Source organism: Macaca mulatta, chromosome 1 (genome assembly GCF_049350105.2).
Source record: "Macaca mulatta isolate MMU2019108-1 chromosome 1, T2T-MMU8v2.0, whole genome shotgun sequence".
Lineage (NCBI taxonomy): Eukaryota > Metazoa > Chordata > Mammalia > Primates > Cercopithecidae > Macaca > Macaca mulatta.
This window is the reverse complement of record NC_133406.1, coordinates 215,963,914-216,105,253: the sequence shown is the minus strand read 5'-3', so window position 1 is coordinate 216,105,253 and position 141,340 is coordinate 215,963,914. Positions and strand designations below refer to the sequence as shown.

General features: G+C 52.1%; 1 protein-coding gene and 3 long non-coding RNA genes across 12 annotated transcripts in view; 3 read left to right on the top strand and 1 right to left on the bottom strand.

Annotated features, from left to right (window-relative positions):
* Positions 1-7,600, top strand: part of LOC144335194 (uncharacterized) — a 9,688-nt gene extending 2,088 nt beyond the window's left edge. Inside the window, exon 2 of the long non-coding RNA XR_013405785.1 lies at positions 6,609-7,600. This is a non-coding gene — a long non-coding RNA (uncharacterized LOC144335194). The remainder of the gene's footprint in view (positions 1-6,608) is intronic.
* Positions 7,601-8,799: 1,199 nt separating this feature from the next.
* On the top strand, positions 8,800-10,559 carry LOC144335195 (uncharacterized). Its single transcript, XR_013405786.1, has 2 exons — positions 8,800-8,955; positions 9,590-10,559. It is a non-coding gene; the product is annotated as an uncharacterized LOC144335195 (long non-coding RNA).
* A 27,584-nt stretch (positions 10,560-38,143) lies between these two features.
* Positions 38,144-105,069, bottom strand: RUNX3 (RUNX family transcription factor 3). Of its 8 annotated transcripts, none has more exons than XM_077968806.1 (7): positions 104,893-105,069; positions 104,391-104,540; positions 69,405-69,667; positions 67,367-67,523; positions 58,977-59,081; positions 45,783-45,941; positions 38,144-41,196 (listed from the first exon to the last, which is right to left on the bottom strand). In XM_077968806.1, the coding sequence occupies exons 2-7, from the start codon at positions 104,446-104,448 to the stop codon at positions 40,652-40,654; spliced, it is 1,287 nt and encodes a 428-aa protein (XP_077824932.1). In that variant the 5' UTR covers positions 104,449-104,540; positions 104,893-105,069; the 3' UTR covers positions 38,144-40,651. The 8 variants fall into 8 exon arrangements, with proteins under 8 accessions (XP_077824932.1, XP_077824935.1, XP_077824944.1 ...); XM_077968809.1 differs by having other exon boundaries at positions 104,391-104,617; positions 104,893-105,012; XM_077968818.1 differs by having other exon boundaries at positions 104,391-104,456; positions 104,893-105,009.
* Positions 68,788-96,261, top strand: LOC114673726 (uncharacterized). 2 transcript variants are annotated; one of them, XR_013405765.1, is made up of 13 exons: positions 68,788-69,009; positions 70,973-71,131; positions 71,419-71,848; positions 75,659-75,832; positions 76,494-77,421; positions 78,581-78,708; positions 79,400-79,460; positions 86,600-86,977; positions 87,567-87,740; positions 88,000-88,150; positions 92,339-92,393; positions 95,264-95,407; positions 95,686-96,261. It is a non-coding gene; the product is annotated as an uncharacterized LOC114673726 (long non-coding RNA). The 2 variants fall into 2 exon arrangements; XR_003724534.2 differs by lacking the exons at positions 68,788-69,009; positions 70,973-71,131 and adding an exon at positions 70,296-70,567.
* Positions 105,070-141,340: the final 36,271 nt, after the last annotated feature.

Sequence of the window (141,340 nt, the reverse complement as noted above, 5' to 3'; positions counted from 1 at the left end):
TAGCATTAGGAGCTATACCTAATGTAAATGATGAGTTAATGGGTGCAGCACACCAACATGGCACATGTATGCATATGTAACAAACCTGCACGTTGTGCACATGTACCCTAGACCTTAAAGTATAATAAAATAAAAAATAAAAAAATAAACAACTCAAGAAAAATAAATAAATAAATAAAAGAAATACACCATGATTATACATATAGTGTTTTCTCTTTTCTTCTTCTTTTTTTTTTTTTTTTTGTCAGGATCTTGCTCTGTCGCCCAGGTTGGAGCACAGTGGCGCGATCATGGCTCACTGCAACCTCCACCTCCTAGGCTCAGGCGATCCTCCCACCTTGGTCTTCCAAAGTGCTGGGATTACAAGGACAAGCCACCACACCTGGCTTATGTTTTCTTTTTAAAGCATCATATCACACACAGTGTTTGCAAGTTGCTATTTTCTTCACAGTAGTATGAACATACTTGCATGTTGGGATGTACTAAGACACAGCTGTTAAATTTTGCTGCCAATTTCCCATTGATGCACGGTTGGACTAGTCTACTTTTTCTCTCTCTTTTTTTAATTATACAAAATAAGCAAGGAACATCTTTCTATAGAGTTTCTTACTCCAAAAGTAGTATCCCCGAGGTTGAGGAGATGAGGGGGACATGAGCAGGGCATCGTCAGCTGCTCCAGGAGGCACAGTCAGAGACGGTGAATGGCCCGCCCTTCTGAGTGGCTCTAATGTGTCACCCTGCGAGGACCCCTGCCCCCATACCCAAAGGAGGCAGGGGTCTGCCCAGGGGCATTCCTCTCAGAGGTAAAGACAGAAGTGCAGGTTGGGGAGGGAACAGGAGAACTGAGGTGACCCTGGAGGCCATTTCTCATCTGAAATTATGTAGACATTTTCGTTGTGAAAATTTTCAAACATACAGAAAAGTGCAAGAGGAATCTAACAAATCTCCGTACAAATATCCACGCAGCCACCGACCAGATGTGATAGCTGCTGACACTTGCTGTATTTGCTTTACCCGTCTATTCAGAAACATTTCAAAGTAAGCTGTAAACATTATGACATTTCACTCCTAATTCAACATTTTGTCACCTAGGCTGGGGTGAAGTGGCGCAATCTTGGCTCACTGCAGCCTTGACTTCCTGGGATTAGGTGATTCTCCCACCTCAGCCTCCCAACTTGCTGGGACCTCAGGCACATGCCACAATGCCAGCTGCCCAGCTAATTTTATATATATATACACATATACACACACACACACACACACGTATACACACACACACACACGTATTTATGTATTTATTTATAGAGATGAGGTTTCACCATGTTGCCCAGGCTAGTCTTGAACTCCTGAGCTCAAGCAATCCTCCTGCCTCGGCCTCCCAAAGTGCTGAGATTACAGAGGTGAACCAATGTGCCTGGCCCATAATATTTTTTTAGTTTCACTCTGACACCCAGGCTGGAGTGCAGTGGCATGATCTAGGCTTACTGCAACCTCTGCCTTCCGGGTTCAAGTGATTTTTGAGCCTCAGCCTCCCTAGATGGGACCAAAGATGCACGCCACCACACCCGGCTAATTTTTTGTATTTTTAGTAGAGAAGGGGTTTTGTCATGTTGACCAGGCTGGTCTCAAACTCCTGGCCTCAAGCAATCCTCCTGCCTCAGCCTCCCAAAGTGCTGGGATTACAGGCATGAGCCACTGAGCCCGGCCCCATAATCTAATATCTAAAAAAAAACACCAATTATTTCCTAATGTCATATAATAATAAATAGATTTTCAAGCTTCTCAAGTTGTCCTCTTTCTCTCACACATACTCTCTCTATATATAATTATATTGTAAAAATAAAAAATATATTTATATATATGTATTTCCTTTTTTTTTAAGACAGAGATTCGTTCTTGTCACCCAGGCTGGAGTGCAGTGGCGCGATCTTGGTTTACTGCAACGTCTGCCTCCTGGGTTCAAGTGATTCTCCTGCCTCAGCCTCCCAAGTAGCTGGAATTACAGGTGCCCACCACCATGCCCAGCAAATTTTTGTATTTTTAGTAGATACAGGGTTTCGCCATGTTGGCCAGGCTGGTCATGAACTCCTGATCTCAAGTGATCCACCTGCCTCGGCCTCCCAAAGTGCTGGGATTACAGGCGTAAGAGACTGTACCTGGCCTATATATACATTTCTACATATGCAAATTGCAAACCAGCTTCTAGTAGAATGCCATTCTCTTCTCTTCCACCCATATGAAACTTCTTCCTCTCCCACCTGGGCCTGGGCCTGCAAACCCCATCAGGGACAGTGGCAACGTCGGGCAGAGACACAAAGAATCTGCAGCCTGCGCGGACCAGGTGGAGGCATGGGGCGGGGTTGGGACAGTTTCCTGTCGGGGAGGTACTGGGAGCCAGACGCTGGCCACCACCTTCTCTGGGTGACTGAGTTGGGACTGGAGACAACTTGGCAAACACTGAGCCTGGTTCTGGGACTGGCGGAGGCTGAGGCGAGCCCAGCCCGGGCTCCACAGCAGCCGTCACTGCCTGCAAGGTGCTCCTGGGCAGACGACACAACGTGCTCCTTGCTGAGCTCCTCTTATGCCAACATACGTGGCTCAGCAGTGGAGTCACGTTGGATTTTGGCCCCAATTCCGGTGCTAGCACTTTGTGCAGTGCACAAGTTATACACCCATATATGGCAACCCTGACCAGCAAGGGGTGACTTGCCCAACAAGGCGGAGCAGACAGACTCCAGCCTGAAAGCAGGCAAGGTGGTGGTTCACAGTGGACTCTCTCTGTCCACACAGCAACAGCACTATAAGAGCTGACATTTTTCAGGCATTTAGTCTGTGGGAAGCCCCGGCCTGAGTTAGCCGGTGTTTTCTTTGTGACTTTATGGAGTAGGTGCCAGTGTTATCTTTACTTTAGGGATGAGCACACAGGCTCTGAGAAGTTCAGTCATTTGCTCAAGGCTGTACACATCCTAAGGCTTCATCCTGGATCTGTTGGCTCTTGGGGCTGTGTTGGAAGAAGGGTGTCTCACATGCCTATTGTTAGGGGGGGTCCCGGAGTCCTTTTCGGGCCCAGGGCATTGAGGATTCTGTTTGTTAGGTCTGCGGTGGGATCTCAGCAGCCAGATATGCCTCATACCCTGTTCAGAACCACTGGGCGGCCAGCGCACGTGGAAATTCAGGCACATGGAAACCCAGCCCTCTCTGGGACACTGTAGGTGACATTGCTGACCTTTAGGTCCCCAAGAGCAGAAATCATGACACCTGGAAGTGCAAAAGGAGATCAGGAAGGTGCCAGAACTTCTGTAATATCACTCCCCCTCCCATACGCAGAGTATGGTCAGCAGGGAAGGAGGTGAGGTTGGCATGACCCACATGGGCACCCGGCCCTCCTGGGTACCCCGGCCAGACAAGCGACCCTGTATAGGCTAGAGAGTGCGACTTGCCCTGGACTCCCCCAGAAAATGGTGGGGGGATGCTGCTGGCTCCTCCTACCCTGGCTGCGGCCACCAGTTTAGTCCTGGGAAGGCTGGTGGCAGCTGTAAAGCTGGTGGCCAACATCTGGGGCTCTGGAAGCCTGCAGTTCACATTCCTTAAAGGAGCGGGTGGGAGTGGACCAGGGGCAGATTCTGGGGCCACTAGGCCTGTCACTATCCCCACAGGCCCCTCCTTCAGACAACAGACAGTTGTCCTAGACGGTCGCCGCAGGCTCTCAGACGAGCACTCCTTTCTGGCAGAAGCTGCTGTTAGCTTTGCCACATTCCCCACAGAGGCACCGCAGTTTGGAGAGGTGCTTAGGAGGGGCAAGGTACGGCTTTGAATCATTTCAAGGCTGCACTCGCCAGTCTTTTTCGCTGTATTATCCTCCAGAACGAGCTCCTCCCTGTGGCCTGCATGAAAACTCGATGGCTGTGTCTCCGCTGTCAGAAAAGGTGACGTTTTCGTACACCTGGACCTAGAAGAAATCAAGCTGGGCTTAAAGAAAATCAGGCGGCAGACCAAAAGACACTTAAACTGTGACTCCTTTTGGTTTGTTTGTTTTGCAGGGAGAGGCAATTAGTAGAAATTCTTGGCCACTTCTGAGTTGCTGATGGCCATGTGTTGAGGGAGAGGCGCTGGGAGGAGAGGCAGCCGCCGGGAGGAGAAGCAGCCGCCGAGAGGGGCTGTGTGGGTAGAGACAGTCGGTAGCATTCGAATGAGCCTTAAATCTATGGGAGATGGGACGCCCCCGCCCCAGTCTCTCAGAGACTACGAGAAACTGAATCCCGGAGTAGTCAGTGGTGTGCTGAGGGCTGACAGCTGGGGGCAAAGCTTCCCTGCATGACTGAGTGGACACCAGGCATCTTTCCAGGCCAACTCTGTCTCCTCCTGGCGCCCAAACCCACATTTCCCTTCCCCACGCTCAGTGGTGGGTGCGTTGACCCCATCCTCATGGGGCCCAGGGGGTCCACATCCAGTTTTCCTTCCCGACTGCCAGTCTCGGTGACCTGGAGTGACTCCAGGGGCACAGGCTGCCCACCAGCTCCTGCCTCATCCCTACGGTGGACCCACTCCCAGTCCCTCGACGTGGCCCTGATGAGCTGGCTGAGCTGGACACCGTGCCCTGGGCTCTCCCTCCCTGGCCACCCTCCTCCTGCGTCTTCTGTCCTTCTTTTCTTCTCTCCACCCTCCCCACAGGCCCTCCCAAGGTCCTTACCTACGATGAGCACAGTGATGCTGAAAAGAAAACCGTCCATTCCTGGAGGCTCTGAACCAGGCCCTGCACTAGGAGCTTGGGGGGCGGCCGGACCCAGGCGCTCAACGTCACCCCGTGTGCCAGAAACCGCCTCCTGCTGCCACCCATGGGGCAGGGGCTGGCGATTGTGGAAAACACAGGAGTCAGAGGCCACCTTTCGGAGGTTGGCCAAGATGTGCCCCCCAGAGGAAAAGACATTAAAGAGGTGTATGTGTAAATGAGTGTGTGTGCATGTGCATGTGAGCGTGTATGTGAGTGAGATCACATCTTGTACCAGGCCTAACTCCTAGGCCCCATGTGAGGGGATGGTGGGGGACAAGGCAGTGAGGTCCAGGTGCTCCCTGGGGTGACCACGACGCTGGGGCACCCGCAGGAGTGGAGCGGAGAGCCTGCCAGTGGCAGTGTCTCCCTGCTGCCCCCAGCCCCGGTTGTGAAGGTTCTGCACACAGGACTCTTATTGGGACAGCTGGGGTTGTTACTGTTGTTGTTGTTGCTATTTTTTTTTATTTTTATTTTTTTGAGGTGGAGTCCCGCTCTGTCACCCAGGCTGGTGTGCAGTGGTGCAATCTCAGCTCACTGCAACCTCTGCCTCTTCAATTCAAGCAATTCTCTTGCCTCAGCTTCCTGAGTAGCTGGGATTACCACCACGCCCAGCTAATTTTTAAATACTTTTAGTAGACACTTGTTGGTCAAGTAGGTCTCGAAATCCTGACCTCAGGTGATCCTCCCACCTCGGCCTCCCAAAGTGCTGGGATCACAGGCATGAGCCACCGCACCCGGCCCAGCTGGGGTTTTTAACCTTGTAGGTTATGTGTTCTCTTCCCCACCTCTGTTCTCATCAGAACAGCTCTGTGTGTGCATATGTGTGAGTGTGTGTGTGCATGCATGTGTGTATACGTGTGTGTATGCGTGTGTGCATGTGTGTGCGTGTGTGTATGTGTGAATAAGCACACGTGTGTTTTCATCCATGTTGATCCGATTTCCCTGTGTTTCCCCTGACTCCCACCCCTAGACTTTCCGGAGTCGTCCTCGTTAGCAGCCCTCATGATTCATTGTGGGAGGGGGATTTAAAGCTGCTCATAAAACACCACTTCATTTCTGTTTTCTTTTCTCCCCTTTCTTTCTCGGCCCCTTGGCTCCATAGCCGGGATTTTTCCCCTGTGCTTGGCCAGATATGTAAAATAAATACATCCACTGTGCAGGAGGAAATGACCTTCGGGTTTTGGGGGCCCTCTTAATGGGGACTGAGCACTGCTGACAGTTCCATGCTTCCTTTTTTTTCCCTTTCACGTTCTGAGACTGCCCAGGAGCCGGCGTCTCAGATTCCAGGTGTCCTGCGCAGCCCAGAAAAGCCGTTCAGCAAGGCCAGGGCACAGCCCACACCCAGTTTCTCACCTGGCTTTACCCTGAGTGTACCTCTCTCTAGGGATCCCACTGGTTTTGTTTTTTCTATTTCTTTTTAGTAACAAAAGAAATCATGTTTGTCTCTAAAACTATAAGCAGCATAGAAATGAAGATCCCGGCCGGGTACAGTGGCTCATGCCTGTAATCCCAGCACTTTGGGAGGCTGAGGCGGGCGGATGACCTGAGGTCAGGAGTTCGAGACTAGCCTGGCCATCATGGCGAAACCCTGTCTCTACTAAAAATACAAAAATTAGGAGGGCATAGTGGCTCGTGCCTGTAATCCCAGCTACTTGGGAGGCTGAGGCAGGAGAATCGTTGAACCTGGGAGGTGGAAGTTGCAATGAGCCGAGATCGTGCCACTGCACTCCAGCCTGGGAGACAGAGCAAGACTCCGTCTCAAAAAAAAAAAAAAGAAAAAAAGAGAGAGAGAAATGAAGATTCTTTCTCCCCTTTGGTCCCAATGCTCTCCCCACAGGAACGAGACCTGCATGATGTGGGGAGCAGCTGAAGGCCTCTCATCTGCCTCCGTGAATGCCAATTGTCCACGGCCACTACTGGAACCTTACTCATCACAGCAGGAGGCCTGGCTTCTGGCCCAGGTGGAATGAATGAAGGAAGGAAGGAACGAATGAATGAAAACAATGAAACTATGCAGAACAGTCTGTCTCTGAGTGGGCAGTGGATCCTGGAAAACGCATCTTCAGCCATCCAGCATGGGAAGATCTAGATTTGGGATGTAGCCTCTTCCTCCCTGTGTGACCTTTGGCAGATGTCATTTACTTTTTGGAACTTCAGTTTTTCCATCCGCAAAAAGGGGATACTGCCTGCCCAGTTCACGTCACAGACCTGTGAAGGTCAAAACAGAAGGCAGGAGGGAGCGTATTCCCTAAAAGATACAGCAGCTGGGCAGAGTGGCCCATGCCTGGAATCCCAGCCAAGGCAGGAGGATTGCTGGAGACCAGAAGTTTGAGACAAGTATGGGCAACATAACAATACCTCATCTCTAAAAAAGATTATTTAAAAAATCAGCTGGGGCCGGGCGCGGTGACTCACCTGTAATCCCAGTACTTTGGGAGGCTGAGGCAGGCAGATCACTTGAGGCCAGGAGTTCGAGTCCAGCCTGGCCAATATGGTGAAATCCCATCTCTAGCGAAAATAGAAAAATTAGCCAGGTGTAGTGGTGCACACCTGTAGTACCACTGCACTCCAGCCTGGTTGACAAAGCAAGACTCTGTCTCAAAAAACAAACAAACAAACAAACAAACAAACAAAACCAGCGGGGCATGGTGGCTTACGCTGTAGTCCCAGATACTTGGGAGGCTGAATGGGGAGGATGGTTTGAGCCCAGGAGGTCCAGGCTGCAGTGAGCCATGATCGCACCACTGCACTCCAGCCTGGGCCACAGAGTGAGACCCTGTCTCTACAAAAGAAAATAAGAAAGGAAGGAAGGAAAGAAAGAAAAATAAATAAGTAAAAATAAAAGATAAAGCATGGGGACATCTCTGAGACAAAGAGCTGCGTGGAAGAATGAAGTTAGGACTCAGCAACGCAGGATGGCGATGCTTACAATTTTAAGCCCCTCCTCTATCTCTTTCGATGAGACAAAAAACAGTCCTGGAAATTACTCACCAAACCAGCAGTGGGTGCCGGGAGCTCATTAGCTTTGTGTGTCATTATAATTTTTGTAATTAGAATGGATGTAGCAACTACTTTGGTAGTAAAAATATTTTAATATCCACTTATGAATAAAGTGACATGAATAACAGTCCCCGTTTACTGGGCTCTGACCCTGTAGCAGGCTGTGAGGATGGCTACTGTACTCATTTTACAGACGAGGAAACTGAAATCCAGGCAGGTGAAGTGCCTTGCCCAGGCTCACACAGCAGAACAGGGTGAAGCAGATTCTGACGCCCAGGCAAGACCGACCCCAGTGGGGAATCATGGGTCCCTAAATGACACTGATCACAGCAACAACAGGCAAGACGGGACAAGTGACTCAGAGCAGACTCCTCACACGAGGGGAGATGCTGCCCATGCCAAGGGCACCGGGGTAGGATTTATGCCTTCACCTGGGAGAGCAAGGAGTTCAGAGCCAGAAAGACTGGGGTTTGTGGTCCCAGCTCTGCCACTTTCTGGTTGTGTAACTTCTGCCAGATCCCTTCACCCCTCCGAGCCTCAATGTGCTCGTACGCAAAAGGGGCACCTCAATGTGCTCGTACGCAAAAGTAACCACCTACCGTGCAGGCTTGTGTGGACTGAGTGTGTGATGGCCATGAAAACACCATGTGTGCTGTAAGGTGTGCTTTATTCATTCCCGAAATGAGCATTTGTCACACACCCACTTTCATGCCAAGCCCTTCTCTGGGATCTGGGGAGACAGAAGCAAACACGACAGATGAGGTCCTGGTCCCTGGAGTTACTTTCAAGTGGTTGGAGTCACATAATCAACCGGTAAAGCCTGACACAGTTCACAGGGCGGTGAGTGTCGTGGAGAACCCACGCTGGACAGCGCGATGGAGCGGCCTCGGGGCTGGGCTGCTGGGCAAGGGAGGGGCGTCTCTGACTTTGTGATGTCTGCACAGAGGCTGAGCGGCGTGGTGCAGGTCAGTGATGGAAAGCTGTTTACAGGAAGTGTCAAGGGACAGCCCCAAGGAAGGGAGGAGCTAGAGCGGGTGAGGAACAGAAGGCCGGGGCAGGGAGAACGGGCAGGGGGCCACTGGGCAGTGCCTGTGCACTAGAGGTGGTCTCTAGAGGTGGGAATGTCTTCGTGGACATGTGTCCTTTGCTTGGGACAGTGGAGAGAGGCTTCCAGGTCTGGACAGGTGAGAAAGAGGGAGGAGCTGTCAGGCAGGACCATGGAGGTAGGTGGGAGGGTGAGGCACCTGCTCTGAGCCCTTTCTCCCTGGGCAGGATGGGGGGCAGGAATGGGGCATGTGGGCAGAGCAGAGGGAAGCAGCGGTGCAGGAATGGCCCTGACCTGCACAGATGTGGGAGGAGGTCCACGGGCCCAGAGAGGGGCTGAGGTCACACCACTGGAGACCTGGTGTTGGTTCCACAGGAGGCTCAGGGACACACTTTCAGAATTGTGAGAGCGCCCCTAGCAGAGGCAGGGACTTGGACTGGTTGACCTGGCTTTCCCACGCCCTCAAAACCTCAAAATGTCCAGCGTCCATCCAGTGATCGGGGCGGGTCTTTCTAGAATGTCATTTTCTCCCCAGAGCAGTTGGTGAGAGGCATTCTCACCTCCTCCCTGGAGAGCGGGGCTCCTCCTTACCATTGCCTCGTGGTTGAGCTCTAGTCCTTCTGTCTGGCTGGCCGCGTAGCCTTGGGCAAGCCGCTCCATCTCTCAGTGCCTCTGTTGCCTGGGCTGTAAACAGGAGTGAGCTAAAGGCAGGTGGACCGAGGTCTGTGAGCACGTAGTAACTCATACTCAGTTCCAGAAATATTCGCCCACAGAGGTGTCTGGGACAAGCCTGGAAAGCCGATCACAGTAACCCTCCGGGTGCTGCTCGTGGCTGAGAGAACAGAAGGGAGCCCTGTCCACCGTGGGAAGCTGCTGTTTCCATCATCAGCCTGGGCTGTGGTGCAGAAAGAAGGAAGGAGAGTCTGGGTGGGGCGAGGGAGGCAGCAAAGGGCCCGGACCTTCGTGGGAGCACGGACACACAAGGCAGCCATCGTCAAGCTTGGACTGACCCTACTTAGTGACATTAAGTTCTCAAAGCTCCGAGAAACAGCAACTGAGTTCTTGAGCTCAATCTTCCCACCAAAGAAAATCATACACAGGTCCATGCGCAGGGCTTCGCGGCTCAAAGCATGGTCTGTGTCCACATCTACTGGGATGGATCAGGCCCCACTGCAGTCCTGAGCCAGCTCTGCATTCCCGCCAGAGCGCCAGGAGATCAGATGCAGGGTGGACTCTGAGAAGCACTGCTCCAGCGCACAGGCGGGCTCACTGCAGCCTTGTCCCTGGCGGGAAAACGCGCTGGACCTGCAGCAGTGGGCACCCTGCAAGCTCCAGGAACAGGCAGGACCTGAGACATGTGGAAGCAGGAAGAAGGAGAACCCAGCACAAAACTGATGATGCATATTAAAAACATGCACATGGTGGCCGGGAGCAGTGGCTCATGCCTGTAATCGCAGGACTTTGGGAGGCTGAGGTGGGTGGATCATGAGGTCAGGATTTCGAGACCAGCCTGGCCAAGATGGTGAAACCCCATCTCTACTAAAAATACAAAAAAATTAGCTGGGCACGGTGGTGGGCACCTGCAATCCCAGCTACTCGGGAGATTGAGGCAGGAGAATCGCTTGAACCCAGGAGGCGGAGGTTGCAGTGAGCCGAGATTGCACCATTGCACTCCAGCCTGGGTGGACAGAGCAAGACTCCGTCTCAAAAAAACAAAACAAAATAAAACAAAACAAAAACACATGCACATGGTGCAATGGAAGCTGTATTGTGTCAATGTGAACTCTTCTGAACGTGATTATTGTTCCCAGTTATGTAAGAGCAGATCCTTGTTCTCAGGAGGCCCATGGGGAATGGTCCTGACATGTGTAGATACTTCTGTATGGCTCAGCAAACAAAATTTATGCAGATACTCGGAGAGAGCCTGTGGAGCAAAATGACAATCTGTGAGCCTAGGTAAAGGGGATATGGGAGGTTTTTGTTTGTTTGTTTGTTTGGTTTGTTTGTTTGTTTTGAGACGGAGTCTCGCTCTGTCACTGAGGCCGGAGTGCAGTGGTATAATCTCGGCTCGCTGCAACCTCTGCCTCTCAGGTGCAAGTGATTCTCATGCCTCAGCCTCCCGAGTAGCTGGGACTATGGGTGCACGCCACTACACCTGGCTAATTTTTGTATTTTTAATAGAGACGGGGTTTTGCCATGTTGGCCAGGTTTGTCTCAAACTCCTGACCTCAAGTGATCCTCCTGCTTTGGCCTCCCAAAGTGCTGGAATTACAGGTGTGAGCCACTGCACCTGCCACAGTGCAGCTGGGCCCAGGGTGGGACGGTGTGAAGTCCCTCACTGGGAATGTTTCCAGCTCAGCTCCTGGGGCCTCTTCCCCTGTCCTCTGTCCAAGGCCTCATGTCAGCCCCTTGAAGGCGAGGCAGCCATTCCCACAGCCACTTCTCTATTCTGAAATGACCAAGAGGCCTAGCTGGGACGGCAGGTCTGACCACAGATTGACAGATGTTTCCACATGTGGAAGTGAGGTTTGAGCGTCGATGCGCTGTTCCTGTGGTTCCCTTTTCACGCTTTCCTTGGGGGATGTGTCCAGACATGGTCTCATTGCCCTAATACGTTTCCATGTCTGTTGTGCACAGTCTTTAGATTGTTTAAGAGTCCTGTTCACGGGTAGAGCACTGCCCAGTTTGCACACAGCACTTTCTCATGCACTGGCTCAGTGGCTCTTCCCAACAAGCTGGGACTTGGGTTCATTTGCAGGATGGAGGCTCAGAGAGGCTAAGTAACAACAGTGACAACAATTAGTTGCCTTTTGCAGATCTGTCATCATGCCTTGCTCAAAGACAGACAGAAACTGCCCTGTACACAGTGTCTCACTTGGTCTTCACAAGAGCCCTGCAAGGTAGATATTATTATAATCCCTCATATTATTATAATCCCTCATTGGAAGTAGGGAAACTGAGGCTCAGAGAGAATAATTGACTTGCCCAAGGTCACACGGTGGCAAATCCAGGCCTAGAACCCATCTCTGGGTCTTGACTCCTGGTTCCGTGTTCTAACCAACTCTTGAGAACATCCATCAAACTTAAAAATATATATGACTATATTTCAACAAATCTATGACATCATTGAATATAGATACACCGCTCTTTTATGTACCCCAGGAAATAGAAATGCTGTCAGCTACAGTAAGACACTTCTCATCACTTAGAATTTTTTATTTTATTTTATTTTATTTTATTTATTTTATTTATTTATTTATTTTTTTTGAGGCGGAGTCTCGCTCTGTCACCCAGGCTGGAGTGCAGTGGCGCGATCTCGGCTCACTGCAAGCTCTGCCTCCCGGGTTCCCGCCATTCTCCTGCCTCAGCCTCCCGAGTAGCTGGGACTACAGGCGCCGCCACCACGCCCGGCTAATTTTTTTGTATTTTTAGTGGAGACGGGGTTTGATTGTGTTAGCCAGGATGGTCTCGATCTCCTGACCTCGTGATCCGCCCGTCTCGGCCTCCCAAAGTGCTGGGATTACAGGCTTGAGCCACCTCGCCCGGCCAGAATTTTTTATTTTAGACTAATTAAAAGCTCTTTCATATCCATATGCATTATATATATATATATGTATATATCACTTGTCCGTACATAAAAGGAAAATTTATCCGAAAATAAATTTATGTGACATGAGATGGATTTATATGAAAATAAACTTCTTCACGTCCAAAATCTGAGTAGCTGGGTGTGGTGGCTCATGTCTGTGTCCAGCACTTTGGGAGGCCAAGGCAGGTGGATCACTTGAGGCCAGGAGTTTGAGACCAGCTTGGGCAACATGACAAAACTCTATCTCTACAAAAAATACAAAAAATTAGCCAGGTGTGGTGGCACAGGCTGTAGCCCCAGCTACTTGGGAGGTCAGGGCAGGAGAGTTGCTTGAACCCGGGAGGCAGAGGTTGCAGTGAGCCAACATTGTGCCACTGCACTCCAGTCTGGGTGACAGAGTGAGACTCTGTCTCAAGAAAAAAAAAAAAAAAAACAAAGACAAAATCTGAGTGAGCAGTAGAAGCCCAGCTCTTTCCCACAATATTGTTCTCCACACCAGCAAATGTTGGTGATGATTTCCCCCTCTCTCTTCAAAAATATATTAGAGAGGAAAACCGTGTTTACATCTAATAAAGTACATGCATTCTAAGTACACTTGATGAATTTTTATCCGTGTTAATATTCATCTAGACTCACTGGCGGCTTGGAGCTGGCTCACATTAGGATTGTTAAACACTCAGGAATTTTGCAAACTGGTTTTTAAATTGTTGGTCACTTGAAATCAGTCGCGGTCCAGGCGCAGTGGCTCACACCTGTAATTCCAACACTTTGGGAGGCCAAGGCAGGAGGACTGCTTGAGCCCGGGAGCTTGAGACCAGCCTGGGCAACACAGGGAGACCCTGTCTCTACAAAATATTTTTTAAAAAATTAGCCAGATGTGGTGGTGTGTGCCTGTAAGTTCTGGCTACTTGGGAGGCTGACATGGGAGGATCGCTTGAGCCCAGGAGATTGAGGCTGCAGCAAGCTATGACTGAGCTGCTGCACTCCAGCCTGGGTGACAGAGCGAGACCCCGTCTCAAAAAACAAAAACAAAAAACAAACCCCAGCCGCAATGGGAGTATTTTACATCATGGAAATTGGCAAATGCTACACAATTCAGGGCTGTTTTTTTCCCTTCAGCGGTCTGGTTTACTGGCCCGCCACTGAGTGTAGCTACTACCCAGATCAGGAGAGATTCCCAGCATCCTGGAAGCCTCCTCTGTGGCTGCCCGAGCCCCTTTCCACCAAGGGAACGACTACTGGATGCATTTCCTAGAGGTGGCTGAGGGCCGCTGGCGCTGGGCTCCTGTGCCGGGTGTGCCATCGTGCGGGGCTGGCCCGCTTTCGACGCCCATGGGAGGAATGCTGCTAAACACGTCCGATTTACCACCTTCTCCACCCCGTACCCACAGCCATTTGGTTCCTAGAGGTTAAGAGAACACTCCTCTATTGTCTCCAGGATTTCCTTCCAAGCCACAGAATCCCATCATCGATGTGACGGTGTAAGCGGGCTACGACCACTCCCTGGAGAGGGCCTCCTGCCAACAATTGTTGTAAGACACACCCCGATTTCAGAGACACTAAAATGTGAAAAATCAAGCCTCTTAGAGTCACCAAAATACAGTGTATTGCCTTTTGAAGATCTTTACTGAAGCAGTTTCCTTTGAGAAGCAGTGTGTCTTCATCATTAAGCCCCGGAAAGCAGATGAGCCTGCATTTCCTCTGAGCTAGTTGTCTCAGTGGTCACTTCACCCCCAAACAGGTAGCGTCTGCCCACTTCTGTCATGGGGCAGCCAAGTGTTACTACCTCTGGCCCCAGCCTGGAATAAGCGGGCCAGCAGGCCGTGGGAAACCTCAGCTCTAATACCAGGCCGCTTCTGTACAGTCTTTTCTGGGTGTGGATAAAGACCAGGCTTGTGCTCTCTGGGGACTGTTCAAAACCATCTTCAGGGTCAGACCTCAGACACATTCCTGTGACGATTGTTTCAGGGTCCTAGTGAGTTACTTTCCCAACCTGACTGTGAGCTTCTGCAACTGTGTGTGTTTGTTTGTTGTCGTTGTTATCTTTTTTTTATTTTTTATTTTTTGAGACAGAGTCTTGCTCTGCTGCCCAGGCTGGCGTGCAGTGGTGTGATCTTGGCTCACTGCAACCTCCGCCTCCTGGGTTCAAGCAATTCTTCTGCCTCAACCTCTTGAGTAGCTGGGATTACAGGCGTGCACCACCACACTGACTAATCTTTGTATTTTTAGTAGAGACAGGGTTTCGCCATTTTGCCCAGACTGGTCTGAAACTCCTGACCTCAAGTGATCCACCCACCTTGGCCTCCCAAAGTGTTGGGACTACAGGTGTAAGCCACCGTGCCTGGCCATGCAACTGCGTTTTAATCACCTTTGTGTTCCCAAGACCCTGACATGGAACAAGCAGCCAGTAAGTATTTGAATGAAGGAGCGAATGAATGGCCAGGAAGGGAGAGCCTTTATTCTGAAGCCTGCCTGCCGGGCTGCCCTTGGGAAAGCCACCGTCTGCAAAAGTCAAGGGAGCAAATGAGACAAAGATGCAAAATGGCTTTGCATGAGCTGTGAGGGGTTAACTGTGAATGTCTTCAGGTGACCTTCTTGGAGACCTCAACACCACCCCTCTGTGACTTAGTTCAGGCTGCCTTGCCATGATGCCTGCTGGGGTCAAGGCCTGGGTCCCCGGGTGGGGTGGGGCGGGAGTGGCAGCAGGAAGGATCCGGCTGAGACTTGCCCTGGGGGGCCAGGGAAGGAGGGCGGCAGGAGGCAGACTCCACAAATGAAGTAGATCTGGAGCCAGGCAGACCAGCCCTTGGATATAATCTCAGAAGGGGCTGGGAGAATGGAAGGATTTTGCTGAGGATGGAGTGAGAGGCTTGGAGGGTTGGGTATGTTCCTGAGAGCATGTCCCCGTCTATGGGGAATTCAGAGAGACACCCACGTTCTCCAGGCCAGTGGCAGAGCCTTCAATGTGGAGCTGGAAGACCTGGGCTTAAGTCCCACCTCTGCCATGTCCTGTCCTCCCTCATGATTCCCAGTAGTTACTGCCTTCTCTGGGCCTCAGTTTCCCCAACTGGAAATTAAAGAAAATTACCCTGTTCCTGCATCAGATGGTTGGTTGTGGATATCACTGAAATCTCCTCATGTGGTATTGAGCCCTTGCTCTTGGCCAGACACATCAATTTACATGCAATGATTTTCGAAGTCTGGTCCAGGGACCAGCAGTGTCAGCATCACTTGGGAACTTGGCCAGAAATGCGAATTCTTGGATTCCACCCCAACTACTCTAAATCCAAAAACAATTTTCATTTTTATTTTTATTTACTTCTTGAGATGGAGTCTTGCTCTGTCACCCAGGCTGGACTGCAGTGGCACAATCTCAGCTCACTGCAACCTCCGCCTCCTGGGTTCAAGTGATTCTCCTGCCTCAGCCTCCCGAGTAGCTGGGATTACAGATGTGTACCATGACACCCAGGTAAGTTTTTTGTATTTTTAGAAGAGGCGGGGTTTCCACCATGTTGGCCAGGTGGTCTCGCACTCCTAACCTCAGGTGATCCACCCGTCTCGGCCTCCAAAAGTGCTGGGATTACAGGCGTGAGCCACAGTGCCCGGCCCCAAGGACAATTTTTAAATGATATAATTCATATCCCCTAAAATTAACCCTTTAAAGTGTGCAATGAGGTGACTTTTAGTATTATTCGCCGGGTAATAGAACCTATTACCACTAATTCCAGAATGTTTTCATCGCTCTCAAATGAAATCTTGTACCATTTAGCAGTGACTCCCCTGTCCCTCAGCCCTGCATTCACAAACCTACTTTTCAGCTCCGTGGATTTGCCTATTCTGGACACTTCATATCAATGGAATCATAGAGTATGTGGTCTTTTCTTTCACTTAGCATAATGTCTTCAAGGGTCATCCATATTGTAATATGCATTAGTACATGTTGTACTGATGGAACATATATGTTGTAGCATGTTTCACCCTTTTTAAAAAAATCTTTTTTTTAAATTAAAAACATTTAAAAAATACATTCAAAAATTTTCTTAGAGTAGTTTTAGTTTCACAGCAAAATTGTGAGGAAGGTATGGAGAGTTCCCTATGTTCCCTGCCCCCACAACATACGCAGCCTCCCATCATCAACAGCCCCCACCGGAATGGAAAAATTTTAACAACGGATGAACTGACGTTGACACATCATTATCACTGCAAATCCATAGTTCACTTTGGGGTTCACTCTTAATGTTGTACATTCTATGGGTTTGGACAAGTGTATAATGACATGTATCTGTCATGATGGTATCATACAAAGTATTTTCACTGCCATAAAAATCCTCTGTGTGCCACGTATTTCTTCCTCCCATTCCCCTAGCCCCTGGCAACCACTGATCTTTCTACCATCTCCACAGTTTTGCCTTTTCCAGAATGTCATTCTCTTAGTCCTTAGTCCATTTTCTGCTGCTATAACAGAATACCACAGACTGGGTAATTTATAAAGAAAAGAGACTTACTAGCCTCGTGGTTGGGGAAATCCAAGATTGAGGGGCTGCATCTGGTGAGGGCCTTCTTGCTGTGTCATAACATGGCAGAGGGCAAGCGAGCACATGGAACAGGGAGAGGAACTCAGACTGAACTCACCTGTTTATCAGGAGCCCACCCCTGCGCTAACTGACCCACTCCCCTAATGATGGTATTAATCCATTCAAGAGGGCAGAGCTCTCATGGTCTAATCACCTCTTGTTTGTTTGTTTTTGTTTTGAGACAGGGTCTCACTCTATTGCCTGGGCTGGAGTGCAGTGGCTCAACCATAGCTCATTGCAGCCTTGACCTCAAGTGATCCTCCTACCTTAGGCTTCCAAGTAGCTGAAACTATAGATATGCATCACCATGCTTGTTAAGTTTCAAACTTTTTTAGAGGCGAGGGCTTGCTATGTTTCCCAGGCTGGTCTTGAACTCCTGGACTCAAGTGATCCTTCTTCCTCAGCCTCCCAAAGTGCTGGGATTACAGGTGTGAGGCATTGCGCCTGGCCCTAATCACATCCTAAAGGTCTTGTCTCTCAACACTGTTACAATGGCAACTAAATTTCAACATAAGTTTTGGAAAAGACATTCAAGCCATAGCATTCCACCTCTGGCCCACCAAAATTCTTGTCCTCCTTGCATACAAAATAACATTCATCCCATTCCAGTAGCCCCAAAGTTTTAACTCATTCCAGCACCGACTCAAAAGACTGAAGCTCAGAGTCTCATCTAAATCAGATATGGATGAGACTCAAAGCATGACTCATGCTGTGGCAAATTCCTTCCAGTTGTGAGTCTGCAAAATCAAAACAAGTTATCTACTTCCAAAATACAATGGTGGGACAGGCATAGGATAGATGTTCCCATTCCGAAAGGGAGCAACAGGAAAGGAGAAAGGAGTAACAGGCCCCAAAGAAGTCCAAAACCCAAAGGGAAAACAAGATTAAGTCTTAAAGCTGGAGAGCAACCTCCTTTGACTCCACAACCCGCAACCTGGGCACACTGGGCAGCCCTGCCTCTATGGCTTTGCTAGGCTTAGCCCACGCAATTTTAACAGGTTGGGATCTCATGCCTGCAGCGTTCCCAGGTTGCCATCACACACTGGCAGCTCAACAGTTCTGTGGTCTGGGGAGTGGCCCCTCTTCCATGGCTGCAGTAGGCATTGCCCTAGTGAGGGCTCTGTGCAGTGCCTCTGATCCCACATTTCCACTCGGCATTTACCTAGTAGGGCTTTCTGTGGTGGCTCTGCCCCTGTGGCAGGTTTCTGCCTGCGCCCCCTTTTAAATCTAGTTGAAGGTAGCCATGCCCCCACAGCTCTTGCATTCTGTGAGCTTGCAGACTTAATGCCATGTGGATGCTGCTAAAGTTTAAAGCTTGTACCTCCTGGAGTAGCAGGTTGAGCTGCACCTGGGACCACTTAAGCCACAGCCAGGGAAGTCAAGAGGTGCTGCACTGGAATGAGGGGGGCAGAGTCCTGAGATGGCTCTGGGCAGTGAGCCTGTGTAGGATATCCCAGGCATGTCCCCTGAAACCATTCTGCTCTCCTAGAGCTCTGGGCCCGTGATAGGAGAAACAGCCTGGAAGATCTCTGAAATGTCTTTGGAGTCTTTCCTCCGTTGTCTTGATGAGTAACACCTGGCTTTCTTCTATCTAGCCTGATCTTTTAAGCAAATGGTTGCTTGGCCACACCCTTAGTATTCTCTTCCAAATGTGCTTGCTTTTCACTCTTTAGGTGGCCAGGCTGTGAGTTTTCCTTTGCTTCTCTTTTAGCTATAAATTCTGCTTTAAGTCATTCCTTTCCTTTTGCATCTCACTGTATGTGGTTAAAAGGAGCCATTCAGCAACCTGAATGCTTTGCTGCTTAGCTGTTTCTTCCATCAGATATCCCGGTTCATTGCTCTTGAGTCCTGCACTCTATAAAGAAGCCCTTGGACATAAACACAGTCCAGCCAAAGTCTTTGCTACTTTGTAACAAAGATGGCCTCTCCCCTTAGTTTCCAATACCTTGTTCCTCATTTCTGTCTGAGACCTCATTAGAATGGCCTTTACTGTTCATATTTCTACCGACATTCTGGTCATGACCACTTAAATAATCTCTAAGAAGATTTAGGCTGTCCTTAGTTCTGGGGCCTTCTTTTGAGCCCTCAGCAAAATTGCCCTTAATGCTCCATTCACAGAAATCTAGGCTTTTTCTAGCCTGCGCCTACAAAGTCTGCCAGCTTCTATCCATTACCCAGTTCCAAAGCAGCTTCTACATGTTCAAGTATTTGTCATGGCAACAGCCCCTTTTCTCTGCACCAATTTTCTGTCTTAGCCTATTTTCTGTTGCTATAACACAATACCACAAGCTGGGTAATTTTACATATGTATAGAATATATATATATAATATATAGAAAAAATATATATATGTATTTTATATAATAATACACGAGTGTTGACTCATGGTTCTACAGGCTGGGAAGTCCAAGGCTGAGGCACTGCATCTGGTGAGGGCCTTCTTGCTGTGTTATAACATGGCAGAAGGGCCAAGAGAAAGAGAACAGAAATCAGGCTGAACTCATTCTTTTTATCAGGAGCCCACTTCCTAGATAACTAACCCACTCTCACAATAACAGCATTAATCCATTCATGAGGGCAGAGCTCTCATAACCTAATCACTTCTTAAAGGTCTCGCCTCTCAACAGTTACTATGGCAACTAAACTTCAACATCAATTTTTTGAGGGGTCATTCAAACAATAGCAGTCATGTGGTTGGAATCACACAGTATGTAGCTTTTTCAGATTGGCTTCTTTCACTTAGTAATATGGATTTAAATTTCCTCCATTCTTTTCATGGTTTGATAGCTCATTTCTTTTTAGCGCTGAATAATAGTTCATTGTCTGGATGTACCACAGTTAATCCATTTACCTGCTGAAGGACATCCTGGTTTCTTCTTTTGGCAACATGAATAAAGCTGCTATAAACATCTGTGTGCAGATTTTTGTGTGAACATAAGTTTTCAACTCTTTTGTGTAAATACCATGGAGTGTGATTGCTCGATCATATCACAAAAGTATGTTTAGCTTTATAGAATGACAATTCATCTTTCAAAGTGGCTGTACTATGTACTAAGTGGCTGTACTATTTCACATTTACATTTACAACAATGAAATGTAACATTACATTTACAACAATGAAGGAAAGTTCGTGTTGCTCCATATCCACCTCAGTGTTTGGTGCTGTTTGTTCTGTATTTTCACCATTCTAATAGATATATAGTATCTCATTGTTGTTTTAGTTTACATTTCCCTGATAACATGTGATGCAGAGTATCTTTTCTTATGCTTATTTGACATCTGTATTTCTTTTTTGGTGTGGTGTCTATTAAGGTACATGGCCCTTTTTTAAATTGAGTTTTTTTTTTTTTTCTTATTGAGAGCTTTAAGAGTTCTTTGTGTATTTTGGACAACTGTCTCTTATCAGCATGTCTTTTGCAAATATTTTCTCCCAGTTCGTGGCATGTCTTCTCATTCTCTTGATATTGGCTTTCCCAAAACAGAAGTTTAACATTTTTTTTTAATGAATTCCAGCTCATCCATTATTTATTTCAGCAATCATGCTTTTGGTGTTATACCTGACAAGTCATCACCATACCCAAGGTCATCTAGACTTTTTCCTATGTTGTCTTCTTGGAGGTTTAGTTTTGCTTTTTTTTTTTTTTTTTTTTTTTTTTTTTTTTTTTGAGGCGGAGTCTCGCTCTGTCGCCCAGGCTGGAGTGCAGTGGCGCGATCTCGGCTCACTGCAAGCTCCGCCTCCCGGGTTCCCGCCATTCTCCTGCCTCAGCCTCCCGAGTAGCTGGGACTACAGGCGCCGCCACCACGCCCGGCTAATTTTTTTGTATTTTTAGTGGAGACGGGGTTTGATTGTGTTAGCCAGGATGGTCTCGATCTCCTGACCTCGTGATCCGCCCGTCTCGGCCTCCCAAAGTGCTGGGATTACAGGCTTGAGCCACCGCGCCCGGCCTAGTTTTGCATTTTAAATTTAGATTTATGAGGTACTTTGAGTTAACTTTTGTGGAATGTATAATGTCTGTGTCTAAATTCAGGGTTTTTTTTTTTTTTGTATATGGATGTCCAGTTATTCATATTTTTTAAAAGACTGATTTTTGCATAATATTTTGAAAAGACTGTCTTTGCTCTATTGTATTATCTTTGCTTCTTTGTCAAAGATCAGTTGACTATATTTATGTGGGCCTATTTTGGGCTCTCTATTCTGTTCATTAATCTACTTCTTTATTCTTTTGCCAATACCACTCTGTCTTGATTATTATAGCTTTAAGTCTTGAAGATTACTATAGCTTTAAGTCTTGAAGACTACTATAGCTAGTAAGTCTTGAAGTCAGGTAGTGTCTGTCCTCCAACTTTGTTCTTCTTCAGTATTGTGTTGATTATTTTGATCTTTCCCTCTCCATATAAACTTTAGAATCATTTTTCAATATCCACAAAATAACATGCTGGGATTTTCATTGGGATTACACTGAATCTACAGATTAGGTTGGAAAAAACTTGTATCATGACAATATTGAGTCTTCCTATCTGTGAATATGGAATATCTATTTATTTATTTAGTTCTTCTTTGATTTTGTTCATCAGAGTTTTGTAGCTTTCCTCATATAAATCTTGTATGTATTTACTTAGATTTATACCCAAGTACTTTCTTTTATTGGGTGCTAATGTAAATGGTATTGTGTTTTAAATTTCAAATTTTACTTGCCCATTGCTGGTATATAGGAAAGTGACAGACTTGTACAACAACCTTATATCCTACAATCTTACTATTATCACCTATTAGTTCCAGAAATTTTTGTGTTGATTTATTTGGATTTTTCTACATAGATAATCATGTCATCTACAAAGGCAGTTTTATTTCTTCCTTCCCAATCAGTATAACTTTTATTTCCTTTTCTTGCCTTATTGAGTTAGCTTGGACTTCCGGTATGATGTTGAAAAGGAGTGGTAAGAGGAAACATCCTTGACTTGTTCCTGATTTTAGTGGGAAAACTTCTAGTTTCTCACCATTAAGTATGATGTTTGCTCTAAGTTTTTTGTAGCTATTTTTCATCAAATAGAGGAAGTTCTCCTCAATTCCTAGTTTACTGAGAGTTGTTATATTAATGAGTATTGAATTTTGTGAAATTATTTTTCTTCATCTATTGATATAATCATGGGGTTTTTCTTTTTTAGCTTGTTCATGTGATGGTTATATTAATTTATTTTGAAACCTTGAACCAGCCTTATATACCTAGAATAAATCTCACTCGGTAATGAGGTATAATTCTTTTTATACATGGCTGGATTTGATTTGCTAGTACTTTGTCGAAGATTTTTGCATCTGTGTTTATGAGACATATTGGTCTGTAGTTTTCTTTTTTGGTAATTTTTTTTCTGGTTTTGGTAGTGCTGGACTCATAGGATGAGTTAGAAAGTATTTTCTCTGCTTCTATCCTCTGAAAGTGATTGTAGAGAATTGGTATAATTTCTTCCTTAAATGTTTGGTTGAACTCACCAGTGAACTCTTATCTGCCTGGCGCCTTCTGTTTTGGAAGGTTATCAACTATTTATTCAATTTTTTAGTAGATATAGGCCTTTCAGATTGTCTATTTCTTCTTTTATGAGTTTTGGCAAATTGTGTCTTTCACAGAGTTGGCCCATTTCACCCAGGTTATCAAATTTCTGGGAATAGAGTTCATAGTATTCCTTTCTTATTCTTTCAAAGTCCATAGGACTTGTAGTGATGTCCCTTCTTTAATTTCTGATATTAGTAATTTGTGTTCCCTCTCTTTTTTTCTTAGTCTGGCTAGAGACTTATTGATTTAATTGATCTTTTCAAAGATTCAGCTTTTGATTTCATTATTTGTTAATTTTCTTTTTTCAATTTCATTGATTTCTGCCCTAATTTTTACTATTCTTTTTTTTCTTCTACTTACTTTGGTCTTCTTTTCCTAGTCTGTGAAGGTGGAAACTTAGATTATTGATTTTAGATTTTTCTTCTTTCCTAATATATGCATTTGATGCTATAATCTTCCCTCTAACCACTGCTTTGGCTGTATCTTACACATTTTAAGAAGTTGTGTTTTAATTTTCATAGGTAAAAATATTAAACATTTTTTTGAGATTTCTTCTTTGACCCATGTATTATTTAGATGTGTGTTAATCTCCACATGTTTTGGAATTTTCTAGTTATCGTTCTGTGATTGATTTCTAATTTAATTCCATTGTGGTCTGAGAGCAGATGTTGTATAATTTCTACTCCTTTTAATTTGTTAAGGTGGGTTTTATGGCCCAAAATGTGGTCAAATTCATTCTGTTTTATGGCCCAATAATATTCCATTGTGTAGATATACCACATTTTTTTTAACTACTCATGAGTTGGTGGACATTTGGGTTGTTTTCATTTTTTGTTAATTCCATTGTACACTGAATATACAATTCAGTGGTATTTTGTATGCTCACAATGTTGTGCAGCCATCACCTATATCTAACTCCAAAACATTTTCATCAACTCAAAAGAGATCTTGAATCCATTAAGCAGCCACTCCTCATGTCTCCGCTCTCAACCCCTGGCAACCACTAATCTGCTTTCTGTCTCCATGAATTTAGCCATTTTGGATATTTCATTTAAATGGAATCATATAATATGTGATCTTTTGTATCTGGCTTCTTTTACTTTTCATAATATTTTCAATGTTCATCCATGTTGATAGCATTCCTTTTTAGGGCTAAATACTATTGTGTTGTATGGATATACTATGTTGTGTTTATCCATTCATCTACTGATGGACATTTGAGTTGTTTCCACTTTTGCTGTGTGAATAGTGCTGCTATGTATTTGTACTCATTGTACACATTGTGTACAAACATTTGTTCGAATATCTGTTTTCAATTCTTTTGGAGAATTGTTTTTAATTCTAAGAGCAGAATTGCTGGGTTATATGGTATCATTGTGAGGAACTGCCAAGCTGTTTCCCAAAGTAGCTGAACCATTTTACATCCCCACCAGCAACATATGAGAGTTCCAGTTTCTCCACATTCTCACCAGTGCTTGTTTTCCTTCCCTTCCCGTTCCCCTTCCCCTTCCCCTCCTCCCTCCCTCCCACCTCTCTTTCTTTCTCTATTTTTTTTTCTTTCTTTCTCTCTCTCTCTCTCTCTCTGTCTTTTAAATTATAGCCATTCTAGTGGATATGAAAGAGTATCTCATTGTGGTTTTGATTTGGATTTTCCAGATGACTAATGATATTGAGCATCTTTTCAGGTGCGTCTTGGCCATTGTATATCTTCTTTGAAAAAATGTCTGTTCAAGCATTTTGACCATTTTTAAATTGGGTTATTTTGTCTTTCTGTTGCTGAATTGCAAGAGTTCTTTAGATATCCTGAATTCTAGACTCTTATCAGGTATATGATTTACAATACAAATATTTTCTCCCATTATCCCATTATTCATTGTCATTTCATTTTCCTTCTTTTTTTTTTTTTTTTTTTTTTCAGACAGGGTCTCACTCTGTCACCCAGGCTGGAGTACAGTAGTGCAACCTTGGCTCACTGCCACCTCCACCTCCCCGGCTCAAGCAATCCTCCCACCTCAGCCTCCCCAGTAGCTGGGACTACAAGTGCACACCACCATGCCCTGCTAATTTTTGTATTTCTTGTAGAGATGAAGTTTCACTGTGCTGCCCAGGCTGGTCTCGAACTCCTGAGCTCAAGTGATCCTCCTGCCTCAGCCTCTAAAAGTGTTGTGATTACAGGTATAAGCCACTGTGCCCAGCCTCATTTTATTTTCTTGATAGTGTCTTTTTTTTTTTTTTTTTTTTTTTGAGACAAGGTCTCACTCTGTTACCCAGGCTGGAGTTCAGTGACATGATTATAGCTCACTGTAACCTTGAACTCTTGGGCTCAAGCAATCCTCCTGACTCAACCTCTCGAACAGCTAGTACAACAGGTGTGTGCCACCACGTCTGGCTAACGTTTACATTTTTTTTTGTAGAGATGGAGTCTTGCTGTGTTGCCCAGGCTGGATCTTGATAGTGTTTTTTTTGTTTGTTTGTTTTTTGTTTTTGTTTTTGTTGTTGTTGTTGTTGTTTTTGTTTTTGTTTTAGATGGAGTTTTGCTTTTGTTGCCCAGGCTGGAGTGCAATGTGCAATTGAGCGATCTCGGCTCACTGCAACCTCTGTCTCCCAGGTTCAAGCGATTCTTCTGCCTCAACCTCCCAAGTGGCTGGGATTATAGGCATGCACCACCATGCCTGGTTGATTTTGTATTTTTAGTAGAGATGGGATTTCACCATGTTGGCCAGGCTGGTCAGGTGATCCGCCTGCCTTGGCCTCCTAAAGTGCTAGGATTATAGGCGTAAGCCACTGTGTCCGGCCTTGATAGTGTTTTTTGATGAACTATATACTTTTATTTTGATGAAACCCTGAGACATGGCAAAATGTGTGAAGATGGTACTTGAGTGAGTGAAGTTTGGGCAATGTTATTTCTAGCAAATTCTTTCTCCTTGGTTTCCTCTGGCCTGTGGATATACTTTATTCAGCAAAAGATGCCAGGGCTGAGTGAGGAGATATGGCCTCTGGTCTCCCACCCAGAGGGTAAACTTGGCAAGATGCCAGTCAGGCTCCCCCTCTTCTGCTGTTCCTAAACATGCATTCATGGACAAGGGGTCTCTGATGCAAAGGAGAGTGACTCCTTCCCTCTCCCGCAACCCTGCCACCACTTACCGGCTAGCCAGCCACTCCCTCCTCTTTCTGTAACTGGGCATTGGTCCAGCTGCCAGGCCCGGCGACTCTCCCATTTAGCCAGATGTAGTTCCAAAAACAACTGCAGAATATTTGGATACATTTTCCAGCCTGGACTAGTGGTGTTCCTGTCCATAGCTGGGACCCAGCTTTGTTTCCTCTGGGTGGGGCTACAGCTCCTTACCTCCTGGAAGGCTATGGAAGTGTGGTTTTCTTTTTCTCCTTTCTCTTTTGGGACGTAAGCATCTTTCCAAGTCCTTCTGGCCAGATGATGATGGTGTGAGCCTGTCGGTCTCCCATCAATGCTGAGGGGCCTCAGATGCTGCCTCTTACCCGTAACCCATATTCTCCCAGGTATGTTTATTTCCTAGAGCTGCCATGACACAGAGCCACAAACTGGGAGGCTCAGAACAACAGGCATTGTTCCTTGCACAGTTCTGAAGGCTGGAAGTCCAAAATCAAGGTGTTGGCAGGGCTGGTTCCTATGGGAGGCTCTGAGGGAGAATCAGTTCCAGGCTCTCTCCTAGCTCTTGGTAGTTGCTGGCAATCCTTGGAGCCCCTTGGTTTGTAGATGTATCACCCCAGTCTCTGCCTTCATCTTTACATGGCATTCTTCCGTGTCTCTGTCTCTGTGTCTTCTTCTCCTCATCTTATTGTCACATTGGATTAAGGGCCTACCCTGCATCGGTATGGCCTCGTCTTAGCTAATTTCATCTGCAGTGACCCTATTTCCAAATAAGGTCACATTCTCAGGTTCTAAGAAGGACATGAATTCTTGAGCGGGATAATGTCCAGCCCAGTGCACCAGGCAATGCCAAGGGCATCGCTAGGTAGGAGGCTGGAGATGACTCCGTTTCTGTGAGCTCCTCCTTGGCTCCTCTGTGTCTTTGCTTCTAATAGCCTGTGCCTGCCACTCTCTCTCGAGGGCTCCCCTTGAGCTATTAGAGGGGCTTTGTGTGCACAAAATTCAGACACACACATGCACACACACACATACACATGCACACGCACACACATGCACACGCACACGTGCACACACACACATATACGCAAACACACAGAACCAGAGTGCCTGGGCATTCATGACCCCTGGAGCTGTCTTACCATGGTGATGACTGACAGGTGGGCGGGGTGCGGTGGCTCACGCCTGTAATCCCAGCACTTTGGGAGGCCAAGGCAGGTGGACCACCTGAGGTCAGGAGTTCAAGGCCAGCGTGACCAACATGGTGAAACCCTGTCTCTACTAAAAATAGAAAAAAATTAGCTGGGCATGGTGGTGCATGCCTGCAACCCTGGCTACTTGGGAGGCTGAGGCAGGAGAATCACTTCAACCCGGGAGGCGGAGGTTGCAATGAGCCAAGATCACGCCATTGCACTCCAGCTTGGGCAACAAGAGTGAAACTCCGTCTCAAAAAAAAAAAAAAAAAAAAAGGAACGACTGACAGGTGCACATGCGGAAGTATGGAAGCCCAGATCCCTGGTCAGGAGTTGGGCACAAACTCTGAGGTGTAACTTACACTCCAGAGCCCCCCACAGGTCAGTTTCAACTGACTTCACCCTCCATGTCCAGCTCCCCCTACTCTGACACTGGCTTGTCCTGGGAGCATTTTCTTAAGAAATCACTTCCATGTGAATTCTCTTCTCAAAGTCTGCTTCTGGCCAGCCCAAGCTGAAACAGATCCCCCTACCTGGAGCCTGCTGCAGCCCAGGGAGCCACAAAGGGATCCACCTCCCGGATCTGGGGGTTCCATGATTCATGAATGATGGTGCTCTGTAAATAGCTATTTATCCGATGCTCTCCCTCCCCACACACCTCCTGAAAGGCCCCAGTGTGTGTTGTTCCCCTCCCTGTGTCCATATGTTCTCATTGTTCAGCTCCCACTTATGAGTGAAAACATGCAGTGTTTGGTTTTCTGTTTCTGCATTAGTTTGCTGAGAATAATGGCTCCCAGTTCCATCCATGTCTCTGCAAAGGACATAACCTCGTTCCTTTTAATGGTTGTATAGTATTCCATGGTGTATATGTACCACATTTTCTTTATCCAGTCTATCATGGATGGGTATTTGGGTTGATGCCATGTCTTTGCTATTGTGAATAGTGCGTTGTAGCATTTCCATTGTACCGTGGGTTGCTGCTGTGCCTGCCTCACATTAGGATTTGGTGGATCTGGTCATAGCCAGCTCACAGAGGGAAACTCAGCCAGCACAGTTGCTTGACGTCTCATGGCCAGGCTCCGAGTCTCTGTAGGGTTCAGTAGCATATGCCAGCAATTGTTTTTCAAAAGGAGAGTAGTTCTCCACTGCAGAACATTTTAGAGGTCTATACTGGGACTCTTCTACTGGGGTTTGTTAAAGGCTCCACCCAAGTTCTTTATCTAGCACCATAAATCTTCTCAGTCTTGTGGCTAGCAGAGCAGCTCACACTGCAGCTTGGACCTATGCAGAGTTCTCTTTTGCTTTGTCTCAGAACTGAAAGCATTCTGAATCGCTTAATAAATAGGTCAGAGTAGTGTTCCCAAGTGTGATATATGCTGCTTTGAAATTCAAGGAGGACAAAGAAGGTGGGCATAAAACAACAGAAAGACAGTTTCTCGCAGTTTGGGACATCAGAAGTCTGAAACCAAGATGTCGGCAGGGCTGCACTCCCTCCCGGGGCCCGTGTATTGCCTCTTCTTGCTTCTCTTGGGTCCAGACATTCCTTGGCTTGTGGCTGCATCGCTCCAATCTGCGTCTGTGGTCACATGACCTCCTCCTCTTCCCTATGTGCCTCTCTTCTGTATGTCTCTTATAAGGACAGTTGCCATTACATTTAGGACCTGCCTGCATCATCCAAGATTACCTCCTCATCTTGAGATCTTTAACTGAATTACATCTGCAAAGATCCATTTTCCAAATAAAGTAATATCCCCACTGGTTGTGGAAATTAGAACATGGACATATCTTTGTGGCGGTGCAGTGGGGAGGGGGGGGCTTTTTCATCCTACTGTATAGTAGAGGTACTAAATGCAGCAATTTGTCTTTTTTTCTGAGAGGGAATGGCTTGGCATGCCTCAGATCACAGGTTCCTTAAGATCTTCATCAATATGGGGGACCCTGAATTTTCAGAGGATTTGTCTTCCACTCTCTGGTGTGCATACATTTTTGTTTGGTTTTGTTTTGAGATGGAGTCTTACTCTGACACCCAGGCTGGAGTGCAGTGGCACGATCTTGGCTCACTGCAACCTCCAACTCCCGGGTTCAAACCATTCTCCTGCCTCAGCCTCCCAAGTAGCTGGGATGACAGGCACCCACCACCATGCCTGGCTAATTTTTGTATTTTTAGTAGAGACAGGGTTTCACCATGTTGGCCAGGCTGGCCTCAAACACCTTACCTTAGGTGATCCACCCACTTCAGCCTCCCAAAGTGCTGGGATTACAAGGGTAAGCCTCTGTGCCCAGCCATATATTTTATTAAAGCATCTTGGGTTCTTGCCACTTCTCCTCCTTAGGTTTAGAACAGCAGGAGCATGGTGGCAACTGTCCAGTGAAGGGGGTCTACTGAGAGGTTTACCCACAGCATCCACTACAGGGTCCTTGATCCTCTTGACACCCCACGCTACCACCCAGGTCCATCATGTTAACATCGTGTGAGCGTTGGCTGCAAACTGCTCACATCTGCCCCCGTCTCTGGAAAATTGCTCTCTGCCAAATAGTAGGCATCTCACCATGGAGGTATGCCCCTTCGGGGGCTTGGCAAGTCTTGCCAACGGACTTACATGAGGAAACAAAAAGTCTGCTCTCTGGAGGGGACAACTTGGTGCTGTAATTCATGCTCCAGAGGAGCCCTCATGAGACCAGAATGAGGCTGGCCTCCAGCCCAGGGATGTCATAGATTACCTTTCTTCCCCTGCTCTGTCCTACTTCCCTCTTTCCACTTCCCCTGAAAGCCCTCCCCTCAAAAATCCCCACCTCTGGATCTGCTTCTAGGGAAACCTGACCTAAGAGAGTCCTTGGGTGTATTAGTCTATTCTCATGCTGCCAATAAAGACATACTTGAGACTGGGTAATTTATAAAGGAAAGAGGTTTAATTGACTCACAGTTCCACATGGTAGGGGAGGCCTCAGAATCATGGTGGAAGAGCAAGGAGTGTCTTACATGGTGATAGGCAAGAGAGAATGAGATCTAAGTGAAAGAGGAAAGTCCTTATGAAATCTTGTGAGATTTATTCAATACCACGAGAACAGTATGGGGAAAACTGCCCCCCATGATTCACTTATCTCCCACTGGGTCCCTCCCACAACATATGGGAATTATGGGAGATAAAATTCAAGAAGAGATTTGGGTGAGGATACAGCCCAAGCATATCATTCCATCCCTAGCCACTCCCAAATCTCATGTCCTCACATTTCAAAATCAATCAAACCATTCCAACAGTCCCTCAAAGCCCTAACTCATTTCAGCATTAACTCAAAAGTTCAGAGTCCAAAGTCTCATCTGAAACAAGGTAAATCCCTTCTGCCTATGAGCCTGTAAAATTAAAAGCAAGTTAGTTACTTCCTAGATAAAATGGGAGTACAGGGATTGGGTAAATACAGCTGTTCCATATGGGAGAAATTGGCCAAAACAAAGGGATGACAGGCCCCATGCAAGTTCAAAATCCAGTGGGGCAGTCAAATCTTAAAGCTCCAAAATGATCTTCTTTGACTCCATGTCTCACATCAAGGTCACACTGATGCAGGAGGTGGGTTCCCATGGTCTTGGGCAGCTCTGCCCCTGTGGCTTCATGGGGTACAGCCTCCCTCCCAGCTGCTTTCACAGGCTGATGTTGAATATCTATAGCTTTTCCAGGTGCACAGTGCAAGCTGTTGGTGGGTCTACCATTCTGAGGTCTGGAGGATAGTAGCCCTTTCTCACAACTCCACTAGGTAGCACCCCAGTGGGGACTCTGTGTGGGGGCTTCAACCTCACATTTCCTTTCTGCTCTGCCATAGCAGAGGTTCTCCATGAGGGCCTCACTCCTGCAGCAAACTTCTGCCTGGACATCCAGGTGTTTCTATACATCCTCTGAAATCTAAGCAGAGGTTCCCAAACCTCAATTCTTGACTTCCGTGCACCCACAGGCACAATACCACATGGAAGCTGCCAAGACTTGGGGCTTCCACCCTCTGAAGCCACAGCCCAAGCTGTACCTTTGCCCCTTTTAGACATGACTAGAGCAGCTGGGACACAGGGCACCAAGTCCCTAGGCTGCACACAGCAGGGGGGCTCTGGGCCCCAGCCCATGAAGCCATTTTGTCCTCCTAGGCCTCTGGGCCTGTGATGGGAGGTGCTGCCACAAAGATCTCTGACATGCCCTGGAGAAGTGTCCCCATTGTCTCGGCAATTAACATTTGGCTCCTCATTACTTATGCAAATTTCTGCAGTAGGCTTGAATTTCTCCTCAGAATATGGGTTTTTCTTTTCTATTGCATCATCAGGCTGCAAATTTTCCAAACTTGTATGCTCTGCTTCCCCATTAAACATAAGTTCCAATTCCAAACCATATATTTGTGAATGAATAAAACTGAATGCTTTTAAAAGTACCCAAGTCACCTCTTGAACACTTTGCTGCTTAGAAATTTCTCCCACCAGATGCCCTAAATCATCTCTCTCAAAAAGTTCCACAGATCTCTAGGGCAGGGGCAAAAATCTCTATGGCAGGGGCGGTCTCTTTGGTAAAACATAGCAACAGTCACCTTCACTCTTCCTTTGTCTTCCACCATGACTGTGAGGCCTCCCCAACCATGTGGAACAGAGAGTCAATTAAATGATACCATGATGGAGGATGGAGTGAGGGAGTCCTGAGGCTGGACCGGGAAGGTGCTCTGCTGTCCTCACCATGTAAACTGCTCTAGTGCCTCTCTGCTGTTGGATATCAGGAAGAAAGGATTTACCAAATTGGTAGCTGCATTCCAAATTCCAGAGACAGTGTTGATCTGCTGTAGTCAAGATGTCACATCTGGCACAGTGGGTGAAACTGGACTATGCCTGGCTATGTTTATGGTAGTCCGCAGTCAGCTCCTCTGAGAGACCTTCCCTGACCACCTTATCTAACAATGACTTCCAACTCCCAGTCTTCCTCCATAACATTATCCTTTTTTTTTTTTTTTTTTTTTTGTAACATCACTATTACTGTCTGCAGCCATGTGATCTATTTATTCGCTGTGGCCTTTCTCCCCTATTAGGGTGTAGGCTCCAGGGGAATAAGTACATTGTGTGACTTGTTCGCATCTGCATCCCAAGCACCCACCACTGTAGTGGATGCCTAACCAATGTGTGTTGAATGAATAAAAGAGCAGAATAATGTTCTTTCGCTTGAAGTAGATAGAGGGGAAGAAATAGGGTTTTCTGTGGAGATTCCAAGGCAGAGGCTATTTCTGGGGGATCACTGGGGTGGGAGAAGGCAGGTCAAGGTGGGCTGTCTTCCAGGCGGTGCGAACCCCCTGGCCTCTGCCAGCCTCTCACTGGCCAGTCTGCTTGTTGGGTCTGGCACTGGCCTCAAGGAAACATAACATTTTTAATAAAACCTCAGAGTCAATAAAGGCGAATGGTCCCGGGTGCCTCTCCTGCCGGCCCCAGCTGTTGACTTTAGAAGTCAAGAGGTTGAGGCATTGCCCAATTCTTGTGTAGTACAGGGAGATATAAGCTGGAAGGGCCTGGCCCATTTTATATGAAAACAAAACAAAACAAAACTCACCAGGCCCTGGAAAGAGTCCACCACCAGCCAGAATCAAAGGTCCATTCAGAGCGACAGACTCCTCACATTTGCCGCTAATGAAAACCAAATTTCTCATCCATCTGAGCATTTCCAGGGGCTACAACTGGAAGGGGCTGCAGAGTTTTTGGCCATCCCTCCCACCACCGAAGGGGCCCCACTGTGTTAAAATAGTTTTATGATAATATAGGCCTTGTATTTTTCTCATTTCAGGCGTCAGTGATTTAGGACGGAGTTGTTTTCATGGAAAAAGAAATAGAACCTGTTTGTGGCAGGGCAAGACTGCCGCCTGGGCAGATACTCCCACTGTGTGCATATTTGGATAGGGGGATGAACCTGCCATGAAGAGGCTCGGACCTAGCTCCAGGGAGGCCTCGTTCATGAAGGGACCCCCACTTGGGTGGGGAAAGATGGACTGGGGGTTCCCAGACAGATTCAGAGACAGTCACAGTGACTTCTGTTTTTTGATTTCATGCTTTGTGAAATCTTAGAATCACAACTCAGAAAGGTAGAGGCATCCCTCTCAGATGCAGAGAAAGGGCCTCTGTTTTTTAAAAAAAGACATTTTCTCATTTCTTTTTCTTTTTTTTCCTCCCCCTTGATCAATCTTTGTAAGCAAGTATGTGTAGCAATGTCACATTTTTTTTTTCCCTTAAAGTCAACTTGATTCTTACTTTGAGCCCCCAATACTTTTAGTTGGTAGGAGACTTAAACTCAACATTTTCAGCGACTGCTCTGCCTTTGTCAGGATCAGGTGGAATTCTGTCCTTGTTTCTCAGTTTTGTTTTGTTTTGCTTGGTTTTGTTTTCAGATGGAATCTCACTCTGTGGTCCAGGCTGGAGTGCAGTGGCACAACCTCAACTCACTGCAAACTCTGCCTCCTGGATTCAAGTGATTCTCCTGCCTCAGCCTCTTGAGTAGCTGGGATTACTGGCATATGCCACCACACCTGGCTAATTTTTGTATTTTTAGTAGAGATGGGGCTTCACTGCTTTGGCCAGGCTGGTCTCAAACTCCTGACCTCAGGTGATCCTCCTGCCTCCACCTCCCAAAGTGCTGGGATTACAGGTATGAGCTACTGCACCCGAACTGTTTCTTAGTTTTTTCATCTGTAAGATGGGGAGAATGATAATACATACCTCAATGGGCTGGGTTAAAAAAATCGCAAAATATTTAGAATAGTGCCTGGCATAGAGTAAGTGTTAACTATTATTATTATTATTCCAGAGAAAAAGAGAAGGCATCAAACCTAGTATGAGGGTATCAGGGAAGGCTACCTGGAAGAGGTAGTGTTTCAGCCAATGACAGATGAGGTAGTCCTTGCATGATCTTGAACTCCTCTGCTTGGACATTTACCAGTCTAGAAGTTTAATATGCTATACCCTGAGCAAGTGTGCTAATTTTAGAAAACTATAAAGAAGAAAACAGAAAACAGCCATAATCTCATCTTTGCATTGATTTCATTCTAGATTACTTTTATCTCTATTTTTAACTATATTAATTGATAATCTGTATACGCAGTGTGTGTCTGGCTAGAAAAATGTTATTTCTAAAAAGTATTTGCATATTTATAGGAAATAAATATCTGAATGGGGGAGAAAAGCCTAAAAATATTAACAGTGGGTATCTTTGGAGGGGGGATTATCAGTCATTTTTCTGGTGTGTTTTTTGGTCATCAGAACTGTCTACTTTCCCTCTCAAGATTATATATTAGTTTGTGTCATTTAAAAATGTCATTTAGTCTTGGCACAGTGGCTCATCCCTGTAATCCCAACACTTTGGGAGGCCAAGGCGGAAGATTTGCTTGAGGCCAAGAGTTTGAGGCCAGCCTGGGCAACATAACAAGGCCTTGCCTCTAAATAAAAAATTAGCCAGGCCTGGTGGTGCACACCTGTAGTTCTAGCTCCTTGAGAGGCTGAGGCAGGAGGATCACTTGAGCCCTGGAGTTGGAGGCTGCACTGCACTCCAGTCTAGGTGACAGAGTGAGACCCTGTCTAAAAATAAAAACTAAAAATATTATTTAAAATGTAATATATAGAACTCAGGAACCGCAGATGCAGAGTCTCATAACCTTTACATTTTCAGACCATGAAGGAGAGTGGGGTAGCTCGGCTGGACTCTGAGCATCCTGGACCCACAAGTCTGAGAGGCTGCATGTGACCTCCAGTGTGGTCACACGGTTCTATAAGGAAACCGAGGCAGGACATAAGGCTTCACTGAACACTTGTGAAGTGGCGGGGAGGGAGGGGGCAAGGGCCAACTGGGTGATAACAAAGGCTATTGTTAACACCTTGCCCCCAGTGGCACATGAAATGCCACTAACCATGAGGGACTGAGAGACATTCAAACCTGAGGTTTGGGGCATGGCGCCCTTCCTGTGACTTCAGTGCTAATGATGTCTAAGACACCTCTTAGCTCCTACTTCTGTCTTTCTGCACAGGCTTCACCCTCCTTTGCCCGGACTATTTTAGTAGCCTGTGAACAGGTCTCTGCACCCTCATCCCCAGTCTGCACCGTCGTGGTGCTCCCCTCCTACACATACATCTCCGCTTGGCTCCCCCGTGCCACTGACCCCTGGCATGGATCCTCTCCCGTCTCCCATCACCATTGCTACACCTGTCCCACCATCCTCCCAGCTCAGTGACACCTGCTTCTCCAGGCCTTTGCACATGGCATTCCCTCCTACCACTTCTCTGCTTGGTCCATTCCTACTCATCTTTCCATCTGATCTCGGGGGAGACACGTTTTCTCTGAGGAGCTTGCCTGGTTTGCCCTGATCCGCACTGGGCTGGCACAACCTGCTTTCCTGTCTGTCTGCCCTGTGAGATCCCCGGGGCCATGGCTGTGACTTGTTCACCTTGTTCTTGGTGTCTGGCACCTGGGGGTGGGGTGGGGCTCTGTGTTTGGTGAATGAGTGAATGAATTCTGGCCAAGGCCTCGAAGACACCCAGCCCAAAGAGCTGCGTGGGGTGGTGTGGCCCAAATGCTGTGTTTGGACACCAGAGAGCCCACATTGCTGCCAGCCGTCAGGGTGGGCACAAAGGAGGGTGGTCCAGGCCGGCTCCAGGGCTGCCGCACTCCCTTCCCATGATACGTCCTCCGGGCTGGGCCCAGGGCAGGCCCTTTCTGTGGGTGAATATAAATATATAAAACAAACAGCGCACTCTTAGCTGTAAAACTAAAAATAGGAAGCGCGGGATCCGGCTTCCCAGGCTTCCCCAGCCGCTGGACCACACAGGTGTGGCTGCGGATGTCGGGGCGATGCGGCCCCTCACCCCTCCCAGCTCCGGAGCCCTCATGGGGAGGAATCAGGAGCATTCTGGATTTCTGCCAGGAACAGTTCATTCTTTCACTCTGGCCTCCCTCCTGCCCCCATCCCATTTGACAGCTCATTTCATTTACGACCCCAAAATGAACTGACCCACTGAGGCGTATTCTCTACTCACGTGGTCAGGCTGGGGTGTTTGGGGCAGCTAAGAGCTGCCCTCTGGGCCATGCTGGGGGTCCGCGTTTATGGGGGGTGCAGTCTGGGGCAAGGGAGGGGCCGGGGCTGAGGAGGGAGGCAGGGCTGGGTCTGCAGCCAGCCCTGCCCTCCCCAACAAACAGCACTGGCCCCGCCCCACACTATCTCCTCAAGCCCTCACCAGGCCCTCACATGGGAACGTGTCATCTCTGGCCTATGGTCTCACTGCTGGGACACCCACTTCTCAGCATAAAAGCCAGATGCATCCCTATGGCCACAGCCCGACAGTGGCAGGGCTGCTCCTAGGGGCCGGCAAGGAGGGTCCATCTGGGCCACTTCACCCCACAGGAGGCCACTTCTGGGAGCTCCCAGGACACCCAGCCGGCTCTCTGGGTCCATCACTGGGTCCTTCAAGCTGTGGGGGCTGGAGAAACTGGAGGGACTCAAAGTCCAGCCCAAATCGACAGGACTCCTAGAGCCTCCAAAGCGGAATTCTGGAGTCCAGGGCTCTCGGACTGTGGAACCAAACGGCTTCCTCAGCCTGGACTGGCTGCTGCATGACCTAAGCTCCTGCTGGTGGCTCAGGGGACACGTGGGACTGGGCCCAGGGTCCAGGAGGCCAGGGTTGTAGGACTATGAAAGTCAACCCTTCCTTCAAGCCAGGTACACCCCTGTCCCAAAGCAGACGATCATGGGGCGTGGGATCCTACTCCACACCTGGCATACAGCCGGTGCTCATTTAGTGTATGGCCAAAAAGGGAGACTCAGAGCGGGACAGGCACCTCCCACCACCACGCAGCTCAGGAAGAGAAAACCTTCCCCACATCAAGACCTTTCGCAGGCCCTTCGGGAATGCATCACCTGAGGTTGGGAAGTTCTTCTTAATACCTAACCTCAATTCTTGCTGTAGCTGACGCAGCCTCTCCTCACCCCTGTCCAAAAGGGATGATGGTCACTCTGTCCACCTGCTGCCCAGCGATGCCGCCCCCTGCCGCCACCTGCAGGCCGCCGTGGCTACTGCAGCGCTTCCTCCCGCAGCCCTGGGACCTCAGGCAGGCCTGAGACTTCTCTGGACCTTGAGTTTCCCCTTGGCAAGCTGGGTGTGCTGGTTCGTGCCTGCTAGGGTGCAGGTGATGGAGATTTGAGTCAGGGACTCTGGAGGTCACAGCTCTTCTCCCATCTGCTGTGGCACCAAAGTGTGCCTGGTGAGGGGTGGCTACCATCCCCTACAAAGTGACCCCAAATAAACATAAATAGAAACGGTCTTGGCCATGTAGATGCCGTTTCAGGACCAACCCTGGCAGAGGCTGCCCAGAGCAGACCCACAGAGAAGTTCTACAGCTGCTGCCGAGGTCCTGTCCAGAGATGGACCTGCTGTCTCTTGGGTAAAAGAGGATGCCGGGCTAGGGAAATGGAAGCTTCTTGTTGGGTGCTGAGTTTCAAGCAGACCAACCAAACTGAACAGGGCAAAGCTTTGGGAGTGATTTCTGAAGTCAGTGGGCATCACTCAAAAATAAGGTCTGTTTCATGAACATTTCCCTTCACAAATCCCAACCAGCCACGCTCCGGGCTGTGTGCTGGTACAAATCTCAAGTGGACCAGGCCTCCTTGCTGGCAAGGTGGGAGGGGGACTGTCAAGTCAGGCCACCACACCATCACACCCATGCTACCATTGTTGGGCTGTGGTCCCAGTTCAGCCATGGACCACCCCAGGGAGACACAGACCCTGATGTACCTCAGTTGTCTCATCTGCAAAAGGGGGGCACTGAAATGGCTGCTTGCTCCCAATCCCCACTGTTGCTAGCTTGCCACAGATCTTGAAACACGAGCCTCAGAGGGGGGCTCTCACCAAGGCAGCTGGACTCTCCCTCTGCCTCTGCCCCCTCCCCAAATCTGAATCTGGGGAACAGGCAGGAATTCCTCCCAACATGGCTGGGAAGAGAATCACAGCCCGCTCATGATTGGTGGCACTTGGAAGACCTATTTGATGCTCTCCTGGGGTTCCAGTCATACAGGAGCAGGCCTCACCGGCTGTCCTGCAGCCAGGGTGGTCTCTGTGGCCATTCCTGAAGAAGCTGGAAGCAAGGAGATGAAGGCGCTGGGTGTTTCTGTTCCTGTTCCTCCTGGGCGACAGCAGGAGGTCTCTATCCTCTCCCCAGCCCCACCCCACCTCCACGCATAGCCCTAGAAGCCTGGCACTGGACTCCTTCCACACATCTCAGAGTTATATCATTGTAACAAATCAGTCAAAATTCCATTTTACAGTTAAATAGTACAGAAGACAGTTTACTGTACAAGCAAGTTGTGCATTAAAAACAAACACCAAGCAAATGATAGTGCAAAGCAGTTTCCACCCTGCTCCATCCTCTCGCCAGCTCTGGGATGGTTTTACATGGGATATGAGTGCAGCAGGTGTCATACCTCAGCATGACAATGTGTCACAAAAGATTGGTACCCACTACTGACAGACTCACAGTAACATTGTATCAAAACATCTTCCTTTCCTCCTGCTTCCTATATCAGTGTGTTTGCCTAGTACAACTTTAAAGCAGCCTTGTAAATAAGGACCTACTTTTACCAGCCCAGGCTGTCTGTACCCACTTTGCGCCTTACAGACTCAGTACGGCTGCCATCACTTTTTGTCAGGGGATGGGGGATGGGGTAGGAAGAGCAATTTATTTCCTATCCCTGCCTCTCCGGGGCTTGGGGATCAGGAAGGGGTAGTAATCTGGGATGAGACTACAAAGTGCTGGGCACTGGGAACCCAAAGGTGCCTCCCACGATGACCTGGGACCAGCTACAACCAGAAAATAGGAGGGAAGAAACCACAAGGACAATGGATTCATCGCTGCTTCCTGAGAAGGTATGGAAAGGCCCCTTGGGTGCAGGGAGTCAGCAGCTGTATTGAAGAGATGGAGACTGTTTTTCCAGTGAGGACAGGCCAAGAGGAAACCGCAGCAGGAGGGAATGGAATAGGATCACCAGAAGGACTGCCTGACCTGTCGGTGTCTCTGGTGTATGGTTCTGGCCGTTGTGACAAGTTGGGTGGGGACAGTGCTCTCACAGAGACGACCGCTAAAGAGCATTCTGCAGGGCAGATTTCCGCGTCCACAGAGGCCGAGGCAGAAAGTTAAAATACCACATGCTGCTAGTCTTTGAGTTCCCTTACACCTTTTCTAAGCCTTTCTAGGGCCAGAGAACTCTGATGTGAGAATCCACGTGGCCTGGCCCTTGGGCAAGCGCCCACCTTCCCGTTTTGCAAAATTCAGGGTCAAGACTTCACCTCGGAACGCAGTGCAGCTGAGCTGTGGCTGGAGAGCCCTTTACGGTGCTTCTGTTCTGCCACGCACAGCCAGTGCTCCCCACCTCTCACATCCTGCCCACCCCCGCACAGCCTCCCGGACAGATGTCCTAGAGCCACAGAGGAGAGCGCCCAGCGTCTCATCAGCATTTCCGTTGTCCTTCCAGGGATGCCTGTGGTGCAGGCTGGTGGGACGCTGCCTGGTGGGGAGTGTAGCCCCTTGAGAAAGTATTGAGACCCTGATAACCCCACACCCTCAGGAGGTAGCTGGGGTTCCGTGGGGGGCGGAGAGGGGGCAAGGGTGGTGCTCATAATCACGGAGCTATACCTGTAGGAGAACTTGTGTTTGAAAATGTTAGATTAAGCTTCTTTTTCTAAAATCAGTTTTAAAAACTGTTTTTTGCTCAGGACTGTTTGCTTTCAGAGCACAAAACAGGTTAAAGACAGACAGGTGTGTGTCAGGAGTTGCAAGATTTGGCTGGATCCTCCCAGGAGGCTTGGGGGATGAGGCGCAGCTTGGCTGGACCTAGGTGGGACAGGGACATTGACGTCTGACCCAAAGTGACCCCTCACCTCAATGCCTTCTGCTAGGACCTATCTGGCCCCCCGTTTTCTCCACAAATGGAGATTATGAGACCACCTAGGGGAGAGGGGACCTCCTACCCACCCAGCCCCGGCAAGAGAACAAAGGGTGGATGCATTGGGCTGGTAAAGTGCATGGAGGAGTCGGTCTGTAGGTGCTTTCCTGGGTTTAGGGACCTGATGCCATAGACTCATCTTCTCTGGGGCCTGGGACCCATGCGGCTGGGGGAAAGCCAACAGTTAGGAATGGAGGGAAGCTGGGCTGGGGGGACTGGCTTGGATGTGTTCTCAAATCATCTCTGCCAGCAGCGTGCTGGGTCCTGCCCCGTCTGTACGAGGGGAACCCTGCTCGAGGGCGGCGCGGGCGGGGGACACTTTCCAGTTCTGACTCAAATCTGTGTAAATGCAGAGAGGACTGGACCCAGGGGTGTAGGGGCTCCGACGAAGGTGCGGGGTGGGGAGGTTTCCCAGGGCCTGAGGCTTATCCTGTGGGCCAATGCTGCCTCTCTCTGGAAGAGAGACGGCCTCTGTCCCAGGAGACACGGGCCCCATGGGGCACTGGGCATAGCTGGAGACAGTGAGGTTCTTCTGGGGAGCTGGCAGGAGGCTGATTCCCCACAGAAGTGTGGGATGAGACAGCCAGGATCTGGGCGAGGTGGTGTCCTGGGCGGGGGTGGGGGTGGTTCCCTACACCTCTGTACACGGATGTGGCTGGACAGATGCAGCCAGAGCCACCCACCAGCTGGGACCACCCTGGGACCAAGACCACCCTGGAGCGCAGGTCCCATTCCTGCCCGGAGCCTCGGAGCCGGAGCCAGCCCATCATGGGTCTTGAAGGTTGTAAGGGTCCCCGCCTCCAGCGGGAGGAGTCCACCGGGGCGGTCAGTAGGGCCGCCACACGGCCTCATCCATGCGGCCCGGCGTGCTCAGGGCCGTGGGTGAGTTGCTGTGGCTGCCGTCGGCCTCCACGCCATCGCTCTGGCCGCCCAGGCTGGGGTTCATGAGGTTGCCGGCGGCGACAGAGGCAGCGCTGCTGGTGCAAGAGGCCAGCATGCGGGTGGGTGAGCGGTCGCCCCCACTGCTGCTGCCGGCCACCATGGAGAACTGATAGGAGCCAGAGGACGTCCCATAGTAGAGGTGGTAGGGAGACGGGTTGGTCTGGAAGGGCCCGCTCTGGTTCTGCGGGGCCCCCGGGTAGGGTGGCGGGAGGTAGGTATGGTGGAAGCGGCTGGTGGCCGGCATGCCCGCCACGCTGAGGCTGCTGATGCTCGTGCCCGAGGGCGTGGCGCTGTAGGGGAAGGCAGCTGACATGGCCCCGGGGTAGTGCATCCTGGGGTCTGGGAAGCGGCTCTCCGTGAGGGTTGGCAGCGTCGGGAAGGAGCGGTCAAACTGGCGGGGGTCAGAGAATGGGTTCAGTTCCGAGGTGCCTGGAGGACAGCGAGGAAGAGGTCAGCTGCAGCTCGAGACAACCCCAGGAGGCCTTCCTGAAGAATGCCCTTGGGCTCTGGTTCCCAAGGCCCATCTGGGGGACCCCTAGTTCTAGACCTGACTCTCCTCTTCCTGCCCTAGGCTGCCCAGGGACTCCCCTGCCAGGACTCCGAACACAGACCTGCCGGGGAGCTGGTGGAAGCGTGCCCTGGGCCAAGAGGGGCCACGGGAGCACCCCCACCGGCGGCAGCAACAGAAGACCGGTGGGGTCTTGTCTTCTCTTTCAATCCTCCTGCCCAGCCTCGCAGAGGACAGGCCTAGGACGAGGCAGTGGGGCTGAGGGCAGGGTCAGCTCAGGCCTCCCAGCAGCCCTGCCCAGGCAAGTTCCTCTCCCCACCGGCCCGTGTTAACAGCTGGCAAGGCTGTGGATGTGTAAAGGGCTCCGATGACCGTGTGAGACTGGGAGTTGGAACCCGCTTTTGAAGACAAGAAAATGGAGGCAGAGAGAGCAAGACTGAGTCTCTGTGGCAGAGAAAGGACTGGTTCTCATCACGAGGCCTCTGCTGGGGACACACGTGCCTCTCCTGCCCAGGTGCAGCACACGGAGGTTCTGTGCGCTCACACCTGGGTTGTGGGCACTGAGGTCAGAGCAGCTCTGGCCTCCACCTCACCCTGGGCCTGTGTTTCTGGAGCTGACTCGTGGCCACACAGTGACTGGATGCCACCCTCACCTGCCTCGGCAACAAAGTGAGACAGCAGTCAGACAAACTTGGGGACCCAGACCCCGACCTGGTCACAGTGTCCAGCCCAGACCCTGCCCCTGCTCCCCCGGGAATGTGGCTTCTCAATGGGCTCCAAGGCAAGGGTGTTCCATCCTCTGTCCCCCACTTTTGTCATCACAGACCCCCCAAACCTCAGCATTCAAAAGGGCTCGGGGATTGAGTCTAACACCCTTGGTGGGAAAACTGTGGCCCAGACAGGGTGAGGCACTTGCCTAAGGGTCACACAGCACATGGACCCGGCACACAATCTTAGGGTCTCTGGTCCTGATCCCCAGCACATGCATGAGTGGGAGCTGTCCGTCTTGGAGGCAGCACAGGATCAAAGCTTACTGTGTGGCTTCTGGAGCCAGACAGTTATCCTGGTTTGGACACTTACTAGCTTTGTGTCCTTGGGCAAGCCACTTAACCTCTCTGTGCATCAGTTACCCCATACAAAACACGAGACGATAACAGTTCATCGGGATTCAGTTAATACACATCAAGTACTTAGAATGGCACTGGGCACAGAGTAGTGGTCCATGAGGCTTTGCAAGGCCACTGTGGCTGCGGTGCTTGTTACTCTGGGTACCCAGGAGAACTGGCTTATTCAGGGCCCTGCCAAGTGGAGGCCCTGGTGTGGGGCCTCCCTTGTACTCTGGCGGCGGGGGGAGGTGGATGAGCCCCTAGCAGTGGTCCAGAGGCGCAGTCTGTCCAGCCAGCAACCCCTCTGTGTCACCCACCAAAGGATAAGGGCCGGTGCTGGGGGGGGGGCTCTGCCTGCCATGCTGAGGCTTGGCTGAGGACGGAGAGTTGTAAGCCTGAGGTGCTGTGTGACTTAGGCTGGGACTTGGAACTTCTCGGGGCTTTGGGGTTTTCCCAAGTCAGCTGGCGTTATGTTTCCCTCAGCAGCGGACTCCGGCCCTGGGCGTGGATCGGAACGGAGCGAGGCTCCTGGCTTAAGGTAAGAAGATGTGGGGACAGCAGTCTGGGTGGCGGGGGCCTTCTGGGATATCTGGGATGCTCCCTAGTAGGTCCCTGCCCCTGGAGGCCGAGAGCCTCCGAGGCGCCTGGCTGCCAGTTTTCATCTGGGGAGCCCCTCGGTGGGAGAGGTCCCGTTGCAGGTGCCGGGCACGTCAGCACAGCTAAGATGGGCGGGGTGGAAGTGGGTGCTGGCCGCCTGATGGGAACCCCATTCTCAAGACGAAGGAAACAAACGGAGACCCCAGGATGCAACAGCAGGACTGTGCCCCTCAGAGCTCATGCGGGCTGCAGGGCGCTGGGCTGGGCCTCCCTGGACCTGCCACCGTCCCCTCCAGCCTCTTTCCTGAGGGGCACCACTCCTCCTGCGGGGTGGTGGGGGAAGTACCTGCCCTCAGCACTCCCTCAGAAGCCCCCAGCAGCTTCCTCAGAGCTCCTGTACCCCCACCCCGCAGCCTCGCAGCCCCAGGAAACCCGAGCTGCCCGGGGCACTGTCGAGCGGCCAATCCCAACAGTGGAAGGAAATGTTTATTTTCTTCTCCAGATTGCCCCGGCTGCTGCGTGGTGGCTGAATGAGCCCTTTCAGCTGTGAGAAGCCCCCATTGTGGGCGGCTGCGGCTGGGGGCTGGGGCTGGGGTATGGGAGCGGCCGGGGTCTCTGCACTGCTTGCCAGTGACCAAGGTTGGGGGGTCAAAGCAGTTAACAGGCACCGAGGGAAGTGATAGTGGGGTGTCCCGAGGGGGATCCCCAGGAGGGAGTCTGAGGGCAGAGGGAGGGGGGCCTGTGAGAGTCTTCCCAAGCCTGGGTCTGCCAGCAACCCCTCTTTGTTAGGGACCTCCTTCTCCCCACTTCACAGATGAGAAAACTGAGGCTGAGTTTAAGTGTCTTGTCTGAGATCACACAGCCAATGCCTGGCAGAACCTGAATTCCTAGCCTGGTCCAGCTGACTGCAGAGTTCATGCTCCTGCCTGTCCTGGTCATCCAAGGCCCTTTCTCTCACCCAAAGGGGATAGGCCTGAGGACGGAGAGGTCTGGCTGCCTGTGGCCCAGTGCTGTGGGGGGCTAGCAAGGGACGGGGCCAGGCCTCAGGAAGAAGCAGGCAGAGCAGCAGAAGTCAGCCACTGCCCCACACAGGCTGGGGCTCCTTTCCTCCCAACCCAGGGTGGAAGCAGCAGCTGTGCCTGCTGTGGCGCCAGGCACTGATTCCCAAGCTGTGCCCACCCAGCGGTGGATGGGCAGATGTGGGCTCTCCTTCCATGGGGGCTGGTGGACAGGAAGCCACTGTTCACCCCACCTCCTGGATTCTGGCTCCCCCGCTGGGCCCTGATCCCCTGGTCTGGCTCTGTCCATGGCGGGGAAAGGTTGGCTCTCAGGCTACCACACCTCGACAGATGCTGGCCTGTGGGCAGCAGGAGCAGGGGCAGCTATGGGGCAGGGGTGGGCGTGAGCACAGTGTACAGGGCTCCTTCCGATGCCTCTTAAGAACAGACCTCCAACTCATGGGCTCAAGAGCTGAGAGTCTCAAATGCACTAGTTCCTGGGCTCAGAGAGGCTGGGCCTGGGGCTTCTGCCCACCTTGGTGTCTCAGCTGGACCAAGGCCGGAAGTCCTGAGCTCAGGCCAGAAGGGGAGGGGTCCTCTCTTCACACTAAGGGCCTGCATCAAGCCCCCGGCTGCTGCACTATGCCTGGAACAATGTCAGTAGAGGGACCCAGTTGGCCCCCACCTCAGTGTGGCACTGGAGAAGGGGGTGGGGCAGGCAGACCGGTTGGCAGCCCTTTTCCAGGCCCCCTTGTCTGTCCCCTCAGAGGTACAGAAAGTTTTTGGGAACAGGTACTGTGGAGACTCTGGACCTGGTCACAGATGGGCTGTGTGACCCGAGGGTGGCTCTGAACCTCTTAGGCTTCTCAATTCATTCATCTGCCACGGGGTGCTAACCAGGCCCGGGGGAACTGAGAAAGAATGGGCACAGCCAGTGATGGCAGCCAGCCGCCTGCCTCCGTCCACCAGGCTACCAAGCACCCTTGGCACCCCACCTAGCCCGAGGGCCGGTTGTGCACGCAGCCTCCCGTGTCCCCAGCTCACTGACTGAGAGAACAGAGGAGAGATGCAGCCAGCAGCCATTTAACGAGTGCCTACTATACGCTCCAGGCACCTCGGTAACTCCAGCAGACCCGCCTGAGGAGTGGCTGCAGCTGTGCTTGCTGTACCCGTCTAGGCAGTGGAGATGGAGACCCCGGCTGTGTCTTCCCTTCCACCTCAGCTCCTCCTGTTTGGGAGGAAGCGCTGGGCAGGGCGGGAGACCTTTCCCAGGAATGCTATGTGCCTCTCTAGGTTGGAATGTCACTTAACAGTGTGCAAAGTTTGTGTGAGTGCAGTAATGTCGTTTGAATGCCATCCCAGCCCTGGGCAGAGGCATCCGCCACCAATCCACTTTCGGATGAAAAATCGGAGGCTGTGGGACAGGGGTGGGGAAACCGTACACGGCAGCAGCGAGTCTGTCACGGCTCCTTGGACAAGTCATGCCCCAATTTTAATAGGGGCACTATGGGGTTAACCCCATTTCCCCAGGCGCAGTGAACTCCTAGTATGCAGATTCCTGGGGCCAGGCACCGGGCATGTGCCAGTAACGTCAGTAAGTGTTTGCTGAGTGAATGAATGACGGCCAACACACAGCAAGCCCAGAGGAACTGTCTGCAGGTGCCAATAAGCACCAGCAGCTCCTCCACAAAACAAGGGGGTGCAGTGACTGATCCTCAGACAGGCTTTTGGTCTGGGGCAGATTGGACCACATCCAGGACCTCCACCCCCACCTCGCCCCGCTGCAGCCCTCCCTCCGTGCCGTACCTTGGATTGGGGTCTGCGGCTGGCTGCTGAAGTGGCTTGTGGTGCTGAGTGAGCCTCGGGGGCTGGGCGTGCTCGGTGTCACCCGCATGCGCAGCCGTTCCAGTTCCCCAAAGCGTTCAGGGAACGGCTTGGTCTGGTCCTCCAGCTTCTGCCGGTGCCCTGCAGAGCACAGGGAGCCCATCAGCTGTTGCTTCCTGAGTCTCAGTGGAGACAGAAATGCCTCACTCTGCTGGGAAGTTCTTCCTGAGGTCTGACCTTAGCTCTCTGCTGGGAGAACCCTGAGGTCACCACCGGCCTCTTTCCAGAGGTTTTCAAACGCCTTTCTGAACAGAGAATGGTTGTTATGTCCTGCCCCACATATCTAAACCTCAACAACACACTGTGATCTAAACTAAACCTCAACAACACACTGTGATCTAAACCTCTACAACACCCGGTGACCTAAACCTCAACAACACACTGTGATCTAAACTTCTACAACACCCGGTGACCTAAACCTCTACAACACGCAGTGATCTAAACCTCTACAACACACTGTGATCTAAACCTCTACAACACACGGCGATCTAAACCTCTACAACACACTGTGATCCAAACCTCTACAACACACGGTGATCTAAACCTCTACAACACACGGTGACCTAAACCTCTACAACACGCGGTGACCTAAACCTCTACAACACGCAGTGACCTAAACCTCTACAACACGCGGTGATCTAAACCTCTACAACACGCGGTGATCTAAACCTCTACAACACGCGGTGATCTAAACCTCTACAACACGCGGTGATCTAAACCTCTACAACACGCGGTGATCTAAACCTCTACAACACGCGGTGATCTAAACCTCTACAACACCCGGTGATCTAAACCTCTACAACACCCGGTGATCTAAACCTCTACAACACCCGGTGATCTAAACCTCTACAACACGCGGTGATCTAAACCTCTACAACACGCAGTGACCTAAACCTCTACAACACACGGTGATCTAAACCTCTACAACACACTGTGATCTAAACCTCTACAACACCCGGTGATCTAAACCTCTACAACACCCGGTGATCTAAACCTCTACAACACCCGGTGATCTAAACCTCTACAACACGCGGTGATCTAAACCTCTACAACACCCGGTGATCTAAACCTCTACAACACCCGGTGACCTAAACCTCTACAACACGCAGTGATCTAAACCTCTACAACACACTGTGATCCAAACCTCTACAACACACGGTGATCTAAACCTCTACAACACGCAGTGACCTAAACCTCTACAACACACGGTGATCTAAACCTCTACAACACGCAGTGACCTAAACCTCTACAACACACGGTGATCTAAACCTCTACAACACACGGTGATCTAAACCTCTACAACACACTGTGATCTAAACCTCTACAACACCCGCTGCTCTAAACCTCTACAACACCCAGTGATCTAAACCTCTACAACACACTGTGATCCAAACCTCTACAACAACTGTGATCTAAACCTCAACAACACCCGGTGATCTAAACCTCAACAACACCCAGTGATCTAAACCTCTACAACACGCAGTGATCTAAACCTCTACAACACACTGTGATCTAAACCTCTACAACACACTGTGATCTAAACCTCTACAACACACTGTGATCTAAACCTCTACAACACACTGTGATCTAAACCTCTACAACACACTGTGATCTAAACCTCTACAACACGCAGTGATCTAAACCTCTACAACACCCGGTGATCTAAACCTCTACAACACGCGGTGATCTAAACCTCTACAACACCCGGTGATCTAAACCTCTACAACACGCGGTGATCTAAACCTCTACAACACCCGGTGATCTAAACCTCTACAACACCCGGTGATCTAAACCTCTACAACACGCAGTGACCTAAACCTCTACAACACCCGGTGATCTAAACCTCTACAACACCCGGTGATCTAAACCTCTACAACACACGGTGATCTAAACCTCTACAACACACTGTGATCCAAACCTCTACAACACGCGGTGATCTAAACCTCTACAACACACTGTGATCTAAACCTCTACAACACACTGTGATCTAAACCTCTACAACACCCGGTGATCTAAACCTCTACAACACGCGGTGATCTAAACCTCTACAACACCCGGTGATCTAAACCTCTACAACACGCGGTGATCTAAACCTCTACAACACCCGGTGATCTAAACCTCTACAACACCCGGTGATCTAAACCTCTACAACACGCAGTGACCTAAACCTCTACAACACCCGGTGATCTAAACCTCTACAACACCCGGTGATCTAAACCTCTACAACACACGGTGATCTAAACCTCTACAACACACTGTGATCCAAACCTCTACAACACGCGGTGATCTAAACCTCTACAACACACTGTGATCTAAACCTCTACAACACACTGTGATCTAAACCTCTACAACACGCAGTGATCTAAACCTCAACAACACCCGGTGATCTAAACCTCTACAACACGCGGTGATCTAAACCTCTACAACACGCGGTGATCTAAACCTCTACAACACGCGGTGATCTAAACCTCTACAACACACTGTTTAGCAGAGGAGGAAACTGAGGGCCAGGTATAGTGGCTCACGCCTATAATTCCAGCACTTCAGGAGATTGAGGTGGGAGGATCAGTTGAACCCTGGAGTTCGAGATCAGCCTGGGCAACTACTGAGACCCCTGTCTGTATAAAAATTTGAAAAAAAAAAACAACTTAGCCAGGTGGGGTGGCACAAGCCTGTAGCCCCAGCTACTGGGAAGACTGAGGCAGGAGGATCACTTGAGCCCAGGAGGTGGAGGCTGCAGTGAGCTGATTGTACCACTGCATTCCAGTCTGGGCAACAGAACGAGGGCCCTAGATCTAAAAAAGGAAACTGAGGCAACACACATGAGACAGTGGCTCATGCCCCCAAGGGAGGCAGGGAGATAACCCAGGAGCACTGCCCACCTCTGCCTCCCAGCATCCCAGCCTGCCTTGCACACTGTCTCCCATGTCTACAAGAACAATGGGAGGTGGCCCCAGGATGGGACTGCAGGCTTTTCCAGCCCTAAGTCACTCAGGGATCCCCAGAACATGCCTTCTCTCTGGGCTTCCGGCAGAAAAAAACTCCACCAGGATGCTGGCCAGAGGTGTAGGGGGCTTGCGTGAGGGACTAGACGGCCATCTGTGCCTGGAAGCTGGGGTCAGGGACGAGATGTCACACCTGGAGAAAACTGCCAGCATTTCCCACTCCCTATCTGCCAGAGCCCACACAGGAAGAATCCCAGTCTCACATCCGAGGGCTCAGAGGTGCTGGGAGGGTCAAAGTGGCCAGGCCCCCACCCTCCTGCAGCCTGCTGAGGCCGAGGGACACTTCTGGAGTGACGTCAAGCTTGCAGGGACCTCCCCTGCCACACACACTTTTTTAATTACTAATTTTACATTTCACAAGCAACATACGAATATTTACAAAAATAAAAGCATTACAGATAAGGCTGTTTCCACCCCTCTAAGCTCCTCTCCAGAGTCCCCACTGTGACCAGTTTCTTTCCAGACATTTTTCATCTTCCAGGAATGGAAAACGCAGAGTAAGTTTCTCATGGAACTCCCTTGAACGGTCTCAGCCTGGGCATGTCATTCTGTAACTTGCTTTTTTAGTAGCACACCTTGGAGCTCAAACTCAGTATCTGCAAAATGGCGAGGATGACACTGCTATCCCTCCTTCCTGCTGGCCACTGGAGGTACAGTTCACTCCGCTGTCCCCTCCACTCACACTTCAGTTCTTCCCAAGCTTCCCCTTTAGTTCCCTTACACACCATGCTCCCCGGAACGTCCCTGTTCACACCCCCCAAGTGGCTGCGGCTTCTCCAGGGCTGACCTGAGGAAAGGACCGCTCCCTTGGAGGACTGTGCACTCCAGGGTTCGGCTGATCAACCCTAACATGGTCACAACCATTCTGCCTCACATGACTTGGAGGGAGGCTGCCAGGCAGGCAGGGTGGCCAGGCCCTCTTTTACAAGTAAGAGAACTGCAACTGCAGAGAAGCGAGGAAGCTTGTCGGAGGTCACACATGGAGCAGAGGGTGGGATTTCCTGGACCTGGGACCCTTTAGAAAAGAAGGTGTGGGCCGGGCATGGTGGCTACATCTGTAATCCCAGCACTTTGGGAAGCCGAGGCGGGCGGATCACCTGAGTGAGGTCAGGAGTTTGAAACTAGCCTGGCCAACATGGTGAAACCCCATCTCTACTAAAAAAAAGTACAAAAATTAGCTGGGCATGGTGGTGGGCACCTGTGATCCCGGCTACTCGGGAGGCTGAGGCAGGAGAATCGCTTGAACTCGGGAGGCGGAGGTTGCAGTGAGCCAAGATTGCACCACTGCACTCCAGCCTGGGTGACAGAGCAAGATTCCATCTCAAAAAAAAAAAAAAAAAAAAAAAGATGTGGAAGGGGCTGAGGAGGAAGAGAAGGTTTGCCTAAGGCCTTGGGTCTAGAGGAATGTGTGCATTTTCTAGATTGGCAGAGGGAGAAGAGGCAAGATGTAGATGGGAGGTAAAACAGAACTCACTGTGCTTCCTGGGGCCTGGACATGTGATTCCTGGGGATTCGAAAAGTGGGAAAAGACTGTCAACCACTGTAGGGCATGAGGGGACAGAGCCTGAGGCCTTGCGTGGGCCTGATTTCTGATTTTCAGAATGGGAATGCAATGGATTCTGGTACTTGTAGGCCCCCAAGCTCCCTACACATCCATGTTGGAAGCTTGAACGGGCATCTGGGAGCCTCAGAAAGAAAGCAGGGGGCCTGGGAGCCACAGGGGCTCAGCCAGTCACCAAGAACAGGGAGCCCCACCTTCTCCTCCAATGAGGCCCCAGACCAGGAATCCATGGGCCACTTGGTGGCAGGAATAAGACCATTTGGTCTCTGGCCAGGCCCCCCACTGCTGCCTCCCGGGACCCTTGGCAACAAAGGGGAAAACATGGCCTGGGGGCGAGTTCAGCCGGGGTCTGCAAACTCAGATGCCCTTGGGGATGGGGCAAGTGGGATGGGTGGGGCCTGGGCGGATGGGGAAGGGGTGCCTTTTGGAAGGCACCTGACTGCTACCCTGAGGAGGGCAGGCCCAGTACAGCCAGAGCTTCCAATTCCAGACCCAGTCTTCAGCCCTAACAGGGCTTGGAGGAAATGTTGTCCTTGCTCCTGAGGCCACTGGAAATGGCAGGGAGATGTGGATGAGCTGGGGGACAAGTGAGCAGAAGAATCTTAACAGGCATGAAGCCCGCCATGTGGATGTGGGGACCACAGACTGATCCGACGACAGCCTGAGTGCAAAGGATCTGGGTGTCTTAGTCAGCCACAAGCTTGAAGGGAGCCAACAGGGCTGGTGCAAAACCTCAGGCCTTGTCACTTTCGTCACAGGAGAATAAAGTCCCCTGTTTCTGAGTCACACAGTGTACACAGAGTGTTTACAGTTACTCCCGCGGCCTGGCGGAAGAGGGCGGGGTTCACAGCCAGCCTGGGTTCGAGGACGGGTCCTGCCACTTGTAGTCTGGTGGTCTCACTCAAGTCACACTCCCTTCCCCCACCCCAAGCTGCGGTGTCCCCATCACACTGTCTTTGTGGGTTGAGGTGCTGGCCTAAGGTGTGGACACTTCTAGCCACGTGGGTCACCACCATCATGACCATCGCTTTTATCTCTGCTCATGCCCAAAGGAAGCAGAACTATCATCTCCATGCTGGAGACTGGGGTGCGGAGGCCAGGATGCCAAAGTCATGTGAGGGACACAGAGCATGAGCAGCAAAGCAGGATTCATACCCGGGTCCCCTGACTCCAAGCCCAGGGCTCTTTTCCTGACACTTTCCCTTTTGTTCCCATTGTTCAGAAGGGGCCACTGAGGCTTCACCATGAGACCGACGCTGAGCGGCTGTTCCAGGACCCAGGCTGCGGGTCAGGTAATCTGACCCCAGAACCCATGCTCCCGCCATATGCTCTCTTGCCCTCCACAGGGCAGACTTCCCGGAGGAGGGGAGTCCAGCAGCACTTCGGAAATTGCTTCCTTGTTACTGTGGAATGCTGGAGCCACTGCCAGGGAGGGGCAGAGGGGAGCCAAGGCGGCCCCACGTGGCCAGGGCGCCAGAGAGTCTCAGAGCCACGGGGCTGGGGCCCTCACACTGGGAAGAGGACAGAAGTTCCTGTGCCTGAGGAAAGAAGATGGCCTTCAGAAAAAGCCTCTTTCATTCAGTTACCCAGAGCGAGAGCTGCGTGGGGAGCTCTGGCCCTAACCCACTCCGTCACTTGGGGCCCAGTCCTGGTACGCCTCAGTTTCCCATCTGTACAGTCTGCCCACTGAGGCCCCTTCCTTTTGAAAGTCGCTGATTTAAGGTAGCAAAGATCAGTCGGTGGTCAGAGGGGCTCCAAAAAGAAAAGAAGGCCAGGCTGCTGGCCCCAGGGCCCACCCACTACCACTTCTTCCTGCTGCTGCTGTTCCTAGTATTTCTCGAATAGTCTCTGCCCCCGAGTCTTCAGAGCCTCAGCTCAGGACAGCCTCTGCCAGCAATGCTTTCCTGTCCTGTGAAGCCCAGTCCAGGAGCCCCTCCGCCAGGAAGCCCCCTTTCTCCAAGAGAGCCCCCATCGCACCTCTGCAGGCTAGGACTGCCCTTTAAAGCAGTGGCCAGCAGGAGTGGAAGTCATCAAAACGGCAGCAGATGCTCCCTAGGCGCTTCCTCCACTGCAGCGTCTAAGCTGCTGGCACGCACCGTCTTGTTTCGCCTTGCAACATCCTCTTAAGTAACGTCTGCCACCATCCTATCATATGGGTGAAAAAACTGAGGCTCTGGACAGCCAGTGAGCTCAAGGTCATGCAGAAGACACATGGCCACCTGCTCTCCCTAGAGCCTGTGTTTTGACCATCAGGACTCCACAATAGGTGTTAGGGCCCCGTCCAGCCCCAGGGCCCAGAGCCGCCGTCTTCAGGCCCAGGAGAATAAGACTTGGGAGAGGAAGATGAGAAGGTCTCAGTGGACTCCACCAGGGGCCCTTCCCTGCTCTGAAGCTCAGGGTTGAGAGTGCAATTTCCAGTCAAACCCTGCTCTAGCCCACCAAGTCCCTCTCTGCCTCCGGACCACAGTTTCCACATCTGTAAAGTGGTTATCATACTGTCTAACCCCTAAGGGTGCCGGCGAGCTGGAGGACAGGCCACATGTTTTTAAAAGCAGAGGATGGAGACAGCTGGGGAAAGCCCCGTGTTGGCCCTCAGGGCCTGTCCTGGCTGCTGTCAGCCTCCAGCTGCTGGGCTCAGATCAGACAGCAACTCCAGCATGGCCTGGATTAGTGCCTACAGCCCTCACTTATGGAGGGCAGATCCCAGCCTGCCCCTCCCAAGGACCCAGCCGCCCCAAGCTCATACCAGGCAGCTCTCACCCACCCGTGGTCATGGTCTTGGGCAAGTCACTCTTGCCCTCTGGGCCTCAGCTGTCTCATCTGCAAAATGCGGATCACACCTTTAACCCCCGAGGGTCAGGAAAGGTTTCAACAATGACACAGCCCGCCAGGCCTTGGCCTTCGAGGAAGGCGTTCTGGGCTCCCATTCTGACTTGGCCATCTGCTCCTAGGCAAACAGCTCCTTTTTGACGCATCTGTGCAGTGGCGGTGACCAACCTCACAGGCATATGATAAAGGCCAAAGAGGGGGCAGGAATGCTGGGCCGCAGCCAGGCTGGGGACTCACCAGGGTCACACAGTGTGGGAGCTAGAGGACCAGGGCTGGATTCTGGGTTGGGGCTCCTTTACCACTGTCCCCAGGGAATCCTTCACCACCACCAGCCTGGCCAGCCTGGGGTCCCACCCCCACCAGGTGCCTCTGGGGAAACCAAGAGACCATCAGGGTTACCCCCTGCCTCCATGCAGGCCCAACACAAGCCTCTATGATAGGAGTGGCAACCATTTTAGCAGGCATCCATGATGTGCCAGGCACTGTGCAAGGTGGGCCATGCATTTCGTCTCCAAGGGTCTCATCCCTCTGATAGGCTGTGACTATCACCCCCGTTTTACAGATGGAAAAGTGGAGGCACACAGCCAAGGTCACACGGTGTGTGGCACCCCTGAGATTCAAACCCGGAAAGGCCACACACTCTACGGAGCCCAGCTGCTAAGGTCATCGCTTCCCAAGGCCTCCACAAGAGAAGAGCTGGGTCACCTGGCCGTAAGGTCCGACAGGCAAGAGGCCAGCTCAGTGTTCAGCCTCTTGGGAGAAGCAGAGTCGGGCAGGGCCACAGGAACAGCATCGTCGGCTGGGGACAGTGTGGGCTCCAATGACCAGGCCCTTCACCCATCTGAAGCCACTCGGCAGCCTTCTTGGCTGCCTGGTGCGGCTGTGACCCAGACACAGCAGCCACTGTCTGCCCAGCAGCAGGGTGGGGCGCCGGGCCCGAGGCCGGCTCTGCGGCCTGTCAGGAGATTTACACCCGACTCTTAACAGCCTCGCGGAATCGCAGGCGGGTGCCGGGCCTGGGGTGGTCTGCTGTGAATCGGCCCCCTGTGAGCAGATGAAAGCCGGGTCGGTGGCTGGGCAGGGAAACGGGCTGGCCGGGGGCCAGCGGGCAGGGAGGCCAGCGGTTCCCTCCCGGGGCTGCAAGTGGGGCTTCCAGCGGCCTGGGGTTGATTAGGAGAATCCGGGAGGTCTGTGGTTAACCCCTTCCCTCCTGCTGGGCAGACTCCCCTCCCCTGCTCCTGGCCCAGCGGACACTCCTGGAGGTTGTGGGGGTCTTGGGAGCCAGGGACCTGGAGCAGTTGCCTCTCCTCGGCCCAGGAAGAAACTGCAGAAATTCTTAAGGCCCTCAAAGACCCAACTGTGGGCTTAGGGTCACTCCTCCTGCCCACGCCAAGCCCTCGGCAGCCACTCTGCTGGCTGCCCACCTCAGGCCCCTGGAGGCCACCTTTGAAGGTCACCTCTTCAGGCGGCCTCCCCACCCCACCCCTTGTCCCATCCCTTGCACCCTCCACTCCTTCTCCCAGCTTTGTTTTTCTTCATAGGACTTCGCACTACCCGAAATGACATTAATGAATCATTTGCTTATTCATCAGCGATTTATGGAGCGGCTATGAAGGGCTCCTGCCTGCATTCCCGGGGTCTAGCTATACCAAGGCCTGGCAAACCAGAGAAAAGAACTCTGCCCTTGTAGAGCATAAACAATAGAGGGCTGGGCACAGTGGCTCACGCCTGTAATCCCAGCACATTGGAAAGCTGAGGTGGGCGGATCACTTGAGGTCAGGGGTTCAAGACTAGCCTGGCTAACATGGTGAAACCCTGGCTTTATTAAAAATACAAAAATTAGCTGGGCGTGGTGGCGTGTGCCTGCAATCCCAGCTACTCGGGAGGCTGAGGCAAGAGAACCTCCTGAACCTGGGAGGTGGAGGTTGCTGTGAGCCGAGATCTTGCCACTGTACTCCAGCCTGGGCAACAGAGCAAGACTCCATCTCAAAAAACAAAACAAAACAAAATGGGAGCAATGAATAACAAATGAAACAAATTATCGAACTAGGTAGCACCTTAGAAGGTGGTAGTGGTAAGTGCTCGGGGTGACCTTCAAGCCAGGAAGGAAAAGGGGAGAGGTGAGGAAGGCTGTGTGTGTGTGCCACTTGAAACAGGGGCGCTGCTGAGAAGTGCACAGGCTTTAGGGTGTGAAGGAGTGGGCCATGCATCTGGGGGTGTCCGGGGAGGAGTGTTCCAGGTAGAAAAAAGAGCAGTGCAAAGGCCTCCGAGGCAGGAGTGTCCTTGGCAAGTTCAAAGACCAGCCAGGAGGCCAGGGTGGCCAGAGCAGGGTGTGGGAGGGAGGGCAGGGGGTAACGGGCACAGGCTAGGTGGGAGTGAGGTCCGTTCCCCCACCGTGGTCCATGCCAGACTTGCCAGGTGTCGCAGCCCCTCCTGCTGGGATCCTGGACCCGGCTCAGCAACCTGCTTCTTAACCAGCCCCCAGTGACTCTGAGGGACACCAGCACTGAGAACCTCAGAAACCAAGGCCACACAGGCAGGAAGCCACCAAGCCAGCCTTCAAACCCAGCTGGCCACCTGGCTGCAGGCCGGGCACGCTCTGCAGGGCACCAGAGGGGAACGACCTGGCCACAGAACCCACAGCCGGCCTCAGGGATCTACAGATTCCCAGTCCTTGGCTTCCAGGACCAGCCCCTACTCCCACTTCACCCCACAGCAGGCTCAGATTTCAGAGGGTCGGAGGTGGCAAAACAGGAAAAAAGCCGAGAAAGGAAGTCCAGGAGCACAAAAGGCCTGTAACAACCCACGAAGGCTGTGGGGCACTTCCTGGGGCCAGGCCATGGTCAACCCAGTCAACCTTCACAGCGACTCCCCAAGGCAGACACCAATACCATGCATTTGACAGCTGAGCGCACTGAGGCGAAAAGGCCCTTCCAAGTGGCCCTCACTTCCCGGAGCCCCCGGTCGGAGCCCCCAGGGTGTGCTGACGGTCACTGTGGGCAAGAGGTTTTACGCCCTGGCCTCTATCTTCTCCTGGGGCTGCCCAGCAGAGCAGTTAATGGGGATTTTGCACAGGGCCTGGCACAAGGGAGGAGGTTGCTCAGTGACCAGGAGCCACCGAGCTGGTCCCTTCACTCTTATAGATGGGGACACTGAGGACCAGAAAGGCCAAGGATTTGTCCAAGGTCAAAGACAAAGGAATGGGGCTGCAACCCAGGGTATGGGGGGCACCTGATATCAGGGCCAGGATATGCCAGGGACTGGAGCAGGCAGGTCCTAAGGATGGGGGACCTAGTAGACTGCCCCCCCGGCACCCCATCTCTGCTCTGTTTTGTAAATAAAACCATTGATCCAGCCCCTGCCGGGGCCCAGAGAGGGAGGCCACCTGTTGCAGGTGGTGCAGCAAGCCTGGCCTCTGATGCCACGGGTCTCCAGACCCAGCCTCTGTCCCTCCCTCTTGTTGCCTCATCCTGAGTCACCCCTCTACCTCTCAGCTCACCCCAGAAAGGGCCATCTCAGGTCTGGGAGACCCAGGCAGGGAAGAGCAGGCAGGGGATTCCGCTGGAATCTCCCACAGGCAGGGCTGAGTCTCCACGCTCATCCAGGGGCCCCAGCAGGGCAGAGTGGGTGGCTCTGGGGTGGGCTGAGCTGAGCATGGAGGGCTGTCAGAGGTGCCAGCCTTGCTCGGTCCCTTGGGATCTTCCCACCAAGCCTCAAGACCCCTATCCCGAGCATCTACCAACTGGGTGCTCCCCTCTTTCTGGAGTGGCTCCTGAGTGCCACATCCCCACCCTGAGCCCAACTGTGGCTCCTGCCCATGCTGACCCTGCCACCTCCTTCAATGGAGACTTGATGCCTGCAGTTCTATTACCAAGGCAGCCACCCAGCTGCTGCCCATGGGAGAGCTCACCGTTGACTAATGGTGGTGGTAGGAGTGTAGGAAGGGGGCTGGGTACTGAGGACAACAGAACGCTGCGGACCCAGTGACTCATGGGACCCCTCTGTGCTATGGCCATGTGCTGTCCACTCGTCGCCCCGACCTCCAGGCCCGCAGGGTGGGTGGCATCATCACACTTCATGGAGGAGGGAGCTGAGGCCCAAAGAGGTCAGTGACTTGCCCTAGGTCACACTGCAGATAACAGCCCTGGCTAAAGTGACAGATTACCCGCCAACCCCCACCGCTAAGAGATTTCTATAGAGTTAGTCATTGTTTCCTCGCAATAGCATCATGAGGTAGCTGCTTGTGTGAATCTCATTTTTCAGTTCAGGAAACTGAGGCATGGAGATGACTAGCCCAAGGTCCCACAGCCAGGAAGGCTGACTCACAACCTGCTCTCTGCACTATGGTGGTCTACGGCTCACGAGGGCTTCCCAGCCATCACTGCCTTGAGACTCTGGGAGTCACCGATCCAGTTCTCAGGTGACAAAACTGAGGCCACAAAGAAGACATGACTTGCCTAGGGTCATGAAGCCCAAGGCCAAGAGCATGGGCTGGTCCATGTCTGATCTCAGCAGGAAGGAACCGGCAGGAGTGTGGTCAGAGCAAGTGCTGGCTGGGAGCTGACCGTGCAGGCCTGAGGATGTGTGCAGGGGCTCAGGGCTGGCAGAGGTGACCCTGAGAGCCCTGGAGAGAGACTCTTCCAGGTCTGCTGGGCTCAGCTCCAAGCCTTTCCCAAGTGGGCAGATGCTGGGATGGGCCCAGGAATTGGATGATGGGGTGCCAGGCCCAGCTGACTCCCAAGAAGGGAGAGGCCAGCCCAGGGCGAGGCCTCCTGCCCCAGCCCTGCTCAGCCTAGAATCTTGTGTCTGGGAAGACTGAAGCCTGGCGCGCTTCCCTGCACCTTGCACAGCATTAGGTCCTATTCAGGTACCCAACTCCCTCAGGCCTGGATTCTCTCCTCACTAGAACTTGGGTGACCCCTCTGGCTCTGCTGTCCCAAAGATCCCATTCAATAGTGACTTCTAAACTGCAAAGGGTCACATTTCTGAGAAAGAGAGGGGCAGGCCAACCCTCAGTGCACCAAGCTGAAAAATGCCTCGGGGAGGTGGATGGAGGAGCTCAGGAAGCTGGCTGGCTCTGTTTCATTCATTCACTCATTCGTTCTGCGGACACAGAGCCTCGGCCTACCCTCCCACTTCCCCAGCCTTAATCTGACCTTCAGCAAGCAGAGAGAATTAAACACAAACTTGCTTTGATGGACCAGAATTCCCTGCTCGTAGGGTCCGGGTGCCAGGGCTCTGGGTGACCTGAGCGAGTCACACGCTAAGATTCAAAGACCCAGTTTCCAAGGAAGAGACCTGGCCTCACATCCAGGCCAGCCCCTGACTTTTGATCACTCCCGCCCTCCACCCATCTCTCAGCCACCGGCAGAGAAGCTGGGGGCACAGTAAAGCAAGTCTGGCCCAAGCTCCATCCAGAAACACACAAGCACCCCACAAATGCCACATCTGAAAGCTTTCTCCATCCTTTTCCTTTCCTGGACTCCCTCAGCAGTCTCCACGGACAGTCATCTCCACTCCCAGCCTCCTCGCTGGCCTCCCACAGACTCATGCTAAGCCCAGATGGTTTAGGGGTTTGCCAGCAGGCACGCAGTGTGTGGGGGCACAGAGCCAAGGACTGCAAACCCCCAGGAGGGCTCCATCTGTCTGACCTAGCTGCCGTCCTTCCCGCACTGGACCCTCCTCCCCCATGCAGGGGCTCAGGGGCTCGGTGGCACTTACGTCTGGGCTCCCGGGGTCCGTCCACGGTCACCTTGATGGCTCGGTGGTAGGTGGCCACTTGGGTGGGGTTGGTGAACACAGTGATGGTCAGGGTGAAACTCTTCCCTGGGGAGAGTGGGGGATAGAGGCAGGCAGTTGGCACCTGGAGCTTCCACAATACCCTGCTCTCCCACCTGTACCTACTCCTGGAAGGCCCTAACTTTCAAGAAGGGGCACTCTGTCCTCTTTCAACCTGGGCAAAAGATAGGGCTCTGGGTGAAGCTCAAGCTGCTGGGCTTGGCATTCAAGGCCTGGGGGGTCTGATGCCAACTTTGTCACCTCCCTGCCCCATGCCGTGGCCACCCTGGCTTATGTTCCCTGCTTCTTGGCCTTTCTGCTGTCTCTTCTATTCAGAAACCCACAGGATTTTACGGCGGGGAGCAGGATGGGTATATTCTATTTTCTGAAAGTAATTGGTGATCTTTGTAGAAAAATTCAAGAACATAGAAAATACAAACAAAGAAGAAAAGATCCTCCCACGGTTCCACTAGCTGGAGATTGACACCGTTACCATTCGGCGTTTTCCCTTCCAGCTCTTTTTGTATGGGTTTGTATATTTACACAGTTGCAGTGCTACTAAAATACAGATTTTCATGCTTTTTTTTTTCATTTAACATCACATCAGAAGTACTTTCCCACGTCATTAAAACTCCATAAACTTCATTTTTAATGGCTGCGAAATATTTCAACTCAAGGAAGCCTCATCTTTTATTTATCTACCTCCTTACTCTCGGGTATTTACATCGTTGCTAATTTCTTATTGATGTGTGCAGCTGGAGCTGAAAAAGGACTGATTTGGGAGCTGCAGACATTTCTTCTGTAGACACAACTGTTATTTCCAGAATGTTGTTCTATTTTTAGATAGACATTTGGCTCCAAAGTCTCCATTCAAAATTCCTGAGAGGGGAAAAAACTTTTAAAATACTGTTTTGTTTTTTTTTTACCATTTAAAATAAAATGAAAGTGACCTTCTGTTTATAAAAATCTTTGTCTGCATCTCTGCTTATTTCCTTAGAATAGATTCCAAGAAGCGGTGAGTGATTTCACGGCAGCAGAGGGTTGGGACATATTATGGGCCCTGATCCCTCTTGGAGGGAGATGACTCTCTGGAGAGATTTAGTCGTCACCCTCGCCTGTGAGGCTGCGTCACACCCCAGGGACGTGTCTATCAAGATGGAAGATCTTTTACACTCTCTTGATTTTGTTTGGCTTTTTTTCTACTACTAGTGAGACTGAAACTTTTTATATGATTATTATCCATCATAATCCAACACGTATTATTGCTTCATGTTCTTTTAGTTTCCTGTGAAGGTTTTAGTGCCTTTTAAAAATCGCTATATATTAAGCTTGTTAATACTTTCCATGCTATATTTGTGGCCATCAGTTTCCCGGGGGCACCGGCCTGCACAGTTTGCCTTCGCACGCCGGGCAGTTTTTCATTTTCACTTCTATTTCTTGTTCTTCTGTCATTTTATGTTTAGACAGGTTTCTCCGTGTAGAAAGCAGTTTATGAAGATTTACTTTCAACAGTCTTCTCTCTACTTTCTACAGTGAATTCTCTGACGTGTCTGGGAGCTTACGGGTCTGGGTAAAAGTCCTCCTCTCACCCTATTCTCTATTATGATCCACAGCCTCATGCTCTGTGAGATTGGTGGCAGGGAGATTTATCCCCCATCCCTGCCTCTGGATCCCAAGTACAGGTCTGGGAACTCCCTGTGGGTAGGGGCCAATGGTCTCACACTCTCACCTGTACCCCAGGGCTGGCACTGGATGGTCACCGAGGGAGGCTGCCCAAGCGCATCCCTCTGGTGTCCCCCTGACAAGCCTCCAAGGTAAGCAGGTAGGTTTCAACATCCCCATGTTGCAGGTGGGAGATGAAGCTCAGGGTGGAGACCAGTATCTCACAGTTCTCTTTGCATGGCCGGGTACTTGTTGGTCAACTGATCAAGTGAAAAGCCTAGACCCAGAGGCAGGAGAATCCAGAACAAAATTAAACCAGCCAGGTTGCCAGGAGCCATGCCACAGGACTCAAGGCCCTCTGAGACACCAGGGGGAATTTAAAGCTCAAGACCCACTGAGGTGTGACTCTAACTGGGAAACGAGGGGTTCTCTGGAAGCCTTTTCCTAAGGCAGCCGGCTGAGGCAGGGATGGAAATTCTGACTGCACTTGCCCCCGGAGCCCCAGGTCAGAACAGACCTGGTCTCCCACTCTCAGGTCACAGGGCCGCTTTGCATGATTTCTGGAAGCAGAAAGTGTAGATGGTCTAGGGAAGTGCCAGGCAGACGCCTCGGGCTCCCTGCCCGACCACCCGCTACTGCCTTTCCTCACTCTGAGGTCATTTCTCTCCTGGACCCCTTCCTCCTGTAACCAGCCCAGCACTCTCCTGGGGTCCCTGAGCCTCTGACCCTGCCAGCATTGTCCAGCACCTTCTTGGTTATGATGGGGAGTTTAGGCAGACAGCCCAGAGCCCTGGGGGCCAGACTCTGTCCCGGAGGACTAATGGGCCCCAGTGCCCTGTCACAGGGCCTTGGGCCCACAGCAGCATTTGAAAGTTTACTAAAATGCTCCTTCAGGTCACCCACCTTCTCAGTCAGGCCTTCCCTGGTCACTTTATCTACTTTATCTGAAGTAGGCATTTTTAATTTTAATTTATTTTTTTGAGACAAGGTCTTGCTATGTCACCCAGGTTGGAGTGCAGTGGCACGATCATAGCTCACTGCAGCCTGGACCTCCCTGGCTCGTGATCCTCCTGTCTCAGCCTCCTGAGTAGCTGGGACAACAGGTGAGCGCCACCACGCATGGCTAATTTTTTTTTCCTTCCCTCCCTCCCTCCCTCCCTCCCTCCCTCCCTCCTTTCCTTCCTTCCTTCCTTCCCTCCCTCCCTCCCCCGCCCCCTTCTTTCTTTTTCTTTTTTCTGTTTTTTTTTCAAGCTTTTACTATGTGCCCAGGCTAGTCTTGAACTCCTGGGCTCAAGTGATCCTCCCGCCTTGGCCTCCCAAAGCTTTGGGATTACAGGTGTAAGCCACTACGCCTAGAAGGCGTTTTTAACTTGGCTCCATAGAATTGAACGAGCCTGAAAACTGGGATAGGAAAAAATTACAACTGTATTGTCCCTAACCTCTAACTGAAATTTAGCATCACTCTCAAGCATGAGCGTAGGCAACAAACCACAGAGGTATTATCAGCCGTACCTGTGACCTTGTCACCAACAGACGTCACAGATACTTACATATCACATTACAGTTGCTGCAGATTTCTCTAAATATTTTTTATGCTCGTCACAACTTCAAAATTATGGTCGTCATTAGACCCAATGCTAGATCTTATTTAATACACTGAACAAAACAGTACATTTACCACAATTTTTAAAGTATTTTGCTATGTTTTAATAGAATTGGTTTCCATTGTAATACTGTGCATTTGATTTTACACCTTAAAAAAATCATTATTCTGAGAAAGGTGTATGGGCTTCACCAGATATCAGAAGGGCCCATAGGAAAACAAAAACAAAAACAAAGGGCTAAGCAGCTCAACCTGAAGTACCACAGGCCCTCCTACTCCCTTTCTCTATTCCCTCCACCTGCTGGAATTTTTTCACAATGTGTATGCTTTTAATAATCCATCTACTCATTTTGTCTCCTTCTACTAGATTATAAGCTCCCCAAGGGCCCCAGTTTCTGTCTTGTTCATGCGGTGTCTCCAGCCCCTAGGACAGCATCTAGCACATAGTAGGTGCTCAACAACATTTGTTAAATAAATTAAAGGCGGAGATAATGGCTCCCATTTTGCAGATGAGGACACTGAGGCTCAGAGAGGAGCAGTGAGTTGAGCAGGTCACACAGTATCCAGGCAGGACTCAGAAAAGTCAGAATGTGCCGGAGCCTGCCCCTCCACACAGGTACTAAGAGAAGTGAGAAGCCCCCACTCCCACCAGGTAGCAAACCACATGCCACCCCTGAGGTCACCAGCACACCTCAGCCACTTCCACCAGCTTCTGAACCTGTCACCACCTCTGCCCAAGTACAAAGGAGAGGAGTGTGGGGCCTAAGAGGAGGAGTGAGAGGGAGGGGCAGGCGTTGGGACCTCAGGAGACAGGGAGCCTAGGGAGCAGGGGTGGGAGAAAGCTGTCGCCCTGAGTGCCCCTCAGCTCCCCTGGCCCTGCCCAGCTCTCTCTCTGCCCGGCAGCGGCAAACCCATCCATCCCTCTCTCTCAGCGTCTAGATATAACTCCGTGCAGGAGCCCTGGGCAAACCTGCAATCTGTCAGGAGCCCAGGAAGTGTAAATCCAGGCTCTCTGAAGGCTGGCCCTGGTTGCAAGGGAGAAGTCTCGGTCTCGGAAATGGGTTTCCTTTAGGGCTCCAGAAACTCCTCCAGCACCCACCATGAACGAACCAGGGTGGCAGCGTGGCCTCAGGCAAGTCCTTGAGCCTCTCTGCCTGGGTTCCTATGTGTAGAAGGTCCCCGGCCCACCCACAGGAGCTGCATGGGCGGGGGAGGGGACGGGTCTGTCTCAGGGGACCTTGGGGTTTTCTCAACCTCAGCCAAGAAGCCATCCATCTCTCCCCCAACCAGTGGTTTCCCTCAGCCTGCACCAGCACACCGCACCCCGAATCTCTGTGGACATACGGTTGCTTTTTAACTAGTTGATCACAGCTCAGGAGACCATGTGCTTTTCATTTTCACCTAGGCCAGTGGCCGCCTGCTAGAGGGGCATTTTAGGGATTTGCAGTGGCGTGTGGTCACCACAGTGCTGGGGTGGCACTGCCAGCGTTAGGGGTGGGGTGTGTGTATGTGGTGGGGTACGCCAGCACCCAGCACTGCCCAGGGTGGTGAAGATTCATTCTTCCTAGGAGGGAAAAACTTGCTTATAAAAGTCCTCTGGCTGGGAGTGGTGGCTCATGCCTGTAATCCCAACACTTTGAGAGGCTGAGGCGGGAGGATCGCTTGAGTCCAGGAGTTCAAGACCAGCCTGAGCAACACAGTGAAGAACACCCCCATCTCTACGAAAAATAATTTTAAAAAATCAGCTGAGCGTGGTGGCGCATGCCCATAGTCCTAGCTATTCAGGTGGGAGGACTGCTTGAGACCAGCAGGTTGAGGCTGCAGTGATCGCACCACTGCACCCCAGCCTGGGTGACAGAGCGAGACCTTGTCCCAGAAAAAAGTAAAAGAAAAAAATTCTCTGAGTCATGAACCTAATTCAGTTTTACATAAAATAAGGGTTTTTTTTTTTTTTGGTACTTTTAATATCTACTGAATTTTCCAGAAGGAAAGACAGTTCTTTTTTCTTTTTCTTTTTAAATTTTGTTTCGCGCTTTGCCAAAAGTTGTTGACAACTTGAGAAAGTCATGGTATTGGCCAGGCCAGGTTCAGATTGAGTTCTGCCACCCTGCCTGTTCCCTCTGCTGTGGGCTTCTGTGTAGAGGGCATTCGTCCACCTCATGCAGCCCTCTGGCCTCAACATTTACATATTCAAATCAGGGTTTTATTATAAACTACTTTTCCTTTTCTTCTCCATCATAGCTATGGAATAACGTAGTTTGCAACTGCATGTAAATAGGGAGGTTACGTTATTTACACATTTCAATGTAGAATAGTAAGGTTTGATACAAAATATATATTGTATAAGATAGACTCCTTGCGTCAGGCAGGGCAGGGACCTCGGCCCTAATCACTGCAGGAGACAGCAATGACCTGGTTTTCTTCCCTTCCTTTTCTTGGTTCACACCTTCAGCCCTATCGTAAGAGCTCTGTGGTGTTACTGGGTGCATGTCTTTCATGGAAAGCCATCTTCCTGGAATTCAGACAGAATGTAGAACTTGTTTCTGAGGAAACAGGCAGAGGTTTCCACCAGACTTCTCAGTTCTGGCAGAAGTCAGAGAGCCAGGCAAGGGTTCTGGGTCCCAACCCCAGACCTTAAATCCAAAGTGTCCCATCTCCTAAAGTGGCCCAGATTGTCACTGTCAACCGCTGACTGTTCTCTCAGGTGGGAATTTCCCAGTTGGCAGGATGGGCACTGCAGATGTGTGTCTGCATGCCAGCGGACCCGGCACCCTCCTTCCTCCCTGCCAACCGCCTCCACCTCTCCCACTCAGCAGCTCACACCTTCTGGGTTTCCCCCACCCCCGCCCAAACCACACAGTAATCAGAGAATCAGTGGCTGTCACCACTCAAAGGGACCTCAAAGTCCTCCTCCAGTCCCAAGCATTTGAAGTAACAAAATCTCTAACATGTATCCAGCTCTCAGTATGCGCCAGCTGATACACTTGTATCAATTTCTCTAACCTTCCCAAAATCTCATGAGGTAGGTATGATTATCATCCCCATCTCAAAGCTGAGGAAACTGAGGCACAGACTGGTTAAGTCATTTGCCCAACATCATCCAGCAAGTCATTAGCAGAGCTGGGACTCAAATACAGGGTACCCGATACTAGAATGCAGGCTCTCAAAGACCTCGAGCCTCTGAAGGCTGAACGCCTCAGCCACAGTTCCTCAGACATCGGAACTCCTCCTCAGATCACTTCCTGCCTCCCAGGACCACTGAGACTGGTTATGGACCACTGAGAGGAGATGGATGAGAGAATGGTTTATAAACTCAGCCTCTTGCATCTCCCAGAGCCACAATCCCTCCCTCAGCCATTCCTGCTACAAGGGTAAGCTCCCAACCAATGCTTTGGAAACCCGTTTCCCTCCCTGCAGGCCTGGGGAGCGGGGCTCAAAGTCTGTGGGTACGAAAACCACTAAAAAAAATCATTCTCAGTGTGCAGAACGGCCAGACAAGGTCTCGGTAACTCAGAAAATCGTCGTCTCTTCTCTTTATCTCACTTCCCAGGAGAGGGAGTGGGAAGGAAGAATCAAGTTCCTGATGCCTTGTTGGGCTCCCCGATCGACAGCACCTTCTGCCTGCCTCGCAACAGGCAGCAGCTATAGTGCCCCTGACACGCACCTGGGCTAGCAGACCTGGCCACTGCCCCGCAGTCAACAGAGCCGTCAGCCTTGTCTGCCACCGACCAGGGACCAGTGACTCTCCTCTCAGGGCTGGGATTAAGTTGCAAAGGGTTTGAGAGATTGTGGATGACAAAAGGGACTTGGAGACTAATTAGGAGCAGCAATGAAAGCTTAATTCATAAAAGGAAACATTTTCCATCCATCAACCTGCAACCAGTTAAGGGCACCGTTTGAAAGAAATCTGTGCGTGGGGAAGGGAGCCAACAGGAACAGGAAATGTTTGAAAGAATGTAAACTATTTCAGTTTCATAAAAAGTAACAAGTAAACAGTTATTACATGCAAATAATGTCCTGGTTTTAATTAATGCTGAAAAGTCAAAATATGGTTGACATTTGTATGTATACATTGAATGGCTGGAAAGGAAAAAAATGGTGCCCAGCTGCCTATTTCAGAGCGGGACTAGCGGCTCAGAAGGAACTAGAACCTTGAGAAGGTCCTGTTTATTGGTGATGAAAAGCACAGTTCTGCTTCAGCCTGCGTGGAGTTGGGGAGCAGAGGGAACCCGGCTTACTTCTTAACAAAGCTGGAGGCGGGCCTGATGCTTGGGAAGGGCGACTCCCATGTCTCCTGGTCTTAAAGGGCCAGTGGACCCTCAGGCCTGCATTCCACAGGGGCAGGGTTTCTAGGACTTTCCCACCCAGGAGTTAAGTGATGATGGGTTTCAGGTCCCAGAAGCCTCCCATTCAACAGCCCCCCACCCCTGTCCCGCCTTCCTTCTACTGCCCAAGGTCGGTCAGACAGGCAGGGTGGCACACCAGCCTTGACTCTGGGGCAGGAGATGGCAGCCTTCGAGCTGTGCTTTCCAACATCTAGCTGCATTAGCTTCCATTCCAGACCACCTAGGGCTCAAAGGGGCTGGGAAGCTGGGTCTGGGAGACCACAGCTGGAGAGACGGAGCCTGAGGTGTGGGGGAGATTCTGCCCCCTATGGAGAGGGTGGCTGGGGTGCTTGGGCCCCACCCACCAGGCACTTGTCCTGCAACCGCCTTGCTGAAAGACCTATAAGCTCCCTTTTTGCGCCTGCTAATCCACCATTTCGTGCCAGCATTTTTTGTGAGACCAGGTGTGCTCAACCAGGAAAGAGGGGGTGGCATGAACGGTTTCAGGAGTTGGTAAACCCTAGAAACTGGGAGAAAACTGTGTCTTTTTCAGGCGAGAGACTGTAACTTTCCTCACCCCCTCAAAGCGATCTGTAACGTCCTACAGGATTACAAATTGCTGTTTTTACACAGCTGCGTCTAGGGACCTGTTTTTCGGGATTCTAAGGCCCCTCTTTCAACCTCCTTCCCTGCTGCCTCTGCCATTGCCAATGCTGAACTGGCGAGGCCTCCCTTCCACTTACCTCGCCCACTGCGGCCCACAAAGCGAAGGTCGTTGAACCTGGCCACCTGGTTCTTCATGACGGCCGAGGCGTTGCGCAGCTCAGCGGAGTAGTTCTCGTCATTGCCTGCCATCACGGTCACCACGGTGCCATCTGGCACGTCCCCCAGTGCCACCACCTGAAGACATGGGGCAGGGGGGATGCAGGGGGACAGCTTAGAAAGGAAGAGGGAGCCCAGGGAAAGGAAGGGAGGGGCTGGGCTGGGCAGCTCCCCTAGGTCCCAGGCGCACTGCGTATTTCTCCAATGCAGGGTGGAGAAGAGGCTTAAAAACAATAAAGACCTTCCCTCAAATATCACAAAAACAAGAAGATGGAATCTCAGACTTCCACACCAAAATCCTAGATCAACTGCTTACATAAACCGTGTCCCAAGAAATCATCCTTTCAGTGAAATCTCAGCCAGAGCTGTGAAATCAGCTCAGTCACTATGATGTGGGGTGCAGTTCCCCTGTTGTCTTCGGCTGCAGCGAAAGAGGAATCAACATGCTCCTAGCAACGAAGTCGCCAAGCGAAAAAGAGTATCAACAATAATAACAACAGGGCTGCTACCCCCACTCAATTTATGCAAGAGCTGTTTAGGGCATGAAATTTGGCCCTGAAGTGTGGACGAGGACCAGTTTATTGGCCTTTGCAGAGCCTAAATTCGTTATGCAGAGAAAATGCAGAATGCAAAACTCATTGGTGTTTTGAAAAAGGTCACCCAGAAAACCCCTTTAAAGTGAGAGGGGGTCTTTTGATAATGGAAGGATGCACCTGCTGGGAACTGCAGGATGGGGGTGGCGATGTCCTCCTAAACACCATCTCCCCCAAGTCCCCCACCCCCAGGAGCACGGAGAGGCAAATGCCTTTTGAAAAACAATCAGACTTTAAACACAGCCACAACCATTTAAACGTGGCCGCCGCGTGCAGGGACTGGGGATCCATATGGTAAAAATTTCAAGGAGAAAATGTTTGGGATCTGATTAAAAAGGCCAGATTTCCTGTCAACATCCTGTCTTCTTTTAATTTCAAAGACTCCTTTTAAGCTCCAAGTGACAGTAAAACCTCCGATCTGACGATCTGACGATTAAAGTCACACGGGCCTCCCCCCCTCCCGGGGAGATTTCCCCCACTGGTATTTTAAGATGTCACCCGAGAGACCTCAAAGAGCCACTCATCCTTTTTTTCCAATTTGGAGTCGTCTTAATGGGAGCAGTGACGGCCTCAGCTGCCAGCGGTCGCCGCTTCCAGCCACCTCGGGCAGCACCACCCCCAGCCGCCGGCCCTTCCTGCCCTGCCCTTTTCTCACGGCAGCTGTGAGAGGTTTAGGGGAAAACCGAGGCGTTTTCGTTTCATCTCGCTGCCCCCTTAAAAAAATGAAAATGAAACAGTCGCCTACTCCCTGGCATAAAGAAAAAGGTCCTCTAAATGGCTGGGGGCTGCCAGAGTTAGGGGTCCCCCAATCTCAACCTGCCATTCAGGACGCAGAATATCCCCCAGCAAACGTCTGGAGAGCAGTGCCCCGATCCCGGCCTAGCGCCGTCCCGTAAAATTTCGGAAGCCCGAGGGTGTGAGCAGGAAGCGTCTGAGAAGCGGCGCGGGAGGAGGGGTGCTGGCGGCGGAGGGTAGGCCCTTTCACCGTTCGCACCCCACCCGCGGTGTCCTTGCCCCGGTGCCGGGATCCTCTTCTCCGTTACCCGCAGGGCTGTATCTGAGCGATCCGGGTGCGGGGGGGCAAAACCCCATCCGCCCATTTCCGCACCAACGTCTCTACGCAGGGCGCCCTAAAACCCAGGTGGAGCGGGGCAACCCCCTTAAAAGTCATCCGTGCAGGGCGCATCCAAAACGGAACGCCGATGTCCCCAAGCCGAGTGCGCAGCGAGACAGAACCGGGTGCCCAGGTGTCGCCGCGGCCTCTGGGGCACCTCCCCTCCCCACTGCTCCGGAGGTTCTGGCTCCCGCAGCTTGGACGCCCGGAGCCCCAGGGCCGGCGCCCTCCCGCCCCGGGTCCCGCACTCACCTTGAAGGCGACGGGCAGTGTCTTGTTGCAGCGCCAGTGCGAGGGCAGCACCGAGCAGAGGAAGTTGGGGCTGTCGGTGCGCACGAGCTCGCCCGCGTGGTCCGCCAGCACGTCCACCATCGAGCGCACCTCGGGCCGGGCGCGCCCTCCGGGCCCCACGGCTGCCTGCGCGCTGAGCGCGCCGCTGTTCTCGCCCATCTTGCCGCCGCCGCCGCAGGGGAAGGCCGTGGAGGGAGGTGTGAAGCGGCGGCTGGTGCTTGGGTCTACAGGAATACGCATAACAGCGGCCGTCAGGGCGCCGGGCGGGCGGCGACGGCGCGGCTTCCCCCGGGGGCGGCCGGCGCGGACGCCTCCTCGGCCGCCGCTGCCGCGAGAAGCGGGAAAGCAGAAGCGGCGGGGCCCGGGCCTCAGGGCGCAGGGGGCGGCGCCCGGCCACTACTCGCCAGGGCCCGCCCGCTGCGAGGCCTCGCTAGTCCGACGGCCGTCCGCAGCCTGCCCGGCTAGTCCCGCATCCCCGGCGCGCGGCACCGCGTGCGGCCGCCCCTCGCGGCTGTTCCGGCTGCCTGGGCCGCGGCGGGGCCCCCGCGGGGCTGTGCCGCCGCCGCCGCCGCCTCCCGCCCCGAGGCTCGCCCGCGGCCGCCCCGACTCCGCGGCCGCAGCCCCAGAACAAATCCTCTAGAATCAAGTGGCGGGGCCGTGGCCGCCCGCGCGGGGTTAGTACCCCCGGGGCCCGCGGGGCGGGGCCGGCCCGAGCGACGCGTCGCACAGCCAATCGGCGGAGCCCCCATCGCGGGCACCTCGGTGGCGTTCGCGGGGAGGAACGGGGCCTGCCGGAGGCCGCCCAACGGGGAGGGGCGGAAGGCGCCACCCCGCGGAGGAGGCCCCCGTGCCACAGCCCAGGGCCCCCGAGAGCTCTGGGAGCCCGGGGCAGATGCTAGAAATTTGCTTAGAACGTCCGGGTCCCACAGAAGGCGCCCTTGTCGCCCTCTCCCGGGTCGCATCTCCCTGACGCTGGGGCGCAAACCCTTCGCCCCTCCTCCCCGCTGGCCGCGGCCGGGCTTCCCCAGCTCTTGCTGCTTCGGGCCTGTGACTTCTGCAACCCCGGGCTGGGGGCCGCGGGAGCCCAGGGCCGGTGACACCGCACTGGGAGCCGCCCCAAAGAGGTTACTCACCTCCCTCCTCCCGCAAATTACTCTGACCCAAGAGCCTCCAACCCACATGGGATTTTTGTGCGCCGTCCACGCCCGGCCGGCGGCCTCTGCCGCTCCCAGCCCTGCGCGGCTTTGGTCCCAGCCTCGGTGGCCCCTGTGCCAAACCGAGGACAGGCGGAAGGGAGTCTCCCAGGGACCCTAAGTAGCCTGGGGCCAACAACCCCTTTCCTCTCTACTCTCCCCTCAAAACAAGTTTCAGGATCTCGCAGGCCTCGCGGCGTCGTTCTTCGTTGTGGCGGCCTGTGGCTCTTTGAAAAACACGACGAGGCCTGCAAAATGCGTTTTCCCGATTTTTTTCCTTTACGCATGTAACTACGGTCCTGCATCGTGAAACACTACGCGCGTCGGCGACAAAAGAAAAACTGAGCAGTGGCTGCAAAGCTAAGGGCCCCGGCTTTCAGAGGAGAGAATTTTCTTTCTCCATGCGTGTGGAAAGTGGCCTCCGCGGATCCAATCCCACTTCTTGGGCTCGTGCGCTCTGGCTGCGCTGCAGGGACTGCTGACAGTTTCGCCAAGGCACTGCCTGCCCTCCTGGCTCCGCGTCCCCGCTCCCACTCCCAGCCGCGTGGCCCAACCTCTCCCGGGCTTCACTGCAAACAACCCCTTCCTCTCCCGCCTCTTAAGTCAGTCGAGCAGGCCTAGGGGACGGCTACAGCTGGGAGGGCAACGGGAAAGATCAAGCCCCAATCATTCCGAATTATCGCCCCAGACCCCTCCCTAGACTCTGGGGAACGAACGCGTGCTGAGCCTCCCCGCCGCTTTGGAGACTGGGCTATATTTTCGTTGCCTCCGGCTCTCGACAGGTGCAAAACAGTCAATTCCAAGCCTCGGAAGTAAAGAAGCTTAGGATTCGACGGTGGCCGCAAGATCTCATCACGGATCTGACCCCTGCCCAGCGTGCGCCATTTCGTCGTCGCCAAACGAAATCAAGCCCCTCGTGCGCTCAAGGGGTGAAGGACTCTGGCCTCACCCCGACCGTCGGAAGAGCTGGCCCCTGCCCGGCTCGAGGCCTCATATCACGCCCTCAGGCCATTTCGAACGCAAGAACGGCAAAGGTCCCTTACTGAACCTTGTAAGAGAGCCTGCGCCTGGCAGTTGTCGATTGCGGACCCAGGCCCGCGCACCCTCGGACGCGCTGGCATGAGCAGCAGAACTAGAGGAAAGCGAGCGATCCAGCCTGGGCGCTCCCATCTCCAGGAACGTCTCCGGGAAGGCCCAGCGCGTCGTGGCCAGGTAGGGCCCGGGCCGGGGGCGGGCAACACGTGCTGCCCTGGAGCTGTTGCGGGACCATGACCCGCAGTTTCAGGTGGTGGTAAATTCCATTTGTCGAGTGGTTTGGGTTTGCACCGTGCCCTTTGCTTGTCCCTCCGCCTGATTTCTCCCTCTCCCCTTACGGCGGGTTCACAGACGGCTTCCCAGAGAGTGGGGGACTCTTGTGAGCCCTGGCACCTGGCGCAGGGCCCGGCACGGCTCCGGCCCTCCGTAGAGCGCTGGCTCTCCATGGGCACCAGATCCAAGGTACTGGGGGGCGGGGTGCAGGCCCTTGCGTCCGCAGACCAAGGTCGCCCGGCCGCCTGGCAGGCACGGTGGCGGGAGCTGCCGCTAGTTGGCGCCCGCACCCTGCCAGCCGCGGAGGTGCGGGCCCTGCCAGGCTACAGATGCGCGCCAGCTGCGGCCCCGGGTGCAGGCGCGGTGGCCGTCCCCCAAGAAGGTGCCCTTTCCTTGCCACCAATGCGGCCAGGTCTCTGACAAACCGATGGCTGTGTGTCAAACCAAGGCCGCCTTCCTCACCTCTGATGAGACGGACGCCTTCCGCCTTCGCGTTTTCAGGCACTGGGGAGAAGACCCACAGAACAGGCTAGCTTGTTCCCAATTTCCACCGATCGCCAACCTGCTTCCTCCCCATCCTGGACCGACAAACTTTGTCGTTTGTTTGATGGGAGGGAGAGCTCCCACTCCCCCACCTGGGGCATGCAGACACCCTCGCCCTTCCCCAGCTGGCATCCCCAGCTGGCATGGAGGTCTTTTCTCCCTCTTCCATCAGATCGATGGACAAACAGCCCAGTTTCTCTCCAGTGGTCCCCACCTAAGAGCATCCTAAGTTGTCCACAGCAGGGCTAGGAAGCGGAAGGTCAGGACACTCCCCTCCCCTACCTTGACTTAGAGCTGGGTAAACCCAGAACCCATCCTAGGAAGGGGATTCGTCTTCCTCCAGCATTTAGGAGTGCACTCTAAGTGCGTTCTTGGCAGTGAGGGTGCCGGCTTCCCAGGGCAGGCATGATTCATGGGGACTCTGTGGCGCCTGGGCAGGGATCCCCAGGTATACCAGACAAGGGGCAGGTGTGCCCTGGGAAGCTGCCTAAGAGGTCCACGGGCTGTGGAAGGAGCCAGGGTCCACAGTCCGTCTGCCTGAGCGTGTCTTCTTCCCTCGCCCGCAGCTCTCTAGGCAGAGTTGCCTAAGCCTCTCTGAGCCTCGTTTCTTTCATCTGTAAAGTGGGGGCACTCATAGTGGCCCCCATAGAATTGTGTGTAAAGTGCTTAGCACAGGCCTGGCACATAGAGGGTGCTCCAGCCATGGGGAGCCATCACTGTCATTATGAAAAAATAAGACCTGTCAATCCTTGCTGGGGGCCTTTGAACCACCCCTCCCCTCTCTGGGCCTCACACTTCCATCTGTGAAATGTCCAGTTCTCACGTTCAAAGCTTGCCAGGACTCCAAGCCAGTCCATGCTGTCCTGACCCCTCGATTCGCCCAGGGGCTGCCTGGGGGAGCTAAAGACTGGCCGTGACCTACCTCCATGTGGAGTCGGCTCACAGCAGGGCTTCCAGCAACCGTCACAGGGCGGCCGGAGGTGGGTCTTGATGATTGCCCATCTGACCATTCCTCTCAGAACCTCACTTTGGCCCCCACCCAGCTGCCCCCCCCCCCGTAGGCAGACGTTTTCCTAAGTAGCAACTGGGCCTCAGCGGACACTGCTAGGGACCCCATTTCCTTCCCAGGAGGCCTCTGTTTCCCATACCCTGAATCGCACAGTAGCCTAGTCCAGCGAAGAGGACAGAGGACTCTCTTCTAGAACTGAAAATTTCTCCCAGCCTGGCCCTAAATCCCCTGTCCAGAGGGACCCGTGGTGAAACCTATCTCCTGCCCCTAGAACTCAAAGGGGACATTCATGCCCCTCACTGAGCCTCAGTTGCCTCTTCTGTCAATGGAGGTCATTCTAACCTCTCCATTTCACAGGAGGGGATTAAGGATTCCCTCTAGGAGGGGAGGGGCATCGTGTTTCGCTGTATCTAAATTGTGATCGATGGTTTGAAGAAACAGAAAGAAAATGCTGCTGAGTAAACTAGGACTCATCTGCTTCCTGATTTCAGATCATGATCTCTGAATATATAAGTGAGAAATGTTAATGAAAAATAGCAATATATCTGGGTTGAGGGGTTGTCTCCTGCAGGTCAGGGGTCCAGCCCTAGAGAGTCCAGCTCTGGGGTCGTCTCTCCTGGCCAGCCTCTCTGGAAGGATTCAGAATGTGTGGGAGGACAAATGTGCTTCTCAAATTACAGAGATCTTTCTTCCTTTTTGGAAAGTGCCAGACTTGGAGGGGAGGGAGAAGGAGCAGGGGAGAGCAGAGTGGTGAGGGTGTTAGGACCCAGTGCTGCCTGTGAGGTCTGAGACTTTTGCCTGGTGTCCACACTCCCCTGAGCCTTGGTCCCGTGGGTAAAATGGGAAGAACAGTAACAGCTGAGGGTGCTGAGGCTTTACCTTGTGCCAGGTGCCGCACGTGGGCATTACTCATGGTATTCAATCCCCACGGCGTCGTATGTGGTAGTTGTTATGCCCATGTAAGCAAAACGGAATGTTGTTTGAGGTCGGCCAGGTTGGAGAGGGCCGGACCCAGGTTAAAAGTCTGCTCTGGCTCAAAATGTGGGGCATGAAGGCATCACCTGGCCAAGCATGTCAGCACTCTCCTCCTAGTGGCTGAGTAATGGGAAGAGCTAGCAGCTAGATACAGAGGAAAGTGCTATTGTGATGGGGAGAGAAAGCTGGGGTGGTAAATCCTGCTAAGCAGCCCTGGACTTGGAAATCAGCAGACTCTTCAAATCTGCAGGGAGTCAGGAAGGACTTGCCACGGTCATTCGGGAGGATCCTGTGATAGCTGAGGTGCACCCACCACCTGCTGTCCTTTGGCCTCAGAACCAGTCTGTGAAGAGGCAGGATTGGCAGTAGTCTCCAGTTTACAGATGGGAACACTGAGACCCAGAAAGCGGAGAGGCATGATCAGGATCTGGACTGAGCTCCAGCAAGGCCAGGAGCGAGCACCTCGAGGCAAAATGCAGTCAGGCAGGACCTCTGCCTTGCAGGAGGCGGCAGCCCAGTCCCGGGCCTCATACACTAGGGCCCCATGCCACTCTCAGTGTCTCTCTCCCAAGGGAAGTGCTAGTCAGTCGCGTTTCCCTCTGGGCCTCAGTGTTCGCATGTGAACGCTGGAGGTGCACTTACAAGCCCCTCTACATGCCAGGCAGGTTCCCGCAGGACCCCAGGGTTTCGCTGTGACCCAAGACCCCTCCTCCCCACCCACCTCCTCTCCACCTTCTGTGGGGCGCCAGCTCCCTTGCGTCCACATGACCTCGGATCCTTCCGCGCCCACCCCCACCCTGTTCTGCAGGTGGGTGGACAGAGGGTGCTCTGCTTTGGGGATGAGAGAGAGAAAGGGAGGCAAGGGCGGAGAAAAGAGACTTCTGTTGCGGGGGCGTGGAGCAGAAAAACTGGCTCCATCAGTTGCCAGGGAAGGGGTTTCTGGTTTCAGATCACATCACTTGGTGGGACCTTCCTACCCCCCTCCCTGCTACTCACTCTTGTCATCTGTAAATCAGGGAAATATTTCTAGAAGACAGTTATTTGGTCTGTGACTTTGATCATTGGTCTATGACTAATAATTGCCCTAATTTTTTGGACACCTACTGCATGCTGGGAGTTTTCCGCCAATTGTCACTCACCCTCAGGTGCCTCCGCCGGTCAGGGATTTTATTCTCTCCATTTTACAGATGGGGAAACCCAGGCTCCGAAAGTAAAGAGCTTTTCCTCTGTGGGCCTCAGAATCTGAGAAGTTCAATCAAGTTCTCAGGAGCCCTTCCAGCACCCCCAGTCCTCGACTGGGGAGGGGCCATCTGCAGTCTGACAGCTGCTCTCAGGGCAGAGATCTCCATCCAAAGCAGCAGGTGGGTGTAGAGCTACCTGCCAGCAGAGCCATCAAACACAGCACTCTTCTATTGGGAGGCAGGGAGTGGTGAGAGGGACCTGGGCAGCTTGGAGCCAAGGGGGCTTCTGGGAAACATGTGCCCTTCCCCCAGCCCCAGGGTGGGGTTCAGCCCTGGCAAGCAGGGAGAGAAAGGGCTCTTCTGAGTGGCTGTTGCTTTACACACGTTTTTGCTTCACAGTATTCTTAGAAGGTAGGGACAGTTATCATTCCCATTTTACAGGAAAGAAAACTGAGGCTCAGAGAGCTCAAGTAACTTGCCCAAGTTGGCACCACTGGGAAACCACAGAGGTAGGATTCCAACCAGGCAGCCTGGCCCCAGAGCCCACGTTGCTGCCCACTACACTCTATTCTTGTGGACTAAAACCAGATGCTCGAGGTTACAGTCATGGAATAGAATTAGAATCCTGGCAGAAGAACTGTGGGCAGGATTCAGAATTTTACAATGTCAGACTCGAAAGGGCTCTGAGATATCAAATTCAAATCCCCATTTCTCAAATGGCAGAACTGAGGCCTAGGGAGGAAGAGTCTCACTCAAGGTCACAGCCTATGCCAGGGACAGAGTCTGCACCCCTTCCCTCTCCAGCTACCTCCCGCTGACTCTGCACCTTCCTCTCCTGCAGGCCCTCCTCTCTCCACTGCCCACCCAGCAGCTTCTGGGCCCAGCCAGGCCCATTAGGGATTTTCCACCTCCCCGAAAAGGTCCTAATGACTGTCAGTCCTTGTGAAGCCTTAATTAATCTCAGAGGCCGATGGCTCAGAGGAGACTGGGGGCTTTGGCCTTACGCAGATGAAGATTGCGGCTCTATTTCATGTGGTGGTGAAGGAACGCCTCAGACATTCCTGCCAGCAATAAAAGCCACATGGCTTTCCAGCGTCGCCCTTGGAAAAGAAGAAAAGTGCAGCCCTTTGCGGAAAGAAATCAACTATGTGCTGTACGCATGGCATGAGATACAAATGGGCACACGGAGGTGGGGAACAGTTGGTCTTTTATGCCGCCTCTGATGTCCACTGACAGAGGCAGGGCCAGCGGTCACGGTCCCAGCTGCAGTCCTGGGGAGAGGGAGTGACCCCCAGTGTGGTGGGGGAAGCCTCAGCTCCTCCACCTGAACTGGATTTGAGCCACCGCAGATATCCCAGAGGCAGGGCCAGCTTCCTGGCCTGTGACCCATGCAGTCGCACAGGGCCCTGGTCTCAGAAGGGTCCTGAGCTTGTTTTAATGCCCTGCCACCGCTGCCTTGAACTTCTGAATACTTGCTCAACAGAGGCCCTGCGTTTTCATTTTGTACCGGCCCCCCAAATTATATAGCCAATCCTGACCACAATCCTGACCCGCCCATCGTCAGTTGTCACGTCTCTCCTGGCCCCTGCCAAGTACCCAATCCCGGGGAGTAGGGTTTCTTGAGCGCCTGCTGGCCGCTTTGCTTATATCACCTGAGATGAACTTCAAAACAACTCCTTGAATTGGACAGATGTGGAAAATTGAGGCTCAGAGAGGCTTCCATATGGCAAGGAAGCCTAGATTTGAACTCAGGTCTCCCTGACTCCAAAGTGAGTACTCTTAGCAGCTCTACATTCTGCATGATTTCATCTTCATCATGCCCAGGGGGATGGGGATACACACAGTTAGGCTGCTCTATGCCCAGATAACAGAAGGCATAACTGAGGCCGGAGAAGTGAAGGTTCTCAAGTCAGAGTCAAACCAAGGGCCGGGGCACCAGTGGACCTGGGCCTGGATCCATAGGGCTGGGGATGGAGTCCCAGTTTTATACTTGTTTGTGCCACTTGTAAATTTATTAGCTCTTTCCATGCAGGTCACTGCCTTGAGTCTGGTCTGGAATGTGGTTGGAGCCCTGCCCCTTCCCCCTCCCCAACAGCTCTCCATTCTAAACATCTGGAAGTCCTTCCTTGTGTCTTCTTCCACTCTTTCATGCTGCAGTTTTCCTCTGCCACCCTCACTGGTTGGGAAGCAGTTGGATCTGGCACCTTGATAAACTCAAAAGAGTCCAAATTCTTGATGAAAGTTGGGACTGAACAGAGCCCAAAATTGCCATGTCCTGTAACTGGGTCTGGGCCTGAGGCTCATAGAGCCGGCTGCTAGATCCAGGGGAGCCATTTCATTGTTCCCTGCTGGGTAACCTTGAGCAAGTCCCTTCCCTCTCTGGCCCTGAGACTCCCCTTCAGGGAGATAAATGCATTGGACAATGCCTGAGCCCCAGGAGGCCTCTCTGTCTTCAACATTCTCGAATTCCATATTAATCTACAACAGGTCTGCTCATTTCCCCAGCTATGAGCTGGGGAAACCGAGGCCCAGGAAGGCTCAGAGACTTGCCCAACATCACAGAAGGTGCTTATTGACAACTGGACTTGACTCTGAGGCTCCTATCAGCTGGCCTGGCTGCCTCTGCACAAACCTTCGGAGGACCTGGCCTCAGCATCAGCTCAGCTTGCCCTTGTCCCGCCCCCTCTAGCCCACTTTGGCCTGTCAGGCGTCCTGAGTGTCCAGGCCTGGAAATCACAGCTAAGGGTCCCTGGCATGCAATAAAGTTCCTCTTCTATGGTTTGAATGTCTCCCAAAAGTTATACATTAACACTTCATCGCCATCATGGTGGTATTAAGAGGCAGTGGGGGGCCTTTTGGGAAGTGATTAAGTGGTGAAGGCTCTGCCCTCATGAATGGATTAGGCCCTCTTTGCCCTTCTGACTTCAGGACACAATGTTCTGTGTCCTCTGGAGGACACAGCCAGAAGACACTGCCTTGGAAACAGGGAGTCCAGGACCTCACCAGATGCAGAACCTGCCAGAGCCCTGATCTTGGACTTCCCAGTCTCCAGAACTGTGAGTAATAAGTTTCTATTTCTCTATTTATAAATTACCCAGTCTCAGGTATTTTGTTATAGCGACACAGAATGAACTAAGATAAGACATTCTCTTTAGACAAAAGTGGGCCAGGGGATGGCAGCAACCCTTTTCTCCCCAATTGCATTTAGGCTGTGTTAGCGTTTCCATAATAAAGACCCCTTTTCCAGGGGTTATAATTTGGCTGGAAAATGAGGAGGAAAGGCCAGATTCCAGGACTGGAGAGGCATGTGAAGTAGGAGGCTAGGATGGGAAAGTCTCCACTGGACCGTGGGCACGCAGGGTGCACACACACACATCTATACCTTACATGGGTGCACTCACACACAGCACCCATGCTCATGGGCACAGTCTCACACACTCACTGGCAACTCCCACCCGCATGGACAAGCCCTCATGGAGGACAGCATCGTTACAGTGCAGCCACGGTGAAAACAGTTACGTGCACGTGTGTGCAAAGGTACTCCAAGGAGATGCATCTGTCTGCATCAACATGCACGGACCTATTGGTGTAGCTGCACAGATAGGCCTCATATAGAGTGGTGTGGACACACACACGGGCAGAAACCCACATCACAATTGTGTAAACAACAGACCTTTGTGTGGACAAATCTTCACACACAGAGGCAGGCGTGGAGTCAGGGCTTAGAGCTTTGGATTTGTTCTGCAGATCAGCTCTTGGAGGAGTTGAACCCTGGCTGTGGAAGTTTCTGCTTCTCCTCAATTCAGAGGTACAGACTTTCTGGGTGGTTTCCCCCCCCGGGGCTTCTGAACCATTCCTCAGCATCTGAGCTTAACCCGCTGCCTCATTGTTCGATGGGGACGAGGAGAGCTTGTCCTCCCGGCCCAGAGAAAGGCAGTGGGAGGGGATTAGTGGGAGGGTTGCAGCTAGGGTGCCCCACGGGGGCATGGGTGGAAGGGCAGGGCACTAGCCTAGGGGCCCAGAGACCTCAGTTTGGGTTTAGGTTGAGATGCCCTAGGCCAACACATGGCCTCTCTGAGCTTCATTCTGAGCCCCCTCTGTTAGGGCCGTGTGACACCCTCAGGGACCTCAGCATGGGGAAGAGCACTGAAACCATGTCACATGATGAACTATTAAAGCAACTGGAGACTTTGTCCTGGAGGACAGCAGGCTTGGGGGTAAGAGCTTCTCTGGCAGATCTATGAAGAGCTCCCAGGTGGCAGGGACCACATGGATGCTGGGGGCTCCATACCAGGAATAGAAGTATTGAGAGCTGGCTCGGAATAGAAACACATCCCCTCAGAGGTAGAGAGCTCTCCATTTTGGGAGGTATTCAAGGTAAGACCAGGATATTATGGAGAGAGTTCAAGTGTTGGATGGAACAGGGGCCAGACCAGATACTAGTGTCTCAAACGCTCAGCTCATAGCAAACACATATTGAACAAATGAGAGAGCGACTGCAGAGCTCCATTTCTAAGCCAGTCATCCGTGATTCAGAGCATACCAGCTCTGGGTTCCCACCTTGCCATCTGCATGACCTTGGCCCTCTCCAAACCTCAGTTTCCTCATCTGTGAAATGGGGAGAACAAATTATTTCCAAGAGCTCCAGCAAGTCACATCCCCTATTGCTGGCCTTTCAGGTCGTCCCAGAATTTCTGCTCTTATAAATAGAAAATGACATTGAAGGCAAAAAGCAGACAGACAAGCAAGAGAATGGTTAATACAAAAATCACAGCTAGGCGTGGTAACTTGTGTCTGTAATCCCAGCTACTTGGAAGGGTGAGGTGGGAGGATCACTTGAGGCCTGGAGTTCGAGAGCAGCCTGGGCAACAAAGTGAGACTCTGTATCTACCAAAAAAAAAAAAAAAAAATTCAGGAGAGTGGTCCCCACCCCTTGCCATCCATGATGAGTAGGGAGAGGGATGCAGTCAGGGAGGGGACACTGGTGGGAGCCCTAAGGTCTCATTAGTGCTTTGTTTTTTAAAGCCAGGTGGTAGGTAGACAGATGTCTGCTGTGTTACTCCTCTTTAAACAATACTTATATTTTATACATTCTTCTGTACGTGTATTTTACATGTTTAAAAATATTTTTAAAGGACAGCAAAAGATAAAAAATAGAAAAAGTCCCCCTGCCCAAACCCCTGAAAAAAATGGACAGTATGCTCAAATGTGCATAATGTTGTACAATTATTCATGAAGCAGCAAAGCTGGGCTGTGTTTATTCTCAGCCAAATCACTGTTTCATCCGGAGGGTCCTGTGTACCATCACACTCTCAGCTGAATCTCTACAGGCCCGTGCAGCTGTCCTCATCATGGCAGCCCCCACCTAGGTAAGCACTTCTAGGTAACAGCCCCTGCTGAGCACGCTCCCCGAGCACTCCTCATGGCCGCCAGTCGCCCTCCAGGTATGTGTCAGTGGGCCCACTTTACAGGCAAGGAAGTCCCTTGCACCTACGTAGGAAGCAGCAGAGCTGGGATTCGAACCAGCTCTGTCAACGCCAAAGTTGTGCAGCAACCTCACCCCAGGGGCCAGGCCCCTCGATTATAGTAACTAATGTTATGTACACTGACACACGCTGTTGAATCCCCAGAGCCACTTTTGTATTAGGTACATTTATCATCACCCCCATTATAACAGTAGGAAAACTGAGGCATAGCAAGGTCAGGAACGTGTTCAAGTTCATACTCCAGGTGAGTATCAGAGCTGAGCCTTGAACCTCAGCAGCCTGATCCCAGATTGTGTTTCCTGGCCTGGCTATGTGGGGAGCTCAGACTTCATGGAAACAAAACACAGAATGGTGGCTCCAGGGTCCACAGCTGATCCCAAGGGACCAAAGGCCAGCAGGGTGGTTGGCTGGGGCTGGAGGATGCTGCCTAGGAGATCTGCTCCCAGAGTGATGCCAGCCCCCTGTGATGAGCTGAGTCCCTGCCTCCTTACAGGGTCGTGGCTGCTGGGGAGGTGCTGAGGCTGTGGGTACAGCCAAACAGAGCTAGAGCAGGCTTTGGACTCCCTGCCTGGCAAGTCCAGGTGGCAGGCTCAGACACTGGGCACTCTGTCATTTGCTGTTGGCGTAAGTTTCTACTGGCAGGAATGTGACATTTATCACATGAGTGGGCTTCCAGAAGCCCACTGAATGTCCTCAGACCTGGGGTCGGGGTCCCTCTCGCTGCCTCACCTCTGAGCCTTAGTGAAATCCAGGGTGGCTGGATGATCTGAAGGCCCTTTTAGCTTGCGGAGGCCTGGGCTTGCACCTGCCCCCATCCGTGTCCCCCGGGGAAATGGTTCCCAGTCCTGCCCTTAGCAGCTCTGAGCTTAGATGAGGGGAGAGATGAGATGGGAAGGAAAAAGAGAAGTAAGAAACAGACAGAGGAAAAAGAGTTGGCACTAGATTCAAGCAGTCAACACACACTTATCAGGCACCTACTATGTTCCAGGGGCTATTTTAGGTGCTGGGGATACAAGCAATGGACAAGAAAGCCATGGAGCTTCTTGGGGCTTTGATTCCAGCAGGTCAGACAGAAGACAGACAAGGAGGCAAATAAGTAAGCATGCCAATATTTGATAGTGTCTTGGGACACTCAAGGAAACAGATGGGGGTAAAGTCATAGAGGGTGACTGGGTGGATGGGGGGAGAGGGGCTCGGTGCCAGTACTTTAGACAGGGTGGTCAGGGAAGGTCTGTCGGAGCAGGTGACATCCAAGCTGAGACCAGGGGGTTGAGAGGGACCCAGGAAGGGAGAAGGGGGCTGGTAAGAGGGCCTACTGTACAGTGGAACTGTCTTTACCCACCTGCCTTCTTCCCACTCCTCTGCACTTCGAGTATCCCCAGTTCCTAAAACTCTTACTGCCCTTTCTCTCTATTGCTCCCCCCACGACAGCCCTGAGAGCCAGATGGGGTGAGTCTAAGTAGCCTGACATGCAGTTGAGGAAACTGAGGCTAGAGTGGGGGGGGCAGCATCAAGTGGTATCCTAATGCCAGGACCTGACCCCGGCTCCCGCCTCCCAGCCTGGTGCTCCTTGGAGCCTGCCCATTGCCCGGCATGTTATTTAACCACCCAAGTCCAGGCAGGCTGCAGCCACTGTGGAGCCAGTCTGTGGGCGCCGCTCCTGAGAGGTCACAGGGCTGGAAACGTGGGCAGCTGGGTAGGGTCTAGGAGGGGGCAGCGGCTCAGGACTGGGCGGGGGTCCGGAGCGGAAGGCGCCCAGCCCTGATTGGAACAAGGTGGCAGCACTGGGAGCCGAGCCGGGCGTCATTGATCTTGCCCGGTGTTCCAGCCACCAGGCGGGGCCAGCGCCGGGCAGACTGCCGGTTTTCCCAGGTGTGGGGACACCCTGGGGGAATGGCTTTTCATGTGGTTGTGGGGCAGGCATGCCACCCAGCACGTGGGGGAGACCAGGGCTTTGGGAGCATGCTGGCAGTGGGGTGGAGGGGGGTGTCTGGAGACTCTGAATCCCACAGCCAGCAAATGTGAGGCTCCTGGAGACAGGGTCATGGACTTGAGGCTCCGAGACCCTGAGGATGTTAGAATCTTCATCGCAGTAGCTCCCAGTGATGGAGGGCTCACTGTGCCAGGCACGGTTCTGAGAACTCACACAGCTTAACTCTTTCATCCTCGCTCCGTCCTAAGACGGGGATTCTATGATCATCCCCACTTACAGATGGGGAAACTGAGGCTCGGCAAGGTTAAGTAGCCCGTCAAACACACAGCTACCAGGTTTTTGTCTTAGGAAATAAGAAACCTGGAACAGCTGGCCAGTGCTGGGAGGGCCCTCGAAGATCTTTGAGGCCAATCCCCTTGTGTCGGAAAAACAGGTCTGGAGAGGGGATGTGATGCGCTGGGGCCCAGGGGAGTCCAAGATCAGGACTCATTCTTCCCTCAGGTCATCGTGGGACCTCTGCTGGTCCCTGAATGTCAGGCTCCTGAGGGCAGGGTCCTCAGCCAGGAGCTAGGCTCCCAGATGCTACCAACCCTGACAGTTTTCTGCTAGCACACAGGAAGTTCTTTTAAACATCTAACCTGAATCCCTCATGTTGCAGGGAAAGCCTCTTCCTTCTCATCTTGCAAACTCTTCTAAGAGGAGTTTGGCCTTTGATGTTAGGGAAGATCACCAGTTCCCTGGTGTTGTGGGAGGTGAGACTGTGCCTCTCCCTGCCATAAAATATCTTCTTTACTGTCCATCGCTGGCCCTAAACATTAGCGACTTAGCCCTTGGGGATTTACATAGTTTCTTATTAAAACGTGAGTACTCGTGGAATGCGTGTCAGCTTAGCAGGACAGGGTGGTACTTGCGGGGCAGAGCTTGGGGGCAGTTGAGGAGCAGGAGGGAGCGGATTCTCCCCTTCCAGCCAGCCTTGTTGGGATTCTACATGACCTGCCACCCTCCACCTCTCTGACCTCATCTCCTTCCACTCTGCCCCTCCCTCACCCTGCTCCAGCCACCCTGCCCTCAAATATGCCCATGATACTCCACTGCAGGGCCTTTGCCTATGCTGCCCTTTACCTGGAAAGTCCTTCCCATTCTGTCTGCCTGGCTCAGCTCCCCACTTCATTCAGGTCCCTGCTGCCTCCTCCAAGAGGCCTTCTCTGGTCTCCTGTGGTAGACGGAATAATGGCCCCAGAGATGTCCACATTCTAATTCCCAAACCTGCGGCTATGTTACCTTATATGGCAAAAGGGACTTTGCAGATATGATGAAGGATAAAAACTTTAAGATGGGAGATTATCCTGGATTCCCCAGGTGGGCCCCATGAGATCTCACACATGGAATAGGGAGGCAGAAAAGGACAGTCAGAGGGAGATGGGGCGTGGAAACTGATTAGGGAAGCGGCGAGATGGCAGCATGGGAAAAACGTGGCCCAAAGCTGTGGGCTTTGAAGGTGGAGGGAGGGGCTATGAGCCATGGAAAGCAGGCAGCCTTTAGGAGCTGGACAAGACAAGGAAACGAATTTTCCACCAGAGCCTCCAGCAAGGAACACAGCCTGCCCTGACCTTGATCTTGGCCAAGGGAGACTCAGAGAATTTCTGATCCCTGGAACTGTAAGATTATAAATGCGTGGTTTTTTTTTTTTTTAGACACTAAAAGTGGGTTAATTTATGACGGCAGGCATAGGAAACGAATGTCTCTCCCTTCCTTGATTGACAGTTCCTCAGCACATTTATTAGCGCCTGATACACAATAGCTTGACTTATGAATTGTCTCTTTTCTCTCACAGAAGGTCAGCTGCAGGAGGGCAGAGATTTTTTGCTTGCTTGGTGTTACATTTGCAGGTAGAGTTGTCAGATTTAACAAATGGAAATATAAAACAGCCAGTTAAATTGAATTTCAGATAAATAATGAACACCTTTTTAGTGTAAAGTTGCCCCAAATGTTGCAATTATTTGTTGTTTATCTGAAATTTAGGAGTCTTGTATTTTATCTGGCAAATTCATCCCCAGCACATAAAACCATTCCTGGGTACGTATTAGGATCTCAATAAATGTCTATTGAATGAGTGAAATAGATAAGCAAATGAATTCACACTAACTTCTAGCTTAAAAACCCTCTTTGGCTCCCAGAATGCCTACAGGGTAAAATGTAAATCATAGCAAATAGTAAAAGCAGTTTCATAGCTGCTTCAATATGCCAGACCCGGGCTGAGTGCTTTACATTTATTAACTCACTCGGTTCTTGCAATAACCCAATGAAGTGGTTAGCCCATTTTCCAGATGAGGAAACTGAGGCCCAGGAGGCTTAGTAACTTGTTCAAAGTCACATAACCATCGAGCAGCAGAGCCAGGCAATTCCAGGCCTTTGGCAAACTTGGCTCATTGAATGTTCTAATGTTATCTCCCCACCCATTCCCCTGAACACCGTGGATCCTCTCTGTCTAACAGCCCCCGGTTCCTTTTCAGGATATGTGCTTCCCCATTCTCTGACTGCCCAACTGCTCCTCGTGCATCAAAGCCCTGTCCTACTTCTCCCTCTTTGTGAGACCATCTCTAAAACTCCCAGGAGGACTTGGCCCCCTCTCTTTCCCCTCCCCACAATGACCCCTTGTCTGAATGCATTGTAAGGACTTGCTGTTGTGTCCTTTACATTGCCTGACTGTGACCTCCCTGAGTACGGAGATGGGCCCCTTTCAGCTCTTTGGCATGGGGCTTCAAACTGAGTCTGGGTTTAGGGGGGTTCCCAGAAGCATTTGAGAATGAATGAATGAATGAACGAATGAGTGAGTGAATGAATGGCTGAGTGAATGAACCAATGCTATTTGTTTCCACTCTGGGCCTCAGTGTCAGAGTCTATAAAAGGGGAAGAACAATCTTGAACCCCCCCATTCCTTAAAACAAAACACATTTTTTTCTGATTATAAAAATAATACACATTCATTAAAGAAAAATTGGAAAATAATAAAATTATGAAGAAGAAAATTAAAACCATCCATAATCCTGCCACCCAGAACAATGGTTCCCACTGAGTGTTCTGCCTTCTGCTCTCCTTACTGTATGTATAGATTTAACTGCTGCTGCTCTTCTCCGCCCTCCCTCCCTTCACTCCTTCCTTTCTTTTAGAGTGTTGGGAACATACAGTATGGGGTCCTTTAAACCTGCTTTTGAAATCCCCCAACATGTATGTATGTGTGTTCTCCTGTTTTCTTAAAGCCTCCCTGATGGCAGGGGACAAGTGGCTGCTGGACAGGCCTGGGGGGGCCAGGGTGTGGAAAGGCCATCCCCCCCAACTCATGCACTGCCATAATTCCCTTGTGATGGGCTGTTTAGGGGGTTTCCGGATTTCTGTCAGGGAACACCCTGCGTGAATGTCTTGGCTGCATCCCTGGTTCCTTCCTTAGGACAGATTCTGGGACAGGGGTTGCTGAGCCCAGTATAGACACTGAGAGGCTCTGGACACCGCCCCATATCCTCCCCACAGCTGCTCTCCAGCCCCACTCCCACCGGCCGCCTGGACTTCTCAGCTCGGCAGAAAGCCAGGGGGCAATATTCCACCTCCTCCAGAGAAAAGCCCTGTCTACGCCCGAGGCCTCACCGATTCCATCCAATGCTGAAAGCAGCCATTTCCTCAGCTATTTCTCCACGTTATGGTCTAAGGTCTAAGGCCCAGATGCTTAGTTCCAACCAGAACAGCCACAGAGGTCACTGTGGTCTGAGGGTGCTCTGGACCTCAGGCCTGTGTAGACATCAGACTTGTCAATGATTAACCCACGGAGCTCACCACGTGCCAGACCCTCTGCGTCTCTGTGTGTCTTCACGGTAACCCTGAAGCTAGGGATGGCTGTCTCCCATCTTACAGGTGAGAACACTGAGGGTGCTCCAGAGAGCTGTGGGCCCTAGGCCTTGTCACCTGGGGGTGCAAAGGCGCTGCCCCAGTACACCGGCTGCTTGCTACCCAATGGGGCGCAGTCCCAACACTACCCAGAAGCAAGGACAAGCTTTGGCCTAAAAGCTGGGCAGCCAGGTCCTGTCCCTGTTTTGACTCCATATGTGCCCTGGGAGGCCTCTGCCGCTCACCCTCTCCGTCTGTGAAATGGGAGAGCAGGGATTCAGAGACGGCCTCCTAGGCCTGTGGCGGCTCTGAGCACAGTGGGTGCAGATACTCAGTGCTGAGTCAAAGGGAGAGAGAACCCTGCCAGATGGACCAGCTCACCACAGGCAGCCAAGCCTGGTCTTTGAGGGGTTGGAGTGGGCAGGTCTTTGCCCAAGGCTGAGCTGGGAGGGACCTGACAGCCCCAGATGGAGGCTGGCCCACCCCACCCCAGCAGATGGGTGGCTATTTTTTAACTAACCCCACAGGAAGAAGAGGACAGAAATGATTGCAGGGGGTTAACCTAGGCCCCTGGGGATGCTCCCTGTTTGCATCCTCCTTTCCCCACAACCCACAGAGCTGTGTGGGCTTCACCTGGAGCTCCCTGAGTACTTCTGGAGCTCCCCGCAGATCACAGCCAGCGCTTGGCATGGCCTGAGTGGCCCCTGCCTGACAGGCGAGGGACCCAGAGCCCAGAGAAGTTTGACCACGACTGGCTTCCTCTGCCCTTTCTGCTGTGTGCTTCCACCGGGTGAGGCTGCCTCTGCCGCTTCTGCCTTTCTTCCTGGGGTGACCTGGGGAGGCCCCACCCTCTCCCAGGCTCAGTTTCCCCATCTGTCAGATAAATGGGACCCTCCAGACATCACTGGGGCTTCTCCCAGCTGGGAAACCTCCTTCTGAGCTGGGGCCCTGACTCTGTCATATCAGTCCTGGATTCCTGGAGGCCTCAGCACTCCGGAAGCATCAACCCAGTGGACAGGAGCTCATGACAGGTGTCTGGGGACCCCCAGGAAGAAGAAGGATTTCCTGGCCAGAGATGGGAAGAGCAGCGTGGGTAGGAGTTAAGCAGCCTCCCGCTGCAGCCTCCCTTCGACCACGCCACCAGGTGGTCCTTGGTCCCCCCAGAAGGAGTTCCTGAAAAGTCTGTGTCTGTTGCAGCAGGTGCGGCCTGTGAAGTGTGTGTATGCTTGTGTGAGGGTGCTGTGTGTTCACACGCACATGGTGGGGGTGGGCACACAGGGCGGGAGGCCTGACATGGTGGCAGGGCCAGACTTTGGTTGCTGAGCTGGGACTGCCTGTGACAGAGGCCCCAGCACACCCGCAGGTCTTACCGGAAACCCTCAGCTGGTGCTGGTCTGACCTGAAGGTGGGCACATGCAGGGGAGGGGTACATGCAGGACAGGGGTGCATGTGGGGGAGGGCCATGAGCAGTACAGGGGTGCATGTGGGGGAGGGCCATGAGCAGTACAGGGGTGCATGTGGGGGAGGGCCATGAGCAGTACGGGGTGCACGTGGGGGAGGGCCATATGCAGAAGAGGGGTGCATGTGGGGGTGCCTGCAAGACAGAGGTGCATGGAGAGAAGGGTTAGTGCATGGCACGGGTGCATTGTGGGGGTTAATGCAGGGCAGGCATGCATGTGGGGGAGGGGCATATCCAGGACAAGGGTACATGTGGGGAGGCCACAAGGCCCAAATGCTGTCAGGGCCTCTGGGAAGCTGGGACCCCAGTGAATGCTTGGGGGGAACCAACTCTGCCTGGCCTCCTCTTATTATTGTCTATTTAAACAATATTGTCAATTAATCACATTAATTGAGCCCCCCACCCTGCCCCCTGCCGCTTGCCCCTGTGATACAAATAATACGAGCACAATGGAAAATCTTGGAAAATACAGAAAACACATTTAAAAAATGTTAAAGCCTGCAGTCTTATAACCACAGTGAACACTGTGAGTGTCTTTGAGGGATGGGGGTCTGCAGGTCTTCTCGATACGATCACATTCATTCCCACATACTCGGGCGTTTCCCATGGGCAGCTGTGGAGCTGAGGACTTCAGGTTTGTCTCAGTGAATTCTCTAAAAACCTGAGAGGGAGGTACTGTCATTCTTCCCATTGTACGGATGAAGAAACAGCAAAAAGGAGGTTAAATATCCCCCTCAGGGTGTAAGCAGCAGAGTCAAGATTTGAATCCAAGTCTGGCTAAATGGAAAACACAGATCGTCCCCAGCGCCCGGGGCTGCACTCCAGCCATGCCCTCTCTGAGCGGACCCCCAGTTATTCATTCCTCCAGGAGCGTTTACTGAGTACCTCCTGTGACTCAGACCCGACCCAGCACCCGCACTGAGGACTTGGCGGATGTGAACGAGACAGAGAGAGGCCCCAACCTGACTCCCCAAAGGGCCACAAGCTGAGTCCCAACCTTGACCACAGCTTGATTTCTAGTCCAAGTTGTCACCGACCCCCACTGGCCCTCATCACTGACTGAACTGGGACCCGGCCTCCTGCACTCCGCAGTGGCCTCTGTGAGTTTTTCATTCCCCATGACATGTGTGAAAGCCGAGGCCAGGAGCCCACCTCACCCGGCCTATCATCCACACGGCCAGGGCCAGGGAGGCCATCGGGAGCCCGCCTGCCACCTCCGGCCTGCCGCTCTGGGCCAGGACTCTCTGGAGTGGGGTTTTGGCCTTGGCCCTTGGCACCCTGCTTGGCAGAAGGGTGGACCTCAGCTCAGCGCATGGGGTCTCCCCAGGAGGGGTCCGCATAGCTGAGCTCAGGGTACCTGTGGGCGGGGCTTCCATGTCCTGGAGTCCTCACACTGCAGCCTCCTCTTTTTGCCTGGGCCCTGGAACCCCAGGAGACCCCAGGAGCTGTTGCTCCCTCTTCTCACTTGCAGAAACTCAACAGGGCAGGCCTCATCTGAGCTCGCCCCGTGCCTTCACTGTATTTCTGGGGGCCCTGCATGTCTCCCCAATCCTCAGGCAGGACCATTTACCTACTTTATAGGACCCAGTGCAAAAAGAAAATACAGGACCCCTTTTCAAAATGCAGGAAAAAAAGTTTTTCCTTTCTTCTGTGGACTCTCAACCCACGATGGTGTTTTTTATTTGCTATTCAATGTCACACATCCTTGGACCTGGGGAGACTTGTGCAGAGAGGGCAGACCCTCACAGATGCTCAGGGGCCACCCCAAAACTTGGTGTGCAGATTCCATGCCCCTCTCCTCCCCACGCCTGCCTCAGTGGAGGGCGGCAGTGCAGGGTATCGGGCTGCTGAGGACCCATCCCTGGAGGCAGCAAGAGGCAGACTGGACCCGGGCTCCAAGTCCCCAGGCATGCCGCATTAGCCCATCAGACTTCACTTACAACACACTAATTCAGAGCGAAAATGATCCAGCATTTCAATGTGGCAACTGCTGAGCATTAAATTCAAATGCAGGGGGTCGGGGGTGGGCAGGTAGCCCTGGAACATAGCAGTCTCATAGGTGGCTGGGCATGGGGTGGATCTCTGTTCTTGGAGTAGAGAGATGTGGAGTACCTCCCTCTGCTTGGAGTATCTGGGGTACCTGGACAAGCACAGGGGGGCATGAACAGGGCCATGCCTGTGTGCCTGCCCCTCGCTCAGAAGAGGGCACCTGACAAGGGAATGCCAGGGCACATCTGCACCATGCCTGGGCAGTAGGCCTGGGCATGAGCCTGGATCAGGCAGACCTGCGGTAGGTGGAAGGGCCCCAGGAGAGCTGAGGAGCCTAAGGGAGAGGAACCCAGAGGTCCCCGCCAAAGTGCTTGATGTGCTGCCGTAAGAAGGGCAGCATAGGCCGGGCGCGGTGGCTCACGCTTGTAATCCCATCACTTTGGGAGGCGGAGGCGGGCGGATCACGAGACCGGGAGATCGAGACCCTCCTGGATAACATGGTGAAACCCCGTCTCTACTAAAAATACAAAAATTGCTGGGCATGGTGGCGCGTGCCTGTAATCCCAGCTACTCGGGAGGCTGAGGCAGGAGAATCGCTTGAACCAGGGAGTCAGAGGTTGCTATAAGCCAAGATCGTGCCACTGCACTCCAGTCTGGCAACAGAGCGAGACTCTGTAAAAAAAAAAAAAAAAAAAAAAAAAAAAAAGGCAGCATGGGCGCCTGCTGAGACAGAGAGAGAAAGAAACACTTTCCCTGCATGGGGTTCTGGCCTGGCTCCCTAGGGTGCTCTCTGAGCTCAGCTTTGGCCCTGTCTCTCTCTCTCTCTGTGCCTCAGTTTCTCTAACTATGCACTGAGCGCGGAGAGGACCACCACACCTCAGGTACCTTCTGCATGGGCCATGCACTGAGTTCTATGAATCTCCCCTCTCTGTTCCACAAACGATTACTGGTCCATTTCTCAGATGAGGAAACTGAAGCCCAGAGGAGGCAATGACTCACCCAGTAAGAAAGTGGTGGAACTGGTTCTGCCTGGCTTCCCTTCACCCCTTGAGTCGCTCCAGCCTCTCTAGGTGTGGGTGGAGGACGTGGGAACCAAGCTCATGGGGGCACCACCAGCTCTTACCAGAAAGGGGCTGAGAGAAGACCAAGGATGTTCCTTGACCTGAGGAAACGTCCATTAATTAATTCATGGCTACTGTGCTTTGGCGAGCCACACAGGCTCTGGATGCAGGCTGCCTGGGTGTGGGGGATCTGAGCAGATGCCTTAATCTCTCGGGGCTTCCGTTTTCTCATCTATAAAATGGGCCTCATAAGAACTTTTGTCTTACAGGGGTGTGAGAATTAAATGAGCTAAGGTATATCATTTGAGCCTGGGAGGCAGAGACTTTGGTGAGCCAAGATTATGCCACCGCGCTCCAGCCTGGATGACAGAGTCAGACCCTGTCTCAAATACATATAAAAACAAAATGAACAGAGAAATGTAAAGCACTTAGACAGTGGCTGGCATAGAGTTAAGAGCTATGTAAATGTTTACCGCTAATGGAACTATTTAAGAGTTGAGTCGGCCGGGCGCGGTGGCTCAAGCCTGTAATCCCAGCACTTTGGGAGGCGGAGATGGGTGGATCACGAGGTCAGGAGATCGAGACCATCCTGGCTAACACGGTGAAACCCCGTCTCTACTAAGAAATACAAAAAACTAGCCGGGTGCAGTGGCGGCGCCTGTAGTCCCAGCTACTCGGGAGGCTGAGGCAGGAGAATGGCGGGAACCCGGGAGGCGGAGCTTGCAGTGAGCTGAGATCCGGCCACTGCACTCCAGCCTGGGCGACAGAGCGAGACTCCGTCTCAAAAAAAAAAAAGAGTTGAGTCATGATTTATATTTTCTAGACAGTCAATTACGAATTTATTCATTTCAATGTTGTACTTTTCTCTTTTGCATTTAGGAGCCAGCAAATTTTCCTTTGAAGTTTCGATACAATTTCCTAGGTCCTTGAAAAGGTAATTTCCCCGCCCCCACAGTGCTTGTAGCCCATGGTGGATTCAACAGCTCTCTCTAGAGCAGCTTTTCCCAAAGTGGACTTTGCACACACCAGCCCCTTCCAGATGCATCATCTCACCCCAAGAGATAACTCAATAAACAGTTGAGCATACACTCTTTTAGATCTCCATGGCCCAACAAGGTAGCCATTAGCATATCAAAGGCTCTGACAAGTCCTGCAGCAAAACACCTTCGAATATTGTTTGAAACAACCAATCCCAACCTTGTTTGACCACAGAGCTCCATTATTTCTGCTCACCACCTGATAACGTCTGAACACACGTTGGGAGAAGCCACCCTCATTTCCTGGTTTCTAGGAAATGGCGAGGGGAGTCAGAGCCGTGAGGAACACCCCCTCGCAGGGATGAGCCGTTCCACCCCTACTGAAATCATCCCCAGTCATGCGCACCATCGCTAGGCCGTTCCTCCTGTTCTCACCTTCCTTGTCTGATTCAGTCCCCACAGCGGCCTGGAGAGGTCACTAGCATCAATATCCCCATCATACAGATGAGGAAATTGAGGTTCACAAAGGTTAAGTGGCCACACAGCCAGTAAGTGGCAGATCCGGTAGACAAACCCACAGCTTCTGATTCTAAACCCCACATTCGTTCTTCTGTACGTTGATTGGAAAAGTAAAAATAGATGTTATTCTAACAGGATCAATCTTCCCCCATCATAGGCTTTGAAAAATCTAAAGTACATTTTTTTTCCGGTAGCATCGAATGCTTTAAAAACTTAAAATTTTTAGTACCTTTCTTTTGATTACTAAAGCAGTACATGCTTGTTATGTATAAAACTTTTCAAACATTTTGGGTTGAAAAATGAAAAAAAAAAAACCCACAGATCTGTAGAGCCCTACAAAGTAGCCATTAGCTTTTAAATGAAAATATTTAAATGCTATTTGAATGAAAATAATTAAAATGAAATCAGATAAAAAGTTCAGTTCCTCAGTTACAGTAGCCACATTTCAAGTAGTCAGTATTCACCTGCAGCAGGAGGCTACTGTGTTGGGCAGCACAGACAGGGGACATTACCATCATCACAGAAAATCCTATGGGACGGTGCTGTTCTAGTTTCTTCCTAGACATATCCTAACACCTATACAGGTTGATTACCCCTAATTCAAAAATCTGAAATCTGAAATGCTCCAAAATCCAAAACTTTTTTAGGGCCAACATGGCACTCAAAAGAAATACTCATCGGAGAATTTTGGATTTTGGATTGAATTATAATGCAACTATTCCCAAATCCGACAAAATCAGAAATCCTAAATTCGAATGCTTCTGGTCCAAACCATCTTGGGTAAGGGATGTTCAACCTCTAATGACTGTTAATGTTGTTAATGTGGGTTTTTTTTTTTTTTTGAGACTAGGTCTCGCTCTGTCACCCAGGCTAGAGTGCAGTGGTACGATCATAGTTCACTGCAGCCTTCACCTCTTGAGCTCAAGCAATCCTCCTGCCTCAGCCTCCCAAAGTGTTGGGATTACAGGCGGGAGCCGCCATGCCTAACCTATTGATATTCTTGTTGAAGTTCTCAGACATATCTGCGTGGCCTCACACATGGAGGAAAGAGACCCGCAGAGGCAAAAACAAGACATGGGGTAAAAATAGACTGGAAGGAAATACACCGAATGATAGCGGTTTTTTCTGGGTGTTGAGATTACCGAGTTTATTTTTAAATTTCTTAGATCCTTCAGGTGTTCTACAACATAAAATGCAGACAAGGTGGGGACGTTGGTTGGCTTCATGTTTTCCCTAATGTTCTTACTGGTTCTAAAATCTTCAAGTTATGCTCTCACCCAAGGCTCCACTTATTATTATTATTTTAAAACTGTGGACTCGTGAAGAATGGAAGCCCACACAAGGCCAAGGAAGGAAGGAAAGGCAGACAGAGGTTTATTTTCAGGCCTGTGCAGTTGCACACGGTCCCTTGCTTAGAAGGGCCTCACGCTCAGTTTCATGTTCTGTGGTTGCTGTCCTGAAATTCTCACTGATTTTTGAACAAGGGATCCTGTATTTTCATTTTGCACCGTGCCCTGAAAATCATGCCAACGTCACTAGCCCTGGGATTCTCCCCAGCACAGGTTTCCCTTCGACTGCTCTGAGCCTTCGCCCTTGTCCTCGTCCGACCACGGACGTGGCCATCCACGGAGCCCTCTAAGTGCCTGAGAGCAAGTGCATTTCGGCTGCTCAGATGTGTGTCTAGAGACTGACAAAAATAGGGCTTGTGAGCGGGTGCGGGAGGCCCCTGTGGTCTCTGTTCACACACGTACCTACCCTCAAGGCCTTGTCTACACTGGCCTATTTCAGAGAACCGCCCTGTGCATCATGGGATGCTTTGCCCCACATCACAGCCCAGCTCAGTTCAGTCCCGGACCCCCTTGTCCTGAAGCCATGACCAACCCCAGGCCTGGCCCACCTTCCTCACCAGTCTTCTCTCCCTCAAGCCCTCCACAGGACCCATAATCCTTCCATCTCCATGTAATCCTTTTGTGTGGTCCTTCTTCCTTTGCCCATGCTGCTCACTCTGCTTGTACCAGCAAGGTTCCTTCCTTCCCAGATCTGCCCTTTCTAGACCCATCTCAGATTCCACCCTTTCTAGGAAGCCTTCAGGAAGTATCTGAGAAGGGCCTGAAGATGCTGTGGTTGCGTAGAGGAGGATATGAATCACTTCACCTAGAGGTATCAGGGAGGGCTCCACAGAGGTGGTGCCCTCAGGCCAAGGAAGAGAAGACACCTTCCAGGCAGAGGGGAGAGTTTGATGGGCTGGTTTGATGTCAGACAGACCACAGGATGACTCAAGGTCCTCTTTCCTCTTCTTAAACATCAGTTGCAGCAAGTCCCACCATCTGCCTGAGTCTGTTTTCATTTCCACAATGGAGGTGGTGACGCCCAGCACACGGAGCTGTGATGAGGATGTAATGGGGAATCCGGAGCATTTATAGAAGTCCCAGGAGGCCAAGATTCTACACAGGTAGGAAGGACCTAAGCCAGAGGGGTGTGGGTGGCCAGAAGAGAGAGCCTACCTTAGTAGGGCTGGGTGGGCTAAGGTCTGGGCTCAATCTCGAGGCCCTGGAGCTTAGAACAGCATCTGCAACTCCCTGGCTGTGGAAGTTCAGGCAAGGGCTGCTTCCTTTCTGAGTGTCAGTTTCCCCATCTATAAATGGAAAGCTGCGACACTGAAAAACACTGTGGGGAGGATGGTTCCTGAGGCAGTCTCTCTCCACACATCACTGGAATGTCGGCCCCCAGGGAGAAGGCGTCTTTGTCCATGGTGTTCACTTCTGCATCCCCAGTGCCCAGAACAGTGCTCGCATGCAGCAGATGCTCAATAAATGTTCATTGAATGAATCAGCAACAACCAATTCACCCACCTCACATCCTAAGTCTGCTGGGGACCTAGGCCCACCTCTCCAGGGAAACTGTCTGCAGATTGGGACCACACCTCAGGTCACAAGCATTTCCTGAACACCTATTGTATGCATGGCTCTCTGCAGCCCAGGGTGGACCCTGCTCCACAGCCCGACAGGCAGAGCCAAGGAGGCAGGCGACAGACACAGTGATTTGGGAAGAAGGACAGAGAGCAGGGCAGCCAGCAGGGCCTCGCCTGGGTGGGAGCAGGCCATTCCCAGGCTGGAGCTCAGGCTGACGGGGGCCTCAGCTTGCCCGTTCCTGGGAGGGTGGGGCTGCCTGTTCCTCTTTCTTTCTTTGAAAACAAAAATTGTTTTCCCTTAAATTTATACGTATTAAAAGTTTGGAAAATACACAGTCATCAAAAGAATGTAAAATAAAAGTTGCCTGCCATAATGGCACACCATACAGCATTAACTACTATCGACATGTCAGTGTTTCCCTCTAGTTTTTTTTTTTCTGAGATGGCCTTGTTCTCAGAGGTGGCTTCCTCTCCCCCTGGGAAGGGATATAGCTGCTCTGTGGGAGATGTGGGGGCACCAGGCTCTCTCCGTGGGCTGTTTATCACTTCTGACTTTGAGGTCCTTTCTCCATCCCTCCTGGATCCAGCACCTCTTCCCGAGACACAGGGGTGCAAAGAGCTGGGGGAAGCGTGTCAGCAGGCCTCACCTCCTGCCCCTGCTTTCCCCACCGAGGTGGAGTGGGACAGAGCTCAGGCTTGAGGAGGGAGCACTGGAGGCCAAGCCACAGGTGCTGGTCCTCAGCCCTGGCACCCAGGCAAGTTGGGTTTGGGAACAGGGGCATGACCAAAATGGACCCCTCCTTTCCTCCCTACCCCTTTCCACTCCATCTGCCTTTCCCTTTGCACTCTCCAAGTGTTCCATCCCCCAGATGCCCTCTGCTTTCTCTGCTCCAGCCGTTTAACTCCTCTCAACAAAGGCCAAGGAATCAGGCAGACTGTGGACACTCAGGTGTGCGTGACAGGAAGGACCTACATTTACAAGAGCCCCACCCCCACAAGGACTGCGTGTGCTGGTGGAATCTCAGTCACCATGTCCCACGTTGAAGGATGTTTGGAGGGGGGCCGACTTTGGTCACCCTTCAAATCATAAGTTATACGCGTCTGCCCTTTCCACCCACACGTAAGTCTGAACCTTTTGCCAAACACACTTTTCCCAGACTCGAAAGAAAACCCCAAAGAGGAACCTAAACCTTCACGCTGCCTGCACCGATTGGACCGGAGTGCTCAGGCTCGCGCCAACACGTGTTTCAAAGAAGAAGCCAGACAGCGAAGGGGGAAGTGAGGGAGAAGCTGGAAACCTCTCAGGCTGACCAATTGTTAGCCCATTCATTCGTCCATCCATCCATCCGTCCGTCCATCCATCCATCCATTCATTCTTTCTTTCCTCTATCCATTTAGTGACAAGGGCTGAATGTCACCTGTGAGCCTGCCCCTGCTCCCAAGAGCACCCTTTGGACCCCTGTGGGGTGAGGAGTGAGGGGCAGCAGTGGCAGAGCACCCCCAGCGCCTGGAGGGGAGAAAGGGAAGGGCTGGGAAGGCTCCCCAAAGGGGCGGCCATGAAGCTGGGCCTTGAGAAGACAGGCCAGGGTTTCTCACCTTCCACATCCTGCTTAGAGTTAGACAGAAGGTTTTTTGCAGAGGAGGAAGAACATTAAATATTAGTAATTTCTGGCATGCCGTGAGGGCTTGTCTGTGCCAGGCCCTGTGCTGTGCACATGATATATGCTATCTCATTAAACCTACCCAACAAGCCTTGAGGTGGGTGCTATTCGTTTTCTCCATTTTACAGGTGAGAAAACGAAACACAGAGAGGTGAGGCACCTCTCCCAAGGCCACACAGCAAGGAAGTGGCAGAGCCTGGCTGCAGCTGAGGCTTATAGCTGCGTTTGACATTGCTTCCTCTCCGAAGAGTGCCTTCCTTTATCCCGGGAGCCATTGACAAGGGGTCTGACAGTCCCTCTAGTCTTGTGCCTGCTCAGACCTCTCTAGCCCTGAAAAAACCAGGGCTTGGTGCTGGAGAGAGAGCAGGAGGGTGAGATGTGGAAACATCTGTTGAGTGGCAGGGGATCACGCTGGTGTGGAGAGGCCTGAGCCCATCAGGAGGCCGGCCTGTGCCAGGCCAGTGCTCATTCTGTACCAGGTGCCACATGCAGGGCTCAGGGCAGGGCCACAGTCACTCCTCCCAACCACCCTTTGAAGTCAGTGTTACTAGCCCATTTTACAGAGGAGGAAACTGTGACCTTAAGAGGCGAATTAACACATTGGGTCACCCAGCTACCGTGCAGTTTAAACCTAGATTGTTCTGACTCCTAAACTGTATGCAAAGCAGATGATTGGACCCCGGAGAGGCAAGGAAAGTCAGTTTTTCTGCTGCTGAATTTGACGTTTTACAAGACCACATGCCTCTTTAGTCCTCAGTTTTCTCATCTATGAAATGAGAAGGGGAACTCTCTGCCTTCCGGCTCTGACATGCTCTTGGACTGATTCACTATTCCTTGTTCTTGTGACTTCTCAAGGCAAGACCAGAGTCCTACTCCCAGCCCCAGGCCCAAGATTCCCATCCCCACTGTGTCCAGGGGCTCCAGGAGGTGCTATTTCAAGGCAGATGACAAAGACCTGGGCTGTAGATCCACTGAGGGCTAAAGGCAATCTTCCCTCCCTCCCTCCCTCCCTCCCTTCCTTCCCTCTCTTTTCTTCCACCAGGCAAGGTAGGGAATTACTCGCTGAATCTCAGGGCTGGCCCAGGGACTTAAGCTCAGAGGAGGACAGGGCTCCCCAGTGGCTGCAGGTGTCCCAGCAATGACTCCTAGCAGAGGGCGTATTTGGGTTCAGTCTGGAAGACTGGGTGAGATTCCCAAACTACAGGGGGTGGGGACACACTCTGGGTGGCAGATTTGAGGAAGGGTCTGCAGATGAGGCATCCCCAGGAGATGACAATAAGAGCTGGTGTTGGGGCTGCTCCACTGAACCCAGAGCCCAGGCCTCAGTTTCCCCACCTATGGAGGAGTCCAGACTGGCTCAGTGGCAAGGCTCGGGTCAGAGGCCGCCACTCCCCTCCTGCCTCTCACAGCCTACTGGAAGGTCAGGTTTTCAGGCTCTGCTTATCCGTCGCCCGGCCTCCTCCCCCCAGGTAACCGAGGGAGCCTCCTCTTTGATGCGGCCACCTCCAGGCCCAGGCGTCAATGAGCCCTCTATATGACCAGTGGGGCTGCCGGGGCCTCCGGCCGGCCAGAGTGGGTGCGGTAAGGCCTGGACACACAGTCCCGCTGTGTGGGGCCGGCTCATGCCTGCCTAGACCCTGTGGGCAGTGGGGGGCTCCCAGGAATGCTTTTCCAGCCTGGGGGGCACTTTGGACAGGCAGGGTGGTCTGAGGAGACGGGTGTGTGCAGGGCAGCCTCAGAAGCCGCCGTCAAAGGGACCTAGTAGACGTGGCGCCAGGCAAGCGCCATAGTGGGCACGGAAGGGCTAGCGGTCAGTCCGTTCCTCTCCCAGGGATGGCGGGGAGGGGGAGGCCCCATGGACACATGTGCTCAGGGTGACCAGCTGTCCAGGGTTGCCTGAGATGAAGGGGTTTCCTGGGACATGGGGCTTTCAGTACTAAAACAGAGAGTCCCCTGTTATTGGAACTTCCTGGACCTTCGGAAAGGATACGGTGACTGACCTCTCTGGTCTGGGCAGCCTCCTCCCTGTCCGGTGACCTCTGAGTCAGACCATCTCAGCCAGACCTGCCCACGGCCATTTTGTCCACCCCCTGCCTCCACACAGACCCACCTCATACCCGAGAGTCCACTTTCCATTTCTCCCAGGCATCTTCAGGGGAGGAGCTGCCCGCCAACTCCAACCACTGCTGGGGGGACCTTGGCCAGAACCACACCATGCTCCCAGCCCTCCCCGTGGCTCCCAAGCCAGCTCATTCTTTCCTGCATCCACACCTTTGCCCAGGACCTTCCTTCTGCCTGGAACATCCTTTCCCTGTCTTTGTTACCTCTTCACCCTTAGGGACCCAGTTTCCAAGTCACCCCTCCAGAGGACTTGTTCTGTCTTCCACAAGGCTGGGCTAGTACCCCTCTTTGAACTCACATCCCTGGTTCTTCTCCCGTAAAACCTTTATCATGCCCCAGGCCCAGGGCAATTTTCTGTTGACCCATCTTTTTCTCCACCTGATGGTGAGCTCTTAGGATGGAGATCTTGACCCAGTCTCTCCCAAGCTCCCAGTACATGGCCATGCTCATGGTGTTCAACAAATGGAAAACGCTTATTGAGTAACTACTCTGTGCCAGGCATCACACTCCTTTAATTCTCTCCGTAGCTCTGCAAGGTTGGTGTAACCCCTACAGATGAGGAAACCAGAGAAAGAGAAGCGAAGTCACTCACGCAGGTGACGGCAGAGGGCAGAGGGCAGAGTCAGGACTAGGATCTGGAGAGCCTGGCTCTGAAGCCCGAGCTGGAATCTTGATCGTCTACACCGCAATAAGTTTTCGGGAAATGACTGACTGAACGGATGAACACCTTTGCCCCCCGAGCCCCCTTAAAGCCTACATGTGGCAGTTTGGGCCCATTTCCTCAGCTTCCCTCCCTGGAGGGGCGCCCACCTCCAGTGTCCCGGGTGAGCGTTTGCCTGTGGGGCTGTGAGTGAGGGTTCAGCAAAGGTGACCTGGTGTGAGGGGGTGCCCCAGGGGGTGCAGAGGAGGGCCTCGTGAGGCAGATTCAGAATGAAGGTGTGGCCCCCAACAGAGCTGTGCATGGGCACTCAGGGGTCCTCAGGGCCATTGGCCCATAATTGTCAGATGGGGAAACTGAGGCCCAGACAGAGGAAGGGACTTGTCCCTAGTCACACAGAGTGTCTGGATTACAGCTCTTAGGTCTCAGCTTCCCCATTTGTCACAAAGGGGAAATAAATCCCCCTTGTCCTGCCTGGGAGTAGACCCCAGGGAGCCCCTGTGCACTCTCACACCTTCCATTCCAGCTTCTAGAATTCCACCATCCATGCACCAGCCTTGAGAGTAAACATTGCCTTCTTCTCACCTCCTGCTCGTGTCTCTACTGCAGGATGGGAACCAAATGCCTCTCTACCCTTCTCCCACACCCCTTCTCTCCACAGTGAACTGAGGGAAGTTTCGTATCCCTTAGCACAAAATGAATACCCCTACTCTTTTAAGTCAGAGAAACCGAGAGGAGAGGGCTCGGCGGGAGTCGTGGGAATGTCGTGCACAAGCAGTCGGACTCTTCAGGGGTCTGGAACTCTCCCTTGCTGCCTCGAAGGCCCCTGTGCAGACGGTGGCACTGGCTGAGTACAGGTGCCTGAAGGCAGGGGCATGGAGGGGATGCTTCATTCTCAGCCTGTTTTTGCCAGTGAAGACAAAAGGGAAGTCATCTTCTGTTGGCCTATGGGGAAATTGAGGTAGTAGGAGCTTGGTGATAATTCTAGGGACCACCCTGGGTTGTCAGGTGGGGGAGACAGAGACACATAGGAGGCACCAAATGCAACTCACTTGTGCCCTTTGACTGATGAGAGAACAGGGACCCAGAGATGCCAAGTGGCTCAGACACAGTCCCACAGCACACGGGCGGCAGAGCCAGGTGGGGGACTGGGCTCCCCTGGCAGCAGTCCCCAGGCCTGCCTGAGAGGCACATCAGAATCGCTTTGGGGGATTTTCAAAACCACACCTGCCCAGGCCCAAACCCTAAAGATTCTGATTCCGCAGTCTGAGGTAGGAGCGGGGACTCCTCCGCAGCCTGAGGTGGGAACTGGGAATTGGGTGTTTAAAACTCTCTCGGGGTGGTGATCTCAGAAAACCCGCTGGCTCCATCACACTTTGCTCGGGGACTGAGGTGGGATGGCATTTGGCGGGCGCAGGTAGGAGGAAGAGGAGGCAGTGGGGGGCGAAGGGAGACCCTTCCCCTTCTGTTAAAAGCCTATGGACGAGAGAACAGCCCGATAAGATTCTGAGAACGTGAGACCCGGATGGACCTGGAGTTTTTGTCTGGCATGTAATTTAGGGGGTCTGTGACGCTGGGCCAGAGATAACGGTGTCTTTCCTTTTCCCGGCCTCTAGCTGAAATTTAGCGTCGTATTCCACGGCGATTTTCCACCAGTGGAAATCACAGGTGCTCTCTGGTCTCACAGGGCTGTCAGGGATGACCTGAAATATTGCTCATGCTCATCACAACTGCATGGCCCACTGCGGGGTCTTGTCACTCAGTGAGTTCTTGAAGAGGCACAGAGCGAGTCACTCACTATGTCACCAGCTTGCTTTCTGAGTTTGACAACGGTATTTCTGTCGCTTTCTTTTCCTTTGTAATCCTTTGGATTTCGTCTTATGCGTTTAAAAACGCAACTCCGAGGAGGAAGCTGAAGGTTCCCTGAGACTGCCAAGGGTCGGTGGCCCAGAGCAAGTTAGGGGCCCTGAAGGGGCAGCATGGGGTTGGCGCCCTGCAGATAGGACCCTGGGGCTGGGTCTCTTTGAGGAAGGAATTGGCAGCTAGAGCCCTGTGAGCCTCCAGGGATGGGATTTGGGAGACAGGCCCCCACGGCGAGCACGTCGTGAGCAGAACTGGACAGGAGAGAGAAGGTTGAAGAGGGGAGACAGGTCTCCATGAAAGCACAGGGAAGGCCCTTGAACCCCGACCCCAGACTCCAAGCCTCCCCACAGACCCCAGCCTACAAGGTGCCTTCTGCACCGCTGCTGGCCAGGATCAGCCCGTTCTGCCTGGTGGCCTCCTGTCTCTGGGCACATACGTGACATGTTGGGCCAAAGCCACCTCTCCCTTTGTGCCCTTCGTGCTATGGCCAGCCACCTCCCGGGTTCCAAGGATCAGGACCCAGCCCAGACCGACCGGGGCTCTAGCCCTGTCTCCCAAGGTTTCTTTGTTTTAAACCCTACATTTCTCCATCTTGCGCACGGAAGGAGAAATACAGATTACAAAGACCCGGCAAATGGATTTTATAAACTCTTATTTTCTTGCCACAGAACTGCCTTTAATTAGCTCCAAGGACTACAAAGGGAACAACGTTATAATAGCAGCAACTCTGAGGAAGCAGCCGCGGCTCTCGGCTCTCAGACCCGGGGCTGCCTGTTGTCATTGGCCAAAGCTAGGTTTGATGGGAGTGCCCCCACTTCAGGGCACAGCAGGCCCCCTTCTCTCCCTGACTCAGTCCCCATCGGCAGCAGCACAGCCTTTCTCAGCCTCACCAGGGAAGAGGAACAGGCCCCGCTCTCGGACAAGCCTTCCCAGAAGCCTACGAACTCAAACACCCAAATGTGCCTGGGTCCCTGCCCCGAGCCTGCCGCCCAGGCACCATCCCTGAATCACTCGGTCAACCAGCGACAGCGCAGGCCGATGGGCAGGAGGGCAGGCAGGCAGGCAAGCAGACCCACTTCTGCCTCTCTGCTGACTGCCTCGGCTGAGGAAAGGCAGCACCAGCCCCCAACCCTGAAGTTCTAAATCTTATGCAGCCCCTCTATTCTGGAGGCGAACCAGTCCGCAAGAACCATCCGAAGGCACTGCCCTTATACACAGTCCACCCTCGGCTCAGACAATGAGAATTCTACAAGCAGAGGGGACTCTATTTGGGGCACAGAGGGGTTAAGTAACTCCCCTCCTAAGGTCTCTCAGCAAGGAAGCCACTGAGCCGTGGGACTTGAGCTCAGGGACTCTTGATCCCCAGTCTCAGGTGTCACAGCCCCATCTGGGCTCCTGCTGGGGAGGAGGAAGGCAGCAGGGGGTGTCTGAGGCCAGGGTGCATCAGCCCTAAATGCGAGACAGAGGCAGGAGAAGTCTCCCCATTAGTCCCAGCCCCATTAGAGGCTCCAGGTTGGGGATCCCAGACTCCCTGTCCTTGCTGGGAGACACAATCCAGAACTATGCGTCCCCGCAGCCACCAAAAAAGGCAAAACCTGCCCAGAAACACTTTTTCCTCTTCCGTGGCCAAATCCACGAACTTTCTCAAGTTCTGTCCCCCAGCCCCGTGCGGGTCCAGCTTCAGTGCAACCCAGCTCTGCGCAGTTTTCTACAAAAGCCTGTGGCTTCCTTCTCCTCCCTTTGTTTCTGATACCCCAGGAGTTACACGCAAAATGTGGGCGGTGGTCTTCAGGAAGACCCCTGGATCCCACAGCTCTCCCCAGAAGCTGCCAGCAGTGACCTCCTGAGCCCAGGTGGGGAGTCCCAGGCAGGACAGGGGCTGGGGCTGCAGGCCTAGGGGCCCCGTTAGCGAAGCAGGAAGCCAAGGGTCCCTGAGAGTTCCCCTTGGCCCCTCTGAGGGCTGCACTTTGAGGTCTTGAGGTCTTGGAGTATCCATCGCCTCCCCCGCTTACTGTCTCCACCAGCGGAGGATAAAAGTGCCACAGCGATGTTCCACGCCAAGAGACCACAGAGGCCACCAACCCCTCTTCCCACCTCAGGCTTTCACAGGCCAGCAGATTTAGGCAGTGCGCTTGAGGGCAGCCGGGGCGGTCGGTGGAGGGACGTGGTCCGGGGCCTGGCCACAGCTCCCCACCCACGGCCCTGGGCAATCGTTACTCACCGCGGATGAAGGTCGGCGAGTAGGTCGGGAAGGAGTCAAAGATGCTGTTCGATGCCATGCCCCGCTCTGAAGAAGGCGAGAATTTTCAGCCCTTCGGGTGTTGAGTTGGGATTCGCTTGGTTGGCTGTTGTTTTATTTTTTTTCCCCCAGCTACTTTTGAAAATAAAAAGGGGGGGGTGTTGCTTTTTGTTGTTTTTTTGTTTTGTTTTGTCTCTTCTCCCCCCCTGCTGCTACGAAAAAGAAAAAAGGAAAGAACGCGAGAGTGTGTGTGAGTGAGAGAGAAAAAAAATCCCCAAGGAAAGTAAGTTTCTGTTTGTACCCAAGAATTTGGATTCCCGGTCCCACAGGAATGTCTAGCCACAAATTCTCAACAGAAGCGAATGCAGAGTGTATCATTAGATGGCGGGAAGGGGCTTTCGGCAGCCAGGGTGGAAGAGCTCCGAGGCTGACAGAGCAGAGCAGGCCCCTCCAGTGCCACAGGGAATGAATGAATGAGGCTTACCCTCGACAGAGCCCAGGCTGCGGTGGGTACGAGGGCGGCCGGGGGTGGGGAGCACCAGGAGCCAACCAGCTCCCGCGCAGGGCCCTGGAGGCGGCGAGGGCCTGGCCTTGTGGTTCTGTGGTTGAGGGACCAGGCCTTCCCAGTGTCAACCCAACCTCAGCTCACAGGATGCGAGGAGCCTGCTCACGGCCTGGGCTCATTGGCTGGGCCGCGGTCACCTGGGCCGTGATGTCACGGCCTTTTAGAAGATCTTGTGGCTGCCTCTCTTTTTGGAAAAGAAAAAAAAAAAAAAAGAAAGAAAGAAAAAAAGAAAGAAAGAGAGAAAGAAAAGTGATGGCTTTTATTTGTGGAGCTGGCCTCAGCACGCGGCCCAAGAAACAGAACTGAAAGCAGTTGGAGTAGGCGTGGCTGGGAGGGTGGTTTGGCTCCTGGGTGGGAGACTCCTTCTTAATTAAGGCCAGCATTGGCCTGGGTGGGCTGGGATCCCCGCGGGCCCCTCACCAAGTGCCCGGAGCCCGGATCCACCAGCGGCCGGAGAGCTCCCTGCCATGCCGCCTCGCCCCTGGGCTTCGGCTGACTCCCTGCCATTATCCACCACTATTGTTGTCAGGGACAGGTGTCCACATGTGTGGCTGGGTGGCACCTCTGGGGCTTTTATGGGAGCTGGGACTAAGTACAATGGGAAACACATGAAGTGGCATTGCCAGCACTCACGCCTGGCCTTGGCCTGCCCACCGAGAAGGGCCTTCCTGGTGAAACCTGGTGGCCTGGCCGCACTGGGAGGCCGTCTATAGGGCTGGGGGCTGAGGCCCCAGCATGTCATTCAGGGCTCTTGGCTCTTATTGCCCCCACCTGCACATCCCCTTGGGGGTCTCTGCCCCAGCCTGATGCTCGGGAGCTTTCCTGCCTCCGGGCCTTCCGTCATGCTGTTCCCCTCACCTGAAGCGCCCATTGTATCCTCATGTCCTTGAGGAGTCAAGGCCCGGAGAGGTTCAAAAGTAGAAAAGTCATGAAGATGATTGAATCCTACACTTGCATGTTCCCCGAAGTCATGTCAGGATGGGAGAAAGTGTGGAGAGTGGGGGAAAGGTGACGGCTTTTACCATTTCCCTTGTAAGCTCTACTCTCCCATTGCACAGGCCAGGCTTCGAGGCCCAGGGTGGTGACGCCAGCTTGTTTAAGGTCACGTGGTATTCTGGGATGTGATTGGAACTTCAGCCTCTGACTCACCAGCCCTGACCTTGGGCATGACACCAGAGTACCCTTCCATGCCCTTTAAATGAAGACTTCGGAAAGTCCCTCTGCAGCCCGGCCATCACCCCCTGGCCTGTCCCAGGGAGCCCAGGCTTGGGGCTAGACCCTAGCACCAGTCTCAGACTCACAGTGGACTCTGTAGGCCCTCAGGGGTGGGGGTGGGGAAATCCCTGGAGGAGGATGGGCTGGTCCAAGGTCCCAAAGAGACTTGTTTCCGCCCAGGGCACAGGTGCACAAGATGGCCTTGGAAACGCTCACTCTGAGCCTCATCTCGAGCCTCATGAAGATTCAGTCTTCTGTCCCTGAATGGTGAGTCGATTGGTGTTGAGGGTGGGGGTGGTGGGGACAAGAGTTCTAGCTTGGCCAGAGAGGAAGCAGGTTTACGGTGACAGCCACAGAGCTCTGGAGTCAGATTTGGTTTCCAGCCCCAGTTCTGCTGAATCTGAGCGGCCAGAACTTGGGGCAAGTCACTTCCTTTCTCTGGGCCTCAGTTTTTTTCCCTGTAAAATGGGGATAACACCTTCTTTGAAGGGACAGGCACGGAGTGAGGGCATCATAAACATTGGTTTCCTTGGCTGAGCCTCCATGACGCGATTTGGGCTCCGTTATGAGTCAGCTCAAGTAAGGAGCTATGACAGTCATGCGGGGGGAGAGGCTGCCCCGCCCCCACCCTGTGTCGTAAACTCATCAGCTGGCCAGCCTGCGTGGGACCATCGGGGGTCAGTGGCACGGGGGGAACTTGCCAAGGGGCCTTGACCTCCTGGTTGAATCTGATGCCTTTTGGAGTCAGCCATGTGTGAAACAGATTGGAGAAGGACAGCTGGGAAGACTCCCCTTACAGAGAAGCCGAAACTGCAGCCCCCAGAGGAGCAGAGACTCATCCAAGTTCACCCAATGAGTCAGTGGAACCCAAGCCCCTGCTTCCCAGCCCAGGAGCTGTTTCCACTCCACCAACACCGCCTCCAGTTTCGAACATACCACCCTACGTGCTTTGCTGTTTTTTCCACACCTAAGAGTGGGCCCCCCTAAGCCCCTTTAACTTGATCACCCTGAGGGGCTTCCCCATCCCTGGGAACCTGAGTCCAGGCCCAGGAATGGGAGGGAATTCAAGAGGCTGTGCAGGGCCTAGTGACGCATCTGTGCACCGAGTAGTTCAATGCATTCTCGGGGCAATGTGGCAAATGACAGCCAAGCTTGGTCCTTGCCAAGGATCATCCTTGCCAGGATCATAAGGGGTTTATCATCTCTACATGCCCCCTGATAAGTGTGTGCTAAGCTTTAAACAGCCCTGGGGAAGCAGAAAAGACAAGGAGGCTGAAACCAGCCATACCTGAAGCCTGCTTTGTTTCTTATGAACTGTGAGATCCTGGGCAAGAGGCTTTACTCTTCTGAGTCTTGGTTTCCTAGCCTGTGAAATGGGGCCAACGGTAGTGCCCACCTCCCAAAATCATAAAGAGGATTCAATGAGAAAATAATTGTGAGTGTGCTTGGCACATAGTAGGTGCTCAATTTCCAGGGACTCCCTTCCCTTGAAATTCTGATTGCGCATTCCCCTGCCATGCAGTGGGCAGCCAGGCTTCCTCTTGCTCTCCACTGAAAAAAACTTAAATCGGGTTAATAAAAAATGTGGTTGAAGAAGGGAATCATAAGAAATATTATATAAAAATGAAAGGGAATCATAAAAATAGGATCTTAAACCCTTCTTTTAGCTTTAAACTTATAAGTATGCATTAAATGGCCTTCCTCTTGTTCTTCTAGCTTAACAATTTCCAGTTTGGGTTTCTTTTTTCTTTTCTTTTCTTTTCTTTTCTTTTTAGAGACAGGGTCTTGCTCTGTTGCCCAGGCTGGAGTGCAGTGGTGCAATCATAGCTCACTGTAACCTTGAGCTCCTGGGCTCAAGCAATCTTCCTGCTTCAGCCTCTCAAGTAGCTAGGATTACAGGTGTGCACCACCACGCCCAGCTAATTTAAATTTTTTTTCTGTAGAGACAGGGTCTCACTATGTTGTTCAGGCTGGTCTCAAACTCCTGGCTTCAGGTGATCCTCTTGCCTCAGCCTCTCAAAGTGCTGGGATTACAAGTGTGAGCCCCCATGCCTGGCATAGTTTTGATTTATTTAAAGTGGAACATGAATGTAAAGACGCTAAGGAAGGAATGAGCATGCGGCATCATCTAGATTTTACTATTTCTTCCCATCCTTTACAACGCCCCACCCGTACCAAATTCAATTTATTTTTTAGCAACTTGCCTTCATTAAGTCTTCCCAGTTTTCATAGAAACAGAGGCTCCTGTTTGGCATCACACGATTGACCTCATGGTATTATCATTAATCAGAGTCCAACCAGGAAAACAGGAGCCACATTGAGTCCTGGAAGTTAATTCAGGGAGTGTTAGCAACACAGGTGAGGGACAAGCTGAGAAGCCAAACAGAGACAGTGAGGAGTCCCAGTGCCGCCCTTTGGGTAAGAGGGACACGGAGAGAGGCAGAGTTACCAGGGCCCCCAGCAGAAGCAGGAACTTAGTGGGCCAGTCTGGCATTTGCTAGAGTCACATGGAGACATCACCTGAGACAAAGAATAGAGGGAGAAACACCCCAGCTTCTCCCTTGCTTTCATTTTTCATCTCCCCTTAGTGTCTCCCATTGGTTGAATGTAGCGGGGACCAGCTGGCCAAGAAGCTTGGGGAATGCAGCCCGTGCCATCAAACACTTGTGTGACAGAGCCAAACAGGGGAATGGGCAGAGCTGATCTGTGGGCAAACTGGCCCAGGACTGGCATAATCTCCAATGACATTCTGTAGCCATGCAAACCCAGCTGGCACCAACCGTTTGGGACGCATTCCAACTCACATCTGGTAAGCTGACAGTTCAGTGGCTGGTGGGAGGAGATGTGGCATTCCAGAGAAGGGCCTGCCAGCTGAGGGCATCCATTGGCATTTTATACGAGAAGTACAGGTGAATCCTGGGAGATACCCAGGGGGTCAATTAAGGAGGCATCTTCTGTGAATGGTGATGATATTCATTTCCCTAACCTGCATGCAGGGCTGAGGTTACGTCACCACGAAGAGCACTGGATGCAGACCCTGCCTCTGAATGTTATGGTTACGATGACAGCACACCCCGAACCACCAGATCCTCCCAACAACCTGCAGGACAGGTGTGGCCCTCCTCACTTTTCAGAGGAGGAATAGACTAATCCAGGGATTAACCCCAAGATTTAGCCTCCAGGAGTCAGCCCCGTCAGCTTGGACTGGGCAGGTAGCAGATTTGAGGTGGACACTGGCCTTGGAGTTCAAATTCTGGCCTTTCATCAGCAGATCCTGGTGTGAGCCCAGGGAAGCTGCTGGAGCGATATCTGCTGCGGGCTGGGGGTGGGGGTGGGGCACTTCACTTTCAAGGGCTAGCACAGGGACACTAAGATGCTGCCACTCAGCGAAATCAGCCCCTCCTCGGGGGTAGAGAATGGGGCCTGCAGGGCCATGTAACCCATCCCGGACCAGGACACCCAGACCAAGCCAAGGGATCATCAGCTGAGGACCTACCATGTGGGGTTTACATGCTAAAAGCTTTAGGCATGGTCCCTCCAGGGGTGGGCTCTGAGGACAGGGCACCACACGCCTAAGCGGTCTGACAGTCAGTCTCTGGGGGAGAGCTGGAGAGGTGAAGAGACCTGCCCAAGGCCCCCCAGCTTGCCAGTGGAGGAAGCAGGATTCAAACCCAGCCCGCCCTCCGCTTCTCTTTCCTGTTGTTTTGAGAAACTGCTCTCGGCGCCCCCTTCAGAAAGAGAACCACCTGTCCTCACCTCCTGCCTCAGGCCCTGCTCTTGGCCGAGCCTCGAGCTGCCACCTCATACAGCTGCTTCAGTGTCTCTTGTGCCACAGGGGTGGTGGCACCGAGGACAACCTAAGGACTGTCTCCACCCGCAGCGTCTTCCTCACCAGGGACCCCAAGAGCTCCACCTGCTGCCTCTCCTCCTGCCTGAAGTTCCCTCAGTGCATGTTCGGGTTTGAATACGTTTCAGTGAGAAGTCCTGTGTTTAAGAGGCAGATGGAATTGGGAGAAGGAGCAGCGTCGCCCCAGGGAGATTAGCTGACCGAGTAGGGAGAGTGCAGGCTGGGATGCGTCCTGCTCCCCCAGGAATGGGCTCACAGCCTCCTTCTGCCCAGTGTCATCTTTGCTTAAATAATAATCAGTGATGCTCCTCTCACCCCACAGCCACCTATGCACAAATGCCTCCTACGGGAGTTTCCAGAGCAAGCTGTTTGGGAGGTAGACAGGGTGGAGATGACTCTCCCCAGCGTCCAGCCCCGGAACTGAGGCTCACCGGGAACAGGCCTCACACACGGTCACACAGTGAGTCAGAAGGATTCACCCGCAGGTCTGCTGCAGCCACATCCCGTCGTGTCCCCAAGATACCCCTCCACTCCCTGTTTCTCCCTGAAGTCCCTTCCAGGGGGGTGGAGGTGCTGGGGCCGTAGAGTCGAATGGATGAGCCAGGTTTAGATCCCAGCTCTGGCACCGCCTAAGGGTGTGCTAGTGTTTGGGGCTATCAGAACCTCACTGTTCTCACCTGCAAAGTGGGAAAAATAAGCCCCTGTCATCTCCCAGGGACCTCCTGGGAAGAGCATGCAGTGGGCACTCGGCCAGGGTGAGGTCGTGTCTCTGTGTGTAGGGGTGTGTGTGAGCTTGTGTGTATGAAGGTGTGTGGGCACACGCATGTGTAGGGGTGTGTGTGAGCTTGTGTGTGTGGTGTGTGGGCACGCTCGTGTGTAGGGGTGTGTGTGAGCTTGTGTGTGTGAAGGTGTGTGGGCGTGTGCGTGTGTGTAGGGGTGTGTGTGAGCTTGTGTGTGTGAATGTGTGCGTGCGTGAGTGTGTAGGGGTGTGTGTGAGCTTGTGTGTGTGAATGTGTGTGTGCGTGAGTGTGTAGGGGTGTGTGTGAGCTTGTGTGTGTGAAGGTGTGTGGGTGTGCATTTGTGAGTGTGTGTAGGGGTGTGTGTGAGCTTGTGTGTGTGAAGGTGTGTGGGTGTGCGTTTGTGTGTGTAGGGGTGTGTGTGAGCTTGTGTGTGTGAAGGTGTGTGGGTGTGCATTTGTGAGTGTGTGTAGGGGTGTGTGTGAGCTTGTGTGTGTGAAGGTGTGTGGGTGTGCGTTTGTGTGTGTAGGGGTGTGTGTGAGCTTGTGTGTGTGAAGGTGTGTGGGTGTGCATTTGTGAGTGTGTGTAGGGGTGTGTGTGAGCTTGTGTGTGTGAAGGTGTGTGGGTGTGCGTTTGTGTGTGTAGGGGTGTGTGTGAGCTTGTGTGTGAATGTGTGCATGAGTGTATAGGGGTGTGTGTGAGCTTGTGTGAATATGTGTGTGTGTCTGAGTGTGTGCAGGGGTGTGTGTGAGTTTGTGTGTGAATGTGTGTGGGTGTGTATGTGTGTGTAAGTTCATGTTTGTGTGCATGCACGTATGTGTGAGCATGCATGGGTGTGAGTGCGTGTGTGTGAGTGTGCGTGTGTATGAGTGTGTGAACTTGTGTATGTGTGCATGTGTGTGGATGTGTATGTGTGAGAGTGTGAGCTCGTGTCTGTGTGCGTGTGTGTATGTGTGTGCGCACATGTACACATGCATGTAGGGGAGGACAGGGCAGAGGTGGGTGGTGGAAGGGGGCGTGTGTCTGACTCACCACTTTGCCAGGATCTTAGTGTCCCCCAGCAGATTCCTGCCCTCCCACTCACTTCCTCCAAGGTCTGCTGTGAGGGGCACTGAGCTCCCGTGGTTTCTGGAGGCCGACCCCAGCCAAGGGCTGCCTGAACCTGGGTACCAGACTGCAGGATGAGGTGCTGGAGAAGTCACTGGGTGCGACCTCCCTGAGATGCTGTTCAGCTCAGGGGCCTCTCTTGTGTTCTTTGAGAGCTGGAGTCTTGCCCATAAGATGCTTCCCTCCCTCAGAGTTCCAGGCCCCTCAGAAGAATAAGAAAAATCCCAAACTACAGCCCTTTTGGCTCATAAAATGATCTTTCTCTGGGTCTTTGGGTGGAATAATCTATTTTTAGCATCAAAAGGTTCTGCCACGGGCTTAGACCTGGTAAGGGAAGGGCTTTGTGTGACCACAGCGTGGCTCAGAGGCAGGCACTCCTCAGCCGGGATGGGGCAGGAGGGCGCAAGGAAGGGAGCCCCACCCTCAGGGCAGGCAGAGTGGGGAGAGAGCCACCGAGAGCCCCACTCTCTGGATGCCTGGCCCAGGGCTCCTTCCCATCCCATTCAGTGAGCATCTGTTTGGGGCCAGGCCTTGTGCCCTCACCGTTTCCTCTTAGTGCATTCTCGATACAAACCTAGTAGTAATAACTAACAATAATCACAAGCTAGCACGTCACTTCTTTAGCACCTACCACGTACTAGGGACTCTTCTAAGAACCTTGCATAAATCCACTTAATTCATTTAACAGATAAGAAGACTGAGGTTCAGAGAGGTCAAATCACTTGCCCAAGTCCAGCTCAGAAGGGACAGAGCCGAGATTTGAACCCAGACAGTCTCTATTATTATTATTAGTCCCATTGACAGCAGAGGAAGCAAAGGCTTGGAGAAACTGAAGGATTTGCTCAAAATAACCTAAAACAAATGTCTAATCAGGATCGTGACAGGGCTGTCAGACCCAGAGCCCTCTGAGCTCTCTCCCATCTCCCAGAGCCCTCTGAGCTCTCTCCCATCTCCCAGAGCCCTCTGAGCTCTCTCCAATCTCCCAGAGCCCTCTCAGCTCACTCCGATCTCCCAGAGCACTCTGAGCACACTCCCATCTCCCAGAAGCCTCTGAGCGCTCTCCCATCTCCCAGAAGCCTCTGAGCGCTCTCCTATCTCCCAGAACCCTCTGAGCGCTCTCCGATCTCCCAGAACCCTCTGAGCTCACTCCCATCTCCCAGAACCCTCTGAGCTCTCTCCCATCTCCCAGAACCCTCTGAGCTCTCTCCCATCTCCCAGAGCCCTCTGAGCGCTCTCCCATCTCCCAGAGCCCTCTGAGCGCTCTCCCATCTCCCAGAACCCTCTGAGCGCTCTCCCATCTCCCAGAGCCCTCTGAGCTCTCTCCCATCTCCCAGAGCCCTCTGAGCGCTCTCCCATCTCCCAGAGCCCTCTGAGCGCTCTCCCATCTCCCAGAACTCTCTGAGCTCTCTCCCATCTCCCAGAGCCCTCTGAGCCCTCTCCCATCTCCCAGAGCCCTCTGAGCGCTCTCCGATCTCCCAGAACCCTCTGAGCTCTCTCCCATCTCCCAGAGCCCTCTGAGCGCTCTCCCATCTCCCAGAACCCTCTGAGCGCTCTCCCATCTCCCAGAACCCTCTGAGCGCTCTCCGATCTCCCAGAACCCTCTAAGCTCACTCCCATCTCCCAGAACCCTCTGAGCTCACTCTCATCTCCCAGAGCCGTCTGAGCGCTCTCCGATCTCCCAGAACCCTCTGAGCGCTCTCCCATCTCCCAGAGCCCTCTGAGCGCTCTCCGATCTCCCAGAACCCTCTGAGCTCACTCCCATCTCCCAGAACCCTCTGAGCGCACTCCCATCTCCCAGAGCCCTCTGAGCGCTCTCCGATCTCCCAGAACCCTCTGAGCTCACTCCCATCTCCCAGAGCCCTCTGAGCGCTCTCCGATCTCCCAGAACCCTCTGAGCTCACTCCCATCTCCCAGAACCCTCTGAGCGCACTCCCATCTCCCAGAGCCCTCTGAGCGCTCTCCAATCTCCAGGCTTCCATGGTGTGGTGCCTATAACCTCCGCTGATTCTCTTAACAAATGAGGCATGTGTATGTGTGGAGGGAAAGTCCTTCTATCTTGCCCTCCCTCATATTACTGAGAAGGAAACTGAGGCCCAGAGAGGAAAAGGGCCTTGCCTGGGCTTGCATAGGTAGGAAGTGGTGGATTCGATGTCTGAATTCTGCTGGAATTCCCAAAGCCTTTGCTAGAAGCTGACATATCAACCCGCAGCTCCCATGCCGCTCCCAGTCCCTACTGCTTTCCTTGAGGGATTGGGTCCCAGGAAATGTCAGGATTGGGTTGTAATTTTAAAAAATAATTTGATCTTCAGGGTTTTCCCCCCTTCTATCTCACTCTTTTTCTTTCCCTTTCAACAATAATGACCCTGTTTGCAGGGGTGTGCCGGCCAGCAAATTCGCTGACCCAGGCAAAAGGAGGGGGGATGTCATTATGTGGTTGGGAAATGGTGGGGCATTTTGTATGCCACCGACTTAGCATCCCAGGAATTCCAGCAGCCCTCAAGGAAATGACAGAATGAGTTACCATCCAGAATTGTGGCTTCCCGTCTCTCTCTGTGTGCATTTTCCTGACATTAAACTAGGATGCTTTGAGCATCTGCACATAAGAGCGTGTGGGAAGAGGAGCTGCCTGGTGTGAGGAGAGAGCCCTGGCCAATGAGGTTACAGGCTGAGGCTGACACTTGGAGGACTCAGGCTCAGAGAGGGGCAGGAACTTGTCCTGGGCCACACAGCTAAGGCCAAGATCTGCATCACCCGACTCAGTCCAGTTATCTTTCTACAATGTCAGGTTCTGGGAGTAACCTGCTGTGTGCACACAGAAAAGTTCTTTTCTCTCTCCGCATAATTTTCCTCATCTGGGAAAGGAGAACTGAGATTGGTGTCTTAGTTTGAGTTCCCCCACAGGCAGACCCTGAGTCTAAACAGTTTATCTGGGGGGTGATCCCAGGAAGCAGGGGTCAGGGAGGGGGGCAAGTGATGAGTGACACAGGGAAGGGAAGGCAGCCCATACAGGGTGCAGGATGGGGTGGCTCACCCTCCTGGATATCTGGAGCTCAACCCCACCAGGGATGCTCAGAGGGACTGTGTGGAGTGCAATACAGAGCTGCTCCTCTGGGGCGTGGGAGCTGGGGTATGTATCCACCAGCTCCCATGTCTCATTGGTCGAGGGTTGCTCTGGCAATAATGACTCTCGGCAATTCTTGAAGCTCACTCAAAGCCAGAAAACATCCTCAGGCCAACCTGTCCTTATGGGGAGCTGTCGGTTTAGGGCGTATGATTTATCTTTTATCTTTTGAAATAAAAATTAAAAAATTAAATCAATTTTTAAAATAAATTATTTAAAAAAATTTTTTTAATTAAAAAAAGGAAAACTCTGGTTGCCCAGGCTGGAGTGCAGTGGTGCAATCTCGCTTCACTGCAGCTTTGGCCCCCTGGGCTCAGGCAATTCTCCCACCTTATCTTTCAAAATAGCTGGGACTATAGGCATGAGCCACCACACCTGGCTATTTTTTTTTTTTTTTTTTTTTTTGGTATTTTTAGTAGAGACAGGGTTTCGACATGTTGTCCAGGCTGGTCTTGAACTCTTGGACTCAAGCAATCTACCCACCTCAGCCTCCCAAAGTGCTAGGATTACAGACATGAGCCACCATGCCCGGCCAGGGCATATGATTTCTAAGACGTCTCCCAGCTCTGACAGGTGAGGACTCATCATTTCACGTGCATCTTCATTAACATCCTAACTCAACCCTTCTGAGCTGCCCTGCCACCAAGAACGTGATGTGTTGGCACAGTAGATAGGGGACAAAATCACTCCCTCACCCCTGGCCCAGGGCCTGAAATTCTCCTACCCAAGCTTCAGCATGTGAGGCCTTGGTTTTTAAATAGTGTCCCCTGGAACCCTGGGAGGCAATGCTTCAGGGTGCCCCCAAGGATTAGGCTGGATGGGGGAAAGCGGACTCTGTCCGCTTCACCACTTTAACCAGAGAAACCTGCTTTGTCTATCTTTTCATTTGTATTTTAGCTTTCATTTTCTACCTCAAAGTTATACATGCTCATGGTTTAAAGAGTCATATATTTCTAGAAGGCTGTCCTTCCCAGCCCCAGAGAAAAATCACTTTCAATTCTTTGAACTGTTTCTTTTAGTATTTCCTTGGTTTCTCTAAATAGCATGTTTCTCAAGCTCATTGTGATTTTTCCATTTTTGGCGTTATCTAATGACTTTCCACCATGGAGGAGGATTGGGCTGCTTTTCACCTGGCTCCCTCCTTACCAAGCACCTTTCCATCCTCACTGGATAGTTATAATTTTGTTTAGATTAACTGTTAGTATTTCTCTTTTTACAGCTGGGTAAATGCTTCCCACAGCTGAGCCATGTAGTATGCTCTGATTTCATTTCCTTCCTTGCATAGCTTTGTTTTCCCTAGAGTTTTTATTTGTTTAGTTTTTCATTGGCATGATTTTCTGTGTACTTACCACTAATACATCCCTACACTCTCTGCTAGCTGTCCAAATCTCCTATTAAGAAATTCATGGCTGAGTACAGTGCCTCATGCCTGTAATCCTAGCACTTTGGGAAGCTGAGGTGGGAGGATCACTTGAGTCCAGGAGTTCAAGCCCGGCTGGGCAACATGATGAAACCCTGTCTCTCCGAAAAAAAAAAAAAAAATTAATAAAAATTAGCTGAGGGTGGTGGCACACACCTGTAGTTCCAACTACCCAGGAGGCTGAGGTGAGAAAATTGCTTGAGCCCAGGAGATTGAGGCTGCAGTGAGTGTAATAGCACCACTGTCCTCCAGCCTGGGTGACAGAAGCAGACAGATGGGAGGAAGGAAGGAAGGAAGCAAAAGGGAAAGGGAAAGGGAAAGGGGAAGGGAAAGGGAAAGGGAAAGGGAAAGGGAGGGAAGAAATTCAATAACTTCAGGTATTCTATCAGTTTCATCTTTTTCGAGTCCTCTCTCCTGGAATCCCCTAACTCGATCCAGTCTGTACCGATTGCTCTGAAGGAATCTGTCAACTTGGGAACTCCCTTCACTGTCATCCTGAGGTTCTCTTTGCCTTCTCTTACACTGAGCCCTCTGTTTTCTGGATCCTTTCTCTTTCTTGGTTTACTACCTTTTTTAATGGAGCATATCTTCTGTTAGCTTCCTGAGAAAGCACACATGAGAGGCAGATATATTTGGGAGTTTGTTGCATTTGATGTCTTTGGTCATACATCATAGATAGTTTGGCTGGGTATAGAAATTACGATTGAAATGATGTTTCTTCAGATTTTGAAGATATTTCTGTATTGCTTTCTTGCTTCTTGTGCTGCTGTTGATAAGTCTAAAGACACAAATTCTTAATATCTGAAAATAGCCTACTTTTTCTTTCTTGAAGTTTTGAAGATATTCTCTTTGTCTCAAGTGTTCTGAAATCCCATAGTGAGATGCCTCCATGTAGTCCTGTCTTCTCCATTGTTCTGGACATTCAGTTAATCTTTTTGATCTGGATATTTATAGTGATCAATCCTGGGTCATTTTCATAATTATTTCATTGTCATTTTCCCCCGTGCCTTTTCATTGTTCTCTCTTTTTTTAGATTCTGAAGAATTCTAAAATTCTTGTTCTTTCTTATTTTCTATCTCTTTGTATTTTTATAGTCTTTAGGTGGGGAGAGGGATGATATCTTAATTTTTTTTCTTTGAATACCTCTATCGAGTTTTTAATTTCTATTATAATAATTTGAATTTGTATTTTGTTTTCTAATGATTACGTTTCATACTACTTTTTCTTACTGCATATATGGAGTCCCTTCCCTTACTTTCTAAGGATAGTGTTGATATAATTTTTAAAAATATTTCATCTCACTGCATAGTCTGTTTTTTTCAAGTTACTTTTTAAAAATAAAATTGTCTATTTTGTCTTGTCTTTCTTGGTAGAGGTTTTCTTCATATGGCTGACAATTCTTTGCTATTTCACCTTATTTAATAACAAGGTACTAAACTCTGATCAGAAGCTCTGTGTAATTGTGTGGGACTGCCAGACTCTGGACTTTATAGAGGGAGTCTGGTTAGGTCATTTCCTTGGTGAGTATCTTTATAGCTTTCATCTTATTCTGCTTGGATTCCCTAGGGTAGACTCTTCTGATCTGTTTGGAAGGTACTGGACTGGCTATCAATGTTCTGGAGTGAAAAGACTGTAAAGATATATATGCCACATTCACTGGATCCTTCGTTTCAGCAGAGTAGCCTTTGTCTTTTACATGGCTTGTCCCCTCCTATCCAGAGTCCCTCTGTTTTTCTTTTTTTAGAAAATAAACCTCAAGTATTCCACTGGGGTGGGGAGAAGACCTGGGGATCTAACTGCTTTCTAAGCAGACTTTTACTGTTGTCAGACCCACCTTTACCTCCATTTCCAGATATATCTCTTGTGCTGCCAATCCCCGAGTCTTCAGAGGTTTTGCAGGGTAAGAGGCTGAGTGGCTTTCTGGCTTTCCCCACTGCTGTCTGTAGGGATTTAGATCTCTCAGATCTGCCAAGTCCGTGGCTTCTCATGCCATTGCTTTCCAGGTTCCTACGCTTTGTTGTTGTTATCTTTTCCCTGTTCTCTTTGACTTTGTAGGTTTATGCCTAAAACAACACAAAACACCACCCCCAAAAACAGTACTTTATAGAGAGGAAGCAGAGGTGAATGCATGGGTTCAAACCACATCTTTCTGTTTTCTACATCGTGGGGGAAGATTTTGTTTGAGATAAGAATTCCCACTGTATCTTATATTTGGGAAGACTTAATTTTCAAAAGATGCTCTTTCTTCTCCAATTAATTTACAAATTATATTAGCAAGTCCAATGAAAGCCCCAACAAGATCTTTTATAGGAGTTGACACATTGTTTTTAAAGTTCATATAGGAGGCCAGGTGTGGTGGCTCACACCTGTAATACCAGCACTTTGGGAGGCAAAGGAGGACAGACCACTTAAGTCCAGGTGTTCGAAACCAGCCTAGCCAACATGGTGAAACTCTGTCTCTACTAAAAATACAAAAATTAGCTGGGCATGGTGGCAAACACCTGTAATTCCAGCTACTTGGGAGGCTGAGGCGAGAATAACTTGAACCCTAGAGGCAGAGCCTGCAATGAGCTGAGATCAGGCCACTGCCCTCCAACCTGGGTGGCAAAGCGAGACTCCATCTCAAAAAATACAACAAAATAAAGTTCATATAGGAGAATAAATGGCCAAGAAAAGCCAAGACAGTTCTGTAAAAGAGGAGCAAGGAGGCTGGGCACAGTGGCTCATGCCTGTAATCCCAACACTTTGGGAGCCTGAGGTGGGAAGATTGCTTGGGTTTAGGAGTTTGAGACCAGCGTGGGCAACATGGTGAAACCCCATATCTACAAAAGATACAAAAATGAGCCGGGCATGGTGGTGCACACCTGCAGTCCCAGCTACTTGGGAGGTTGAGGTGGGAGGATTACCTGAGCCCCGGAGGTTGAGATTGCAGTGAGCCAAAATTGTGCCACTGCACTCCAGCACAGGCAACAGAGTGAGACCCTGTCTCAAAATAATAATAATAATAATAATAATATTAGTAATAATAAACATAGCACCTAGACATGCTGAACGGAAGAAGCAACCTTGAGCTCTCTCTACCTTCCCCACCCTTCCTGGCTGTCAAAGCCCAGGATAAAGCCATTCTCTGAAGTTCCCTTATCTCTCCAGAAACTGGATCCCCCGAGAGAAACACAACTGCCTTCCGTCCCTTCTCTGACATTTTATTAACCAGAGATTAAAATTCCAACCATAGAGAAAGCCACAAAAATTAAACACCACATATAGAGCCCAAACTGAACTTCGAATCTTGTCACAAACCATTGCTTGTTTTCCTGTTCCATTCAGTTTCTAGAGATTCATTCACAAGGTAATGTCTGCCTCCTGGGTCCATTCATTTCATTCCCCCTAAAAACTGTTTACTCCTATGCCCCCTATTCCCTCTTCTCTCATGAAGAAGGGCATATAAGCATCTGGACCTCACTGGGCTGTTGGGTAATCGTTCCCCTGCGATTGTCTCATGCTAAGCATGTTAAATAAATCTGTATGCCTTCCTCCCCTGGTAATGTGCCTTTTGTTGGTTCATTTTCAGTGACCCTTCAGAGGGCAAAGGAGAAGCCTTACTGAATGCCACTCACTCCATCACCAAGCTACATCCTCCCTCACTGTCCACTCCTCATGTTCCGCCTCTTGTCTGGTGGTGTGAGCAACTCATTCCCCACCTCTCATCCAGAGAGATGGACAATCGGTTAGCACCCTGCTGAGGCGTTCACAACTTCCACTTTCTGCAGGAAAACCTGGTCTTTCCTCCACCCACCTCTCCCAGGCCTAGCCCTTCAGACCATGCATGGGGCCTCCAGAGCTCCGGACTTTACACCTGCTGACTTGAATCTTGTGGAGACCAGGCTCCTTCCTGCACCTGCTTCCCAACCATGGAGGAGCTACTGTCTCTAAACCTCATTCAGGCTTCTCACCCTCTCCAGGCTTGTGGTTTGTAGCAGCTTTTGTTCCCATGTCTGGCCCCCTCCACCAGTCTGTGAGTGTCCTGAGAACAGGAAGTGTGTCCCCAGCTCCCAGTACAGGGTTTCATACAAAGCAGACATCCACAAATGTTTGTTGAACGAATATTTGATTGATTGACCCAATGGGGGATCAAATGAATGCCCTGCTTTTCTGAAACATTGAAGAAGAGAGAGCTCAGATAGTTGGGCTTGTCATTCATTTCATTTCTTTGATAGCTATGTACTGTACACTTACTAGGCGTCAGGCCCTGTGCTTGGTGCTAAGGATAGGGCAATTAACACTGTGGAGGGGATGTCTCCCCTTGTGGGACTTAGTCTAATGGGGGAAACAGACTGATATTGTTTGGCTGTGTCCCCACCCAAATCTTACCTTGAATTGTAATAATCCCCACAAGTCCAGGGTGGGGCCAGGAGGAGATAATTGAATCATGGGGGCAGTTTCTCTCATACTGTTCTGGTGGTAGTGAATAAGTCTCACGAGATCTGATGGTTTTATAAAGGGCAGTTCCTCTGCACATGCGCTCTTGCCTGCTACCATGTAAGACATGCCTTTGCTCCTCCTTCGCCTTCTGCCGTGATTGTGAGGCCTCCCCAGCCACGTGGAACTGTGAGTCCATTAAACCTCTTTCCTTATAAATTATCCAGTCTCAGGTATGCCTTTATTAGCAGCATGAAAATGAACTAATACACAGACATTCAACAAGTAGCTTCACAAATAATTATTTAATTTTAATCATGAAGGCTTCATGGATGATGTGACATTTACACAGAGTCAGGAGTGGAAAGGACCCAAGTATGGGGAGGTGGGTGAGGTCTGGGAAGTGTGCTCTTTACTGAGGGAACAGCATGGGCAAAGTGTCAGAGGAGGGCAAGAGTCCAGCCTGGTTTAGAAACGGAACAAAGGGGTCGGGGCAGTGAGGAGAAGACAGACAGGCAGGCGGGACCAGCGTGGTCAGGTGGTCAAGGTGGCCACCGGTAAGCAGAGCATTGATGAGCTCCTGAAGGGTTTAATTTGATCTTGAGGTAGGGACATGACATGATCAGTTACATTCTTAAAGTTCTCTCTGGAGAACTCGTTGTAGGGGCCTGGGAGGTGGGGTTGGGGGTGTCCACACATCCACAGGGACAGCCTGCAGCCCCCTGTCACCAAGGGCAGAAGGCAGGTGACTCCCACTTCCACCCCTCCCCTGAGCCTCCCTAGTGTCTTCAAAGGGCTTACTTTTGTTGTCTTTTTTTTTTTTTCCTTGTTGTGGAGAATGGGGTCTCGCTATATGGCTCAGGAAGGTCTCGAATTCCTGGGCTCAAGCTACCCTCCTGCTTCTGCCTCCCTAAATGCTGGGACGACAGGCACAAGCCACCATGCCCCGTGTCAGGGCTTAATTTTAAGGTAGCCCTGGGCTCCTGTCCCCACCACCTCTGAGGTAAACCTATCTCTTCTGAACCCCCTGACCCCACATACCCTTCATGAGCTTCCCCCATTGCCCCACATCATTGGAGAAAGGGGTAGCCTTTACCAACTTGAATGGTGACCCCAAAAATGATGGGTTCACATGCTAAGCTCTGGAACTTGTGAATACTACTTTCTATGGCAAAACAGTGAATATTACCTTATATAGTGGCAGATGTGATTAAGTTAGGGATTTTGAGGTGAGATGATATTCAATTATCTGGATGGGCTGCAAACACCATCACAAGCATCTTTATATAAAGAGGCAAAGGAAAGTAACAGACAAAAGGAGGAGGTGATGGGGCTGTGGAGGCAGACATCGGAGAGGTGCAGCCCCGAGTCAAAGGATTCTCCTCTCAAGCCTCCAGAGGGAGCGAGGCCCTGCCTACATCCTGATTTCAGACTTGAGGCCTCCAGAGCCAGGACAGAATAAACTGCCGCTGTCCCAAGCCACCCAGCTTGCGGTGTGATGCCACGGCAGCCCCAGAGAGATACAGGCAGAGACCCCGCTCGCTGGCTGGGGTTTCTGTTAAATGGGTCTGATGTCCTGGACCTCGCTGGCGTGAGGCCTGGCTGGGCCAGTGTCCAGAGTGCCCAGCCCAGGGCTTGCTGCACCTCCATTGCTCAGTGTGCATTTGTTGAATCAAATTGAGGAGAGTTTGCAAGTGGACAAGGCTGGGCTTGTCAACCAAGCAACCTGTATTCAAGTCCTGGCTCTGCCAGTTACTTAAACAATGTGACCCCCAGCGAGTGACTGAAGCCCCGCATCTGTAAAATGAGTGTGATGCCAGCACCTGTCTCCTAGACGAGGCGGGGAATGGGAAGGGCCCAGGCCCTGAGGAGGGGACGTCTGCTGCGAGGGTTAGATCACCTTTGGTATCAGACGGCATGGGGTTTGAATGTAGGTCTGCCACATGCTGGCTGTGCATCTGAGGCCAATGTCTTACCCTCTCTGAAGCTGTGTGGCCCTCTGAGGGTCTGGAAGGCATCAGGGAATTGGATTGGGAGCAGCTATCAGCAGGTGGTTTCAACAGCGTCCCCTGGACCTCAGGGATCAGCCCACTGGCTTGGACGTGCCCATCAACTCACCCCAGGGGTCTCCTCCCTTGACCTCAGCCCTTCACAGGGCCTAGAAGTCAGGGACCCCCAGAAAGTGGTCCTGTCACTCAGGGGGAGCTGCCGTCCAGGCTTCTTGTCGGGGGGTGCTGAGGAGAAGTTGCTCCCCCTCCTCCCTGTTCCTAACTCCCCTCCCCCCCGCCCTGCCCTCTGCTCACGCTCCTCCTCCTCCCTGTTCCTAACTCCCCCCTGCCCTGCCCCTGCTCACGCTCCCCCTCCTCCCTGTTCCTAACTCCCCTCCCCCCCGCCCTGCCCTCTGCTCACGCTCCTCCTCCTCCCTGTTCCTAACTCCCCTCCCCCCCGCCCTGCCCCTGCTCACGCTCCCCCTCCTCCCTGTTCCTAACTCCCCTCCCCCCCGCCCTGCCCCCTGCTCACAGAACTTTGATTTCCCCCTTTCGAGGAAACAGATCAAAGAACCTGAAGTTGCCTCCCACAAGAAGGAAAACAGCCTGCCAGCTCTGTCCTCTCCCCAGGCCTCAGAGAGGCAACTATGTGCCTACATGTCCCCTTTTACGTCTCACCCTCACCCTCGTCCTCACCCTCACCCTCACCTGATGACCGAGGCGTCACTATCAGTCACCATTTGCCAAACGGGAAAACTGAGGCTTAGGTCAAGCACGCCAGTGACCCTGGGGGCTGGGGCTGCTCCACAGGCCTGAGCCCAGTCGCTGGGATTCGACCCTCGTGGCCTCCCCCAGGCCTGCCCCGCTGCACCCTCCACCAGCTTTTCTCCCCTCCCGATAGCACTGTCCGTCTCTCCTCCCTGGTAACAAAAGAGACGCATGGTTCATGCTGAACAGCTGAAAAGACTAAAAAAAAATCTTTAAAATCACTCCTGTCCTGTTATCCAGAATGAAACACTGTCAACGTTTTAGGGTGTTTCTTCCTCTTGAGCTCAAGCTGTCTTTTCATCTTTCCTTCTTTCTTTCTCCAAATATCCCCCCATATTTCCAAATGTGCCCCCATACCTAGATTTTCCTGACTCCTCCCCCACAGAGACAGATTCTCTTTTAACACAGCTGGCATCCTTCCCCAGAGCACACCATCTTCAGAGACCCTGAAAACCCACCACAGAAGCATGTCAGTCTCCAGCGAGAGGTTCCCTGGCTTTCATAAAGTTCCCAAAGGGTCCTGGAACCCAAATGAAGGTTAAGAACCCCTCCACTGCCTGGGTTTTTTGGGATGGGCCCCTGCTGGCCCAGGCCACAGACAGGGGCTGTGACTGTGGAAGGGGCTCGCCAACTGGGCCCGCTCGCTCTAGGGAGGTGATCACCACACAAGCATGGTCATGGATGTGCCAGGGGGTTCCCTGCAGTATGACCCCGCGGACAGGAGTGCTTTTTGCCGGGGAGGTCCGTGGGCCCCCTACACTTGGCATTTGTGAAAATACAGCTTCCCCGAATGGCAGACCAGCTTCTGCCCACTCAAGTGCAAGCCGCACCCCTCCAGCTGCTCCACCTCCCTGCACTTGGAAAAGTCAGAAACGTGCCCTCTGGTTTCTGAGCTTTGCAGAGCCGGGGAGGTGCACTGGCCGCTTCCGGAGTGGCTCCCCTGGGCAGTGTGCTGAAACAGAGGCCAGATGACTTTCTTCAGCTCGCAGGTATTTATTTTGCACCTGCTATGTTCTAGGCACAAATCTGAGGTCTAAGATTCACAGTGAACCAGATAAGGTCTCTGTCCCTCTGGAGCTGGGTCCTATGCAGGGATGATAAAGAACAGAGGAGTGTGTGCTATGGCAGGTGGCATCCAGGATCTGGGGAAAATAAAACAGAAAAAGGGATGGAGTGAAGGAGGGCCTATTTTAGGTGGGTGGTCAGGGATACTTCTCTCAGCAGGGGACATGTGAGCAGAGACCCAGAGGAAAGAAGGGTTGAGCCTCATACATGGGGTAGGGGGGTGCCTTCCAGGCCGAGGGAACGGCAGACACAGGTGTGTGGAGGGACAGGAAGAAGCCCCCATGTCGCTTTTTCCCAAGCCCATAGGTCAGCTCCAGAACGCTGGGGGCTCATCTCGCCAGTCCTCAGCTGAGGCCATGGTGGTGGTTTGGGGGCACAGTTCAAGATGACTTTGGACCTAGGATTGGCTGATTTGGTGCATAAAAATGTGGGATGTCAAATATTACCTGGCCCATACCAAATAGTTGTTGCCTTTCTGAAATTCTAATTTAACTGGACATTTTGTATTTTGTCTGGCGATTTCATCTGTATCTGGACCATGGACAGAGGTTGATTTAGAAGGGAAAGCTGCTGTTTCCTGACACAGCATTTGTACTTAGCCCTGGGCAAGCAGTAGGGAGCCACGGGAGGGTATTGAGCAGGGGAGAGGCAGGCTCCAATTTGCATTTCAGAAAAGTCACCTGGGTCACTGCAGGGTGGCATTGGAGGGGGAGTGGCAGGGAGAGAGGACTGGTGGCAGGAGATGTCCAGCCTTCTGTGATGTCCAGGACTGGGGCTGAGGCCTGAGACAGCACAGTGGGTTTGTGGAAAGGGGAGAGATGGATTTAAGAAGGGTTTAGGAAGCTGAGTCGAATGAGTCAAGGCTGGCCTGGATTTGTGGCCTGGAGACTGGACAGTGGTGAGGAGCACAGCAGGGCCTATTGGGTTGTGGTGGGATGAGGGTGGAGCCTTTAGGAACACGGGGGTGGAGCCTGTTAGGGCAGAGTGTGAGGGGCTCACACTGGCCCTGACATGCCTAAGGAGGTCTCTCCTACAGCTCTGGAGCCCACGAGAGAAGACAGGAGTTTGGGCATCCGTCAGTTGTCCAGACGTGGCCATGGAAAAGTTATGCCTAGGGAGATGGGTCAGAGGGCAGGAGGCTGGGATGTGTCAGTCTTTGAGGGTGGGGCGAGGTGAGCACAGAAGGTGACTGGGTGGGTTCAGGGATGAGGGGCGTCCAGGGAGGCCTGTGAGGAAGGGGTCATCAATAGGGTGAATGCTGCATCAGCAGATGCAGTGACCAGGATCAGCTGGTGAGTAATCAGGGGCAATTTCAGGTAGTGAGTGGGTCTCGCAGGAGAGGCCAGCAGAAGGCAGACGACATGCGCTTATTCACTCATGCCTTCACAGATTCGTTCTTTCTTTCAGCCTGGGGGCAAAGAGGAATATGGACCCCCAGGAGCCTAGGGCTGGAAGGGCTAAGGGGGTGTGGTCAGGGGCCTGGGGAGTAGGGATAGGAAGGGGATGGCCCTGAGGAACAGAGGACTCAGTGGGAGACGAGAGGGAGAATTGTCTGGGGCAGCATCTGTAAGCCCTTGACAGTGGGGAGTGGATGGAGAGCAACCTCTCCTGGAGGGCTGCATGGAGGTGGTGTCTTTAGAGACAGCCAGGTTCAGACAGGTGGGATGTGAAAAGAAACTCCCAGAAGACCTTGAATCTTCAGCACGCTGGTTACCATGGCCTGGGGACCCAAGGTGCTCTGCGGCAAGGTTTGGTGTGAAGAGGAAAGAGGATGTCAAGGTACAGGAAGCTCCAGAAATCTGGGCCAAAGGGGACAGAGTTTGGCTTCAGAAGTCCCAGGGCCCCCAGTTTGTCCCTTTTCCTGCCTGATGCCTCCTTTTCTCACCCCCCAGAATCCCTATGCTTTTCTACCCATTCCCTGCTGGAATCCATTCCCAGAAAACAATGGAAATGCTTTCCCTATGAGGCCTGCTGGATGGCGGAGCCCCCTGCCCAGGCGCACACTTGGATCCTGGTGAGGGTCAAAGCAGGCCCTGGGCCAGGGGAGGCAGCTATGCTGGTGGATTCCAGGCAGCGGGAAGCAGAGGACAGGGAGAGATCCTCCCAGTGGTGCAGAGCCTGCTACTGCAATTGCATTGGGAGCCTGATTCCCCTATGTTATTCTGGGATTCCACCACACCATGTGACCCAATAATGACAGCAGAGTACTTGCCCCAAACCCTCACCAAAGCTACAGTAGCATTTCCAAGGCAGAGCAGCCAGAGCAAGAGAGAAATCAAGACACTTCCCTCACGGCTCTGCAGACTCTGCACATTCAGGCACATCAGATAAGCTTCTGTTCTTGTATGTGGTCAAAGTGTCAGACGGGCTGGCTGCCGTTTGCCTCCCTCTGTGGTTCTCACTGCTTGCCTGGGCCTCCAGGAAGCCTGGGGAGGATGTAGGCAGAGACCACTCACCACGGATCCTGGGCTGGGGTGGGATCCTCAGCCCCATTAAAGCCCCAGGGAATGCAAAATACCTGGTCCTCTCCTGGTCTACAATCTCCCATGGCTCCCTAGGACCACAGCATCACCACTATACTCCTTAGCCTGGTGTTGGGGTCCTTCTAGGTAACCCTCTTCCTGCTTCTCCCCACATACCTTACCCTGGCCAGGATGGAATATGCTCTGTGCCTTTCTTCCAGGTCATTGTCCACAGGGCTCTCTCCTCTCAGAATTCCCTCCCTTCTTCTGCCATTGTCTAAATCCTGCTCATCCTTCATGACCCAGCTTGCATATGCCTCCTCCAGGAAGTCCCCAGCTGCCAGGCTCATCATCTATTCTTTGCAGCCAAGATGTCAGCTTCTAGGAATCTGTTTGCCACCTAGTGCCCAGCACTGTGTGGTATGTGGCACGGGCACCCATAAATGCTTTTGTTGAATTTTTTACCCTGTTCAGCTTAAACTCACATATATTAGGAACCTACTCCAGGCAGGCCTCCCTAAAAACTTCACATACTGGGTTGGGCCTCCTTAAATTCCCATAATGGTGTGGTGATGTCAGTATCACTGCCTCCATCCTCATGTCAGGAAACTGAGGTTCAGAGAGGCCAGGGGACATCCCCTAGTCACATTGTCAAGAAGCGTCAGAGTTGGGCCTATGTCAAGGCCTTTCTGGGTTCAGAGTCTGGCTGTTTCTACTCCCCACTTTGTCTGTCCAGCTGGAACACCTTGTAACTCTTCTATGTAACTGGGTCTTGGAAGAAAGAGAAGGGTGACCTGCTGTTTCCTTGCTTACTTTGATTTCAACCACTCTTTATTATTTCTTTTCTTATAACAAAAGAAATATATGTTCGGGTCTGACCCTTGAATCCAGTGCTCTTTCCAAGATACCCCACTGCCTCTGTTTCAGGTGCACTCCCTGAGTCAGAGAAGGCAGGGAAGGTGACCTGGTCCATGCCCCCTGCCTCCAAGCAACCGACTCTATCAGTTAGGACCGATTTGGTTATTGCAAGTGACAAAAACACAACTCTTATGGTAATTTTATGTGTCAACTTGGCTAGGCCAGAATGCCCCCAATATATCATCAAACACTAGTCTAAACACTGCTAGGAAGGTACTCTTTACAGAAGATTAACATTTAAATCAGTCGATTTTGAGTAAAGCAGGTGACCCTCCATAATGTGGGTGGGTCTCATCCAATCAGGTGACGGCCTTCAGAGAAAAAGGACCGACTTCCCCAAGGAAGAGGAATTCTGCCTGCAATCTGCCTCAAGCTGCAACATCAGCTCTTCCCTGGTCTCCGGCCTACCGGCCTACCCTGCAGATTTTGGACTTGTCAGCCTCCACGATTGCATGAGCCAATTCCTTAAAATAAATTCCTCCCGGCCCTGGCTCCCCTCCACCCCTTTTGTTCTGCTTTCCTCTGTGCTGGCTTCATTCTTGAGAAGGCTCTTCTTACAAAGTGCAAAGAAGGCAGCCAGCAACTCTAACTTACTGCCGAAGCTTAGCAAACCAGAGAAAGGGAGGGCCTCTTTTTCAATAATTCCAGCAAAAGTTCTGGGGCCAACGCTCATTGGCCTGGCTCAGTTCACATGACCATTGATTCCTGAGTCAACTGCCGTGGCTCTGGTGGGCCAGGGGGCCAGGTAGCCCTCCCTTCTGTGATCTGACAATGATTCCTACATGTTTGCCTTGAAGCAGATCCCTGGACTTGGACCAGCCTGAAAGGGGAACTGCAAATCTGAAGGAAAAAACACGCGAATATAGTGGAGCCCTGGGGTTGGTGGATTGGGGTTGGGGGGAATCAAGCTTCACATATCCCCCAGGGAGTTTGCTAAAACTGAAACATCCAGGGAACTCGTCCATGATTCCCCCTCCCCAGCAACCCCCAGGCTCCACGGACCTCAGGGCTCCTTTAGTTCCTGCCCTCCCTTAATGCTTGAACTTTCTCTATAGCATTCTGAAGTGGCCACACACTTCTGGTGATGGGGAGCTCATTACCTGTCATGGCAGCCCATGCCATTTCAGGCTAGCTTGGACTGGGAAGAAGTTCTCCTTTATGTCCAGCTGAAGTCAGCCTCTGTATCTCTACTCATCAGTCCCAGTTCTGCCCTCTACCCATCCCCTCTCCCTTGCCGCTTCCTGCCTGCCTCAGCCCAGGCACTCGGCTAATCCCTCATTCACACTATATAGGCCTCTAAGTCAGCTCTCCCATCAGCTGCTCTCCAGATGCCAAACTGAGCACATCACTCATGTTATCTCATGTCCTCCTGCCTGAGGCAGGCACTGTTATTGTGCCCATTTTAAAGAAGAGGAGATGGAGCATCAGCGACATGAAGCAACGTGCTTAAGATCACCCAACTAATACAAGGCTGAGCAGGAGGCCAGCTCTGACTGCAAAGCCCATGTTCTTTGCCATCAGGTACGCTGCCCTCAACTGTTCCTCAAATGACATGGTTTTGAGAACATCCTGCTACCCCGAAATCCTTCTTTTGCTAATGGTCCAGTAGATCAAAGCTTCCCAAAGTGGGGTACCCACAACTGAATTATAAGGGTCAGGATTCCTGTAGTTCTGTATTATGGAAATTCATTGCAAACTGGCTTAGTCATTGGCTCATATAACTGAAAATTCCAGGGGCAGATGGCTTCAGGCATGGCTGGATCCAGAAGCTCAAACAACACGATTAGGACTCAGATTCTCTTACTCTCTCTTGAAGCTCTCCACAGTGCTCTACTCTGTCTTAGCCTCACTTTCAGGCAGGCCTCTCCCCTTAGTGGCCCTCAGCAACTGAAGCTTTATATTTTATCAGTTTAACAATTCCAGGGAAAAGAGTTTCCCCTCTCCATTCTTCTAGGCAAAGTCTCAAGACTGATTATCATTGGCTGGGCTTGGGTCATGTGCTGTCCCTTAAACCAATGATTAGATACAGGATCCAGTGCTGATTGGCCAGGCCTAGGTCACGTGCTCATCTTCTGAGCTGGGGAGTGACATCATTCCACCCAAATCACATGGATCAAAAGTATGTGTGTGTTTGCTGGGGGAGTTCCCCAAAGGAGAATAAAGGTGCTGCTCATAGAAGAAGTGAAAATGGATGGCAGACACACACACAGAAGTCTACTCCTGAGCCAAAATTTCTCTGTTTCCCTGTTGCTGGGGACTGGGTGTGGGTGTGTGAGCTAAAGGGGACTGGGTGTGGGAGTGTGAGTTTCCCTGTTGCTGGGGACTGGGTGCAGGTGTATGAGCTCACCTCCTTTCTCTGGGTGCCCTTCTTTTAGTAATGCAGTCAAGAATCCCAAAGTCAATTTTCGCAGCCATGTCACCAGTCAATGCCCCTCTAAGTGCTGACTCCTGCCCCACACACCGCAGTTCAGCCCAGCCTCTTCCTGCTGTGCTTTGGACGCAAGTCCAGCATTCGTCCGTGTCCCGCTGACATCCTATCTTGTTACACTCAAATGAAAGACTTATGGCGGCCAAGGTCTTTGTCTGCCTTGTTCACTGTTGTGTCCTCTGCAACCTAGAACAACACCCAGTGAATGTGTGTGGAATGAATGAATGAAACCAGCCTGTGGCACCTTAGCCAGCCCTGCTATGCGGCCACTTCGGGCACCTGTAGGCTTGGTGCCAAACAGACCCTGCCTTCACAGAGCAACACTGGTGGGGGAGTCAGAAAAAGATAATAAACCACAAGACACAAACAAAAATGGAATATGTCAGATGGCAGAGAGCATTAAAAAGGAAACAATATTCAGGATAAGAGGACTGAAAGGTACACAGGTGTCAGGAAAGGTCTCTTGGATAAAGGGACCTTTGAGCAGAGGCCTGAATGAAATGGGCTGTGCTGTCATCTGGAGGAAGGACATTCCAGGCAGAGGAAGAGCACGTGCAAAGGCCCTGAGGTGGGAACAGGCTTGGCAAGTTCTGGGAATAGCAAGGAGGCAGAGGGGGAGGGTGGGAGGAGAGGAGTCGGGGAGAAACAGAGGCCAGGGTGTGCAGGGCCTGGATGAAGCCCACTGTGAGGAGTTTTTCTTTTCTTTTTTTTTTTTTTTTCTTTTCTTTTCAAACAGCGTCTCACTCCCATTGCCCAGGCTGGAATGCAGTGGCAGGATCTCGGCTCGCTGCGGCCTCACCTTCCAAGGCTCAGGGCATCCTCCTGCCTCAGCCTCCCGAGTAACTGCGACTACAGATATAAACCACCATGCCTGGTTAATTTTTTTTTTTTTTTTTTTTGTATTTTTAGTAGAGATGGGGTTTCACCATGTTGCCCAGGCTGGTCTTGAACTTTTGGGCTCAGAAGGTCTGCCTGCCTCAGCCTCCCAAAGTGCTGGGATTACAGGCACGAGCCACCGCGCCCAGCCTTGTTTTTTTTCTTTTTTTTTCCCATGGTAGTGGGAGCCATTGGAGGGTTTTTAGCAGAGCGGTGACCTCATCAGACTCCTGATCAGGTGATCCAGGTGGACCACCTAGCTACTGTTGAGACTAGGCTGTAGGGAACATATGAAGCAGGGAGACCCTAGGAGGCTCCACCAGTAACACAAGCTGGAGGTGATGGGGGCTGGCCAGGGAGGAAGCACTGGAGGCGAGGAAGCACTGGAGGCGGGGAGCTGTACCTTGAAGGTGGAAGCAGCAGGACTTCCTGACTGCGGGGACCAGGGTGGAGGCTGGCGGGTGGCAAGGCTGTAGGGAGGTTTCAGTTTGAGCAAGGGGAAGGATGAAGTGCCTGCTACCTGAGGAGGGAAGACTGCAGGAGGCAGGCTTGTGGGAGAACAGTCAAGAATTTACTTTTGGGCATGATCCGTTTGAGGTGCAAGTGGAGACACAGGGCACAGTTGGAGATGAGCCTGGAGGTCAAAGGAGGGGAGGTGGGCTAGAGACACAGAGGAGAGAGGGGTCGATGACCGAAACCACTTAAACACAGGCTCCATTTCAAGTCCGAGTTCTGTGGAGTTTCACCGGCACGGTCACATCCACTACTTGGTGATCCTACGGGGTTGGCAGGGATGGTCACACCCACTTCATAGCTGAGAAACAGAGCCTCACAGAGGTTAAGCGGCTTTTCCAGGTCCACGTAGTGAGCCCAGAGCTGAGTCTGAAAGAGATGCCAGACATTAGCAAGGACTAGGGGAGCCGCCATGTCAGGATAAGTGGCAAGTGACAGAAGAAGTGACTGTCAAGCTGACTCTCACAAAACAAAGCAAAATAAACAGGCAATAGGAATATTTTATTGGTTCATAGGACTGAAAAGTCCAGGAGTAGGGCCTGCTTCAGGCACAGATGGAACCAGGAGCTCAAATGATATCATCAGAAACTCCCTCTGTCCCTCCTTCCATTATGATTTTTTCTGCTTTAGCTGCTTCTTAGGTAGGCTTTTCTGACCCTATGTCATAAAGGGTCACCATCAACTTGGCTTTCATCCTGTCAGCTTCCACCCTCGGTGAAAGAGAACACCTCTTGGCTGACAATGCAGTCACGGCCCCAGGATTGACTGTCACTGGGTAGCCCAGGTCATGAGCCCTCCCCTGGAACTTGATGGGGATCAGCTCCCTCCCACACCACAAGGAGGGAACACAGGGAGGGGCGGCTCCTCACAAGAAATCCAGACGTTGTTTTTAAAGGAGGGAAGAAAGGGACCTGGGGGTGCCCAAACCACAGATGGCCATTGCGGAGGGTGGCTGTTGCCCAGCTCTGCAGAAGAGGATGGACATAGAGACAAGCGGCTGCCAGAAGACAATAATAGTGTCCGGGAGCACGGGCTTCAGGACCCTCCTCCTCCACATCCTCTCTCTCTTCTGCCAGTCCATGGAAGTCACCCTGCTGGGTGACGTAAAAATGTCCTGTCCCAGTCATTCAGGGATCTGACTTCCCTTTTCCAGCTTGGGCTCTGGATCCCGCCCTCTCCTCCAGACACTCAGCCTCCTCACTCCTTCTGAATATGCTCTGCCCAGTCCAACCCCTGGGCCCTTGCTTGTGCCATTTCTTCTCCCTGGAATGCCCTCCTTACCATCTCCATGTATTGCAATCCTGCCAGCCTGCAAAGGGGGCAGCCCTGCACTAGAATTGGCTGCTTGCGGGCCTGTGTCCCCTCTTACCTGAGAGCTCCTAGAGGGCAGGGGAAACACATGTTCTGGTCCTCATCTCTTAGTTTGGGCAGGTGAGCAGGAAATATTGGCTGAATGAATAAATGATGAATGAATACGTTACAATTGAATGATGAAAGAAAGAGGTGAGAGATGGAGGGAGGGGAGAGAAAGGGAGGGAGGACCATCCAGTTCGAACATTACCTTCCTTGGGAGAGTCCCCTGAATCCCATTTTCAAAGTCCGCTGTGATTTATTTCTCAGCACCAGTCATTTCTGGATGCGCCGCCTCATCTCCCTGTCCTGTGATTCCAAGAAACATGTCTTAATCACCTCTTTTCCTCCTGCCTCCTCCTCCCCTCCGAGGCCCTCCCTGGCATGCCGTGCCTACAGGGGCTTAACGGCTGCTGACTTAAGAAGACTAAAGGCCTCGTAAACGTACCAGTGCCCTCTGCTCTCTGGATGATCAGTATGTTCTTACTGAAAGAGGGCAAGGCTCAGCTCCATTATTCTCAAGCAGGAGAACCTCAGGCATAAAAGGGAAGTGAGGAGGGTGAAAGAGGACAGGCTTGTGAGTTCTCCAGGGAAGCAGGGGACATTGGTTGAGTGCCTGCTGTGTGTGGATGCTCCGTACACACTCTGAGTTTATTTTCCCTACCGCCGTGTGAGATGGGTATTGGTCTTCTAATTGCACAGGTGAAGAAACTGAGGCTCGGAGATTTGGAATGACAAGATCAAGGTCACATAGCTGTTCAGAGACATGACTGAAATTGTACCCTAGGCTCTAGGCAATAAATGGTATGCTAGTGGTAAACTGGCTCTCAAAAACAAAACAAAACAGAAAGCCCCAATCTGTAGTGTTTGCCAATTCCTGTGATGTAAATACTCCCCACCAAGGCCATTTTCAAGCTACCAACACGGGCCTGTAAAATTCCCAAATATTTCACAACTGCCTCGTGCAAGCTGGTACAGCCCGGGCCAGCCATGGCCAGCACACCACTGATAGTCTCTCTGACGCCATAGCGAGGCTTCTTCCCACCGTCCTGGAAGAGGTTGGGGGCAGGAGGACTGGCCGCCGCTGGGCAGAGGGAGGTGCTGGGGATGGAGGTGGGGTGGGGACCTCCACCAGCCTCAAGCTTTCCTGTGCTGCTCTGTGTCTCGCTGGCTCCCCATCCCTCTGCCTCTGCAGCAATCTCTCTGCCACTCCCGATGCTCCCCCACACCAGGTCTCCATCCTAGATGCCCTCTCTGCTAGGTCTCTCCTTCTTCTGGTTCCTCATCTGCCTGGTGTGTTTTCCCTCGCGTTTCTATCTGCAGGTTTCTCTATCGTTCCTTTTCTTGAACTCTTCCTCCCTCTCAGGAAACATTTCAAAGTCTGTTTAAAAAACAACACAGCGACTGAATTTACAGGTTTTTTTCCCCTCTTCTTGAGAACAGGACGTGAGAAGGCCAGGTTGAATTTCCTGTGTGAAATGGTGTGTGGGCTTTCTGAGCAAAACAAGGGTCAGGCTGTGGTCCTAAAGGAGCCGATGCCAAGGTCACCTGGAATCCAGTCTCCGGCAGTGCAGCCCCCCGGGATGCCCAGGCCACTCCTGCCCTCCCTGGGGATGAGTTTTCCAGACATGTGCTGGGGAGAGAGCTGGGACGGGCACAGAATGTTCCACCGCACACCACAGTCGCGCCCCATTTATCCAGGTCCTCACCACAGGGCAAGAGGCCCCCCACCCCACTCCCAGCTCCTAAGTCGAGGCCCTGCTCCACCTCCTCCTGCCTTGGGTATGACCTGGGACAAGTCTCTGTGCCTCTGTGAGCCTCAGTTTCCTCATCTGTGAAATGGGGATGATGAAGCTGACTTGGGGGTGTTGCCAGGGGGACTACATGTAGATAACACACCTAGCAGAATGCCCGGTAAGTAGGCAGTATTGAGATAAACTTAGTCCAGGGCGGAGTGGGTGGAGAGGCAGAAGAAAGGGAGGTGCTCCCTATAAATGCTAACTGAAGTCTTCCCTCATTATATGGCAAAACCATGATTAATTGAATTTGTCTTGATGGAAACTTCCAATCATTAGCTGTAGGGCCTTAGGCGAGTTAACCTATTCATGCCTTAGTTTCCTAATCCTTAAAACGGAGTTGATGATAGGACCTACCCATGTAGGAGTATTGCATGGATTAAATGAGTTAATAGATGAAACGTGCTTAGGACAATGCCAAGCATGTAGTAAGTGCTTACTCAATGTCAGCTATTATTATCATCAGTTATTCAAATGATTCTAACAGCCATTCAGCAGGAGAACATGTAATAATTCTCAGTTAAATTCAAGAAGGCCTCTGATGGGGACACTTGCCACACATTTTGCTCCAAGACCTCATGATTAAGGGGTTTTAACCTCCTATGCTGCCCTGGTGTTCTCACCGGTGACATGGGCTGGAACAGTCCCCACTTGATAGTAAGCATCTTGGCGTGAGCATCCCTGGGCAGTGCTTAGAAACCATGGTGGGGGTTATGTACTTTCTTGTCCCAGGCTCGGATTCCACCAGCGGGGGATGCACAGGGATTTGTCCCTCTGTGGGCATCAGGGCCTGGAGGTCGAGTCCCTGGGGCTCAGGGACCTGCCGCAGCCCCATCTCCGGGTGGCACCTGACCCACGTGGGACACTGGGGCTTCCTGTCCCTAGGCCAAGGTGATTGGTTTGTGGAGGGTCATGTGACTCAAGCTGGACGGAGGCAGCCTGGCCTTCCTTGAGCGTGGGTCGCGTGCTGGGTGCTGTTGCAGACAAGCTTGTACATGACTGTGGACCCTTCGCAACATTGCTCTCCCCATGGTATAGATGAGGAAACAGGAGTCAAGAAGCCTGATTCCAGCTCCTGGTTCTGCCTCTGACTCACCGTGAACTTGAGGAAGCCCTTCCATTCACTCAACAGACAGTTGTTAAGCGCGGGTGCTGGGGAGTCATCGTGGCCCCAACATGGAAGCCTCACTGTGTCTCTCTGATCACATCTGAGAGCAGTGCTTACTTCCATCTCACAGGCAGGAAAACGGAGGCACCAAAAGTTCACATGGCCAATAAGTGCTGCAATTGGAACCCAGCCTTCTGCTTCACTGTCTGTGCTCTTAAACTGCTGACCGTCCCACCCCTCCCGAGCGGGGATGGGGTGTCCTCACCGAGCAAGGGTGGTAAGGGTGCTGGCCTTGGCCCCACTCTCCAGCTTCCTGGTTGGCTCTGGTCTTAAGGAGGCACAGTGGGAATCCTAGCTCTGAGCTCACTCACATGAGAGCCTGGGCAGCTCGTTGCTCTTCTCTGAGTCTCAGTTTTCCTGGTTATGGAGAGATGGGTTCTGGTGCTCCAAGCTCTTTGCACCTTCTGGGAGCACCTAGGCTCTTAGCACCCCTCCACCCTCCAGCCTTGCCCCCAAGGTGTCCATTCCTCCCCGCTCCAAACTGTGACCCCTCCTCTGGTGACTTGCACTTAGAACCAGCGTGTTGCGTTATCTCCTGGCCTCCCTCCTCTAATGGGGGAAGCAGGCAGTCTGGGTGCGTGGGATCCAGAGGTCCTGGGTTGGTATAGATCCGCTGTCCACCAGCCACACAAGGCTGTCTGGCAAGGGGCAGGGCTGTTTCTATTGATCTGCACTGTCAGCACGGGGAAAGCAGTTGTTTTCTTCCCAATCTGAAATCAATGGGACCCGGCCTAGCAGATGGGGGCAGAGGGTTTGGAGCCAGGAAATAGTTCCCCTTGAGTTTTAGAAACATAGGCCAGGGCAGATCAGACTAAGCTTGCTTCGAGGGTCAGCTGGCAAGGTGGGCCTGTAGAGCATGCTGGGAAGAGGCCCGGGCCAAGAGCCCCTTCCGGGTTCAGGGCCCACCTACATGCTCCGTGCTTCAGGTCACGGTTGTCCCCCCTCCAGTCCTGGACCCTGAAGCTGATGCGTGGCCTGGTGGTACAGGCCTGACATCCCTGGGCTGGGTCATCAATCTGGCTGTAGCCCCTCCTTGGACACTGACCTGCTGTGTAGACTAGGGAAGGTCTCTGTCCCCAGGCATCAAAGGATGAGGTCAGACCAATGGTCAGTAAGGACAGTCCAGCTCTGCCCTGAAGGGTGAAGGTGACAATATTTCCTCCTGTCTAGGCACATTGTGCGTCCACCCAGTGATGGCTCATGGGGTAGGCATGGCTCTTCGGGGCCCATTTCACACCCTAGCCCCTGCCATCCCAGTGTCAATTACTGCCCCTTCCCACACACATCTATCCTCTCCTGGCAAAATTCTTTTCCAAAGACCTCATGATATGCCCACCTCATCCCACACACATCCCCAGGGCCTGCCTGTCTCCCAGGGAGGCTGCAGCTCCCCATGGGGTCAGGAAAGGGGCTCTGCATCTTTGGTCTTCTCTATGGGGGCAGGTCTGTCCCTCAGGAGGGGACCTCAGTTGCTGGGCCCACAGACAGGGGCCATACAAAGGCCCCTGGAGCTGGGCTCCAATATTTGCTTTGGCAAGGAACACTGGGCTGGAGATCTGTGCTGGGTCCTAAGCTCTGGGCATACCCTGATCTTTGGCCCTCAGTGTCCCCATCTGCAAATGGGCACCCTGAGCTGGAAAGGGTTGAAGGGCCCTTCCAGGCTGATATTCTCACATGCCCTCCTCTCTGTCTGCTCTGCACATGTCTTTGATTCCCCCTCCATCCTCCCCGCTCCATGCTGCTCCTCCCCTCTTGGTCCCTTCTCCTGTGTCTCACCTGCTGCCTGGCCTCCTGGCCCAGGCTGGCCCTTCTCTCCCCTGTTCCACTCTCCTTTAAGATGAGCCATCAAAAGCACATGTCTGATCAGCTTCTGCCCTGCTCAGCAACCTCCCTGACTCCCTGATGCCCAAGACACAGAGATCCAGTCCTTCAGGTAGCATTTGAGGCCCTCCAGCCTCCTCCTAGTCGTCCTCCCTGGGCCTCCAGCTTCCAGCCCTGGCACACTGTTCCTGTTGTCGGGTGGGCCCAGGGCTTCCCCACCTGCAGGCTCAGTACCTGTCCTTCCCTCTGTCTACAGTGCTTTCCCACCCTTTCGTCTTGGTCCAAACAGTGCTTCAAGACCCACACACGTGTCATGTCAGCCATGGGACCAGGTGTGCCCCCTTTAGAGCTCCCATAGCACTGGCTACAGCCACTCCCTCAGCAGGCCTGGGTCAGATTCCAGGTGACCCCCACAAGAGGGTGTTTGCTCCATGGAGGCTGGTGTCCTCTCCCAAACTCTGAGAGACTGTGGGGTCCCTAAGGGAAGGGGCAGGGTTGTCCCCATCTTTCCTGAGGGGCTCCTTGAATAAAGAAAGGTAGCAACGCAACAGTAGTACAGGTGTTGGAACCTGCTGGGGTACCCTTTGTAGAGAGAGCAGGGGTAGTTTGTTTGGGACTAGGTTGGGTTAAAAGGAGTGAGCTGGATTAGGAGGATTTATCCTAAATGTGGTGGATTTAAGTTGAGTTAGGCCCAACCACCCAGGATGGTTAGGCAGGGTTATCTGGGCTCAACTGGATTAGTTAAACTGAGTTAGATTGGGTTTGTTAGTAGAGTGGGGCTGGATTAGTTGGGTTGTCCTGGTTAGCTGAAATGACCTGTGTGGTTGAATTGGGTTGGCTTATTTGGACTGAGAGAGCCAGGTTGGTTTGAGCTGGGTAAACTGAGTTGGTTTGGCCTAGTTGAACTGGGTTTTGGGGTTGGTTTTGTTTTAGTTCAGTTGGGTTGGTTTGGGCTGGTTTAATTGGAGTTGTCTGGTTAGTTGCATTCAGCAAGTTAGTTGTGTTAGGCTACTGAGTTGAGTTGGATTGGCCGATTGGGCTGGTTCAGTTGGGTTGGGCTAATCAGTTGGTTAGGCTGGATAGGTAGTAGGGCAGGGCTTCTTGGTTTGGGGTGGGTGGTTACGTTTGGTTAGACGGGTCGAGCCCATTCCTTGGGTTGGGTTAGTTGCTTGGGGGACTGATTTGGGTTGGCTTGGGCAGGGTTAGTTGGGTAGAGCTAGTGGGATGAGATCGGTCACTTGGGTTTCTAGAACTGGACTGGCTTACACAGGTTGGGTTGGTTGGCTTGTCTGTTGGGGTAGGCTGGCTTGGTGGGCTGGGTTATGGTCTGGCTGGGTTCTGGGTTGGTGGGGGGATGGCCACAGCCCTCTGAACTCTGCTCAGTCTCCAGCTCTAAGTCAGAGCGGGGGGTAGGGGGTGGGCGCCGTGGCCACAAATAGCTGTGGGGAACAAACAGTTTGGTCTTCAAAGACCTCAGTGGTGGCAGCTGTAACTTTCCACACGGTCCCAGCAAGCACGTCTCTAGGCCTTGTGTTCGGGCCCAGCTGCTGCTTCCTCTGTGAGCAAACCACAGTGTTGGGGGCGGGAGAGGAGGGAGCTTGGGGGCTCTGAGTCTCCCCACAGGAGCCAGGCGGGCCTTGCCAGGCATCCCCTAGCTTAGGTGCCAGCTGCTCTCTGCCAAAGGGAGAGATACTGACCCTGCGGTAGGGGGAATATCACCTCCCTTACGGCAGCCCTGGCACCGCCAATGTGCCAGGCCCAGCAGGGGCTTGAGACAAGGAAGGGCTGTGGGGAGGCAGGAGCAGAGGTGGGGGTGATGGTTCAACTTCAGTTCTGGGAGAGTCAAGAGTGTCTGAGACCTTGGTTTCTGCACAGCTATGGCGGGATCTGGGTGGACATTCATTCATTCATTCGTTTATTCAAAAAACTATTTCGTGAGCATTCATTAAGTTCTAAGACCTGCAGATCAGGGTCAAAGGAAGGAGAGATGGGGATGGCCACATAGAGAGGCTGAGGCTTCCTGGAGGGTGGTGTTGCCACGCCGTCCCCTCTATTCTTACTCCCTCTGCTCAGCCCCTTTCTGTTGCTCCTTTGAAGGGACCCAGTGTGGGCAGCTCGGAGTCTGCCTGTGCCCAGACAGGGTGTGCCCTGTGGGCAGACATGATGGTGGCCAAGCCCAGACAGCAGGGCCAACCACTTGCAGCCCAGCACCCTCCCTTCCCCCTGCCCAGCCCTCTAACTTCCCTGCCTCTGCTCTGTGCCACACCCTACCTCCCCACCCATACCAGCTGGGATGACCCTGCCCTAGTCCCTGGAAAGGCAGAGCAGTGAAACCCAAGGGGCCTCAGAGGTTGTCAAATCTAAGCTCACACTGTAGAGATGAAGAAATTGGGGCCTAGAGTCAGAGCATGGCTTGCCTAGGATGCATGGTGCATTGGAGGCAGAGCGAGGGTTGCTGTCTAGAGGCCCTGACTGCCCAGGCGGAGAGCAGCCACCTTCCCACCTGGTTCGGTGGGAAGTCCAGCAGTCCCAAGCTTGTTATTCACATCTGTGTGGCCTTGGGCAGCGTCTTCATTTCTCAGCCTCAGCTTCCTTCGGGGCAATGGTTCTCAACCCTAGGTGATTTTGCCCCTTGGGGGAGCATTTGGCAATGTCTGGAGATATTTTTGGTTGTCACAACTCGGGGCGTGCAATGGCACCTGGCGGGTAGTAGCCGGGAACGCTGCTAACATCCAACAGTGCCCAGGGCAACCCCCTACAACAAAAAATTGTCTGGTCCTAAACGTCAGTGGTGGTGAAGCTCAGAAACTGTTCCATGCTGACCAGTTGTCCCAGTTAGCCTGGGACTGAAGGGTTTCCTGGGACATGGGACTTTCAGTACTAAAACTGGGACAGTCCAGGGCAACAAGGATTGTTGGTCACGCTAACTTCTTCCTCTGTAAAAGGAGACTATCGTTACCTCCCCCACAGCACTGTCACAGGCTACGTGAGAGTCTGTGTGCTGACAGCTCAGCCCCATGCCAGGCCCGAGTCAGCCCTGGGCAAACACAGTGGCGACTATTCCCAAGACACAGATGCTCACCAGGTCCTCCTCCTATAGGCCTTTCTCCCGGTGGCCACTCCTTTCCCATCTTCTAAGCCTGGCCAACCTTCCTAAGGCTCCCAGACCAAGCACCTCCAGGGAACTGCCTCTGACCAGCCCATCCACAGAAACCTCTCCCTCCTCTGACTTTCCACCACAACCCTGTCTGTCCCACCCAACCAAGCCCCGGCCCATCATGGGTTCCTACTTAGCTACCAGGTGTTTTGAGGGATAAAAGTCTTCTTCTCAGGTTGTTTAATTTATTC

Coding starts and splice junctions, on each gene's coding strand:
- RUNX3 (XM_077968799.1), bottom strand. CDS start 70,624: ATGTGGGTTGGAGGCTCTTGGGTCAGAGTAATTTGCGGGAGGAGGGAG. Junction 67,524..69,404: donor CACTGCCCGTCGCCTTCAAG/GTGAGTGCGGGA, acceptor CCATGTCTTCAG/GTGGTGGCACTGGGGGACGT. Junction 45,942..58,976: donor CGGACCCCGGGAGCCCAGAC/GTAAGTGCCACC, acceptor TGTGCTCTGCAG/GGCACCGGCAGAAGCTGGAG.